At 37.3% G+C, this 144,179-nt stretch overlaps 1 protein-coding gene across 3 annotated transcripts; it reads right to left on the reverse strand.

Moving 5' to 3' along the window:
• Positions 1 to 8,902: 8,902 nt before the first annotated feature.
• DGKG (diacylglycerol kinase gamma) lies at positions 8,903 to 112,405 on the reverse strand. Of its 3 annotated transcripts, none has more exons than XM_087933082.1 (27): positions 111,976 to 112,405; positions 93,321 to 93,655; positions 86,287 to 86,363; positions 83,440 to 83,460; positions 79,425 to 79,590; positions 77,935 to 77,997; positions 76,013 to 76,270; positions 74,254 to 74,424; positions 69,218 to 69,267; positions 68,567 to 68,641; positions 67,069 to 67,188; positions 61,311 to 61,428; positions 59,852 to 59,940; positions 58,376 to 58,492; positions 56,809 to 56,907; positions 55,970 to 56,086; positions 54,815 to 54,888; positions 53,063 to 53,137; positions 52,138 to 52,223; positions 50,924 to 51,013; positions 49,127 to 49,287; positions 44,501 to 44,565; positions 35,781 to 35,871; positions 29,906 to 30,107; positions 22,204 to 22,324; positions 20,747 to 20,807; positions 8,903 to 15,775 (listed from the first exon to the last, which is right to left on the reverse strand). In XM_087933082.1, exons 2-27 carry the CDS (start codon positions 93,385 to 93,387, stop codon positions 15,722 to 15,724), a joined length of 2,688 nt encoding a protein of 895 aa, XP_087789208.1. In that variant the 5' UTR covers positions 93,388 to 93,655; positions 111,976 to 112,405; the 3' UTR covers positions 8,903 to 15,721. The 3 variants fall into 3 exon arrangements, with proteins under 3 accessions (XP_087789208.1, XP_026557164.1, XP_087789209.1); XM_026701379.2 differs by having other exon boundaries at positions 8,903 to 18,051; XM_087933083.1 differs by lacking the exon at positions 50,924 to 51,013 and having other exon boundaries at positions 8,903 to 18,051.
• Positions 112,406 to 144,179: the final 31,774 nt, after the last annotated feature.

Genomic DNA, 144,179 nt, shown 5'->3' on the forward strand with positions numbered 1-144,179 from the left:
TGAAGCGCAGCGTCTTGGGTGGGAGTTTGAGCCGATGGGGCCACTGCCTAGGAGTTAAGCCATTGTTTCTGTCCTTAGACTTCACAGCTGGATCTTCTAGGCACCAGACACAATTCCTGGACAAGCTTTTGGAGGGGGGGGGGAAATAATACAAATAGTCTTCCACTTACAACTGTTCACTTAGCGACCGTTCAGTTACAACGGCACTGAGAAAAGGGATTTAGGGCATAGGATGGGCTTCAAAAATGTCAGCAACTGGTTCTCCACCTGGTTGCTGGGTGGGCGTGGCCATGGTGGGTGTGGCCTAGTCCGCCTTCTGCACTGCAGAGCTGGGGCGGGGCTGTTTTCACTTTCCTCAGGCACTGGAGGCTTTCTTTGAGCCTCTAGAAGGAGGAAAATGGCCTCCCCTGGGCTCCAGAGCCTCTCTGGAGGCTGGAAACAGGCCCATTTCTGGCCTTCCGGAGCCTCCAGGAGGCCTATTTGTTCCCCCTCCCCAAGCCTCTGCATGGGCCCTGCACTTATCTCTCATCCAAAATGGGCTGCATGGAGACTCCTGGGAGGGGTAGGGTGGGTGGGTGGGGTCAGACAGGGCTTGGATTTGGTGGTCCAGCAAACCGCGCCCGAATCTTAGCTAGAGGAACCTGAACCCGGAGCAGCCCACCCCTGACTTAGGACCGTGGTTCACAATTACGACCTTTGCAGCAGCTCCATGATCATATGATCAAATTCAGACACTTTGGCAGCCGGCTCATATTTATGATGGTTGCAACATCCTGGAGTCACGTGATCAACTTTTTGGTGACCTTCTGAAAGCAAAGTCAATGGGGAAGCCAGATTCACTTAACAACCGGGTTACTAACTCATCCGCTGCAGTGGTTCACATAACAAACTTAGCAAATGTTTCACTTAACAACAGAAATTTTGGGCTCAATTATGGTTGTAAATTGAGGATTACCAGCGTTGTACAGAATCTGTTGGTGGTGGTTGTTCTTGGCTGGATGTTGATTGCCTAATGAGGTTTTTAAATTATGCTTTAAATTGTGCTTAAACTTATGGGACTGCTGAAAATTGTATCAGTTTGGTTGTCTAGAATAGAAAAATGCCATAAAGATATGTAACATAAATCTTATTGCAGAAGGGGCAGAAAGATGGCAGACAGCCAATAGAGCTCCGTACATTAATATTTAAACTTATGATGAAGCCAATGAAAATTGCTATTTTGAGTGGGTTGGACACTTGCCCATTCAGGAAGAAAATTTGAGTTTAGCTAATTGTTGATACCATGACATTTAAAATGCAGCTTTCCCTATATGAAATGGCTATATATTATAATGGCTCCTTATGGGATGGAGGTTTATCTACTCTGTTTTGAAAGATTTCATTGTTTTTTGCAGATGCTTTAAATTTTCTTAAATTATATACAGATGGTTTGGAAATTTACAGATGGACAAGTGGAATGAATATTGTGTGGTTTCATGGTCACAAAAAGATGGATATTCTATGGTGCTGGAAGGGAACTCATTCTTTGTCAATTATACAGTGGTCTGAGAATCTGACCTCTCTTTCTATATTTGAAGGAGATTTTCTGCAGAGTCTTATTTGAAAGCCTGCCTCCACCTTGAAGGTAATAATCAGAAAGGTCTCACTGGATTGGATAGCACTCAATATCACCATTGGCAATGTGACTCCAGATGTAATTCTTATATATCCTAGCCAAGAAGGCCAATAAAGGGAGGGATGAGAATTGTAATGCAAATGACACTTTATATCAAATTTTATGTCTTACAAATATCAAATCTCATCTTACTTCCATTTAGCCAAAGCAACAAAACAACTCTGCTGCCTTCACCCCCAAATACAGAGCTGAAATGTAGAAAGATTGAGACAATCCCATTTAAGAGGTAACTGTTCAATGACCAGATTCTTTATTTCACTTTTTTTAAAAAACAAGGAACCTTTAAAAAAAAGTGTGTTATTCTCTCTAAAGGATGAGTGTTAAATGCAGAGTCATGTTACCGTCATGTGACATTTTGTGACGTTTTCCCCCTTTGCAGTGCTGGGATGGGCGTGGCCTACATGTGACGCATCTGGCCCGTGGGCTGCCAGTTTGACACCTCTGTTCTAAAGTATTGCTAGTTTCATTGTGCAAATTTTATGTAACATCCCCCCCCCCAAATGTTCCTCTGGGAGGAAGAACAGTATAAGAAGAAAAATAGTGAGTAATTAAAGGTTGACATTTAATGAAAGGACTATGTTTTCTGATCAGTTCTGGTACTGAAGAATAAATGCTAAGTGTGTGTCTTTTGTACCAGGCTTTGATGGGTAAGATGAGTTCTATCTAAAACCAAAATAACTGCTGCAAGTTTGAATTTGTTTGATTCTTACAGTCTTTGATGGCTTAAAGTAACACACATAGTTAGACATCTGTTTAGGGATATTAGTCCTATAGCCAGACACAAAACATCTATGTTCAAAGGCATATATTTCATTCTATGAGATTATGGAAGCAAATAAAAGAATGAGTAGCAACATGTAGTCCTTGTGTGAATTTCCTGGAAGCATCTGCCAATCACTATGGCAATAGAATGGTGAGCCAGGTGGACTTGGCATTATTACAGCATGTTTTGCATGATTAAGCAATTATTTATGGTCACTTCCCCTTCTCGGCTTTTCTGTTTCTCATTCCCAATCTTACATGAACCATGAAGATAGCTTGAGGCTAACCTGCTGAACCATCTTCACCTATGAACCTGTCTAATCTACATAGTTAAATGTCTAGCTAATCAATAGAGTACAAAGACTGGCATTTGCTTATTGCCCCAAACTAGCCTGATTCACAGAGTTGCAAAACTCTCCTAATCTTTATTCAATGCAAAAATAGTTAAAAAGGAAAATGGTAGCATTCTCCCCATCCATGCTGGTAAAATGTTACAGGTAATCCTCATTTAGTGAATGTTCGAAGGTACAATGGCACTGAAAAAGTGACTAATGCCTGTTTTACACACTCACAACTGTTCCAGCATCCCCTTGGTCACGTGATAAAAGTTCGGACTGCTTGGCAACCAGCATGTATTTATGATGTTATGATATCTTGGGATCATTACCTTTTGCAATCTTCTGACAAGCAAAGTCAACGAGGAAGCCAGATTCATTTAACAATCATGTTACTTAATTTAAGAACTGCAGTGATTCACTCAACGATGCTGTGTCTGTGTGTCTGGAGTGTGCGTGAGTGCATGTGTATTCTCAGAATCAGTCAATGTTATCTACTTGCGTGGATCCAAAGCTGTTTTTGAACTGGTGCAATGTTCTAACATTGAGATGCCCTCAGATGAATCTTGAATGTGTGCACTTTTGGTTGACTTCTTCCTTAACTTGGCATCCTATAATTGAACTCTCAGTTATACTGTCTAGGATTTATGGACTTTGGTGTCCTACATACCGCTAGTATATAGAATCTCTACGTAGTATGGAAAATGCTGCTTTATAGTTTTTTTTAAAAATGATGGTGAAGTTTAATATCCAATGGTTTTTTTGTTTTTGTTTTTAAAAAATCATACAATCATGAAATCAAAGTGTTTCTATTCCAGCACTAATTCTGAACAAGCATCTGTTGCCTACTCACAGCCATTTCAAGATTAGCTCAAAATAGGTGTGGTGCCCATGGAAATTAGGCTGCACTGTATGTGTGGTGGCTGGAACTGCCCCTTTCAACAAAAGAGTTGCCTTGGGGCATATATTATATCCACTATACATGCAGAGTGGTTTCCCAAATACCACCTGGAATGTGATCTCTTTAGTAGCTTAACATGTTATTTCTGGACATTTAGGTTTGTAAATAATTATTCATGTCTTAGTGTATTGAGTGAACACATCCGGTTGTGTGTGTGTTTTTAAATAAACTATGGTCCAAAGAAAAAAATTGTGTAAATCTAATCTGGTTCTCTTCTGCGTGATTTCTAATACCTCAGTTCAGTGTGAGATCTGAGTCATCTCTTTGGTTACAGCAAGATAAAGCTGTCTTCAGAAAGGCCAGATGGTGAGATTGTATCTCCTAGCTTCACCCTTGAATTGCATAAGCCATAACTGCATATGCAAAAGCTGAACATATATTGACTTCTATGAGGCTGGGAATCGCAATGGCACAGCATTCCAGATAAATGGAGACCTATGTGCTGCACGTTATGTCTTGGTACCCTAGCTAGAGGGTGAGGAGGAGGAGGAGCTTAGTATTAGAATATGATATAAGGCATGGCTCCACTTTTCATCCGTGCTTTTAATCCTCTGCATTGATTACATAAGCAGGGGCTTATGCATCAACACTTTTAATGTAGCCAGCATGTTGTGAATATAAATAATACATTAGGGGAAAAAAAAGATTTTTAGAGTGTATTTCAATTTGTGTGAATCCAGATTTAAAAAAAAATACTAATGACAGACTTGGCTACAGTATGTGAATTCACACTCATACCTGAGATAAAACATTGTTTAAAATGCTGTCACCAAGTAAAAGTGCTGTGCAGAAAGACAGGAATATAGATCAGGTGTCATGCTTTGCACTCTCATCGCTAATTCAATCATATCCTCCTTGTATCAAATTGCAGCATTTTGATGCTGCAGGTCTGCTGAATCAATAAGATTGTGAAGCAACTGGCTGATTAGAATATCAGCTTTCTCACCTGGAATGAAAAAGGAATCACTTCCCCAACTGCACTAACATGGGAAAGACAATGTGAAAGTATCATTGCTGAACAATTTTATTTGATAAAACTGACACAGGGAAGAGGAGGCATGAGAAGAAAGTACAAGTTTTGGAGCTTACAAAAAAAGTGAAATCCAAGAAGAGCATAGATCTGAAGTTGGCAGGAGGAGATAAAAATTGCAGAATTCAGACTCTGCAAGTGGAGCCAAAGAGCCTAAAAGTATAGGCCCGACTAAGGGAAAGAGTAGCAAAACCATCAAGGAAAAAGTAAATGAAGCAGGTCTATCTCTCAATGATTTATTGTTCCACTTGGGTCCATGTCACTGCTTGTGTTTCCCCCACCTGACAACTATTTCATTTGTGCTTCATAAAATTTGATGAGTTCAATCTCAGCTTAAGTCACTCATATAAGCAGTTCAAATTAAAGCAGCACAGTTAAACTGCAGCAAAACTTGAATTGGAGCCAGTTCTAATTCATGTCTAGTGTCAGCTGATCTTCAGGCAGACAAGCTAGTTACAAGAGGAAGCAGAACAGCTTGTTACCAGAATGAAGAACTTTATTTACTTACCGTCTTTTTCTCTCTCCTTCCCCCATCTCACTGGAAGCTTATTTTTAATGGAACCTTGGATCTGAATATATTTTTGCACAATATGATCAACTAAAGCTTGATTAAAGAGTACGAGTATCTCCTGAAGTACCTACCTCATGTGATGAAATTAGCACATATAATTAACAGCTGCCCTTTCTTTAACATTCTTTGCCAATTTAACCACTGACCAGGTATTTCCATAATCCTTTGCTAGTGTACTTCTTGCATGCTGTCTGGAAATGGGAGTTTTAGCACATCTGGAAGATGCTAAGCTGGGAATTCTACACGGTAGATTCAGAAATCATAATCCACTCAATTCATTTTTCAGGCAGGACCCATAATAGGCAGTGACTTATGTTTTATGCTCCCTGTCAACTGACTTAAAAATGAAAGAAAAAGCAAGCCATAGGAATTGGGGAGAGACAATGAAATTATAGTAGCATCTTTTAGTCTACTGACCTCCAGATGCATTGGGATTACAGGCACTACTGAACAAGGATTTTACACTAGTTTAAAATTTGCCCCAGGCACCTTTGATCAGATTATGTTTATTATTTTTATGAGATGAGTTAGCTTTTCTTTCATTTTTTTTGCAGTGCTATTGATGGGGATTCTCTCTCTCTCTCTCTCTCTCTCTGCTTTCAATGCTCAAGTGAGCCATTCTCTTTCAAGGCAGATAACTATGTAGCCTAGTGCATTGCATCATGGCTGCTTCATTACAGCAGAGAAGAAGGAAACTCTTGACAATTTATGTTGCTATCTGCAAACAATCAAAACAGCTTAAACTTGGCTGCATTTTAAATAGCATCCCTGGATCCTGCCTGTTTAGAGAATTTATCTCCCATTTCCCTTCCTAGTTCCAGTCACGAAACAGCATGGAGTCATAGCCACAGTCAACAGCCTAAACTGATGGTGCCACATGGATTTATGACCTGGCTGTTGCATAATCTGCCCATTGTTTATTGAATAAACTATAATCTGATGAATTTGCACAACACACTAGTCAGATGCCATTCATACAACATGCTAAATTAAAACTAAACAGAATACGTTATGGTTGCATGCTCCAGTCTAGCCATAGCTATGAAACCTGAAAGAACACTTATAATTTTTGGTCTATGTTTTGGTTATCATCTGCCTTGCAGTAATATAAAGCAAGTTATTATCTGCTATCCTTTTGTATGACTCCCCCAAAGTCAGATCGTTCATGCATCATGACTGACGGATTACCATGTATGAGGACCCAGCATTCCTCTTAACACACAGGTAGTATTTTACTTTCTCATGCTAGCAGACCAGCAAATGAGTCCGGAATTATTTTTTTCTGACTCTCTTCCAACATATTCTGGCCATTGGCCAAGAAGATAATGTTCTGGTTGTTCTCCTACATTCTGGCTAGTTGGTGGAATTTTCAGAATTTAAATTTCTCTGCAGCCTATGAGGATCCAAATGTGTGGTAGACCAATGGAATGCATACCCTACCCTGCCTAAGCCTAGTTTATTAGCTGGATAGAGGGAAGAAAGCAAGCAGTTCTTTCCCTTCCATATCATGCTTTTTTCTACTGAAGCGTAGCGAGACTCCTTCGGAGGGAGGGGGGAAACTTGACTAAATATAGCACCTCTTTAAAAATGACTCTAAATTTAACACAATACTTTTCACATGGATTTTTTTTTTCTTTTGGTTTTTCTGACATGTGAGCTTTCTTGCTGCTGCCTTTTATTTCGGTTCTCCTGGAGTGAGGGAAGGCACAGCTTATTTTTAAATCAGAATTTCTGATTTATATAGCCCACAATGATTTAAATCAGATTTTGAAGATGAAATGTTCCTAAAACATGAAAATAAAAATCTATAGCTCTTGCCAAATGACATCAGTACTGGAGCTGATTTGTTTGGCCCATGCCCTTTCTCTGGATTTCAGCTTAGCCAGAATAATCTTTATAGGTATTAAAATTACTTTAAAATATATGTAAATACTTTAAAATATCTATCTGAATCTAAGGTTGTATATACTGTATAGGGGTGTATATATTCATTTATAGACACCTATGCAGCTCATATGATTACTATAATTATACTATGCTCCTCTTTTGCTTTAAAATGAAACCAGATTTTAAGTGGAAATGCATTATTCATTACATGTGGGTGTAATATTACAAAACTGTTGCATATTTTCTAGAATTAAGCATATACATTTGTCACAGCAAATTATTAAAAGATGCCTGTGTATCATGGGTTATGGTGAACATTGCATTGGCTATCTTATGTTCCATTCTTCACAGTTCTTAATCACAGATCATGGTTTCTCAATAGTTTAAAAAGTTGTCCGTACTTGGAACACTTTTAGTTTCCAGTTAGCACTAACTGTCATTTGAAACTAACACTTGCCCTTAGTTTCAAATTCTGATTGGTGTTAACTAACAATGATATGGCTTCAAACCAGCATGATACATGATATCCATTGAAAGGGGCAGTGAGAGACAGTAGCACTTACATCTAGGTTCATGACATCAATCAGAATATAGCTGGAAAGAAACCTTGGAGGTCTTCTGAGAACATTTGCACCAAGACAAATTCCTTATGTGTCCAATCACACTTGGCCAATAAAGAATTCTGTTCTGTTCTGTTCTGTTCTGTTCTGCTGTTCTAGTCTAGTCTAGTCTAGTCTAGTCCAACCCTCTGCTCAAGCAGGGGACTCTATGCCATGTGAACGTGGTTAAAAGCTAACATGTTATTGGATAGTAATACTTCCCTTTGCATTTGATGAAAGGCTACAGAAATTTAGGCCTTACAACTTCATTGGCATCCCAAAGCTCTTTCTGTGGTTTGAAAAGAATATATTGAATTTAGAAGATAGCAGGTCAAGGAAAAAAATGACTATAGGAAGTAGAAAAGGCCACTTTGGATTTATCTTGATTAAGAAAGAACAGCATATATTTTCTCTAGAAATATACAGATGCAACCTAGATGAAATTCCAAATGTGCTTCTACATGCCAGCTGCTAGGGGGAAGGCTTTCATGTCTGGATTATAGGATTTCTAGAATGTCTGGGTGATTGAGATTGGAAACAGATTAGTGGATTAAACAAGTAGCCTCCAACCTGTCAGGTTATAAATATTAGAAGATTACAGCTTCAATTGCTTTCCGTAAACTGTCATGCTGACTAGGTTTGGTCCAGGTTGGGCTCTAAAAACGCCTAGCTGTTTCTGTACTAAATGGACTCTTGAAATGGCCCAGCAGGATTTTCCATTATTCTGGTATCCTGGTATGCTACATACATGGCGTATCAAGATATATGGTACTATTATGATGGTTTTATGAAAGTAATTAGAAGGAATGTTTATGATTTTATAGATTGTATTCTGGTTTATTTTAATGTGTTAAATATTTCATTAAATTTGTACATTACTTGGATGTGCCTAACTAAAGATGTAAATGTTAATCAGAATGGATCAAACAAGCAAGTAATGTAAGCAAACCCAAACTTAGCCATATCTGCCTTATGTTATTTCTGCATATATGACTTACTGGCCCCTAGAGTAGAATGCTATCACATTGAACATTGTAAGTGATATTATTGTAGCTGCTATTCAAAGTCATTTCAAAGTCAGCCACTTTTTCATTGTTATTTTATTTGATGTAGAACTACATCAGAGAGGATTTACATAGAACCATGAGCTATGCAACAATTTCACACAATTCCATGCAGGGAACTACAAGATCAAGAAAAAAGGAGGATGAGCAGTCCATGCTCAAAGGATATACATACATATATAATGAACAGAATTATCCTGGCTGCCTGTATTCACACAGTACACTAGGAGGGGAAGTGTACATCCATTACAGCCTAAATGGAGAAAAGCATATTTTGCCTGAGTACATATCAGTCCCTCTGTTTAGGTGCATAAAATTTATTTTATGAGTTTGGGAGATGCTTGGGAAGGGTAGCTGAGTGTGATAGCTTCTGCAACATGGGAGTATTCTGTGCATATTGCTTTTGCTATCTGCACTTTTGTTCAGTTATATTCAAGTGATGAAAATATATATTATAGAATTTTTCCTCACATTTCCAAGCATAAACTGAAGTGGAACAGAAGAAATCCCACTCACTAGTTAATGAGAATGTCAGAACAAGTGTAGAATTGCTTTGAGGGAAGGAGCACAGTTTGATGGAGAGAACATGTGCTTTGTATGCGGAAAACTGTAGATCTCTGGCATCTCCAGAAACATCTTGGAAGGACTTCCCATATAAAATTCAGGACAACTTCTGCTAGTAAATATAGAAAATATTGGGCTAGATGGATCAGCAGTCTGACCAAGTATAAACTGTTTTCTGTGACCTGCATCTAAATGGGCCTCAGTAGCAAGCAAGCAATATAAAAGCATGGGTGAAGGGATAGATTCTTGGAAGCTGAGAATTCTTGGGAATGGCATTAATAGCACCTCCCTATAACATTGGTAGAACCTCCTGTGCACATAATGCCTCTTTTACTGTTATATACAATTTAAGCAATTTCTTACTTATTTTGTTGAATGTACAAAATGTTTTTACTGTAAAGTATTCTTTTTGGATTTGATACTGTAAGATGCAAATGCTCGCCCTGTGATAAGTCTGACCTGGTCCATGCTTCACTCATAGGTGCAGAGATCAACTGAACAGACAGTCAACTTGCCATAGCAGTAATAAATTATATATATTTATATAATTTATATAAATATATATAAATTATATATACTTTTTATTTAGATTAATCTCTTTAGTTGAATGGTATTTTATCTGTAATTCAGATGGAGGAGAGGTTTAATTTTTCTTTCAGAAATAGGATGCAACAGGTTAACAGGGCTATTCAATAATTCTAAAGGGTACACTGCTTGCATTTTACACTGAAATTAACACACTTAAGGAAGCTATCCATTAAAAAAAAACCTCAATATTTGGCAGAGTCCTACACAGAGTGCCAAATGGGTTAATTGGCAGTTTTTGTGCTAGATGACCATTTATCAAGGTAAATCATCAGGAATCAGTTTTGGGTAGGCAATATTCCAGCAAACACACAGGAGGGGTGGGGGACACAACAAAATGTTCAGGGGGGAAGAGCTTATAGTAGATGACCAGAGATATACTGAAGGAGAAGATGAGTTGAAATAATGGGCAATATTATCTGCCCCAAAAAATGAGAAAAGAGAAGAAGCAGGTGTGGTTTAGTAGATACAGGATTAGTATATTCTTTTGGAAGTGTGTGCCAAAAAGTTACACTTGAAACTGTCCATGTTTTGTGTTCTGTGAAATACTCTTTTACATTCCTTGGCCAAAACTCTGCAAAACTGTACAGAGAATATTCATACACAATACTCCTTCTTCCTCCTATGGCTCATTTTCTATAAAGGGCTAAATCTGCAGGTTGCCTGCAGTGTGAAACCAACCTGATGACATCCTCACTGGAGAAACAATGCCGCCTTTTCTTATGAATATTGGAGCCAAAGGGGAGCCCCATATGAATTGGACAGTGGCTGTATGCACAAGGTATTTGCAGCATTCACAGATAAATGTGGTTTGATCTCCCTATGTTTTCTGCCTGCGCTGGAGATGAAGCTGGACTAATGACTCATCACCTGAAATAACAATTTCACAGTTGGAATTCAGATCAATGACTTTCATGACAGCACAAAGCCAAATTCAGGATCCTGCTTGTAGTTTATGAACCATCTTGTCTCTAGAAATGAAACTGGAGACGTTGCTGCCCTCCCCCAACTCATTGTACTTAATTTGTTTTTATTAAGTGTGTGAGCAGCAGAAATTAAACAGGTACAATCTTCTCCACACATACATACAGGTTAATTTTTTTCCATTTTATGTAAAAAATAAAGACCTAAGACGTTACTTCGAAAAAAAAAGGCATAGCCCAGCTAGAACCTGTACTATTGCCCACAACTCCTGTTTTGATACAGGTGCTTTTATGTGGGAGTCAGTTTGAAATAAACTGTATTTACAACAAATTTGAATTTGAATTTGAATTGAATTGAAACTGACATAATTTGAATTGAAACTGACATAAAAAGCAATGTGAACGCCAAGCTTTTGCATACTAGCACTTATGAGTTCACAGATGACTCTTGGCTTATTCAGTTAACACTGGTGAAACAAAAAATAAAGCAAGGAAAAATCTGGCTTATGAATTTGCTGTGTGCCTGCTTAGCAAGAAATGGGGAAATCAAATGCATCTAACCTAGACAGGAGGGATTATTCAAATCGAGCCAGCCAGATGCAAAGCTGGAGAACTACATTCCTTTCAATTTGCCAGAGCAGGCAAATGAGGCACCTCCATCTCCTGCCGATAGGATCGTATAGCCCAGGGGTCTCCAACCTTGGCAACTTTAAGACTTGTGGACTTCAACTCCCAGAATTCCTCAGCCAGCTTTGCCTATATTCATTCCACTGTGCTATATTTACAATTCTATACTAAACCATGGTTTAATTAACCCAGTGTTGTTTGGCCTTACACAGAAAGTGAAGCCTTGTGACATACCTAGTGTGGCTTCAAACACATTAGGCATGTGTTTTTATCAAACTATAAGCCAAGCAAATTATTTTATGTTTTACAGGGGAAGAAATGGGCAGTAAGGACTAAATATATTTTCTGCTACACTGGAAGATGTTATATATTTCCTTGGTCTTCTTTGGATAGCCTACATGAACAATCCAAAGCTCTACTTACAAAAATGACATTTTTTAAAATGTTAAAGCTGCCTTTCAACAGGATCACTAAGCTGTGTTTTGTTTAACTATGGATTACTAAATAGTAGGGGATACAGAATTGCACAAAGCCACAACATTATGGCTAAGTATATAAGAGGTTTCAAGCTTGGTTTTAAATTAAAAAGGAATCTGTTTGCCAGCACTTTAGCCAAGAAATGGATGATGAGTGAGTGGAATGTCTAGATACTTTTGTTTCTAATATGATTTTGCATATGGAAACTCATACTATTACTTGATTAATAAGGGAAAAAGTAGTGTCCATTAAAACAGTATGTTTGTTAAACATGAATTGAATTTACAGATTATATTTTATCTATTTTATGCATCTTTAAAATGTCAGGCAGCATTTTAAGGACACATAGAAGCATACTGAATTTTGCTAAAACTATTGTTGAAAATAAATGCTTCAATGTCTACACAAACCTATTTGGTATGGACAGATTTTGCTCATTGTATCCAAAATCTGCTAAAGCATGTTAAAGTTGAGAAATGCTGCAATGTGTAGTTCATTAACATCTGGTGGGTTATAGTTTCATTTTTCTGTTCACCGATAGTTTGTTTTATTGAATAAACCACATCTGTTTATTGCACTAGGCTGTAAACCATGATGTGCAGCCCATAATGCCTTCATATAATATAAGAAGCCACAACAATTGGATTCACACACTGCTGTAAATTCAAATTACATCATGATTGTTATGGCTTCTTAGGAACTGTCATTGAATCTAAAGAGAGTTTGAAATTCAAACTTGTGGCTTACTTTCAGTAAAACTAGATCGGTAAGAGGGTTTGGTTTATTTACATTACTGTTGAAAATCATGATAACTAGCTACTATACTAGTGAATTGTATATGAAGGCAGAATGCACAGATTAATCACTATTATTAAGAATTGCTCTTGAGTACAAAATTTTACTAAGTCTTGCTCTGTTTACTATAAGTGAACCTACCTAGAGAATTTATCACACAATGTTTGACCATGGGATTAAGTTAATTAAAGAAATATAACTGTATATTAAACAAATTCAAAAATAAGATTAATTGAAATTGGTAACAAAAATCATCTATTTCTATTTATCATTTTCACTTAAATTTTGGCAGAAGAAGCATATATTCAATTTTTCACCAATGATCAGTTTTCTTAATTAGGACTTTCCTTTCCTCCCTCTTCTCTGAACAACTATGCTTCCCCAAATCTTCTCTGGAAGGTCATCCAAGAAGATGCAAGAGAGAAGGAATCTTTTTGGCCAGCACAATTGGTTCTTCAAATGGATGGATATAATTGGATGTACCCCTTACTTTGATTAAACCACAGTAAATCCATTAAATATAGTGACATAAGCAACATAGTCTTTAAGATAGTCACCTGGTTTTGCTCTGGGACTTAATATATCAATCTTTGCGCTGGCGGAAGAATACTCTAGCATGAAACATGTTGTTATGAAAACCAAGCCCTAACTTCCTCATTAATATGGCTGGTGTAGTGCTTACTTTAGAGAGCTAACGTGAGACTAGTTAACAAAAGGGATTGGTGGAATCTCCTGGCTTTGTTTCTTCTGTCATAAATATCCACTGATATGAAAAACATCAATAATTGCTTTTTTAATATGTGGGAGATGGGATTGGGTGGCTGACCCCAAGGGTTTAGTTACCTGGTATGTTGTCTAACTAGTATAATAGACTACTGACATGAAGATGCGATGAGCTGGGACCTGCCACTAGCAATTTTTCAAAAGAGGACTTGATTTGTGTCCCAAAAAAGTGGAAGTGCATGAATAAAGCAGGACAGAGGTCTCCTGATTGGACTTTTTCTAAGGAAGGCTAATCGATGTTCAGAAAAACCTTTACTGACAGACCGTAGACCTTAAGGGGAGGTTGTGAAAAGCACTAGGGATCTTTTTTTCTTTTCACTCTCCCAGTGATATGGCACTTCAGTTGAGAAGCACAGAAGAAGGATATGGAGTAATGAGTAAACTCCCTCTTCTAGTAATGATGCAAGGCAATTGCTGGTAGCAAATAGCCAAACAGCAACACCCAGAAATAATCTGTGGAGTATTCAAATGGTGCCCCCCTCATGAAAAAACAACAAGAACAGCCTTCCAAAATCCCTTGTTGGCAGAGTCACTGGAAAATCTGCAGTGCAGTAACTGGTGATAGAATAAGCAATACAGTTGGCAGAACTGCATCTCTTTTCTGGTCTGAATCAACCTTCTCTGCAGCACATTAAAGAGCAGGGCTAGTACTCTTTTAGAAGAGTGTTTAATTCATGTGCAGAATTCATTATACACACTTTGGAAAACATCAGTCAGACATTGCACGAGCCAATGTTCCTGTAGAAGTCTTATGTCTGGTCTTTTCTGCAGCTCAAGGGTAAGTGTCCATGGAGGGCAGTGCCCAGAACTGGAGCGGAGGCAACATCTGTAGAGCAATCTAAAGTAGCAGATCTTATCCCTGACTGCATGATCAACCACAACACAGGTAAGTGTGTGAGATGTCCACATGCATCTGGAGAAGGAAAACACTTCCATGCTGGAACAACTAGAAATAATTGTCTTAGTATAGGCTAGGAATGTGACAAAAAACATCACAAGGCCATGACATTCAAGAATATTTACCATGGAATGGGCATGCCTTGATTAGGGGGAAATGAATTCTTAATATGCTTGCTTTTCATTCTTAAATCTCACCATTTAAGGTATATTTACAACTCAGGTTTATTTGCTTAAGTCAGCTTATTTTCCCATAATAAAAATGCTGATTATAGCAGTATATGGTCTATCATAATTCTAACCCTTTTCATAAAACAAAGGTTTTCCAAATTCCCTCAGATAGGAATAACTAGTAAAACAGTTTATATTTGTGGAAATCTGCTTCACTAGCTCTCACTTTGTTCACTAATACGTTTTCATCTATAGTAAAATCACAAGAATTGTCTGTAATGTTTTGAAATGTCTAATATCTAAAATCCACATCTTTTTTGCTTTTTCATTATACTTAACATCTGGCTACAACCAAATCTCAAGGGGGACACAAAATTCCTGCTGTGCTATTTTTTTTAACTTGGCAAAGCTTTAGTCTGCAACTTCTGCGAGAGATAGTTTCTGAAGAAATTCTCCTTATTTGTTTTCTACTGTACATTCGTTAAAATGAACCAAAACCAAAGAGCAAATCAACGGCAGAAGAAAAGTATATTTAAGAAAAGAGTACGAGTTGTATTTGCATCATGGATATTTTGATCATATTGGTTAAGAACTAAAATAGAAAACGAGCAAAACATAAAAAGAGATGAAGATATTTTGGAAGCAAAGTTGCTTATAAACAGGTAAGCAGAGCAGAAAGGAAGTGGAGGTATGGAAAAAAAGAACAGAAGAAGGCAGAATTATGAATACTAATCAATGAGGTATTTTCTGATCTAGTAATAATAAATAGTACATACTCTATAGAATTGTGCCTCTCTAAGATGGATACCATAGATAAAACTCCATAAGTGGGACTCAAAAATTCCTGAGACTAAATTTCCAAATGTAAGAACAAATCTTTTCCATTATTTCTTCTACATTGTACCTCTTTCACAATCTTCATGATGCTGTCAGACATCCAAATGTATCCCAGTTGCAACCTTTCCAAAACCATAGGTATTGTAACTGCAATACAGGATGTCTATGAAACATACAGTTACTCTGTCATAGATGCCAAAGTCTCCACCGGATTTCCTAGTTCAGACAAGTTCTAAATAAAATAAAATGACTTCATTTAGAAAAACTTACATTAACAGAAAACATAGTGTATGTCCTCCTTATTTGAGCAGTTAAGTAAATAAATGGAATTGTGCCATTTATTCTTTTCAGACTTCTAACTCAGAGATGACATTCATTTGTCCTGGATTAATGTAAAAGAACATTTCATGCAACAATGAGAATTGGTGAGTATTATTTTCTTCATCTGAATTTAAAAGTATTTAAAGGAATCAGTGTTCTTAAGCCAGAATTACCAATTCAAAATCCTGAAAAGCTACCACTTTTTTTGAAGAATGGTACTGTTGCGAATGAATCAAACCTTTCTCTACTTTCATCTCTTAGCTTCTCTTGAAAAATATCTGGTGATCACACATATTGGCAATTGTGATCAAAATATCTTTCAATAATCTTGCACTTTTTTGTTATATAGAAAAAATCATGCACAGTGGAATCTAAAAAGAATAAAGAGGGATATGACATTGGCTGTCATGTTATAATATTATCTGATTGAACAATGTTAAAGTAAGAACTAGAGAATATGAGGTATTTATTTCCTAACTAAAATACATCATTTTAGTCTTTTGCATCTATGAACTAAACACACTGCACTCTAATATGTACTAATAAAAAATTTAATCCTATTGACGTCAATGGGACTTAATCCCAAAAATGTACATAGGATTGCTGGTTGGGTAGTTTTCTGTTGCAAAATCCAACGTATGGGATGAAAATTAACTAATTAGTTTGAATTCTGAGTTTGCTTACATTTTATTATCACAGGGATGTCAAACGTATGTCGTCACGGCAGCGTCACATGATGTTTCGGGACTTTTTTTCTCTTCACTAAACTGGGCGTGGCTGTGGCCAACACATGATGTGGTCGGCCCGCAGGCTGGGAGTTTGACAACCCTGTATTATAATATTAGTGGCAAATAAATGCCTACCCTAGAATTTAATGCATTAAATCCTGATCATATAGTGCTACATTAAATCCTGATCATATATTCAGATTTTGGTAGACATCTAGTATTTTCAGTTACTTAAATCAGCCCCATAATGAGATAAAATTTAAAAGGAACTCTATCTTATCTGAAACTTCCATGGAAAAGTTTTAAAATATGTGTATAAAATATTTCTGGACTGAAGTTGTAGTAATCCTATATGTGAGAAGAAAATGTAAAAACATTAACTGGACAATGGAATTAATAACAAACCTGAAGGTATCCCTACATTCGTGGAGGTTATCAACATTTAATATGACCTGAGTTTTCCTTTTCCTTCCAAAGGAAGTTCTCACTTTTAATCTTTATCTTTGCTCTAATGAATCTGGCTTCTTGGTGGCAAAATATTTGTATATTCCTGTGCCTCTGAAAGGGGACAGCTAACCAATGCCCACTTTATTTTAAAACTAAAAATTATTCCTGGAACTAGCAAGAGCCTTCTTGTTTTAGAGTTGGAGAAAAATAACATTTCTCTTCCTTTCCCTTTTCATCTCCCCCTGTGTTTTCTATACTTTCAAAAATAAATAGCATGTCTTATCAAGTTTGGTGACCCAAACAGTAGTAAAACAAAATAACACTTATCTGCTGAGAGAATTTCTTAAAAAATAAATAAGCAAAGTTTGGTTCCTTGCCAAATTTGATGCTTCAACAGTTATTTTTTTTTGGAGGGGGGTTTCTAAAGAGTTAAATAAGAAGAAAATTCCCCTTCATTCCATCTGGAAGGCAATATCAGACATGCTGCTTCCATGTCTGCTTGTTTGCTTTCTGACAAGACTGTGTAATTCAAGACGGCCCAGAACAACTCTCTTTAGAAGAGTCTCAGATTTTACCACAGGCCAACCAGAGCAGTTAGAGCTTCCGCTTCCTGGGCTGTGGTATTATGGAGGGCAAAAATCCTTCAGTGTCAATGCCATCCTGGCCAATAATATTTAGAGAAAGTGGCTATGTGTGCATGGATATATGAACCCACACTGCTATTTCAGTTTGACTGCCGAATGTCAACCATGTTATTTAATACTAAGAGTTCATAATGCTGCCTCCAGACTGATGTTTCCAAAGCAGATTCAGAAGCCAGGAATCTGGAGGGATTAAGATTTTTCTTTCCTGTAGACCTTCTCTAGAATGGAGAACTGCTGCTTCTGAAGGTTGTTCTTTACTTGATTGAAAATTAGTCTCGAGTTCAGTTTCTTCTCCTCAGGAAGAAAAAGCTGCTCTTTTGGGGAGGTCCTAACAACATTGGCACTTGGCTTTTGTGGGTTATTTTAATCTGGAAGCAAAAGGATAGAAGCCAAAGTCACAAAATCATGGAAATGAAAAGAGCTTTGGAGATAATTTAGAATAGTAAAATCCTGTGATTCATACAAAATTATAATGCAGAAAACAACAACAATAATTCTGATAGATGCTTGTCCATCTTATCTCAAATATCTCAAGCAAAGGAAAGCCTACTATAGTCTAAGGCAGTCTATTCCACCTCACACATTTATTTTTAGATGTTTCTCCTCGTATTTAGCTGAAATCTGCATCCCTTTAATTTTGACTCATTGCTTTCTCTTGTAATCTGGAAAGCTTCACTTGTTTCTCAGTTCTTCAAATGTTTAAAAATGGCATCAAATTCCTCCTTATATTTTCAACCAGTTCTCATATAATGATTAGGAGACTGCTCTTTCTAGACAGAAACTATTTCAAGGGACTATGGAAAGAACAGGGATTTTCTATTAACAGATAAGCATTAACGTTTCCCCATTGTCGATGTCTATTTATGCTAGTTTATTGCTGCTACAAGGACTGGCTCCAATAGAGGACAAGCTGTGTGAAAGAGCTAAATGAAAATAATTATTTCACACGTGTCATTTATTTGCAGAGGGAGGAAGTGGTATCTGCTGAATCTACTATGATTTAGAGCATGTAGCCTTGCTTTTTATATGACATCATTTTGCTGCAGAGTTCCCCAATCTGATGACCCGAGAATATTGCAGTAGGACGTTTATAATCTCTAGTCAGATGGCAATGTAACATTTCCCTGATTACTTGAAGCAATTGTTTTGCAGCTAGGGGGAATATCCAACTTTTCCTACAGTCACCTAAACATGGCATAAACCTTGCCAGGTGTCCTGCTCTTCTTGATCTAAAGGCCTTTTTTCCAAGACCAAAGAAAAACAGTACCAAGCAGGATCTGCCTCACAGATACACCCCCACTCCTGTTGCTTCAGGGAAAGACAGAACAAGTCTGTTTAGTTCTCTATTGCAAATTAAAAAAAAGTTTCTTATCAGGCTGAATTGGAGACAGCACGGAGACTATTCAGCCATTAAGCCTTATAAGTAGTTGTGGAGGCAGCAGAATAGGTCACCTCCACCACAGCCCAAGATACATAACAGGCTCTCCAGAAAGGCACATCTAGCATATCTTGCCTGGCCAGTCAACCATCATAAGGTGAGATCCTCAAAGCAATGAGAATGTTGGGAAGTAGCATGTGAAACAGAAATCCAAAACCTAGATATCTTCAGATTATTGGCACGATTGGCTTTAGGAAAATGTTTGCCTAAATATATACATGACTCAAATGTAATTGAATCATTATCTCCTGGAACTGGCTGGCTATTAATTCTGACACAGAAACAAAAAAAGCCCACCTGCATGGTGAATGAAAATCAATATTTCAAGAACTTTATCTTTTTTATTACTACTAACTAATGTATAGAGGCAGTCCTTGTTTAACAACTGCACATTCAATGTCTATTTAATGATCTCAATGAAGGGGACATACGATGAGTCAGCTTAGTTGTGGTCATTGCAATATGCCTGCAGTTCATTTGATTGTGATTTGAATGCTTTGCAACAAACTCACAATGACATTTGCAGCATCTCTCAGTCACATGAACATGATTTGCAACCTTTCCTGCTATCTTCCCACGAGTGAAATCAAAGGGCAATGGAATTTTTGCTGCCTATAGAAAAACATATATATGGCTCAAAATTGAACTGTGGAGAAGCCAGCAGGAAGTCAGAAGTCATGTGAGATTCTTACTTAATGATTGCATCCAGAGATGGCTGGAACTACTATCACTAAGCTGTATGTTCAGATGATGTCGAACTTTGATTGCATTCCTTAGCGATGGCAATTCTGATCCAATCACCATCATTAAGTGAGGACTAATTGTATACACAGGAATTCAAAGAGCTGTTCTTTTCAGTTGGAATACTTCTCTGCAAGATATTGTTCTGTAATACTCATTTGCACATCAGAAAGGGCAGTTAGATGTCACATATTGTTTTTCTCAGAGTCAGTTTGCTGTAATGGTTAATGCACCAGGCTAGAAGCTGGGAGACTGTGAGTTATAGTTCCTTCTTAGGTCCAAAGCTAGTTGGGTGACCCTCAGTTTTAGGAACCAGGCAATGACAAACCATATCTGGAAACCTGCCAAGAAAACTGAAAGGACTTGTTCAGGCAGTTGCCAGGAGTCCACACTGATTTGAGGGCACGCGCGCGCACACACACACACACACACACACACACACTATTGTTGTGTCTAATACAACTTCCTTTGATGTTCTGAATACACTGGATAGGCTGAAGGTACACTAATTGTATTTTTAGCTATCTTTAGCTACCAAGAGGAACAACTGCCATTGATTTCTCTCCCTTTAATTTTTTGTTATTTTCCCTTAGGGTACAAATGTGACTGTCACTGTTATGAAAAAACTTGATAATATGACATCAAAGAGATCCGAATAATCTTCCCCAAACAGTGAGTTCTTTCCTGGGATACTGTGGCTGGTTTTGTTTTATTTTTTTTCCATTTGGAATAGAAGCATTATTTTTAAAACAGTTCTTTCCTAAGTTTTGTTACTAAAATTTGGGTCTCCTCTGCAATATATTTTCCAAAGAAAATCTTCTCTGAACTTCTTGCTCTAGTAAATGAAGTCCTTTACTACCATTTTCTGTGTTTCAACTACTCACGGTACAAGGTGGTTGCATCCAAGGCTCTCCATCCACTTGCATGGGCAACAGTTTGGTTGTTCTGCAATACACAAACAGTCTTGTAAGAAGGAAAACAAGCCAGAACTGAATTCTGTTTTGCTCTAAGTTGCCAATAATGGAAAAGAGTGAAAGAGTGAAATATACAAGATGAGGCTATCTAGCTGTAGTCACTGAATCATCACCTAATGTTAAGTGTATGAATGATAAATGAACCATAATTTAATAGGATGGTTCCAATACTATGATAAAATTCACTGGCTAATTTGTAGATCAGTGTGTTGTATGAACATGGTTCTCGTTAGCGTGGTTAGGATTTCTAGGAACCAAAGAAGCAATAGCATAGGAGCACAAGAAGGCGCACTCAATTTACTTGTATTAACCCCACACCTTTATCATTCTTTGCTTAACACATCTATTATATGTGCAATTGCACATATAGAGGCAACTGTGTTTTGTCCAATATAGTCTTGAGGTATATTGAGTTTGGGTCAGGGGTGGGATTCAATTTTTTTTAACAACCAGTTCTGTGGGCGTGGCTTAATTGATGGGTGTGGCTTGGTGGTCATTTTATTGGCTGGGCGTGGCCAACTCAATATCACTCACATCGAGGCACCATCTCCTTGCCTGGCCCCTCATGACTGTGGGGATGCTGCAACAGTCGTAAGTGTGAAAAATGGTCATAAGTCACTTTTTTCAATACCATTGTAACTTTGAATGGTCATTCCACACAAGCAAAGTACTAGCAGAGGAGGGGAAAAAACTCCAGAGGAGTTCCAGAGACAGTAAGGCTAGTCCTGCCAAGAATGTAATAAGGGTTAACAGGCAGTTTCTGTAAGCAACCCCAGAATGTTTCCTTCCTGCTTTCCTTACAGGATTAGGCCAGTAATTTCTTCTAACAACCGGTTCTCTGAACTGCTTAGAATGTTAACAACTGCAAATAGGTGTGAACTGGTAGAATCCCACCCCTGGTTTGGGTCTATAGAAACTACATCCTTTTCCTATTTCTTAATGTAAGAGCAGGCACCTTATTCTCTTTTGTAATGGGTCAAAAATCCTCCTGTTTTTTCATGGCTCCACATCTCATTCCCTCATCTCCTTTTGTCCCTTTCTAGAACATGCTAAAATTCTGGGAAAACATAATGCCTTCTAAGTAAAGTGCTTCATTGTGATCATCATTCTAGCCATTGTTTATCCACTACAGGATAAAGTCCTCTTCCTCATGCTTCCAACCAGCTTTCTTTTATAGACTTGGTAAGTTTTTCAGGTCATAGCAAACCACAGAAATAGAGATTTGGTCTTTAGAGCAGGATATTAGAACATTAGCACACAGAAGAAAGGGCTATCAGGAGGTGCCTGATTCTTTTTTGTCTGTTACTATAATATCTTCCAAATTGGGTGAAAAATTCATATTAGAATCAAAGTCTCAAAGGAGGTACCTGATGGCAACAGAGGAACACTGGGCCAATCTCTTTCCAGCACTTTTCAGTCCAGTATAGATCTGTCCCATTTCCATTGCCCCTTCAAGACCAACAACTTCCAAGAGCTGATCACTAAGAGCTAATGAAAGATAGATAATTATTAAACAAAGAAAAACCTTTGGCCCTTATATTGTATTTAATGCAAGGCTGAAGATTGCTTATATTGCTGTTCTTCATGTAGTGGCTATGGACATCAGGGTACTCATTTATAATGCCCTAAGACCCTTTGATCATGTTTTAAATTAAAATCATTTTAATTGAAAAGTTTATATTATCTATCATTATCTATCTATCTATCTATCTATCTATCTATCTATCTATCTATCTATCTATCTATCTATCATCTATCATCTATCATCTAACATCTTCTATCATCTATCTAATAATTGGAGGTGGTAGCAGTAAGTGCCCAGAAACACTAAAGGAGATAATATTTTGTATCTAAGCTAATTTTATTTATTTTGTCAATAGCTTACAAGACAACAAACATAAGTATAAATATAGGAAATGGGTATGAATAATCGGGGACAATAGGACAGGGACGGTAGGTGGTAGTTTTGTCCATCCGTTCTGTATATCTGGGCTGTTGTGTTTCTATACCAATATACCAGTGGTGGGATTCAAAAATTTTTACTACTGGTTTTGTGGGCATGGCTTGGCGGGTGTGGCAGGGGAAGGATACTGTAAAATCTCCATTCCCTCCCCACTCCTGGGGGGAGGTTACTGCAAAATCCCATTCCCTCCCCACTCCACTAACCTGCATTCCAGCTCTGTTCTCCTGTGCAAGGCAACAAAAGAAGACCCAGTTGATCATCTGGGACTGGGGAGCCAAAGAATAGATGGGGGCAGGGCCAGTCAGAGGTAGTATTTGCCGGTTCTCTGAACTACTCAAAATTTCCACTATCGGTTCTCCAGAACTGGTCAGAACCTGCTGAATACCACCTCTGCAGTTTACCTTCTGAAATAGAAACTTTCTTGTGATTAATGGATAAAATATTGTGATTTAGCTTGAGGGCTCACATCTACTTCTGTTTCTTGGCCAAGTCTCTGAACTTTACTGCATCAGCCTGCATTTTGGGAAAATGGGCATTTAACCCCACCAGGTTGGTATCTATTTCATGAATGGGCAAAATGTCATTTGCTTGACTGTCTTTCTGTGCATATTTCAGTCAAACACTCCTTTATTTCCAAATGAATCCACTGTCCTGAAAGGACTGGAAACAAGAGTTTGAAGGCAATGTTTGGAGCAGTTCTTTGTCAACCTCATCTTTTATTGGCAGAAGCTCCCAAGTTCATTTAAAATATCTGGATAGCAGGTCTATAATACACCTACATTTGGAAAGTTACAACCAGCATGTAGAAGCTATACAGGTAATGACTGGATGGGATACTTCTTGTACCTATTTAAATGCTGTTCTGAGTTCCCTGGAAAAAAATAATAAGCAGCATGCTAATTATTATCAATAATCTCAATCAATAAAAGGTAGTTTTATTTGTTCACCTAATAATGGAAGTCTTGGCTAACAAAGGAGTATTAATTTTTTTTTTTTTTTTGCTAGGGTTAAATTACTATGACTCTGCTCCACAGTTTGCTTTGAAATGAGTTGGCTACAGCTCTCAGTTCAATTTTTTCCCCTACAAGGCTGTAAGGCAGCCCCACGACTTGTGATCCAGTGATCCCCTGCACATTACCTAAGGGTGCTTTTGATGCACAAGTGAGCATGTTGCAAACATTTCATTTGATTTCATTTAATTTCATTAAAATGTCTTTATTGGGAAAAGAATCCCATTATGAGGGAAGCACAATAACACGACAAATGCTTCAGAAGCAAAGCAACGGGGCAATGCTTCTGCATTTGGTAACACTTTTTGTGCAGATTCTACTTATTTTCAGAAAGATCTGTGCACTTGGTGCTTGTGTCATCCAAGAGTATTGCACAGATGTTACCAATGTGTGGTTTTGAACACAAATGTCTTCCCTTAAAAAGACACTATTTGGATCAAGGATTAAACATTTTTCAGCGCCCGGAACGATGATGCAGCCAAGGATAAATAAATAGGCTTGCTTCATCTCTTTGGGTCCTTCATTTGGCAAACCCTCCTGTGCACAGGCATGGTTTCTGTTTGGTTGCCTTTGCTGTGCAAGGGGAAAAGTGTAGCATTTAAAACGAATGACAAACAAGAAGAAACAAATGTGAGAACAAAGCAAATTTATCTTTTGAAACATAGACATTTGGCCTACATCAGGATGAATTTGCAGTGCTAAAGTTGCAGTCATTTCTTCTGCAGCACCCCAAACCAGCATATTTAATTTCCCCAAATGAGGTCTTGCCTGAATAACTTCAAAACTAAATACTAATGGCCTCGACTCTTTCTTCTACTCTTGGAAGATAGATTTTATCGCTGAATCTTTAAATATTGCCCCCTTCTGCATTTATGTGTGTTCTTCCAGTCTCTGAGTTATCAGAGAAACAAGACAGCATAATATGTATTGCCATGATGGCTCAACTTTAATTTGCATTTGCAGGAATGCTTGCCAGTGCTTCTTACATCCTTATCATGAGACAAGCTAAAGGCAAGATTTAGTAGATTTCTTTGGTGTTATTTCCACCACTTCCCAGCATCAGTTGATAGTCAGAGAAACAACCCCCACTCATTCTCCTGAAAGTGTGATGGAGCAGGTTGGGCAGAGGCTTTAGCTGTATTCATGTTGTCTGAGTGATAGATCACTTGAGCTATTTCAGAACACAGGTCAATGGGTTGCTGGTTTGGAGGAAGGAGCTTACACAGCGCACTAAGGCCCTTCTGCCTCATCCTGGCCCATCCTTAACTTATCAGCTGGGTTATTTTTGGACAAAAGCTTGCCAGTCTACTAGAAATCTAGTAAGCTTATAGAGAGATTTACCACCTTCCTGTCACTTGGGATAGAAGAAGAAACTAGCACAACTCTTATCAATTTTCCGCCTGCTTCCAAATTGGTAAGACCTAAGAAGGAAAGTGAATGGACATAGCAGCATCCAGATGCACCCAATGGAATATGCAAAATGGCATCAGAGCAAGAAAATAATGTTGCCTCACTCCCAAAATAATAGAAGCAGCAGAAAGTACAGCCATGCCAAACCCTTGTCAGCAGAAGCAGCAGAAAGCTTTAGCAAACTCGAGTAGAATCAGCAATATATCCCTTCCCCTGTTTAAATAATTAGCCAATCCCATTTTTATTCATAGGCAGGCTTACTGATCTTTGTAAAACTTTTGAACAAATATTCAATAGTAGGACACATCTAGTGATCTATAAAAAGGCTGAGATATATATATATATATATATGTAAGGAAGCCATGTTATGCTTTATGAAATGTAAGTTAGGTATTACATGGGCAGATGCTTCTACAGAAACCAGAGATTCCTGCAGCTGAAAGCAAGATGGCCAGGGAACGATCAGAGATGAAGACATAATCCTGCAGCAATCTTAATTGGACAATAGAAACTCTGAAGATGCCAGCTTCTGATTGTGAATGAGCCATTGCATTCTTAAATCAGGATGTGTTGGAAAAGATAGACAGCACTACTACTTTAAAACTAGAACAGCTAAGGAAAAGTTTAGGGTGCCTCTACAGGTAAGTTGGAGATAATCAAAAGCTGCTTCATAGAGACACATCCTCTAAAAATGATTTGTCTTTATGCCTTTATGCCATATGAATCTGAATCTGGAGTGTGTTTTCTATACAATTGTTTTCCTTTCCCAAAAGATAGTTCAGATCTACTTGTATGTAAAATCCTATAGAGCCCTGCTGTGATATGCTTATTTGGGGAGCAAGAAGATGTGTTGTTCTGAACATTAGGTTAGTGATGGCTCATGTAAAATTGTACTGTTAAATCCTCCACTTGATTCAAGATTAGTTTTTAAACAATCCCTATTTGTGTTGTCCGACAGAAGTAGCCGATGCCAAAAGTAATAATTGATAGTATTAAGAAACTGCTCCTCCCTATAAACCTTGTCCTGACCTACCTAATTATTAGTTTTCAAGCTGGTTAGCCATTATCATCTGGGAATGTGTTACAAAGGTAACATGTGAGCTGACATTGCTGCTATGAACCCATTTGTCTCATTTCACAAGAAAAATAGTGAAGAGGAACAATTATAGGCTAGGAACCTTGCACAGTGGTGGGGGTAGGATAGACATGGCCCACAGATCAGATATTGGCAACTTCCTGCTTGTTGTTTTGAAGTTGCAGTTCTTAGAAAGTTACCCATTGCCACTGAGGCAGCCATTAGTGAGAAGGTATTTCAAAATTGCCATGTATTGTTCACAATGAAATTCATGCCCAGTGGCTTTTTCTTTTTGAGGATTGCGCTTTAAATGCCTACAGATTTGCTGCTGTATTCATCCCACCTCAGGTCTCTCCACTCCGAGAGTCTCATGCATTAGTCAGAAGGGAATATTCTGGAGAGAGTGCTGTTTCACCACCCCAGCAGCTTTCTTTTTCCTGTTTGTGCTGTAGCCTGTAACAGCATTAAAGCATCCTCTTAATTACTCATTCTGTTCTGCCTAAGTAACACCTGTTCTGCCAAGCTCTTTCCAACCCTCTCCATGGTCTCCCACAGGGATATTCTTAGAATTTTCTTATTTTCAGGCAAGCGCTCTCATTGGAAGAGCATTGCAGAAAAATCTCACAAGGTGATCCATGATTCTCCATGACAGAGAATGTACCTTTTGTTTCCAGTAGCTCGGCAATGCTGTGCCAATAGTGTGATTAGCTTAAGGCCTTTAATATTTAATTCGTTTGCAAGATCCATTTTCTGTAAAGCTTTAGACTCATTGGAAGCTGGCAAGGAGTTGGGGGAGGGAATGGCTTTGAGAACAATTAAATAGACAACATCTAATGAATTTTACATTAATGATAAACTTGGAAATAACTGCTGCCTGTAAAATACTCCTTTGGAATATATCATAAGTTCCCGCTCTATCTGAAATTAATGATTGTCAGAGATGAACCCAAGTCAAAGGGTTCTGTCCCCTTCAACCCAGGCACAATTGGAAAGGCTTGAATACTTTATAGTACTATAAGCAATGAACAAGTATCCTGAAGGAACATGTTGGGCAGGACAAGTAAACTGAACTGAAAGAAGGTTGCACATAGCAGCTTCTTCAGCAGAAATGAATTAAAATTTAAAAATTAAAAAGAAACTGGTATGCATAATCTCAGACTTCTTACAACACAAACTTGTTACCTAGGGAGAAAGCACAGGTGCCCTTTGTCCTGGGAATCCTTTCTTACATGCACAGCTAGAAGCTAGCAATGTTGGCTGCATTTAGAGATAATTTACAATTGTGAGTTAAGTCCCTTTGGAAATTGTGTGTGAGAATGTCAATAGGCATACTGGCTAATTGTCAGGGTGTGTCTGGCCTGGTCTCAAGCCATCCCTTCAGCCTTTGCCTGCCTGACCCAACTCCTTTACCAGTTTTCCCGCAGCTTGCTACACCCTTCAGATGATTTGGGACATATCTCTCCAAATTCCCAGTCACTCATTATGGTCAGATTGTCTTTTTGAAAGATGTACTGTTTGTGGTTGGAAATTGGAATGCCAAAGTTTGAAATAGTAAGGAGGAAAACAAAGTTGGACTGAGTTGGACAGAAATAAAGAAGGAGAATGATTTATCGGTTTCTTCTGATTCAATAATTTCTTCAATGCTAACACTGTTTTTTAAACTTCAAAACATACCTACACACACAGGCATCTTCAGATGGGGCATTCATAAATCAGTTTCACTATATTATTGGTACAAGATGGTGAAAGAGGTTAACTATAGTAGCAAAAATTTGGACAGGGGCCATGTAGAATAGATGGTGAGCAGCTCACAATCAAGCCAAAGCAGGCCAAAGCCAACAGCTTTCTAAGATATGAACTTGAGCATGTACCCAGTATTTTCAAGGACAACATCAGGATTTTCAACATCACCCTTTTCAGTCAGGATTCAGGCTAGGCTGTAGTACCAACATGACATGAACTACATTTGTGAATTACTTTTGAAGGACTCAGGATGGGGGTGGATACATTATGCAAAGACCCAGCTTCTTAATAATGGTGGCAAAGTTCTAGCAGGTGACAAAGAAAAGGCAAGTTTTTTAGCTGCTATTCTTATTAGTTTTCTTGAAGTAAAGATGTGTTTTCCACCAGATAATTGTGAAAAGCAGGTTTAAGGAACAAGATTTGAAATTTGAAAATGATGAAAAAGATATTCAGGGAATACCTGTTACTCTGAATGAGTTCAGATATTCAGGGCAAGAGTCATTCATTCATTCATTCATTCATTCATTCATTCATTCACTGTGATGGTGCAGTGGTTAGAATACAGTACTGCGGGCTACTTCTGCTGACTGCCTGCAGTTCAGCAGTTCGATTTTCACCAGGTTGACTCATCCTTCCATCCTTCCAAGGTGAGTAAAATGAGGATTCAGATTGTTGGGGACAATATGTTGACTCTTTAAACCATTTAGAGAGGGCTGTAAAGCACTGTGAAGTGGTATATAAGTCTAAGTACTATTGCTATTTAATTTCCTACCTCTAATTTAGGCATTCAAGACAGTATTTACAGCATTTTCTGCTCTTATAATTTCAAACAAAGCAGCCTAGTGGTAGTTTGTGCTGTGGTCCAAAGTCATCCCATGAGCTTGGATAGAATATTTATCAAATCTGCAAATATTACAATGTCAAGTGGGATAGCTCATACCTTAAAGATTGTATAAATAACTTTAACAATTATTTTTATGTTAGAGAACTGTACCTAAAATAACAGAATGGAATTTAACAGGAACACATGCAGGATTTTTCAGTTAGCAAGCAATCAGTTGCATATGTGTACCTGACTTGGCAAAAGCATTTGTGAAAAAGATTTTGGAACTGTAGCTGATCACAAATTGAATATGAGTCAGCAGTGTGATGTTGCTTTCAAAAAAGCCAAATGCAATTTTATGCTGCTTCAGCAGAAGTATTGTTTCCAAATCATAGGAAATCACTTAATTTCTTTTGGTCATATCCCATCTCAAATATTGTGGCCAGTTCTAGATATTGTACTTTAGGAATGATTTAATTAAACTATAACAAAGCCTGAAAAGATCTCCAAGGAGGGGCAGGGATTTAAGAAAGATTGAAGGAATTGGAAATGTTTAACCTTCAAAAAACTGGGAGATGCTACATAGAAGAAGAGCAGGTTCTGTTTTCAACCACTCCAGAAAACATTGCCCACAATGATGAAAACAGATTCCAGACGGGATGTTTAGAAAAAAAAATCTTAACAGTTCAGCCAGTTATCCAGAAAATTGGATTCCTCTTCACCATATCTGAGATATGCTTTAATTTGAGCATGTTTTGGTACTCCACGTGCAGTTTGAATGGCTTCTTTCAATTCTCAATGACTATGGGCACACGAATCCTGGTTTTGGTCTTCATTTTCACAGATGAAATAGGATGTTATTTTTCATTAAACTGCATGCCCTAAGAAACCTTATTTTTTGGTTCTTCCAACATGTCAGGCATTGAACACAGGAAATACACTTTTTGTGTGGCCACTGTAGATATACAGTACAGGAATGACTCCTAAATATCTGCAACTTCCTACATGCTACTTTTACCACATTCAAAATTCTAAGCCACCTCACCTTGGACACAAAACTTGAGCTCCTTGGCATCGGTAACCACTGAGGATTGCAACTTTTCAGGTATTTTTTTGCTCATGCGATTATAGCTGCGCTGTTTCTTGGTTTCCCCCCAGAGATTGGAGCCACCATACATGCTGGGAATGTTGAGAACTGCAATTCCTTCCAATGAAGTGCTAGTCAGATCCAAAACAGTTCCATCACACTGATACAGAGGGAGAAAAAGACAAAAGAGTGGTTTTATGAAATATATTCAAAATTATCTATTAAGCTGTATGATGAACTATTTAAATATTTTTATCCCATCTTTCTAAATATCCAATTGACTTCTAATTGCCGTGAAACCAATGAAACAAATTATTAAGATCCACATTCATTACAATAACACTAAGAAATAAGCTGTGATGCTATCAGTTCAAAATTGAGGTATAGATTGTTTGGTCTCCTTTCAGCAGAGTCAGCATGAGCAGTACTGTCTAAACAATGTCTTACTTACTTAAGACCATTTTAACCAGAATCTAAATGTACCAAAAAACATGCAGTTTATCAGGGGACATTTTTTGAAGCAGAAAGCTTGCACTATATTCCTTGTTTCTCATGCACAAGCCTGGACAGTTCAGTAGATGTGAATGAAACATTTGATCCATGAACAAGGGGCCTATACAACTAAATATTCTGAACATTTTAAAGTGTGGTATAAATATTATCAGGAGTAATGTGAGTAAAACCTAAGTAATCTAGTAAAGATTACTTTAAGCTTCAGTATAGTTGACCAGCCTTTCCTAATCTGATGACCTTCTTGATGAACAATGCCGTCTATACAGCCAACATACAGCCAATATACATCGAAGACAATGCCTACTGTATTCAAGATCAGATGACTGCAGATCTTATTAATTTTGTGAGCCCTTATTACCTATGAATATTGCTGTTTTGCATACTGTGCATTATTATCTGCTGTAATGTCCTACCAGTCAATAACTATTTCAGCTTCAACGGCAACAATACAAGAGTACACAACAGACACAAACTCAATGTAAACCATTCCAAACTTGATTGCAGAAAGTACGACTTCAGCAACAGAGCGGTCAATGCCTTTAATGCACTACCTGACTCTGTTGTTACATCCTCAAACCCCCACTCCTTTAACCTTAAACTATTGACTATTACCTCACCCGATTCCTAAGAGGTCTGTAAGGTGCATGCGTAAATGTACAATTGTGCCTACCGTCCCTGTCCTATTGTCCCCATTTATTCCTACCTATTTCCTGTATTCATACTTATGTTTATTCTTATACTTATTATCTTATAAATGATTGACAAATCAAATAAATAAATCAATTTTCTGGTAACAGAGGGAATGTTTAAAGCAGAGAATGGACACTGTAAATAATGTGAACATTTTACAAGCAGCTGTGGGTGGCAGAATCAAAAAGTTTACTAATAATCAGATGAACACAGAATTAATAATTTATATCACATTTAAAAATCTCATGCTTCATATGTGAATCCATTTTGCTGTGTGATTGTCCCCTCTCCCTCTAACTGAAACTAGAAATTATTGAACACAAGGTGTAAATAGGGGTTTTTTTTTTGTAAAGAGCAATCTAAAGCATCATAATAACATGTTTGACAAAAGCTATAATTGAAAAACAATTATTTTGGTCTGCACACAAGTCCTTTGATATTTATCTAAGGGTTGCAAGTGCTGTTCTTTGGTCTGTGTTCAGTTCTGCTTCGTTGTTTTGCTTGGGGATGTTGCCAGTGAGCCTCTCCTGTGCTGTCTGGGTAGCAAAATTCTGGCAGGCTGCAGAAGGTAATATGGACGCCATATATTCACCCAGCAGAGGAATGAGCATCTAATGGCCAGCAACTGTGTTTTCCTCTTTAACCCTGCTTTGTCTCTGTGCCAATGTGGTATAATGGCCTCTTTGAGAAGGGGCAGCTGATGGGTTGTTGGCAGGAAGACTGGAAGTAGACATTTGCAGCTGGGCAAAAAAACAACTTTATTTCTAAGCGACTACAACCATAACTGATGCCAATTTCCAAAACAAAACTGCCATTTCTCCTGTGCTCATAACAGATGCCTGAAGCCAAAAGAAGGGCAAACTGTTGCTTTCATCTTAAAATGCTGTTAGATTAACACTTTGCAGCCCTTGAACTACAATATCCTGAGCATATTTGCAGAAAGATACAGGATTGAGAAATTTTTCACACAATAGTATTTTTCAGCAAATGCTGGGAGGGGATACACTTAGGGTTGTTTTTTTGTATAACAGATGAATTGTTGTGCAATGTGGAATCTGTCAAAGTTTGAACAAATACGGCTAAAGTATTTTTCCCATGTCCTCACTATCAGTGCTAAATCCAAAACAAGTATAATAAAAGCACTGATATGGATCAGTGTAAACCCTTTTGTGTGTAACATTCTGTTCCCAACCAAGGACCCATCGAAAGCCTACAAACAGACTCAAATCCAATAATGCTCATGATGTGTTCTTGGCAACTCTTATTCAGCCACCTAATAATGTCAGAAACATTATATCACTGTTAGGGCTATTTGCAACAGCAGCTTTGTCCTACCTGCTCATCCTAGATATATAGAAGGTAGAAAGAAATAACATTCACTTTTATTTCATTATTTAATATGCTTCTTGACTAAATCACAAACTGAAGTCATGTGTGGTACTAAGCTGTTTTGAACCCAAGGACTAATCATTTGCCTACTTAGTTTGTTTGAAATGTTTCTGGCAAAATGTGCTATTTGAATATTCCATGTCTGACTTCAGCCTCTCAGGCATGAATCCACATGGGAAGGTTTTAGGAGTTGCACTGATTCACAGACTAAATACAATCTCAGCAATTGATGGCTAGGGGAAAATGCCAAATAGCATTTTAAGTCTCCCATCTATTTTATAGATGTACTAGGTGAACTGGACGTGGGAGGTAATAGTAGTGTTCGCTGAAATACCACACCAAACTAAACACAAACCTCCTCATATTTTAAGAATAGCTGGACAATGGAAAAAGTTCTTCAGAGATACCAAGGAAGTCTCTCTTTGCTGGTTCTTTTTTATTTAAAATTCCTGTACTCAAAGGGATAGGCTAGACTAGTGCTGGAAGGAAAAAAACTAGGGAGTGATGAATGAGCAAGGGATGTAGCCGGCTAAAACATCTGAGACAGCTGAGGAGACATATATGTTGTGTCATTTACCCTTTTTGACAGCAATCAATTGAAACTTATTCCTGATCTGGGTTTGGATGACTTCCAATTTCCTCTAAAAAGCTTTTCTCTCCTTTCCTGGCTATTATTAGCCCCTTAAGGTGCTGGCTGCAATAAAACCAGAAGGCTTTCACTGTGTATAACCTTAGAAAATAACCGTAGATGTCTTAAGCAAGTGCCAGCTATAGAGGCTAAAGGAAGAATCCATTTGAACATAATGATAATTTACAAAGAATTTGAAATTATTATACAGATCCACCAAGCTTTGATCATGTTACACAAATGAAAGGAAAAAGAGCAGGTTGGAGTGGATAGGCTTATATCTCTTCCACTGGCATCTTGGAAAGATGCTGTGAAAATAGGAATGGGAAATAGAAAGAGGAATGAAGGAACCAGCAGTGAACTCTGAGTAGTATGTCCACGTGGCATCTTTTTGGTGTGGTCTTGAAATGCAATGTGTTCCTTAAAGCTATCCAAACTCAGATTTGAGGTCACGCTGGCATGCAAAACTATAGTCAGAGCAAAGATAGTAGGAACAGGATCATTTACACAATTAGGAAGCAATTAGAGAAGCCAGCTGAGCCCAGGATCTTCTGAAATGATTTCTTGGAGAATGACAGCTGATGGGAACTGTCTCTATGTCAACCCTTGAGTGAGGATGCCTGCCCTCACTTGTGGGGTGCCTGCCCTCACTAAGGAACTGAAGGGAGGTGATCACAGCAGACTGAAGAAGCATGGCAAGGCATGGGCTTTGACTGACAATTCCATTTTCTAGTTTTACTGAGTAATTAACAAACATTGCATTTATGTTTTGAGACTACGGGTACTGAAAGTATAGCTCTCAGTCCTTAAAAAAGAGGATGGTTTGGATGAGGTTGAGGAGTGGAAATGGTTATGGAAAATACACACCACATAAAATCTCAAGTACAAACTATGAAATGATTGACTTCTTAGTAACTGCTGGTGAACCACACATTTCCTAATTAGAGGCTGTTTCCATTTAGCTAGAAGGTGGTAGTAAGCAATCACAGAATTTACAAACATTCACAACAAACTTAATTTTAGTCAAGCTATGAAGTGTATCTATAAAGGCATAATTCTGCTCCCCCCAAACTGGCTTCAAAAATGAGACACCCAGATGTCCATGCCAACAAACATACTTAAAGGGAATCCATAAAACAGGAATACACTGTGCATTTTAAAAATGCTACTCCACCTCTATAATGTTTTTCCCCCTTCCACTGAACGGTGTTTTGAACATCTGTTTCTAAACAGAAGCTTTCTCAGCTATAAATGTACCTACTCTTTCCCTGCAAAACATCTTAAAATGTTTCAGTGGATGGAGAGGTTACTAAAAGCTCAACTGCAGTTGCCAGCTGTTTGTGGGGAAAAAACTTCTATTGACATGCTAACAATGCAGGAACCACAGGAGATATATTGTTAATTGGAAAACATTCAAATGCGTGGAATCTAGAATCTTGTTCAATTGCATTATTCGGGATCAGAATCAAGGTCATGAGCCAAGCACTAAAAAATAAAGAGATGAGTATTGTGCTTGTGAAGGCTATGGAAGTGATAAACTTTTTAAAAAAGTGTTTTCTGGCATTGTCCCATCAGGCAAGTCTTTTGTGGAGCTTTCTCCAGTCTCCATCCAGCACCATGGATTCTGCTAATCACTGATTGGGAAAAGTGGCCAGTGCCCCCTCATCTTCCTATTCTTTTTTCTCTCACGTATCCAGCAGTCCAGAGGCAATTAGGGGAACGTATAGGCCCTTTCTCGTCAAGTCGCAGTCTTCAGTAGAATGGCAGATAGGGTGGATTTTTCTTTGCCTGCCTCCTCCTGCTGCTCTTCTTCCTCCTCTTCCTCCTGATCCTCCTCTCCCCCCTACACTGTTCTACTAAACTGTCAACTAAAAGTCAGTAAGTGAAATGTCCATAAATATTTGTGAATTTTCTATTATTTGTGATCCAAATGTTAAAATCACTGTTTCAAATGAGGAGATACTGAAGATACTTTTTTAATGGGGGGAAGAGGGCAGATTCTTGTATTAGAGTTGGTATTATTTTCAAAAGCTAAAATCTTTCTTGAAAGAATAGAAAGGTCCCATAGATACAGCATGTGGCTGGGTTTAATAGCATCAGGGTAAACTGAGCAAAACATGTCCAGCTCCAAGGATAGTGCTATGTTAGTTACATAAAGACTAGATCAATGCTGGTCTTTTGAGTTAATTATTGCTGTAAACTGTGGCAAGTCTACTCACAAATAAAATATATTCATTGAACACCACTACTTGAACTTTTGAATATGTATCTATTAAATCAAATCATTTTAATTTATCTTTTAGATTCTAACCTGTAAGAAGCACAGAGCTGTTATACTTTAATTTTTTGACTAAAGTTTTAAGAGATGGAATGTAGTTTGAAGTTAAAGAAGGAGGGAAAAATAAACCATAAATTTGCCAGGAATAATTTTCCAATAAACCATGGAAATTCTTACTCCACAAGCTTGACCCTGACTTTTCTAGAATGTTCAATAGTCTACAGTATGCTTAATGTTTTAATGAAATACAAGAACACATTTCTAAGAAATTATTGACATAATCATAACACACCTTCTACAGAAAATTAAGACTTTGAGGGTTTGGGGAGACTCACCTCAATCTCTACATAATCGTGAAGTTTCTTGCAAGTGGCTGAAAATGTTTCTGTTGTACCAAATTCAAAATACCACAATTTATTCTTCATTCTGACATAACAAAACAAAAAAGGAAGAGCATTCTGGAGTGATACATTCACATGATATTTTATAGATGCTGCCTTGCTAGAAGTCACAAAGTTTGCAGTCTAATATGAGCTACCATAGTTTGACTGGGAAATGATAAGAATAAAAAAATTATCCTCAAAAATTAGGCAACTTATGGAATTGCATCACAATAGCACTAGGTGATAGGATATTTCAATTCACCAGTTATTTTCCCTTCTTTTCAATAAAATTTATTTACGAGAAAATTTCCACCTAAACTTGCAATTACAAGTTTAACAAAATGTAAAAATCTCCTATCTGACAATTAATCTAGATAAACCTTCAGTAAAGATGTACATATTCCCACAGGCTTTAGCAGAAACTGGAAAAACAAAGAGGCAACAATTTGCCTCTGTTCTGTCAAGAGACACAATGGTTTTACACCCCAAGCATTATTCAAATCTCACCTGGCCAAGTGCTTTACTCTGATATCATGGTTTCATTAAAATTCAAAAATTACTTTGTTAATTTGTTGAAAATATTGTTTGCATGAAGGTTGTTGTTTTGTGAATTCTGAAGACAGAAATATTTTTTCTTAATAGAATACTGTAGCTCTTATGTTCAGAACCAAATTTCAACTCAGGATGAGACGCCATATCATTCTATGATACATTGATGCACATCACAGTCATACAGATTGTTTGTATCAGAGGATTTACCCCATATTTTAGCAGTTCAAATAGCTTATAGAAAGTAAACAAGAATAAGGATGTATCCACAAGTTTCAAGTCCTCAATATCTCGCAACCAATCTAAAGCCAGTTTCAAAATAGGCAGAATAGGTAGTGTGACACCATCCAATTCTTATTATCTCCAGTCAGCTGACTGTTGATGATGGAAAGTGAATTTCTGAATATTGGAAGGAAGGTGAATGGTGGGAGCTACTGCTACAGCCCTGCTTCTCAGAAAGGCAACCAGCCTCTGTTGCACGGTAGCTGATCAGGCTACCCCCATAAAATGGCATGCTTTGCCTGATTGTACTTGGCACATATTATCCTCTATTCTTGCAGGATCCTCCCTTACCAACTGTAGATGCTATGCTCCATACCTACCTGCCTTTTAACCTTCTGGGCATCCATAAACTGTAACCCTCCTTAATCTTGTTCATGAAATCACATGTATGTACATGTGGAGTGGGGGAATAATCCATTATATGAAAATCCCTGGCCTAAGTCTATCAAAACTTATTTTTATTTCGTGTGAAAGCCTATTTCTTGACTATAGCAATCTACTACATTAATGTTTTAACATACAGTAATTCTGAGGAAGCTGCTTCTTTCCCTTACTTGCCTATAATCATAGCCAATTAAGCCTTTGGAGTAGAGTCAACTAAGCTGACTCATTCTAGTTTCAGTTTAAAATAATTCAGAGGAAGCATCTTTCCAGAGACAGATTTTTTTTAAAAAAAAACTTTAAAATATACTTTATTTATTTATGTTAATTGCTTACAAGATAATAGGTATAAGTAAAAACATAGTTATGAATACATGGATACATATAAGAAAAAAAAACAATAGGACAGGGATGGCAGGCATGTTGGTATGCTTATGCACACCCCCTACAGACCTCTTAGGAAAGGGGTGAGGTCAATAGTAGACAGTCTAAGGTTAAAGTTTTGGGGGTTTGGGGAAAAAACCACAGAGTCAGGTAGAGTATTCCAGACATTGACCACTCTGTTGCTGAAGTCGTATTTCCTGCAATCAAGTTTGATGCGATTAACCTTGAGTTTGTATCTATTGTTTGCTCTTGTGTTGTTATGGTAGAAGCTGAAGTATTCATTGACAGGTAGGACATTGCAATGTATGATTTTATATACTATAATTAGATCAGACCGAAGGCAGCATACTTCTAGATTTTCTAGGTCTGGAATTTTGAGTCTGGTGGCATAAGGTATTCTGCAACAAGTAGAGGAATGGAGAACTCTTCTTGTGAAATATTTCTGGACTTTCTCAATGTGTTAATATCAGATATGTAATGTGGGTTCCAGACTGATGAGTTGTATTCGAGTATTGATCTAGCAAATGTTTTGTATGCTCTAGTTATTAATGTGACATTACCAGAGAAAAAGCTATGTAAGATTAGGTTAACAACTCTTAACGCCTTTTTGGCTATGTAGTTACAGTGGGCTCGAGCACTTAGGTCATTAGAGGTGAGTACTCCAAGATCCTTGACAGAGTTTGCATCATCAGCAAGGTCTTGACTATTCAGCCTGTATTTTATTTTCTGAATTTTTTTTGCCAATATGTAGGACAGAGCATTTATTTGTGGAGATTTGAAGTTGCCATTTGTTTGACCATTCTGATACATAGTCGAGGTCTTTTTGAAGGGTAGCAGTATTGTCTGTGGTGTTGAATAGCTTTACATCGTCAGCAAAGAGGATGCAGTTGCTCTTGATATGATCACAGAGGTCATTTATGTAGAGTATGAAAAGAATTGGTCCTAGAACACTGCCGTGGGGAACACCGGTGTTGACAGGTACAGAATTTGATAGGACGCTCCCAATTTTGACCATTTGTTGTCTGTTTGACAGGAATGCTTCTATCCAGTTATGCAAGTGTCCAGAGATACCATAAGATTTTAGTTTTAGGAGTCGTTTGTTGTGTACCACTGAATCAAAGGCGTTACAGAAGTCTATGTAGATTGTGTCGATTGCTTTACCCTGATCCAGTTGTGTAGTCCATATGTTTTTGCAGTGTAAGAGTTGCAGATTACATGATAGTTTTTTCCTGAAACCAAATTGTTTATTAGAGAGTAGGTTGTTTGTTTATAAGTGGAGGATGATGGATTGGTTAATAATTGATTCCATGACTTTACAGGTGACGCAGCATAAAAAAATTGGCTTGTAATTTTCAACTAGGCTTGGGTCTTCCTTTTTGAAGATGGGGATGACTGTGGCTTGTGACCATAGTTTTGGCAAGGAGCTGGTCCTGAAAGATTTTTCAAAGATTATGCTTAGAGGTTTGGCTATGGCAGTGGATAGCTTTTTTAAGAAATAGGCACATATTCCATCCAGTCCAATAGATAGAGATGGTTTTAGATTGCGCAGTGCTTTTTCAACATTGTCTTCTGTAAAATCGTTATGTATTAGATCATTGTGATTGTCTGTGGTTCAGTTAGGAAATACTGGGCATGATCCATTGCTGTTTATAAATACTGAGCCAAAGAATGTGTTAAAGAGGTTGGCTTTAATCATGTCGTCGTTGCAGTCTTTATCATTTGGTCCTTTCAGGGGTGGGATGGACCTCGAGTCTTTTAGTTTGTTGTTTACAAAATTGTAGAAAGCGCGGGTGGAATTGGCGCAAAGGTTTTCTTTTTGTTTAATGTGATAATTGGTGCATTCAGTTTTTATCTGGTGGCATAAATTTTTGTATCGGCTTTTGAAGTTGGCAACATGGCCAGATTTGTTTTTCCGCCAAAGTGACTTTTTTTTGGATTGAAGCTTCCTTATTGTTATGGGTAATTTGTTTTTTTTCTGGTTTTGGGAGTTGTTAATGGTACATATAGTTTGATGACTCTTTTGACTTCAAGTAAATATATTTTATTTTAAATATATTTTATTTTAGTATATAAAAATATACTAAAACAGCTTTGTAAGGCCAGTTGAGGAGAATGTATTTTTTTCTCAGTTCAGTATTTCTGACATGATTATTTTTTTATTATGATGGTAAAATCAGGAGTAAGTGGTGATAGCAGACAGTTTAGAAGTAAAACCATTTTTACTTCAATTTGAAGGGACAGGTATGCTTCTACTGCCCCTTCATAATTTAGGACAGAAATATGACTCCATCCATCCTCCTTTTCTAATACATATTTCGTGGTCCCTCTTTGGCCTAAGATGACTTCAGTGCTGTCTAAGGAACATGGTAATTCAATAGAGTGTGTTTACAGGAAATGCCTCCACTTCTGTGCTCTATTCCTTGTATGAAAAATTTTCAACCAGATCCTCAGAAACCATCCAAAGGTTTAAAGACTGGCGTAATGCTATAAAGACAGAAACAGCAGCTGTTTGGCGCCTAGCCACCTGTAGGTGTAAAATCATCTCCAGAACTAAATAGGGAAGTCTTGAGGTATTGTACACATCTCACTGTACTGTCCCCTATTGGAACACACTTCCTTCAATAGCAAGGTGACAAGCCCACTTGGTTTTTTTTTAAGGAAGGCAGCCTGCTTTGAGCTCTGACAGGAAAAAAGTCCAAGTGTTCATCCTACCTAATGGAATATATATCAGATTAAACAACAGGAATTTTGAAATACTAATGACGACATAAGATAGCTTTCTGCTTTTGCTCAGCAGACTAAATGGCTCTGTTCCAGAAATTCTCAGATTATGTTTTTCAACTCTTCAAGGCATTTGAAAATGTAGTACATCATCTCACTATTCACACCGAAGTCACACATTGCATTTGACTGTCCATCAACTCTATTTCCTTGATTGTGCACAGCCCTTTTTCTCTTCTCAAGGCTGTCTTCTGGAATCCTACCTATGCAAGGCATATGAATAATGCTTCCATACTAAGGATCCTTTGAAAATATTCCAAAGAATCCTAGGTTTCCAACTTTGGAAAATGAACACGTAGAACAATCTTGTTCTGCTTATTCCACATACTTTTTTGGGGGGGATTGCTGCTGGACCAAAACTGTACATGCACTTTCATGGATTTTGGAGACAAGTCCACGTTAACCTGTACAGGCCACAAATATTTGCCTTATTATGCCTTCCGGACAAATAAGTGTCAGGAAGGCATAAGGCAAATATTTGAATCAAGTAGAACAGAATGACAAGGACTTCATAAGAGGTCAGAAAGCTGGAAGAAATCCAAGAATTTTGTAGCGAAGAAAGAATATGATTAAAAAAAAAGGTGAATAAGTTTTTAAATTGCTATTTTAGTCCATAGTATTCTAAGACTTCTATCGGTAATATTCCAAGTTCTAAATTGCACATACTGATTGAAAATTAATTAATAAGATATAATTAATTAATTATATCTTGTCCTGTTCAACTCTTTGTGACAGTTCTTCTGATGTTTGAACAGTGCTATAAAATTTCAAAGCTTCTCTATTACCATACCCCCATCCGTCAACAGGTTAAACATCTATTTATTTATTGCATTTATATTCTACCTTTTTCTGATAATTAAAGTTGTTTATATGAATATTATTCCACAACAAAAATCTGTAAGATAGCTTGGGCTCAGAGAGAATGATCAGAGTCACCAGTGAGTCCTATGGACAAGGAAATGTTTGAACCTGGATCTTTCCAGCCCAAATCCTACCTGGTGAATACCACATTACACTGGATTTTCAGATATATTTATTTCACATTTTTATTCCTATGAACTATTTATGCTGTCTATTTCCTATACACCTGAAAATGCTTCTGAATGCCTTGATTCAATTCCTAGGGATTATAAATATGTAAACCCACCAGAATTATCACAGGCAGCAAATCTTTATTTTTAAATCTGTGAAATATTGAAGCTATATGGAGAGTGAGAGAAGATAATTATGTCTCTTGACAATAAATATCAGAGTGCATAATTGTGGCAAACAGGTTATGATGTCATCTAAACTCATTTATTAAGCTGATTTGTGAATATACGTGTCAGTTATGTGTGTACATGCCAAACAAATGCAGTATATCCATTACAATTTCAGCAAAAACTATAAACCAACATTTGAAAGACCAAACATTATTCATTTTGCATAGTTGGAGCATGGGATTATCTTTTCAGTTTTCATTCTGTATTTCCTAGCCTATCCTGTTGATGGTTGTTTGAATACAATAATTTTTGTAAAGTTTTCCTGAATATCTCCTGTATGGACATTAGTAAGTGAGTTTTGCTTTTTTTTAAATGTAAGCAAGGCAGGACTATTTCTCATAAATCTACATGTGAAACATGAGCTAGTTCCAACCTGATATTCTGTTTTGCCTTTATTGCCTGTTTCTGCTGGTTCTGGAATTTAGATGTAATTATGAAGTGTGAATGAATGGAAAGGATATACAGCCAAACTCTAGGCGTTTTCCAAGCAAAATCTAAAATATCCAGAATTGCCAAATCTTAGAATTCCAAATCGTAGAATACTGCATACTTTTTGAGATAATTTTGCTCCAGGATTTTATATAAATAACTTAAGTTTCTTTCAGTAATACTTTTTATCTGCCATGACATTCTCCCTTATTGACAATCAATCCAGTTGGATGTGGAATAAAACCTCAGTCAGGAGCAAAACAGTAGCTCAAATGGGCAAACACGCAATAATCAATCAATCAACGAAATAAAAATTGGTTGTCCTTCCATTCCTCTGAAGATTTATGGAAAATTTGTTAGCAAGAAGGAATTGTCCAGGTTTATGGAAACAAAGTAAAAAAGTTCTTATGTTGCATCTTAAACATGTAAAAGAGGAAAAAAACAGGAAAGGAAAGGAAGCTTTGTAAAAGTGAGGGCAGGAGGTGAGAAAGCAAGAAGAGGAGGCTCCACGAAACCTGCCAAAAACAAGAAAACTGCCCACTGAACGAAAGAAAGGCTGAATGGAGCACGAGCTTCCTAGGTTGAAGGTAGCTGACTGACTTAATGTGCCATTTCTGGATCAATCATAAGATTGTAACAAGAACATCATCTGTTGACCAGGAGCTAGCCACCAAGGATAAAATGGTCATTCAGGGCAGGAACCAGCCCCAGAAGGAAAGGGATGTGCCAGGTACACACCTAATCTGTGCTGGGTCTGCTTGTAGAATGGAAGAAGTCACTGGAGACCATCTACTCTGAAGAGCTTAATGTGGCTCAGATTTTAAACAGCAGTTTTAAACTGAAGCTAGAAACATGGCTGTGAAGTACATTTGCAGGTGGCTGGGAGTAGGAGGCAGCCAAAGCCATCAATATCTGCACCCAGGAAACAGTGAATGGCCTATATTGGCACTGGACCAAGCAGAAAATGTGGATTTGTGCTAAGAGTTCTGATTACTGTCAAAATCAAACTTGTCAAAAAAAAAAAACCTCCTACATTTTCTCCCAAGATTAGGGAGAGAAATCTTTATATTTTTTATAATTGTTATACAATTATCATCATTTCAGATCCTCAATTTTTTCCCCAAGAGACCCATCTCTGATCCAGACAGTGAGGTATGACACAACTTAAGAGAACCAATATCATCATGCACTTTAATCAATAGAAGCTAGAATGTTTACATTATTATTCTTGTAAATTGTTAAAAACAAATAAAACATGTACATATTCAAGCCTTGGCCTATGTGTGGGCTGATTCTTAACAGGTGGACAATATGACATAAGTGGCTATTTCAATGACATGCACCATTTCCCTTATTTATTTCTTCCTACCAAGCAATTCTTTAGTGCTTTTTAAAACTAGAAGTTTGCCCACCTAAGACTCAAATGTAGCTCTTCAATGGTCAAAACAAAATAGGCAAAGTATCAGATTGTAAGTACAATAAAATATTTTAATCAGACAATGATTTCCACTAAAGAGTGTTCCATCCTGATCAAGTAGTCATAAGTACTGGGGTGTATAAAATTTTATGGGCTGTTGCCTTAGCAGTTATGCTGAGGATGAAAGGCTTCTAGTAAGGGAACTAGAAATGAGATGAGTTTGAGTGCAGTAACTCAGACATCAATTGTTTGTCCTAATGGAAAATTCAATGATTAAAGCAGTTCCAGGTAGCAGTATGGAGAAGATTGTCACAAACTGAGATCTGTTTTCATCTGTTTTAGGGATATTTCATGTCCCCCCCTCCCCCTCTCCCCCGCTCTCTTGTTGATTCCTAATTGTTTGATAACAATAGCAATAATGTGATTTCTCTTCCTCACCTAGATTATATTATTTAAGTAAAAGCCTTGGGGTGGTTAGGATTGGATTTTTATATGGAAGGGTGTAAGTGCTATCTGTTCTAGAACTCAGGACAAATTCCTAGGCTCAGACTTTTTAATTTTAGGGATATGGCTTTTGAGTTCCTGGATCTCAAGGTTCTAAAACAATGATTTAGTAACAGATTGATTTCATTGTTTTGCATTTTTAATTTCACTCTCCAACTGAAAAACATTACCAATGCAATTTAAAATAATCAGATTCTGGCTTCAGGTTTATAGTATAAGAGACATGGCATAAAAGCAACTGAACTAGAAAGGAGAAAGAGAAAAATATTAAAGTTTTTATATGAGTTCTTTGGGGAGGGGGAAATGAGACCAAGGAACCTGATTTTTTAAAACTAAATTGTTCTCCCCATAAGGGTCTTCTTGGAAGACAGAGTATGCTTTTGACACCTGTAATTTCCTCTCTTGGTTCCTAGATAAATTACTAATGGATGAGGCCAGAGTACACTCTGAGTAGATCCTGTGTCTGGAATTTGTTCATGTTTGAGCAAAAAGCAAAAAACTAAATCAGCTTTTCCCCTTTTCCAGACATGTGGTCCAAGCCAAATGAATCAAAACCCACACATTTAGATAGAGGGTGCACAGACCAGGGAAGGCTTAAGCAAGTAATTTGGTCTCACTATAGAAACCTTATAACTAGTACAAAAGAATAAAGAATTGTGCGAGCGGGAAAGACTGATATTTACCTGCTACTGAATTTTTCAGGATGCTTTTCCCTCATCAAATGGAACCTATGTGCAATGGATGCATCCTATAAAAAGAAGAAAGGGATGAAGCCTTTTATAAAGTACAGTCAGTTTTCAAGAATTGTAACACTAGAATTTATAGATTTGAACTCTATTCCTTATATTGTGCCTCCCTACAATTATTATAACTAGTGTTGATGTTACATTTTTCCACAAGCTTCTTACAGTTACCATGCCAGAATGATGTCTGTTTTCAAGCACTTTTATGTTACTATAGTTTGCATTTTGCATTTCTTTACCCCCATTTTAATTTTCATTTATTTATTTAAATAACTTATATATTAATCGAATAGTTTTGGACACATAAAATAATAGAGTGCTGAAGAGAAAGCCAAGGCCTCTGGAGATTGGATCTCAGGGGCAATTGCATTTGCCTGTAATTTCTAAAAATTTTAAAAGTGATATCTCTGGGAAGAGAATGCAATCTGCCAAAGAATTATCCTTTTACTGCTTTTCAAAGAGAACCTTGGCAAGATACTGTGGTGGCTGATCTTCTGTGGGGAAGATGGAGAGGATGCATTGAGCTGGAAGATGGGGGTGGTGCAAATGTTTCTCCCATGAGAAATTAGACTGCCATAAGTTCTCCTTATAGTTCCAGTCAAGCAAAAAAATAAAAAGAAAAGAAACTTGCTTTAAGAGTGCTGCCAAAGCACAGCTAGAAGTAAGTTGACTCATCTGTCAATCACTGTCAATGTTGAAGGATCACAGAAATCACAGCACTAGGTTTGAAACATGTGCGGAATCCTTGTATGGAGGATGTCCTGGGTTGAATCCATGCATTCTTGTGTTTTCTACCATTTTACAGCATGCAGAATACAATAGCAGCAAATTTGAATGCTTTTCAATGAAAAAGCATGTCCAATGTCTTCTTCCAATGTCCTGCCCTTTTATTAGATACATATCCTAATTGGGGAAGGCTAATGTATATTATTCATGGTTATCCGTTTTGCACTCCTAGAATACAGAAGGCAAAATATCCAGCTTAAAAAAACCCTTAAGAATCATTAACAAAATAGTCTTGTATTGTATACCTTTGGCCATTCTTTGCTTTGCTGACAACTGTGTTCTTATCCTGTTTAAGAAAGCATAAAGTTTAAATCGGGGTCTCCAACCTTGGCAACTTTAAACCTCGGTGGACTTCAACTCCCAGAATTCCCCAGCCAGCAAAGCTTTGCTGGCTGGGGAATTCTGGGAGTTGAAGTCAGCTGAGGCTTAAAGTTGCCAAGGTTGGAGACCCTTGGTTTAAACTGTTTTCAAATCACAAACAGCAATGCAAAGAGCTTTCTTTCAGCATTGGGGTTTGGATTGCCTGTGGAATGCACCCTCCTCATCCAGGGATTAGCAAAGTCCACATCCCTCCCTTCGTGATGGAGTATTGAAGTGTTGCTAGGAAGGGACTTTGAAAGTCCAGGATCTGATCTATTTGTAATCCAAAACTTCCTGTTAGTGATATAGTTACTGGCCCACATTTCTCAGAGTCCAAAAATAAAGGGAGAGAAGATGGGAAGCAGCATGTGGCAGCCTAGGCTCGAGAACAGCTTGTTATCATCAGTGGTAACGCTTAAAAGCATCTTGTTAAGAGCTGGGATTCCAGAATAACACAGCCTGTTTATATAGTTTCCTTGTTCTTCAATACCCCGTAAGTCAGTGATTATAATGACTTGTACTGTAGATCTATAGATACAGAGTCAATTTTCTTAAATATTTGCAAAGCATGAAAAATAATTTAATGTAATATTAATCATGTGTTATTGATTTTAAAAGGTCAGCACATCAATTACAGCCATTTGTAAGGCACGTTGCTTATGCCTGTAGCCCATTTATGGCAATCATCAATCATTTATAAATGGAGCCTTACTATAACAGAAGAACATTTCTAAACAAATGCTTCAGTGTTCCCCCCCTTTTCATCAGCTGTTTCTTCAACCATGCCAGAACATTAAACTAGTCAGCTGTTGTGAGGGGCTTCTTAGCAACCCTACAACACGGATAAACTAATAATTATTTGACCAATTTCCATCAGTGAAAATGCATACCAACCATGAAGGCACACAGAATGTTTAATAGGAGAAAATGGCAAGATAGTTAAAATATAATTATATAAAAGACTGTACATGCAGTTATATAAGGCTACTAGTATAGTAGGAAAGCATATTGAACTCGATAGATGTGCTCTGGCTACTAGGGCAGAAAATAGCATATAACTGAAGACATGCACTTCACACTCTGCCATATTAGCATGGAAAGGAGTAGAAACATAGACTGGAGGAGTATTTTTATTCTGAAATATTTATTCTTCTTGATTGTTACTAGTCTATAAAAAGGTTGGTAGTGGTAAAAGATGCATTTTGAGCAACACTAAATAAATACATCCTCAACGTTGTGGCCACCACAACTTTCCTGCAGATGCAATTCATGCTTTTAGCAAGCAGATTGTAATTATGATAGTTGCAGTGTCCTGTAGTCACATGATCATCATTTGCAACCCTCCTGGCCAGCTTCCAACCAGCAAAGTCAATAGAGAAGCTGGCAGGAGTAAAATTGTGAAACTACTAGGTCTTGTGGATCAGGAGAACTGAAACTAATTGCTGGCAACCATACTTGAAACTGGCAACTTCAGGGAAAGTGGCAAATCAGATGAAAAAAAAGTGGAAAATGTGCGAATGGCTGCAGCATTGTCTGGACTTGCATGGTAGCCATGTAACTTCAGGGAAATATATGTATGAGTTAAAAAAGCAAAGAATGTCTATAGGACAGCAAAAATGAATTTCATCCTATTGCTGCCTCCATAATGTCTTCTGAATCGAAGCAAGTTTCTTCTTGCGGCAATACTGTCATCACTTTTCCTCCAGATAATCATCAAAACATACAAATAATGGTTGCTGGAATTGGATGTGTCTAATTTAATGAAAAGGACTAGGGGAAACATGATAGCAGTGTTCCTATATCTCAGGGGCTGCCACAAAGAACAGAGAGTCAAGCTATTCTCCAAAGCATCTGAGGGCAGGACAAGAAACAATAGAAGGAAACTAATCAAGGAGAAAATCAACCTACAACTAAGGAGAAATTTAGAACAATTAATCAGTGGAACAACTTGCCTCCAGAAGTTGTGAATGCTTCAACATTGGAAGTTTTTAAGTTTTCAGACAACCATTTGTCTGAAATGGTGTAGGGTTTCCTGCCTGAGTTGGACTAGAAGACCTCCAAGGTCTCTTCCAACTCTGTTATTCTAAGTATTTTCCCGACTCTGCAGAGGTAACCAGGGGTGGGATTCTACAGGTTCGTACCTATTCTCTAGAACCCATTGTTAACATTCTAAGCAGTTCAGAGAACCGGTTGTTAGAAGAAATTACTGGCCTAATCCTGTAAGGAAAGCAGGAAGGAAACATTCTGGGGTTGCTTACAGAAACTGCCTCTCCATTAACCCTTATTACATTCTTGGCAGGACTAGACTTTCTGTCTCAGGAATGTCTCTGGAGTGTTTTTCCCTCCTTTGCTGGTACTTTGCTTGTGTGGAGTGACCATTCAAAGTTACAATGGCACTGAAAAAAGTGACTTATAACCATTTTTCACACGACTGTTGCAGCATCCCCACAGTCATGAGAGGCCAGGCAAGGAGATGCGTGCCTCGATGTGAGTGATACTGAGTTGGCCACGCCCAGCCAGTAACATGACCACCAAGCCATGTCCACCCAGTCACATGACCACCAAGCCATGCCCACTGCTTAAGCCACACCCACAGAACCGCTTGTTAAAAATTTGAATCCCACCTCTGGAGGTACCCTGTAAATCCAGGAAATAGTATAGCTCATTTAGGGAGTTGCTAATAAAATGGAAGAACATATTGGAGCTGCAATACTTTCCTGCTTCAGATCTGAACACTGTACAACCTACAATAGAAACATTACTTTCATTACTTACTAAACATTACTGTATATCAGTTTTGCAGGATCAGAACTGGCAGCTCCTATACTATTAAGAAAAATCCAAGCTACGTGACTCAGGTCCTTGTTGGTATCTTATTGGTCATCTTTCTCAAATGTATTTGTCCAGAAGCTAACATCCAGTAAATAAGGTCTTTTGAACAATATGCATTTATCAGACCTTTGGTCTGAAGTGCTCCAGTTATGGAATTCAGCTAAAGGCCAAACTGTTTATCCAGAAGTTTGGGTGAACTCTCCTGTTGTGTCATTTGGCATGTTGCTGTCACTGATATACTCTGTATGGTGTTATTATTTGTTTTATTATTCGATAATGATTTTGGTGAAAAATAGTCAGAAGCAAACAGGCAGAATGCCTTGCCACAAACTTCTGAAGTGCATATACTATGGAAATGATCCTTCTATTATACCTCCCTTTGCTTCCCAAATCAATTCTCTACTGCAGTCCTTCCATAATTAATTATGTTCTTATTAATGACCTTGATACTCCAATGCATTGAGAATAGTATGAAGGAAAAAAATGAAAAAATTGAGACTTAAAATTTATCAGCATGGTAAAAGATGATAGGATTGTAGTCCTAGATATTTGGAAAGCCACGTGAATAAGATAACACAGATTGCTTACTACTCCTATGGAGAAATAGTTGTTGATGATGCTGTATGGGACAGGATCTCCATTCTCCTCTTTGTCATTGGGAATGACATCAATTTGCCATCGGTCCAGCATTACCTCAGTACTGTGCTCAATATCTTTAAGTATTTTTATTAGGTTGCCTCCTTCATAACCTTGGAATAGAAAAATAAAAATTGACAGGTGATGAAGAACAGAATGTTATGGTGGAATTTGCCAAGCATTAATGGGGAAATAGAGTAAGAGAAGGCCAGGCAGTGATGGGCTGTGCAGAATATATAGCCAGAAAAGAAAGGCAGGTGAATCTACAATTTGAAGCAGAAATCAATCTGATGTAGCATAAGCTTCCCCAACAACATAACTGGATTTTGGGTTGAAGTCTGAGGCCTTGTACTCCATCTCCAACTCTCAATTAATTGCTGGTGGCAAAAACATTGGCATCAGTCTCTTGGCGAGCAAACAATGTGCATTCCATATAAGGATCATTTAAAATCCCAGCCCTAATAATAATGTTAAATTGCAGGATAGTTCAAATTGAAGCAGTACTATGAAGCAGTACTTTGTGAGTAATACAGTTATTGATTGTCTATAGCTGCTGGCTGCATGGTGAATATTGTGGGATATCTTCATGGGATATGTACTCTAAATAAGAATGCATCCACATCATGGAGATCAAGAGTGATTGTGAAGAGCCTCCAATGGTACTTTAATACCGTATGCATGCACACCGGGCATGATGGCTTCAGCATACATGCATTTCTACCAAGATGTCCATACTCTTATCTCACAACTCCCCAGGGGAGAGCCAATTAAGTATGTTAGTTGTGATATCTCAGTGGTGTACTTATAAATGTATAACAATTAACAATCCCAAATGTATTGCTGCCACTACTCTGCACCATAAGCATCATAGCTCATATCTGTATTCAAGTAGCTCATAACATTCCAGAAAATTTAATAATCAGATCTTGTGAGCCAGTTCCAGCCCACCACTGTACGAATCATTTTAAAAACCCATTCTACCACTGTTTTACAAAAAAGGTGGTAAGTGGCCACCCTCTTCTTTCAGTAGCATGACCCGATAGGAAAGTGTATGCAAAGATTAGATTTCTTTTCCAGAATCAGTACTACTTAAGAATATAAATTATATAAAACAAGACCAGAAACTTATGTTGCAAATGGAAAATAAAGAAAAATGAACAAATATCTCTTGAATAAGTTGATCTCAGTTCCTACTATCCCAGGAAATAGATGTTTGCTAAACTCCAGGATCCCTCACACATATACGTGCCATAAAGTTTACACAGCCCACATCCCAATCCACAAAATGCAGCAGATCTATACTACAACCAGCTTTGCTGGTCAAGTTTTTTTGCCCAGATTCACTATTTCCTCTCCCGTAGCTGCCAAATATGGAACTTTTGTCTTCCTCTGCAATTAGCTGGCATCAAAGGAGAAGCACAAAAAACAAAAACAAGAGAATGCCTGCTCTCTTTCCTCTGTTTACATGCCCATCTGAGAAGGAAAACTGATTGGCTCCTTGGTGTTCAATTGTGGAAAAAATGTTTAATTTTCTCCACTTATCTTCTGGGTGGTAAAGTGAAGCTACCTTTCCATGAAATTTCCCCATATTCATTACAGCAACAAAGCATGGAAAATGGTTAGTGGCATTAAAAACAGCTGACAGGTTTCAACAACACATAGGACTGCTAGCAAGAGGAATCATTGGCAAGTCATGGCATGAAATCATGGTGAACGAACCAAAACATTGAGCTGACTTAAGAGATTTACCTCCTCCCCATCGGAGGCAGCGGGCAAGATCATTTCCTGTTCCCAATGGCAGGATAGCCACAGGAGGGTGCTTTGCTAAGTTCATTTTATCTGCAAAGAAATAAGCAACCATCAGAGGCCCACAGATAGGCCTTTGGGTCTGATGACCTTCTTTTGCAACATCTGCCAGAGGAGAGCTCACAGGAGTAATAAAGCCTAATAACTCCCAAGGGAATAGAATTCACTTGAATTGTGTTCACTGACTAAAAATAAAAAGCAACAGCAGGGAGAGTACATGATGTACCTGGAGCAAATTGTCTAGAAGACTTGGCCTCAACATGATAGATGTAATGGATGAGAATCGATTATTAGTGAAAGAAAGGGTGGAGGGGGAGGAAGGAGTTGGGGATTAGTATAGTGGAGTCTCTGATAATTATGATGAACATTATCTCTACATCTGCATCACTCCCTCCTGCCACAGTTTAATCAATAGGAATAGCAATAGCACTTAAGACTTATAGACCACTTACAGTGCTTTACAGCACTCTCTGAGCAGTTTACAAATGTCAGCATATTGCCCCCAACAACATTTCTCCCCATCTTTAAGGGACTGCATTTTTTTTTGTTACAAGATAGGCACAAAGATTGCCATGGTATGAAATATTTCTAAAATTTAGAGTCTCTGAGAGAAGGAGATAAATCTTACAGTGAGTGGCCACAAGCAAAATAATAGCTAAGCTACTTTCCAGAGGTCCTTCCTCAGCCTTTATTAAGCTTGATGTGATGGTCAGAACATACAGCTATAGCCAATATCGAAACTGCAGGAGAGGGGAGTTGACACTATCACACTGGTGGTATACTATAAATTAAATTGTAAATAATGAATGTTAATATAATTGATTACAAGATGTGTAAATAGCCACCTTCTCTGCTCCTCATAGCAAGAAGGTTAAAACCTAGGCTTACTCTTTTCATCTAAACTTTGCTTGTTGATTTTAATCTGTGCCACTGTAGCTCCTTATCTTAACAACCATGAAGAAGTAGATGATAACTATCCTCCTTTCTTGTCAGAGTTCTCTAATTCAGTTTCTTTTGTTACACTGGACAGAGATATGCATATTCATGAGAAAGAAGAACCTCAGCCTCTCCTTCCCTTCTCTTAGCAGTGACCCTAGACTCGATCCATGCTTCTAATGATAATTTCATTTATCAACTATTGACAGATCCTAATTTACCTATGCAGTCCAGGATCCATCCAACCGTCCCATCCCCTCCACAAGCCAAAATACGAAAGTCGGGGGTATCACGGAAAAAATTTAATCTAAGAAAAAATAGAAGGCAAAAAAAGGAAATAGTTTAGAAACGGATGCTTATTGTACAGTATGAAAAATGCCACATCCTCCCCCAACCTTCCAAGTACATTCTGGAATTTATAATCTGAACTATCTGGAGGGTATAAGACTGAGGAAGGTCTGATTTAGATGGTTGCTTTTCAAATTCTACAATAGTATACAGAAGTGAACACACAGAAAAGCATATTAGTTGTGCTGATCAGGATTTTAAAAAAGATATTTTGCTATTCTCAACTGAACAGGTGAATGATTAAGTGCAATCTAGTTGACAAAGAAATAATGCAGTTCAGAGTCCAATCTACACTTTATGAATGAGATTTATTTTCTATTTATTCCTGCTCAAATCATAGATTTCTTAGTATTTATGTAAACTTTAGATATAATTCCACTAACAGCAACACACTAAATAATCTCAGCTGCAAATAACATCTGCTGTATTGATCCTTTGTATTACAATGAAACATCCACACGTATTCTTTCATGAATTGATAGAGATCCAGTTGACTCAATAACACAAATGTAGCAAATATAATACAACCCAGCATATACATACTTTAAAAGACCAACAATCAGCTGAGATTCTCAATCTAAGGGCATATGAACAAGCTTTTATGTAGGGAAGGAGGAGGAAATAAGAGAAATTGAACTTAGGAAAGAAGCAAAGAGAAAAAAGAAGTGAAGTGATAAAAAGAATAGATCAGAGACAACACAAAGGAAACAAGTAATAATAAGGAAGACCAACAATTTCTAAATATGACAAACAAACAAGCAAATATGTGAAATAAGGCCATGTTTTGAATTTCAATACCCAGGATTAGGTCCTCCACGATCCAGGTTGTAAACTTGTCTGGGATTGAGTATGTAATGGAATTTCCTAAGTACCCTAAAAGTAAGAAAAATAAGAGTCAACAGCTGTAAAAAGGAGAGTCAAGGAAAATTATTATTTTTTCCATTGTTTTGCAGATTACTTTTTTCTTCTAATAGTGGACAAGGTCACCAGAGCTTTAGCTACACTTATTATGAGAATAACTACAATAATTGAGGAAGTAGAAGTAAGCAAGAACATGAGATAAAATGACTATGTAATGTACTATATAATGTAATTGATTTTAATGGAAACTTAAATTAATAAATTCAATCAATGAAAAGTAGGATTCCGTGGCAAGAAACACGAAAGTGAAAATTATTCAAAGATTGGGTGGGAATTCCTAAAACAGGAGTCACTAAGATCAGCATTCTCTCCCCCCAGTCAAAATTAAAAACAAAAAAAACGGAACACAGCAAAAGAAGCTTACCTTTGCACAAACAAAGAAACAATCTTTAGGGGAAATTTCTAAATAAAAGAACCACATAAAAAGGGGAGGGGCAGTCACCAAGGAAGAATACATGCCAGTAAGACTGATTTATAGATATGGCATCAAAAAAAGCTATGTACAGAATCAATTGAGGTTAGGAAAGGAGGTTATGAAGTCCTTGAAGAGGCTCAGGGAAGTGGACTTGAGGGATTTAAGGAAAGATGAATGAAGGCAATGGGAAAAGCATGATAATGCTTTCAGATTTACAGAAAAAAAGTGAGGATTTGTTTTCTGACAATGTGTACAGCAGGAAAACATAGCCTTTAGTTATAGGAAAGTAGATTCCATTTGAGTGTTAGGAAAAGCTTCGTAACAGGAAGGGCAGATTGTCAATGGAATCAATTAGCAAGGAAGATAGTATGCTCCCCTTTGCTAGATTTGTTCAAGTAATGGCTTGGTGGCCACCTATTTTGGATACTTCCATTTTCATTTGAACAGGGAATTACACTTAATGGCTTCTTCCAGTTCTACAATTTTATAGTTCCAGGTGATGTTGAACTACAACTTCCAATAATCTCAGCCAGCCTGGTCAACTATTCTAGGCAAACATCAATTTTTTTAACCAACATTTTACATTGACTGGTAGCACCTCTCCAGAGTTCTACTCTGAAATCTGTTTTACCATTATCTCAAAATGCAAATTATTTAATCTGGATTCTGGAGTCTGCATTCAAAATTGATATTCTGGTGCTAAACTATAGCAGTTTCCTGCTTCAGGACATTCACAGAAGCTTATAGCACTTAGTAATAGCACTTAGACTTTTATACTACCCCATAGTGCTTTACAGCATTCTCTGGGCAGTTTACAACATCACCGTATTGCCCCAGTAATCTGGGTCCTCATTTTACTGATCTCTGAAGGATGGAAGGCTCAGTCAACCTTGAGCCCTGTCAGGATCTAACTCCAGGCTGTGGGCAATGTATGCAGTACAATACTGCATTCTGACCACTGACCCCAAGGGCTCCTTGTTCAAAGGTAAGCTTATTTTGCTTGTTCTTATACTTGTAAGAGTAATGGTAAAAATACCTGGAATCATAACTGCACTTTATAAGGAACATTACAGTTTGAATATAGGGGAAAATCTGCTATAAAACATTTGCCTGAAGATAATTTATTTGCCTACAACAATTTATTGGTGCATTTTTTGTATCACAATCTTAAATCCTGGAAATGTACAAGTTTCCAAAAGAAGGGGGAAACATACCTTTCTCCTTGCCTTCCTCCACTCTTGGGGTTCACAAATACCAGCAATGGGTGTGTTCCTGGTTTAGGCGTGATCTGAAAACCAAAGTGGATATCAAACAAGCAGACTCCTTGCACAATATACAAACGTTGTGCAGAAAGGAGGAGAAAGAAGTGTTATGGCAGAGTTACAGATGAAGCAAAACAACTAACTAGAAAGAAGTTAGGTAAATAGGATTTAGTAAAATGGAGAAACATTACAATCCTCCAAACTGTGCTATTCTTTGCACCTTTTTTGCACATTGTCTTGCTATACACTGGGACAAAATTCGTATCCAAATTGGACACAGAATAATAAATGGACATCTTCATTTAGGAGGCTTGTGATGTCCTGCACCTTTTTGATACACATCAAGTGATTAAATTCTTAAGGGCATGACACATATTAGCCTAATCAAACATTTGCAAGCATCGATTCTATATCATTATAATATTTTTTTCAAAGAGAAGGCACGCTGAATATTAAATTAGAGGAAATTCTATGGGGATGAATGTTCTGCTATTAACACATACACAGTTTAACATAATAATTTGTGGACTGCGGCAAGGTCTTCCATTAGGCAGAGTGAGTCATGTACCTCAAAAAAACAGATGCTGGAAGGTGGAAGCAAGATATTAGGGGGGGAAAAATGCAACATGGCATGTAATTTTCCTTCCGTTCCATAACCAATGGTTCTCAATCTCAGCAACTTTAAGATACACAAACTTCAAATCCCAGAACCATGCTTGATGAGGAATTCTAAGAATTGAAGTCCACTCCTCTTAAGAATGCTCAGGTTGAGAAACATGAATGTAAACTATCGAATTGCCTCCAGGAATGCAAAAAAAAGAAAAATACTGTTCCAATGTTAATACAAAGAAAGATGCAACTTCCAGGCTATTTGACTTTATATATGGAAATGGAGAAGGGAATGGTGGCTTTTAGGTGGGGGCATACATTGCTTTGGGGCTATTTAGTCTCAGAGTGGTTTATAAGCAGGTTAAAGGACTAATATATTTGACTCTGTATATCTTTCTCCAAAGTGGCCCACTACTGGTCACAATGATGAAAGTGCTTCTGCATGAGTAAATACAACCATACATGTACAAGGGAGAAAAGATGCTATCAGCTACCCACCTGCAGTCCATGTTCATCCACTGTGGTAGTATTGTATCTGAAGATCATGTTCGTATCCTCGGGGGTGGTGCTGGATGGTGATTCACTCTCTGATCTTCGTGAGTGGGATTGCCTATCCTTTTGAAGAGTCAAAGATGGATATGGACATTTAAAAATAGATAGCAAAGAAGTACTAATGACATAAACAGAGAGGAAATGATAGAATTCTAAGTATAAAAATATGTAAGACCACAAAAGACTAAGGATATTGTATAACACATGGGTACTAAAATGCTGCCTATTAAACAGTGCAAAACTTATCATTTGGTACAGGACATGCATTTTATAAATTCCAAATGATCTTGGATAACCTAGCAATTTTGCTACAAATTATAATTAAGTTCTAAAAATATCACCCCCAAAGTAGCTTCTGCATAACGGTAGCCATAAAATTCCCACAAACAAGATTTAATTGAGACATAATGCCTCTGATCTTGGAGAAGGTATAAAGCCATCATGATTAGCAACTATGGAAAGACTTCCACTGGATTATCTAGTCTTATTATCCATTTTCTCTGTAGAATCATTCTGAATCATCGTGGTCCCTTTTACTGGCCTTTTCTGTAATATTTCCAAATTAAAAGAATTGCTTCAGCCCTTTATTCATGGTGCAATTCGCAAATATTACAGGGGAATACCAGGCTTGGAATGGCTAATCTAATTAACTAAATCAGCTTGGATAAAACCTTTTGGATCATGAGACTATATTATCCAGTTGCCTTAAGTGAGACAGAAATTGAATCAACAAGAAAATATCACTCATTAAAACAATTTGATATGTGCCAAGCTGACTCATTTACCAGAACAACTGGGCAGATCTGAGAAGGCAGCAAGATGTGGTCTTTGAGGTGCCCACCATCACATTCAGGTTTCACATGTGAGGCACATTTGTTGTGAAGCTTTAAAAAAAAAGAGAAAACAGCATGTACCAATGTTTACTTTCCTGTTCCCATATCCATTTGATCCTCTAATTTTTTTCTTTACTTGTGATCAAGAAAATTATAATATCAGATTAGCAAAGCACCTGATGTTTCTTTGATGTTTCTTTGATAAGATGGCTTTTAGTCTACAGCACAGCAGAAAAGTCATTGCTTTCTATTGGGAGAGTTAATTCCTTAAGGAATTAAGCTAATGAGAAAATAGTGATTCTTTGTACCAAAATGGAGAGGGGGAAATATGCCCATGATACAGTTATACATCTCTAGCCTTGGCTTGGCAGATACTATTGTGACTGACCAAATGTCTGGAGGCTATGAGTGTCTAGACAGGGAAGATCCCACAGTCCAGACCTGGCAAGATGGAGTGGCTCTATGCTTTGGGTCCTTTCAGCGTCTGGTGATTTATCACCATTGAAATCTGAAAAGGGTCACACTTCCTCAGATTGAGCTGGTGCACAATTTGTGAGATTTTCCTAGAATCATGATTCCTGTCAGGGGGACCTTTGCATAGATCCATGTTGTACACCAACTGTGCCCTTTTCTGGACTGGAAGACCTTGCTCATGGACAATGTGTTTTACATGGTTTGACTTTTAAGATCACTTGGAAGCTACAACTGTCCAAGAGTATACCCTCCTCTATCACATTATAAATTATGATTTGCTGCTAACTTTTAGGAGGAGCTCTGGAGGAGCTTCAGGAATTGTGGGAGGTTATGCTTTTCTGTTGTAATCAGCTTGTAACTCTATGAAATTGTTTCTGTTGCTGTTTCTTCAAAGAACTGCTTTGAGTTCTTTGGAAAAGGAGAAGAGTTTAAATTAATAAAATCAGAAATCATGTTTTTTAAACAGCTCTGTTCTTCCTGCCCTAATATCTGCAGATCTGGTAAACTTCTGTACCTGTCATTGTACTCAAGAGGCATGTAGTACCATTCACCACACATAACGATAAAAATAAATGCCTTCAAATAGAAAAAAAGCAATGCATCCTATGAGCTTTATTTTTGTACCACAGTGGTGCTTATAATAGTTCACAATAGTTGCAAAGTGGGTAATATCATTGTTATCATCCAATCCTGGATGTGTTCCTTGAGCAATTTTGCCTCTGAAGCCTTCTTGTAGACCTTCCTTTTCACAAAGATTTACTTCATATATGTCAGAATCAGGGTTATAAAAGAGGTGATGTATAGTGGCATGAACTGTTGAGCTACAATATTTTTAGCATTTATGATTTCTTTATAATTTACTGAATAATGGCTATTTTGGGGATTAGGAGGGATTGCTACAGTAGTAATGGAAGATGAACCTTTATTTCTTACAAACATGTCACAAAATTTATTAATTTAAATGTATAACAAACTGTTGTGACTAAATAGATTTCCATATTTTGGGGTTAAAAATAAAAAGACTGCATTCTCTTCACATACTCACTGTGATTTGGCACCATACACAATGTAGTCCGGTAATTCCCTGGTAGCATTTGATGCTTTTATGACATCGATCACACTTGGCTGGGGAATTGCCCTCAATCCATGTATGCTGCATAACCTAGAAATGCAAAATTGTTCAACTAGCTTGGTAGAAAGGGAAGATATTAATAATTTAGGGAAGTTTCTAGTACAGGAACTGTTCCCATCTTCAGTTTAGGGAATTGTTTTCTCTGATTATTTCTAGACATTTATACCAGAGCCCTGATGACACAGTGGTTAAAATGCAGCATTACAGACAAACTCTGCCCACAGCTTGGAATTCAGTCCTGACACAGGAGTCAAGATTGATTTAACCTTCTATCCTTCAGAGATCGGTAAAATGAGAATCTAGGTTGTTGGGGGCAATATGCTGTCATTGTAAACCACCCCGAGAATGCTGAAAAGCACTATGGGGCTGCCTGTCTATACATTTATGAAAACATAAATGGTTGTAGGTAAATAGCTTAACTATCAGCCTTATCTGGTAGACCAGACAGGGAACATGACCAGATACACTAAATTTAATTTGCTGTAAAGCTATGTTAATCGAATTTTGCAAGTGGGAAAGTTCTCCTGCTATCGTCTTTAGAGTCTGAGAACTTATGAAGAGTCCCTTCAGAGCCTCTTGCTCTGCTCAGTCTGCAGCTGAAGACTATGCTGTCTCTTATCTGATGGTTCCCTAGTTAGCATCTCTTTGCCCCATGTCCCAAAGTCTTTCCCACTCACCATTACATTATAACTTGTAATGTGCATACCCATGGAAGCAGCTCTTAATCAGTATTGTATACCCATGTGCATACACTGTAAACAACTACATCTCTCTAATGTTTCAATATCTGATTCAAAACCAAAGTTTCAATTTAGCTCCTGTACTAACTGCAACTCTTGGCTTTTTTTTTTTTTTGCAACAGAGAGCATGCCCTTTGAATCTTAACAGAGTTACAATTTCAGCACAGTTTTAATTTCTCTAGTAGTACTTATTAGTACTGTTGATGTACAGTATTATTTATCTAGTGTACCTATTAATATGGTTGAAGTAATTAACTGAGTTTGGTTCAGGTACTGAAGATGGGAAGATCTGGAAGGCAGTATTTTTGTGGACCTACGTTATATTAAATGCTGATTTTCACTAAATACAACATTTAAGGCAACAAGATTTAAATGGAGTCAAAAAGAACACATTATCACTTTGCAAACAAAAATTAATCCTAAAGCGTATCTGCAAATGCTGCCCCAGATATAAACTCCACCATTTGAGACTGATATGTATATATTATATCAAAATCACAGTTGTCTTAAGAGAGAGACCTCTTTTACTAAAATAGCATTAGTATGATAGTATGGGCTGCATGTTCTACATACAGATGGCTTTTGAATTTATGGCAGATGATTAAATAGTGGACACATAGTACTGATCTTCCACATATGCCTCACTTACATTTGTATTTCTCTTGGATTTTACATAAGTACTGATGCAAGGAGCAATATCTTTGGACACACATCTTTCATGGACAGTATATTTACAAACTGTAGAAAGGGGAAAAAAAGAGAATCATTCTAAAATACTGTATTGAGGGCAATTTCCAGCTACTTCTAAAGTTTGGCTGTTAAAATATATTATTCCATGTATGTAATTATATATACAATTCTTGGGAAAATTCTAAACGAGTAAACTGTTGTCATAACCCAGGGTAGTAGATTCCCCATTCGCTATTGAGATGGAATTGATCACACTTGTGAGTGACCTCTGGCTGGCTGGGAACAGAGGTGGTACATTTGTTCTAGCTCTCCTTGAACTTTTAGCAACTTTCAATACCATCAATTATGATAAAATTCTGAACTGGCTTAGGGGGCTGGGAGCAGTACTATGGTGGTTCTCCTCCTTCCTTTTTCAAGTGCAATTCCAGAGGGAGAGATTGAGTCCTGAATTTTTGTGTTGTGGGTTTCCTCAGGATGTGACTCTTTTACCCCTCAGGATTAACATCTACCTGGTGTTGTTAGTTGATGTCATTTCTCCGCATGGGGTTTACAATCAATATATTTATATATCTTCTGAACCTCAGATTCCCATAAGTTAAACTTTGAAAGTAATGTATTAACAGTTGCCATCTTTATTAATTTACTATAAATTATGTTTTACTGAATCCAGTGACACTTCTCAATAGCCATCTATCCTACCTTAATATTTGAAACTCTTGTCCCAAGGTTGGCCTCCAAGCTTTCTCTAGATGGCAACTTAGGACATGCCTCTTGCATCGAGGCCAGGGCTGTCTAACTCTTGGCCCACAGGCCAGATGCATCACATGCTGGCCACACCTACGCCTGGTTTAGCAAAGGGGGAAAACGTCCTGATATGTCATGTAACACTGCCATGATGACATGAGTTTGACACCCCTGATCTAGGCTTTTGTAAAATAATCTATTTCAGTAAAAGACTGTTGTTTGGTTTCCTCTTATAATATTTTTTAAACATGAACTTTTTTAGTCTTTGGGATTCTTCAGTATCATTGACACTAATTAATTTATTCAATTGAAAAGAACAGCTGTGACAACAGGAAGCTCTTAAAGCACACAACATTCAACTTTTTAAGTAGATCCATCCAAATCCTAGAAAAGACTATTCTCTCTGAGTTGTTACTTTGGTTGTCCTGAAAGTGGATTATCTGGTATCTGGTTCTATAATATAAATGGTGTACAACTGGAAAAATCTCAAGCTTCCTTTGAGAAAGGAACCTACTGGAAATATTGAAGTCTTACTATCTCTGTTTTAAGATTAAACAGAAACTAAATCAAGAAATCCTCTCCCCATCTTTAGGGGAGATTTTGGCATGACCCTTCCCAACTAACATGCAGGTAATCTCAATAGCCATAATTATGGTGCATCTGCAGGGACTTACAGGAACAGCACAAGCCTTGCTTCCTAACCCCCAGTAACATAGTCCGGCAAAAATTGCAGTAGGCAGGCTTCTTGAAATGTTTCAGCCTCCAAGCGTGTTGGCCATCATCTTTTATATTCTGTAGGGATTTTTTTTTAAAAAAGAGTTAATTTAGCAGAGAAGAATCAGTATGATAAATCTCCAATGATCCACGAATGACTCAATCACAGAAATATACGCTTTACACAATTATCGATATTATCTCTTCATAATGTGAACTAATATTATCAGAACAAAAGAATTGTAGAAAACATTCATCAGTTTTCCTCACACAGATACTCTTATTGAACTTAATTGGCATGTCAACAACCTGTAAATAATTGTCTGAATTAACCTAAGTTATAGTTTTGCTAGCTCCTCTTTCTTTTTTGAAGAAGCAGCTACGGAATTTTTTAAAAATTAAACTTTTACTACCATGCAAGAAAATAATCTAAGACTCATGATAAATAATTACCTAGAGAATACATTAACCTATCTTGACTTGATCTTCTCCTGATATGCTACAGTACATTTCTATGATCTCCAACAATAACTATTTTGATTGGAGATTCTGTCTGATTACAGTGGGTAAGTCAATCAAAATAGCCATTGTCCAATATTTTTGGCTACCATTTTGGGGAAATTAGTCTAAATAATTTATGTAGTATCATATAGTCAAAAGACAAAGATTGAATATTCTAATGGATTATAACTTGAATTTGTAAAAATGTAAATATGTTGTTTTTCTCAGCAATTAGTATAGAATGATATAATTACAATTATCTGTAATGGATGGTAGACTTTTTTTGGGGGTGAGTAGAAGGTGTTACCAGCGACTCTGACAAATATAAAACATGGGTGGGTGTCCTGTCAATAGTAGCACCTCTATTTTATTTATTTATTTAACATATGACATCAACAGAGGTCATGCAATCATTAAAATACAGTTTTAGTTTAAACTCTGTGTGTGTGTGTGTGTGTGTGTGTGTGTGTGCGCGTGTGTGTGCATGTGTAGACAGTACAATATAGGAGATAATATATTAAATTAAGATAAAACCATAATAAAATCACCATAATATGGAGCCATAGAACTGCAATGTGATAGATGTTATAATTCAATATATAAGGAAGCTAACCATCTAACTGCTTCTGGTGTGGCTGGAATGAAGTCATCCCAGGTGCCTTGAAATTTCTTGAGACATTCTTGAATGCTATGTATTATACAGTAGTTTGTTCTGGTGCACTAGTCACATTGCAGGCTCTCGGCCATTCGGCGTGTTTATTTTATTCCACTCTCAAACTGTCTGTTGTCATCTGGGATCAGTCAGGAGGTGCAATGTTAGAAAGAACATGAAGCCATGAGACGAGAGCAGTGTGGATTTAAGGGTTCCAGATATTATTCTCATTGTGTCATTAAGGTGAACATCAATCTTATGCGTAGGAAAACCTCCCCATAGAGGTGTGCAGTATTTGGCAGTAGAGTACACTATATGCAATCACCTCTGTGATAAGTACTGAAAAAGCAAGTACCTAATTTGGAAGAGAATGAATCAACATGATTCCATGAGTGCCTTCACAGCAAAAGGTACTCCAGAGTGCTTTATTACTAACATCTGTATAATACAATTTCAAATATTCTCTTTTGAATAGTTATAGTGGCTAGCATGTCTAGCTGGGATACAGTGATATGCATGGAGACTTCAGCAAAAAATCTAATCTCGGATTACATTTACTTACAGAGGCACAAAACACTAATATTTTTATACTATTCAATGCAACTTGGTCTTTCCCCTCCCTAAACATTTAGCTTAGGGATTCCTAATTTGAGCCAGATAAAACCGTTAGCCAAGCACCAAAGTTGCACCAGTAAGTTCATGGAGGTGATTTTCAACAGTTGCATTATACAATTTTCAGTTCATTTGCCTTTTATTTTGCATTTTCACTTTATTTTATTTTGTATTTCACTCATTTACAAAAAGATCACAAACAATACTCCCTTGAGAACAAAGCAAAGCCTTCTAATTGGGACTCATGAGAGTTAATCCAAAAAATTATAAAATTAGGCAGAATCCACTAATCCCAATGAAACAGACAAGTATAGGGGACTGTAGACATTAAATCAGGCCAGCTGTTTCCAAAGGAACAAATGGCCTTTTACCATGTGGCCACGTAAAATAGGAAGTGACATGCTATCAAAATGTTGAAAGAAAAGAAAAAAGCAACCATTCAACCTATCCTGGATAGAAAATTTATAAAATATAGAATTCACAATTTTTAAATGAACAGAACTTTATACAACTTTATTATCCCAGGTTTTTTGCCAGATAACAAAATATGCTGCTTATCTTCTAATAAGTAATGTAGTGGATCAGAAAAAAAACGTACATAGTTTGAGATTATTGTCCCACAATAGTCAATAAAGCTTATGGAAACCTCATAAAAAGCCCATTAACATCCTCCTACTTGTGTTCCTCGGGAACTGACATTCAGAGGCATATTACCTTTGGTGGTACACAACTGTAATTACTAGGGCTGATGACTAATACCCTTATTTTTAAGAATCTCTCTCTCTCACTCTCCTATTGTATTTTTTCTATCTGATTGCTCAAGAAGTCAAGAGCATCAGATAATCTCTCAAAATCCATCAGATGACCACATTACCTTCTAAAGATAGGATTCCTAAATCATGAGATTATAGAAGTGAAACTGAGTAAATCGCTCCTGCTGTTGACAATGTTTACACCAGGAATTCAAAAGGTTGCTTGTACTGTATGTCTCAAGAATCTAGAGCAGATGAAGGGGGTAAAATGGATATTGGTTCCATAGCACTATAATAGAACAATGCACAATTAAATACTATATGATTAGATTTAATTTGAACCTAATCCAATTTATTTATATTGACCTCCTTCACTTTTTAGAAGCTTTGGATAACTGTTAACACAATCCTTGGATATTGTCCAGACAGTCAAGATGTTCTTAGTGTCTGTGGCTAGAAAGGAAATTGAGAATCTGGATTTTGCAATATTTGCACTCTCAGAAGGTCAGAGACTTAAAAGAGTCTAAGAGGCTGTGTATATTCAAGTGAATGTTCATTGGAAGCTCTTTTGCTTTACACTACACTATCCCGCATGTGCTTTATCCCTTAGAGATAACATATGTAACATACATATTGTTATGAATGTTACATATCAAAAGCAGTATGTTAAACTTTTCTGAAAGTAAAAATTAGATAAATGATTGCTTTGCAATGGACAACATTTCTTCAATCCTCTCCTTATAGTCCACCAAGCAATGCAAATGTTAATAAAAATAATTGCAAACTATAATTAGATTATTGGTGAAAGTTTTCATACTTTTCTTTAGTTTCTTGTAAGCAGATTCTGATTGATATATCTAATTTCCTTCAGAAGGTCACATTCGGTATAGAACCTTTTCTCAACTTAATTCCCATAATTGCTTCTTGGGTACAGTTTAAAGTATTGGTACTAATTTTCAAAATTACAAAAGCTTGAAATCTGAATATCTGAGAGATTTCCTTTCCTATTACAAATCTTTCTAGATGTGAAGTTCTACATAAGAGGCCCTTCAGAAGATGACTTGTTTTCAAAGCCGGATTCATTCAGTATGCGGGAGAAGAGCTTCTAATTGTGGAATGTCCACCTTTGGGATTCTATTGGGCTCCCACTCTTAAATTAATTTTTATTAAATGCATTTTTCATGGAGTAAAAAACAAAGAGAAAAGTATGTAGAAAAATAATAGAAAAGTGAAAAAAAATATAGAAAAAGAAGTAGAAAAGAAGATAAATGAAAGAAAAAATAAAGAATAATAAAGAAGTGGCTTTTGGTATTCATAACGGTAGTTACGTATACATTTATTTATGCTGCTCAAAAAAATAAAGGGAACACCTAAACAACACAATGTAACTCCAAGTCAATCACACTTCTGTGAAATCAAACTGTCCACTTAGGTAACAACACTGATTGACAATCAATTTCACATGCTGTTATGCAAATGGAATAGACAACAGGTGGAAAGCATAGGCAGGTAGCAAGACATCCCCAATAAAGGAGTGGTTCTGCAGGTGGTGACCACAGACCACTTCTCAGTTCCTATGCTTTCTGGCTGATGGTATGGTCACTTTTGAATGATGGCGGTGCTGTCACTCTAGTGATAGCATGAGACGGAGTCTACAACCCACACAAGTGGCTCAGGTAGTGCAGCTCATCCAGGTTGGCACATCAATGCGAGCTGCGGCAAGAAGGTTTGCTGTGTCTGTCAGCATAGTGTCCAGAGCATGGAGGCGCTACCAGGAGACAGGCCAGTACATCAGGAGACATGGAAGAGGCCGTAGGAGGGCAACAACCCAGCATCAGGACCGCTACCTCTGCCTTTGTGCAAGGAGGGACAGGAGGAGCACTGCCAGAGCCCTGCAAAATGACCTCCAGCGGGCCACAAATGTGCATGTGGCTGCTCAAACGGTCAGAAACAGACTCCATGAGGGTGGTATGAGGGCCCGACGTCCACAGGTGGGGGTTGTGCTTACAGCCCAACACCATGCAGGACCTTTGGCATTTGCCAGAGAACACCAAGATTGGCAAATTCGCCACTGGTGCGAATTTACAGTTGAAAGCAGGTTCACATTGAGCACATGTGACAGACGTGACTGGGTTTGGAGACGCTGTGGAGAACGTTCTGATGCCTGCAACATCCTCCAGCATGACCGGTTTGGCAGTGGGTCAGTAATGGTGTGGGGTGGCATTTCTTTAGGCGGCCGCACAGCCCTCCATGTGCTCGCCAGAGGTAGCCTGACTGCCATTAGGTACCGAGATGAGATCCTCAGACCCCTTGTGAGACCATATGCTGGTGGGGTTGGCCCTGGGTTCCTCCTAATGCAAGACAATGCTAGACCTCATGTGGCTGGTATGTGTCAGCAGTTCCTGCAAGACGAAGGCATTGATGCTATGGACTGGCCCACCTGTTCCCCAGACCTGAATCCAATTGAGAATATCTGGGACAACATGTCTTGCTCCATCCACCAATGCCACGTTGCACCACAGACTGTCCAGGAGTTGGGGGATGCTTTAGTCCAGGTGTGGGAAGAGATCCCTCAGGAGACCATCTGCCATCTCATCAGGAGCATGCCCAGGCATTGTAGGGTGGTCATACAGGCACGTGGAGGCCACACACACTACTGAGCCTCATTTTGACTTGTTTTAAGGACATTACATTAAAAGTTGGATCATCCTGTAGTGTTTTTTTTCCACTTTAATTTTGCATGTAACTCCAAATCCAGACCTCCATGGGTTGCTAAATTTGATTTCCATTGATAATTTTTTTGTGATTTTGTTGTCAGCACATTCAACTATGTAATGAACAAAGTATTTAATAAGAATATTTCATTCAGATCTAGGATGTCTTATTTTTGTGTTCCCTTTATTTTTTTGAGCAGTGTATTATTTTGCTTTGGAAAAAAAGTAGCTGAATGGATATCTTTTGCCAGGCTTTTCCCCCCTGTTAAATAATATTTGGTTTGTTTTTAATTTATGTTTTATGTTTAATTTCCATTTTCCATTTTGCATTTCAATTATTGTTGGTCACATTGCATAATGTGTAGAAAGAAAGGTTATACAACAAATAATAACACCCTCCTATCCTAGCTAGAAATATTGTTACTCTAGAAACATACCATGTTGGGAAAGTTTGGCTTATTGTTGTGAGGTCAGGCTTGTTACTCACTGTTTCCATGCCTAGAAGAACGAGCAGAGGGATGGTGGTTATACCACCCCGAATCCATTCTTCAAGTGTCACAGTTCCATCATGATCATAGTCTATTTCTTCCATCATCTCTTTCAAAATCTGTAGAAGACAAAGCTATGTACATCATACATATTTTTGTTGCAATTATTTTTATGATAGGAAATGTTCTGTAGGTTTGAACATTAGCATGGGAAACAAAATTGATTGCAACATTAAGTTAAAGAATCAAGGGCACTGGTGTTTGCATTGTGAATCACAGTCTAGTAGTTAGACAGTGGAGACAAATCTAGGCTGTAATTTCAGCCTGAATATAATCAGCTAATCTCACAGACTGAATGCTGTCAGTTGATTCCATTAGCTGACTGAGACGTAAAGGTATCATACAATATTTCCATCCCAGTCAGGTTGTCATTCTGATCTTTGGGTGTCATCACATTGCTTTGACTTCTTCAACTTACTTTTTTGTTTCTTTTGCTTTTTTTAAATTCATGCTTGTTTGCTGCAGACTTGGATCTGATAAGTCAGTCCCCAGAGTAATTTAGAGTTCTATGTAATTCTAGTTTTATGGTTGGGTTTTGTTTGGTTGGTTGGCGTTGCAGTTCGTTGTTACACATTTTCCAAGTTAGATCTTTTTAAGCCTCCAACGTCTCTTCTTGTGAAACTATAATTATCCTTATATCTTAAAAGATGTTTTAAGAGAAAAAAAATCTGTGGGTGGAAGATGGCTTAAAATTCTGCAAAATAAATTCAAAAATAATAACCTTTTTTGGGAACTATTCTATTTGTGATGATTTATTACAATATGTTTGACAGATTTAAATGGCTATTTAGAATTAATGGATGACTCAAGAAATCATTAAAAAGAACAATAACAAGAAAATATTAAAGACTAATTGTAGCTTACATTTTTAAGGACAACAGTTAATTTTAAGATGCCACAAGATTCTGTTTTGCTGCAATAGACTAAGATAGCAACCCTTCTGGAAATAAAAATAGGGATCATCCTTGTATTTATCGTTCAATTTCAGTAATTCAGGACCAATCTACATAAGATTAAATATAAATAGTATGTAGATACTTTTCTAAAAAAATTTAAAGTGTTTGTTGGAGTAATCCTGACTGGGCCATGGAAAAGAAAAGTTTTACATCATCTTTCCATTTGCTACACAAAAATGTCAGTATTCTGCATGGGGGAATTACCCAAAGAAAATGAAAAAAGAAATCACATTGGATAGGGCATATGTTGCTAAACATGTTTGTAGGAGGAAGGTGTAGCCTTTTGTATCTGATAATCTTAATTAGTAATGATCCATTGCTATGCGTATTTTGCTGTAAAGGAAAGGAAAAAAAGGTAGTTTTACATTGTTTATTGAATATTGTGTATGTCCTAGCCCTTCAGAGGAAAAAATGATGCTCAAAAGCAGAACAAAGCTCTTTAAAAAAATAAATGCTGATTCTACATGGAAAAATAACTTACCGGCCTTAATTCTGTGGAGTCCCATTCCAGATATTCTGCTACATGTACCATTTGATTGATAATACGATCCAGTTCCTGAATTTAGGAGTAACATGGAAGAAGGTAAATGTTTTTAAAATAATGTGAGTGATATCCTATATAGATGTTGCAATTATATATCAGCATGCAAGGGGAAAAAAAGGTAAATATCTTTATGAAGGTGAGCCACCTCCTTAGTACAATTATGTCAGATTACTTTTTTTTCTTTTTAAGAATAAACACTTTAAAGAGTTTGCAGGAGGGTAATATTACACAGCACAGTTACACCCATATCATTGCCTTCCATTTAAGTTTTCTACAAGGTAATTGAATTATATACTATATCAAGAATTTTTTTTATAAAATTTAAGGAGCTTTGATGCTGCTATTAACCAGCTAAATTTACCACAGCCTGCCAACTTTGAAAAATACCTGTATAAACCTTTTTGTGAACCTCAACTTGGAATGATCTTGTTTCCAGGCCTTAGCCTAGTTGGAGCCTGATTTCATTGGTGTATCCCTCGCCCTAAGTATTTTGTGGTGGCATCACAGTAGGAAAGCCCCAATGCATTTGGGAAAAAGTATAACTTCTTATCCTTTTAAAGAAAAGGACTAGTTTGAAGGATAGCTTACCGAGCTGTCCAGGAAGCCATTCCCATCTGTATCATAGAGGCGGAACATAACTGCAAGAAAACACACACGTGCAAATATATGTAATAAATGTATGTTCCATCACAAAGGGGCTAATGAGTCAGGTTTTAGTCTATCACTGCCTTAACTCAAGGTTTGAGCTGACCATAGTGAAGTCTTTGTCTTCGGTTGACTTTTTGTATTTGATAATTCACATCAAAATAATGCATAACCATAAGAAAAGAGAAGGAATTAAAAAAAACATTATTTGAGCTCTGAAAAAGAGGAGGTGAGAAGATTACTCCACAGTGATTTTCTTTGGTGTAACAAAAAGGAGAGGGAAAACTTTGACAGGCTTTCAAGATTCTGTTACCAGAGATAGTCCTTGACTTACACCCATTTGTTTAGTAACTGTTTTAAGTTGCAAAGTGCTGAATGAATGGTAACCAGTGCTCAGAATTCTGGCTGCCCCAGCAGCTTTGCAGTCACATAATCATAATCTGGGCACGTGGCAACCAGCTTGCACTTATGACCAGTTACAGCACCCCACGACCAAATGATTGTCTTTTGTGAGCTTCCTTGCAGCTTTCCTAGAAAATCAGTGAGAAAGTCAGCAAAGAAGATCACAAGTCTCTGGAGTAAGTTACCTCCTCGAGCCCCTCTATGCCCACACTGGGCCAGCCATTTGGGCACCTTCCTCAAGTTTTGCCACACCTTTTTCTGCAACTGTTGCACTCTCATGCACCCTCCCTGTTTATATAGCTAGCTAGACATTTTTATTTATTCTTCCTATGGTGATTCGTGACTGAAAAATATTAATTTCTGTTTCAGTTATTTTTGGGTCCCTCCTCCAGATGATCCTGAAAGTTCTAGACAGCTAATTTTTAAAGCTACGTTTCCCGGCCACAATTCCTAACTTTTAGTTTCAAGATAAAAAATATTTTCTGCCTAGTGGAAAGTAAGGGGTTTGGTCCTTAATCCTGCAGATGTGAGCCAGAGCATCTGCACCATGTTATGGGAATTACTGTAAAACTAGATGACTAAATTACTACTAAACAAATCTGCCCATCATGTAGATGGCATTCTGGAATACTTTGAAGGCAGTCTGGCTTTACATAGATATATTTTTATTTTCTGATTGACCAGAGAAATTAGTTTTTTTACAATTGTAGTATACGTGCATCTATATTCCTTAAGAATCAGTATGAATTGTATTCAGTAAATCAGAGCTGTCTCCAGCCCCTCTTTTATGGCAGTTTGCAGTCTGGCAATGATTCCTGAAAATTGGAGGGCTCGATTTTTTGTTTTTCATTTTCAGTTAAAAATAAACCATGCTAGTTCCTCCCAATATGGTGTTGTTCTAGTATATGGGGCTTGAAGTACTATATTCAGCATTGAAGATGCTTAACCGCTGATTTAATATACATTTATATAAATAGAATACCCAAATCAGTAGATCAAACATACCAGTAAATTTATAATGCGAATGGCAGTGTCCAGGCCATCTTAAGGCCAATGCATTTCCACAAAGAAGCAGATGGTATATTTGGCTAGAAGTTCAGCCAGCTGGTTGGATATTATGTCATCCAATTCAACTCAAATTGAGGAAATGTGTTTTATGCTGCATAAACTATAATGTTAATCTCTGAGTGTTGTTTCCAAAATTGTAGAACAAGTCTTTGTACAAAATTTATTGTCATCAATATTCTCTATATATGCATATTTAATTCCTTATAATTATATACTTAGTTCATTCTTAAAATATGTAACTGATCTTTAGAAGAAACATTGGCTTCAATCAAATTCTTCAAGATTAAGGATTTTTCTTTGTTTTTTTTATATATAGTATTACATATATATTACATATAAACAGTACATTCTTAATCTTTAACGAATAGCACTAGAGGGCAGCCTTTTACAATTTTCAGGAATCTTAATGAAACAGCACACTATTTCTCAATGTATATAGTTTATATTTTGCAAAAAGTAACCTGTAGATAACAAATTTCATGTTAAAGCTATTTTTCACCTTTCTCTGCTACATATCTGGCAATTCAGTTCATAAAATCAATGATACGTAACATCAGAACCAAGTAGGCCAATAGAGATGAATAACTTTGTCCTAGGACATGAACAGTATAGGAAGGAAGAAATGTTTGTTCAACATCACTTCAAATAGAAAAAGCAATATCTTTGCTTATCACCACACCCAGTTACACAGTCCACAAACTAGGAATGTTTCATTCAATCTAAAGGGCAGGTCCAACATCACATTTTGACTGCTGCTGTGATGTCTGAAAAAATTCTACTGAACAATCCAACTTGAAATGTTACACCAGAATAAACCATAGATGATCCTGGAAGAATGATATTGGGGTTTTTCCCAGTGATATCTCATAATTAATCTGTTCTCTGCTGTATTAATAGAGATTGTCTTATAAACTAGCAGTTTTAAATGGCAAATGACTCAGAGTTTAGCACAAAGAGAGAAACAGATGAAAAAAAAAGGTTATAAACAGGCTCCTGCGTGGTACATAGCTTCCCTATTATGTCCACCTAAGAGTGCCAACTCCGTTTTATATCTGGAAAGTCCCTTCTTCAATGAAAGGATTCACATAACACCATGCACACACATACAACACACACACACACACACACACACAAAATATGTCTGGAAGCGGAGTGAAGAGAAATAGAAAGGAAATACAATTAAAGAGGAAAACAAAACTGATATAATATGTGGGAAAAGGTAAGTGTAAATAAAAGAGAAGCAGATTTGTTTAGAGACATTACAAAAAGGGTTATAATTCATCAGTTGAGCTGCCCCTCAAAATCATGGTCTAGGTTTATTTTTTAAGTGGTCTTATGGGAACATGACATCTCACAAGATTAGAACCTGAGGCTCACAATCGGCAGGCCTGCAGTTTTCGAGACCCAGTTTTTGTCGCAGAATGGGGTGAGCTCCTGTCACATGCTCCAGCTCCTGCCGACCCAGTAGTTAGAAAGCAGGCAACTGTGAGTAGATAAATGGGTACCATGTTGGTACCCAACTTAATGAGGATGTGAAAAGAGCTGCCGAATGGGTCTCCCTGGGCAATGGTGATGACACAATTCAATCCTTTCAATCTGGAAGCACTTCAGCACTCCTGACACAACTATACTAATAGCAATGTTCGTAGCTATTTGAACCCATATGTTCTACCATTCCACTCCTCAGCTACTGGTGCTTATTTGAGAAAAAACTCTTACCTGCTAGGATAAGGAAGTTGGTAAGTCATAACTGAGGAATTTGAAATTACATCACTGAACTGATATTTCATCAGAGCTGATGACTGTTACATGAATTCCTCACTTGCAAAGCTGAAGGTTGTCAGCTGACATACATGCTTTGAGAATGCTTCTAGACACAGCTTTTAAAAGACATGGAGTGTTGCCTCTTAACTTCTTTACTTTCTATTAAAATATCAGCTAGAGAAGAGAAACAGTGACTTCCCCATCCCAGCTGCTCTTACCACATAATAAAAAGGCTAATACAAACACCTTTTGATTAATCACAGTAGAAGCTGCTATCAGGAAGGACACAGGGAACATTTCAGATTAATAATGCCACACCCAAACATTGGAACAAATTAAAATAGGACCTATCCCCCATTTAATTTTTTGTTGTGGCCTATGAGCTGTTATTTTAAAAAGCCAGGAGGAATAGATGTGATTGCAGGAAAAGAGAAGGAACTGCTGAAACTTGAGCATTTCATACTGGAAGATATTTGAAAATCACTCACAAACTTTTTGCTTCTTGAAAATTGCCCCCACCCCTGAGAAAAAGACATAGAAATATGAGTTATGGGTCAATATAGCAATCTTCCATCAATGAATATTAAGCAAATGCTGTTTAATCAATATTGAGTCCATAATGAGCTACCTGATGTAGACTATAACTCTTTCCAGCTCTGATCATAACTGATGATATAGTTCAGGGCAGGGATGGGATCCAACTGGTGTAACTACCTGTTCGGTGATTTACGTTTTGTGCAGCGTTTGAAAAAGCACCTTTTTCCTGCTTTTTCAACCTCAGTTGTGCTGCGCAAAGCAGCTGAGGTTGAAAAAGCAGGAAACAAAGGTCAGGTAAGAGCCCGGGCGGGTGGGTGAGCCAAAACAGCAGCAGACATAGAACCGGTTCTATGTCTGCTGCTCTTCAGAGCTACCGGTTCTACAGAGCCGGACAGAACCGTAGAATCCCACCCCTGGTTCAGGGGTGTCAAACTCAAGGCCTGGGGGCTAGAATCTGGCCCGCAGAGCTGCCCTGGAAACAGCAAAGGACCAGCCTGTGTTGCCTTTGCCAGTGAAAATGGAGCTGGGGATGGCTGAGTTCTGATTTTGCTGAGTTCTGATTTTGCTGGCAGAGGGTTGCAGAAAGCCGACACAGCCGAAAACAGCATTGCGGAGCCTATTTTCACTGGCAGAATGCTCGGGCCACCACAGGCAACCCCAATACAAGTGATGTTGAAATGGCCACACCCACTCTGGCCCCCCAAAGTCAAACATAACCCTGATGTGGCCCTCAATGGAATTGAGTTTGACAACCCTGCTACAGTCCAACAATACACATGGGGATCTACAGGTTCCTCGTCCTCTTTAACTGGAAAGGAATGAATGAGAAATTTATTGTCTTCATTTTTTTGTGTGAAAAAAAAATGGTGAAAGGATTAACTAGTGACATCACTGTTACTTAGGGGAATTTCAATTGGGGGATCCTTTCATGTCCCCATTAATGAATCTACTAAAGTGGTACCTATTTATCTACACATTTGCATGCTTTCAAATTGTCAGGTCGGCAGGAGTTACAGCTTCATTCATGATTCATACCCATATGAATCTCAACATTTACGCCTTATAAACCTCAAAGCTCTTATGGTTTTCTCTAAAACCACAACCCTCCCACATTCCTTCCTCTCCTGCCACCTGTGACCAAGGGACCCATAGTTTTGCATGTGGTGCTCAAGAACTACAGATGTTCTTCCTGTCACCCAAGCACTTACACTCCAGCTTATCCTCAGCCCGACCCCTTTCCAGCAGTGACAGGTAGCAGACAATGTCCTTCAGGTAGACTACCTGAGCCAAAGGGGCTAGTGGTTGTGGATTGGCTGTTTTTAGGGAGATGTTACTCTTTCGAAGGTTAAAAGGAAGTTTCTTGTCCAAACTTTTGGAACCTAAAAGGAAGAGAAAAAGGTTCATGTTGTTTTAGGAAGAGAAAAGGTTCATGTTGTTTTGCCATTCTTTAGATTATAATTCAAAACAGGTACAGGCTGACTGTTAGGTGAAATTGATTTAGAGCTATAATATTGTAGATCTTAAATCAAAATGAACTTTTGTGAGCTAAAGGTCTGCAACAGATTCTGTTGGCAAATGAAGAATTAAGGTTGTGGGTGAGATGGTAGCCCACTTTCTGAATTTTTCTTTGGTATTTTTTTATTATACAATTGCATTGTGCTAACAGGTGTTTTTTTTAAATCTAAAACTCCAGTGAATAAGAAAGCCTGGTTACCCCATGGGGAAGTTACGTTGAAAAGGAATGTAAGCCACCGGAGAGAATGTGGTGGGAGGCAGGGAGGAGAAGCAGCAGATGAAATAGAATGAGGAAAACAGGATAGAAAGAAGGATATTTGCATGGAAGTGTGTATTGGGGTGAGGGGGAGGAAATTATTCTCTTGTGTGAGTTAACATTTTGTTATAGTATGCAATTTTGTGGACTACAGCAGATTAATATATTTATTAGATTCTATCTTGTACCTGAAAAGGAAGATGTGACTTGAAAGAAATAAATGTGGGTGAAGAAATTAGTACACCAGTAAATTCTAATCTTGCTTATTTACCCTTTACTCCCTGGCATAAATTAGTACTCTGGAAACATTGGGTCATCCAGTGGCTTCCCCATCCCAGTTGCTCTTACCACATAATAAAAAAAATTGAATGACAACAATGCAGAAGGAAGCAACTCTTACTCCACCCTTCTTACCAACCACACAAATGTCAAAAAACATCAAAAACTGCCGAATGCAGAATGCATCATCCCAGTAACATTACAGTCCTTGACTTGCAACATTTGTTTAGCAATAGTTCAAAGTTATAACAGCATTGAAAAAAATGACTTATGTCTGGTCCTTGCATTTATGACTACTGTAGCATCCCTGTGGTCATGTGATGAAAAGTTGGCAACCAGGATGTATTTATGGCAGTTGCAGTATCCTGGGGTCTACTATAGGATTTCCATTTGTAGCCTCATAGCCAGCGTCTGACAAGTGAAGTCAATGGGGGAATCCAGATTCACTTAATGTCTGCATGATTCAGTTAACAATGGTAGTGATTTACTTAACAACCACAGCAAAAAGGTCATAAAATCAGGTGTAATTCACTTAACAACTGCCTTGCTTAGCAATGGAAATTCTGAAAATTCCAGAATGTGATTTTAAATTGGGTGAAAATTCCTTCAAATCGATTGATCCACATAGCAGATAAATACACCTGGGCCTTTGAATCAGGGAGCACACTGGAAATAATTTATTGGTCAATGCTGCACATTTCTTTTGAAACCATTTTCTTAGTCTAATATATTTCTGCTTCTTGGACCCTCACACAGGCCCAAAGTGCATCACCTCAGCTCACCTTCCACCTCAGGTTTCTTTACCAGATGCGTATCCCATGCTAGGTTTTTGACCTCTGAAATGAATTTTATGGCTATATGTGGGTGTGGCGGGAAAATATATAGGAATGCCTCCATAAAAGAAAGGCAGATCTCACCTGGAGATTGTGGGGTAAGCAGAGAACCTGAGGAGATCTTGGAGGACACTGAGGAGTTGTGAGCAGAAGGATTACCAGCAGTGGATTTTTGTGATGATGATCTGGACCAGCTAGGTGAGGCATTCCCAAGGACATTGATGTTGGATGTTGGAACAGGACTGAGAGATGCTGATTGTGGCTCTGCTAGATTTGTCTGGGGGTGTTTGGATTCAGGTGTATGTCTTCCCATGGCACTTAGAAGAGTTTTCCCATTGATCCCTATAATTTAAAATGAAGTGATAAATCAGCCTTGATTTATGTATCATGAAATGAATCATAATGAAACATGATGTTTTATATTAATTTTTTTCAAGATGGAGGCTTCCTTTCTATGTTAGACTATTATTTCCAAACCCATCATCTCAGCCAGCATGGCTCAGAACACAACCTTTGTGCTGCCCTTCTTGATGGGTTGTGTGTACATTCCTTTGGTGCCCCATGTATAATTGGACCTTATTTTATGCAAGAGATTTTCACAGAGATAGGATTTTCTTCTAAATCCTGAGATGTGAATAACTTAAGACACCAGGACTATACCGTATGTGATCCCTGAAACTCCGTTTTGCAGTTCATGGAGTTGCTGTGATTTCTTTCAGTTTTCAGGGTGGAAGCATGAAAACAATAATAAATACTTTAAAATAGATTTAAGATAATTTATAAGACAAAAAAACTCTACAACCTCCCCTCTCCCCCCATGATAAATTATGACTCTGTGATTAAGGAATTAGGCTGGAAAACAAAGAGACTGTGAGTCTCAGTCCTGCATGAGAGCTGATGGATGACCTTGGGCCAGTCACACTCTCTCAGCTCCTCATCTCACAGGGCTGTTGTTGTGGAAAAAATAGGAAGAGGAAGGTGTGTTGGATATGCCTGCTGCCTTGAATTATTTGTAAAAATAATAATGGCAGGATATAAATAATTAAAAAGGTTGGGCAGTTCCAATCATCTAAGAGAAGCCTGCCAGTAATGATGTGACAAAAATGTTTCTTAATCCTGATATGCTTAAGTTATTTACTTAATACTTTATATAGATATTACATGAAATGGATGTTGAAATAATAATAAATTATTCATTTTGCCAGAGGAAGTTGAAAACACAAAGTTGATGATCTTTTATTTGTTTTTCTGAAGAACTAATAATTTTCTGATGAATTTACTGGTTTGTTTTTCTGATGAACTTACTTTTTCTTTATTGTACTTGGTGAACTTGCCATTTTCTGTACTGTACTTGCGTAAGCTCTTCTTGGTAATAATTCTGCTAGTCTTTCCTACCTACCGTATTGCCCACCAGACTACCATTTTCCACCAGCGTGTCCATTTTAATCTAGTAATTTAGTAGAGAAGTAAAGTATGTTGCTATAAGAAAGTTGTATGGAAACAACTCAAATTCATCTTTATAAAGTTCATATTACTAACAATACAGTCAATCCAGATTGCAAATTAGATAACATATATATTTAAAAATACTAATCTCTTGGTTCTTGATTCCTATGTTTCATCTGATTATCTTCTGCATTTAACTAGAATGGTAGAGGAGATACCACAAAATCAGAAACACAGCACTGAAAAAAGGATATTGCCACATAGCAACTGTTTCCTGGCAAGAGATAAGGATTAGAAAAGCCAGACCACTCTGAAATAATGGGAGATCTCCTGGCACCCAAGGATTGTTTGCTTAACACGTTTACTTAGTTGCTGTTGTATATTTCTGTGCAGGATTCCAGAGACTGGGTAGTCCCTAGCTTTGTATTTGTTTTTACAGCATAAAGTGACAACGAAGTGTTGGAACTAATGTTGAACAAAGCTCAGCCTGTTGGTGCCCGTAAAGCTCCTTATTTAAACATGAAAGATTTTGCAGTACTTAAAGCATTTATACTGAATACCTGTAACAGGAGCACAAGCAACTTCTGTCTGGATGGATATACCTGTATCAAGAGTCTTGGATTCTGAATACATAAAAGAAACATAAGAACATACTCATAGTTTAGCAATGGGCACTTGACATCAACTGATCAGTATTCATTGCAAATTTGCAAAAGCAATTGCACATTTTACTTTTATTTCACAAAAGGCTAATAAATATTTAGGCAAAATACTGAGCTGTAGGTATATACTATTTTGGTTTAGCTTTACAAACACTGCTGCAGAAACAATTACAGCCCAATCAACTGTGGGGAAGCATATCTCAGGCGCATTATGAGGCAAAGAAGAACACTGCTGCTTGTTCCTTAGCTGGGCACAGCAGTTGACTATGTGGAGAGACCTTTATATAGCCCAGCTTGGCCCCATCATAGGAATAGCAGTAGGAGCATTTGGGAAGGGGAAGATGGGGATGAGTGCATGATATTTGTCAGGGCAAAGGAGTCAGCGTGCTAAGGTGTAGTAAAAGAAATGCAGAGACAGCCATTTTAAGGCCAACATCAATATGGCTGTGCAGTTGAGCCACAATGGTTGTTTGAAGGAATTTAAGAGCAGTCACAAGTGTTTATTTGCATTCAGGTCCATTTATCCTTCTCCTTCCCCTTCTGTAGACTAGTGAAGCCCTCTTTCCCAACAGGCAGTATTAAAAGCACATCTCCTTTTGTGCTGCAACAAACTACCTTCCATACTCCATATATTTTGAAAACAAATCTAGTTGATAAAAGGCATTAGAGAAACATGTGGATAACCACACACATGAACATACACACACACTTCCCCTTTTATATGAACACTAAAAAGGAGTTAACTAAAACAAAATTAAAGATATGTGGCTCTCAAATCAAGCCCCTGTACAGTGGCAGATTAAGGCTTACTGGTGCCCTAAGCACTGTCAAATCTTGCCCCCCTCCTCTTTGTACATACTGTACAAATGAAGCCAAGCTTAGGCTCCATAAAAGTTTTTGTGCTGCCCACTTTGGGCCTGGTGCCCTAAGCCCGTGCTTAGTCTGCTTAATGGTTAATACACCACTGCAATCTGAACCTAATATGTGATAAAATGATTATTGAATCATTTGTTCAGTTCACAATTCAAATCACTTTAATTTAATGTCATTACACAGCTACAGAAAACATGGATGCTGAATATGGATGCTATCTATGAAAAGATTTTTGTGATGAAAAAAAATTAGGAGAAGAAACACTAGGCCAATGAGGATTAAAGTCCATAGAATGCCCATTACATAAGTGGAAATTCAAAGAAAGTAAATAGAACAGAATATCCTAGAATGAGCATAACAGGACCCTAAGCAGAAGATAGTGCATCATTCAGTGGCAGACCTCATTTACTCTTTTAGGGAAACAAACCTGCCCAGAAAGACGCCTCAAAATATTCCAATGTAAGCCATTTCCACACTTGTGAGAACTGAAGTAGCAAAGAAAGCATATGGCTTACCAAGGTTGCTCAGCTGTGAAATACTGGAACTTTGCTGCTGGTTCTCGAGAGAGCATTGGCCAACTTTTCTTTTGAAAGACATGAAGAGGTGCTCACAGAGCTCTTCTGGAATATCCACCTCCAGATATGTTCTCATAAAGAGCTGGAACCCCTCATAGTCAATAGGCTAACAGGAAGTGGGAAAATAAAAGACACGAGTGTTTTTCAAAATAATTTTTAAATGTTAGGAATCTTAGCAGTTACATTTTCTTCCCATTTTAAATTGAGGCTCTCAATTGAGGAGCTAGATGAAGAAAGGATAGGAGAAGAAAAAATCAAGGAAGAGATAAATAAATAGAACTGTTAAGGTAGAGGTTTTACACAGTGAAAATAGATCAAGAATTTTGTCATTAGACAGTTTAGCTGGCTCAAAAAGCTGTTGGGAAAGGTATCTGGAATAAAGCATGGAATTATATTTGATCAATGCAATCTTTAATCTCCTGGATTTGAGGGTTAACTTGGACAAAGGTTCTCCATGTTATCTAAAAAGCCACATAGACCCTTTTGCCTTTTGGATCAGATGGCATTTAAAACATGCTGTATATACACACACACCCCACACACATTGGAAACCAGGTAGAGGTGTTCTTTGAGCACTGAGTTTCACAGGTCTGAAGAAAGGTTTGTTAGAAAGAAAAAAATATGCATTTAAATTTTAAGAAAATAATTTTATGCACAGAACATTGAGGCCTATCTGGGGAAAGCCCATGGATCATGAAATACATCTACAGGTATTCATTAGAGTTGCAGCTTACCTGTATACTGATATGCACCTAGCAATCTCTTTCCCATGTGCAATAATGCATGTAATTGACATTATATCTCAGGAATACAAAATACATTTAATAATGCCACAAGGAAGCACAGCAATACATTTCTTACATGCATATTGAAATCAGGGTTACATACATATATGCAGAACCACAGTAGCAGTGAACCTCAATGAGCAACACAACTAAAGTTCTTTGAGCATCACCACAAAAGGCAAAGTATTTAGCTTAAGCTTTTGGAAGTAATCCTGACAGATGTATTGAAATCTTCTTGGTGACATTTGATAGAACGGGCTTAGCTGAAGAAGTATTTGATCTTAGTCCAAGGGGATATATACACACACTTATTTCAGATTTACCCAGTTCTGTTCATTGTCTTGCTTGCCATCTGGCAAACAAGGGCAACTTGCCCACATTTAATTGCTGGGACTCTTGAGAGCTTTCCATTATGCTGAACTCTGGGGTAGTTGATGGAAGGCAGGCAGTGGTTAATAGGAAGCTCACAATTTTCATAGTGACTTTATAATAAAAGTTGCTTAAAAACAAGTGGGGCAGCCATAACTGAGGAAGCAGAAGGGATCAAAGGTAACAGCCAAAAACTTGCTCTTGCCAGCTCTTAGTTTTGCATTCTGTAAATTATTAGCAGTAATTCATAATTCTGCAGCAAGCCTATTATATTCCCTGCAATGCTTAATCTGAGTGATTAATAACAGTTAACAAGCATTGCTGTCACTACTCTATTCAGTTGCCAAAATAACTGAACTGATATGCTATATGCTATGATATTCTATAACACTGAAAAAAATTTCCACTGACTCTTTATCTTCCTTGCCAATTAACTTGTTCGCAAAAAGTTTTCTGATAAAACAACACAAAATTCTTTTTCATTATTTGTGGCTTGGGTGAATGGGGAACAAGCCAGATCCAATGCTATGATATACTGAATACAGCTTAGAGCATCATTACCACCCATGACTTTTCCCATGGCAATATATTCCATTCTCTTTCAAATAGACGTTTTTTTCCGTTTTTTTTTCTCTCTGTGGTATTTTATGGCTACAATAGGTTCATTCTAATTGGGCTGTTTTGAATTTTAAGGATTAATTTTTTTTTCTCCCTAAAGATTTATTGCTCTCTAGGGTAAGGAATTTTGTTTAGCTTTTTTCAATTTAATAATATGCAGATTTAGATTTCTTATCATAAATATAAACTGATACAATTTGAGGGAAATCTACGCACCAATTCCACCCACACTTTCTACAATTTTGTAAACAACAAACTAAAAGACTCGAGGTCCATCCCACCCCTGAAAGGACCTAATGGTAAAGACTGCAACGACAACACTATTAAAGCCAACCTCTTTAATACATTCTTTAGCTCAGTATTTGTAAACATCAATGGATCATGCCCAGTATTTCCTAGTTGAACCACAGACAACTACAATGATCTAATACATAACGATTTTACAGAAGACAATGTTGAAAAGCACTACGCAATCTAAAACTATCTCTATCTATTGGACCAGATGGAATATGTGCCTACTTCTTAAAAAAACTATCCACTGCCATAGCCAAACCTCTAAGCATAATCTTTGAAAAATCTTTCAGGACCAGCTCCTTGCCAAAACTATGGTCACAAGCCACGGTCATCCCCATCTTTAAAAAGGGAGACCCCAGCCTAGTTGAAAATTACAGACCAATCTCCTTATGCTGCGTCACCTGTAAAGTCATGGAATCAATAATTAACCAATCCATCAACCTCTACTTAGAAACTAACAACCTACTCTCTAATAAACAATTTGGTTTCAGGAAAAAACTATCATGTAATCTACAATTCTTACACTGCAAAAACATATGGACTACACAACTGGATCAGGGTAAAGCAATCAACGCAATCTACATAGACTTCTGTAAAACCTTTGATTCAGTGGTACACAACAAACTACTAATAAAACTAAAATCTTATGATATCTCTGGACACCTACATAACTGGATAGAAGCATTCCTGTCAAACAGACAACAAATGGTCAAAATTGGGAGTGTCCTATTAAATTCTGTACCTGTCAAGAGTCGGGTCTCCCAAGGCAGTGTTCTAGGACCAACTCTTTTCATACTCTACATAAATGACCTCTGTGATCATATCAAGAGCAACTGCATTCTCTTCACTGATGATGTAAAGCTATTCAACACCACAGACAATACTGCTACCCTTCAAAAACCTTGACTATGTATCAGAATGGTCAAACAAATGGCAACTTCAAATCTCAACAAATAAATGCTCTGTCCTACATATTGGCAAAAAAAAATCAGAAAATAAAATACAGGCTGAATAGTCAAGACCTTGTTGAAGATCCAAACTCTGTCAATGATCTTGGAGTACTCATCTCAAATGACCTAAGTGCTCGAGCCCACTGTAACTACATAGCCAAAAAGGCATTAAGGGTTGTTAACCTAATCTTACTTGGCCTTTTCTCTGGTAATATTACACTAATAACTAGAGCATACAAAACATTTGCTAGACCAATACTCGAATGCAGCTTATCAGTCTGGAACCCACATTACGTATCCAATATTAACACAGTTGAGAAAGTCCAGAAATATTTCACAAGAAGAGTTCTCCACTTCTCTACTCATTGCAGAGTACCTTATGCCACCAGACTTGAAATTCTAGACCTAGAAAACCTAGAACTACGCCGCCTTCAATCCGATCTAAGTATAGTATATAAAATCATACATTGCAATGTCCTACTAGTCAATGAATACTCCAGCTTCAACCATAACAACACAAGAGCAAACAATAGATACAATCTGAAGGTTAATCGCACCAAATTTGATTGGAGGAAATACGACTTCAGCAACAGAGTGGTCAATGTCTGGAATACTCTACCTGACTCTGTGGTTTTTTTCCCCCAACCCCCAAAACTTTAACCTTAGACTGTCTACTATTGACCTGACCCCTTCCTAAGGGGTCTGTAGGGGGCGTGCATAAGCGCACCAACGTGCGTCCTGTCCCTGTCCTATTGTTTCTTTGATATATTTTTATTTTTCTTATATGTATCCATGTATTCATAACTATCTTTTTACTTATACCTATTATCTTGTAAGCAATTGACAAATAAAAATAAAAAGAAAGTTTATGCCAAAGCAACCATTCAAAGCAACAAATAGCACAACACATGAGAGCCTGAGTTGGAAAACAAGTCTTACTTGGTTCAAAGTGTCTTGCTTCTGAGGGAATAAAGAGCAGAGAAAGACAAAGCAAAGTTGAGTAAAGAAGCACTGAAAAATAGCTACTCCATTGGAAAAAAGCAATTCAAGTATCCAGGAAGGATTAGACTGCAGTTCTTGGAAGCATACATTGTTCTGAAGTATCTCTATTTTAAACTTTACCATCAGATGAAAAGACATGTTCTACTCAGAAGGTTTTGGATGAGATCTTTGGCTTGGGAAAGAGGAAGGAAGAGCTTCAATAGGATTTAATGATATGTGTGTGTCAGAGGTGGTATTCAGCAGGTTCTGACCAGTTCTGGAGAACCAGTAGCAGAAATTTTGAGTAGTTTGGAGAATCGGCAAATACCACCTCTGACTGGAGATTTTACAGTATCCTTCCCCTGCGATGCCCACTAAGCCATGCCCACAGAACCAGTAGTAAAAAAAATTTGAACCCCACCACGTGTGTGTGTGTGTGTATGTGTGTGTGTGTGTGTGTGTCTGTCTGTCTGTATATTTTTATCTTGGACTTCTACCAAAGAACTTTGAACCGAATATAGATTATCCCTGTTTATTCTCATTAATCCGAGTTTAATTAGAGTTGATAAGAGAGTGTGCTGCTTAAGGCTGAATTTTCTGCTGAGGCAAAGAACAACACAGTACCTCTCTTACTTCCAGACTAACACCTGGATCTGATGTGAGGTAAGAGGATAGAATCTTAACTGGAACTGAGGGAAACAGCTAAATTATGTGGTGGAAGGCAGGTTGTATGCACCTGATGAACCTTGATGTGTGCTTTTTCTGTTAGTCTGGAAGAAAGAGAGGTACTGTGTTGCTCTTTGCCTCAGCAGAAAATTAGCCTTAAGCAGCACACTCTCTTATCGTCCCTCCCATTGTAAAGTTATTACTAAGGGATAGTGAGAGGAGGATGATTAAACAAATAAAAAGTATATGTTACAAAAGACCTTCATGAAAATATCTCCTCTCTCTTCATATATTCCTTTTTGGTTTGTTTGCTCCACACCCTCTCCTGAAAAGCAAATCCATCTTCAAAGAATTTCAAAGGCAATTAGTTGTTATACTCAATGGCAACTGCAACCATTTTTCCAAGTGGATAGTAATGAAGTATACTTACCTCAACTGCTTAGTGTAGAAGAGAAACCACAGCGTGTGCCCTTGGCAGAAAGCAGAACGCCCAACTTCTATCCACCCACAAACATTATCCAGAGCCTAACAATGGCTTTTCTAAATAGGAATGTGGTTGCAATTTGTGCTGGGTTTTTCTTTTTGTGGACTTGTCTTTCCAATTACTCTTAGGTGTCAAAAATTTCCTAACAAATGATTTGTGCTCATTTCCCATTTAATTTTAATAATATTCAGTTCTGGATTAATTTGTCTTCATGAGTAGCTCTGCAGCTTTCTTCCTTTTCTTACCTGGAAACAACTCATTGTTGTTTTTGCTAATTTCCTTTTCCTACAGCAATGGAGATATAGTTCATTTTGTCATATTTAATAACCCCCCTTTTTTCCTCTTAGTAAAAACAGCAACATGACAGAATCATCCTCATGCTTTTCTCAACTTTTACTCCCACCACCAAGTTAAGTTCAAAGTGCCATTTTGTAAAAGTAAGCAGTAATACTTCAATATATCAAATATAAGGGGGAGGGGAGACTAAATCTTCGATATAAACTAATGATACATTACTCAAATTTAATATTTATTCCTTAAATTGTAGTTCACTTCTATATATCTTTAGAAAATAGCGGGAATCACTTTTAAAATGTGGTAAATGACATTTTGACTAGATGTTTTTATGAAATATTCCTATACCGTATAGGCTTCTCCACCCTGAATATTTAAGAGTAATGATTTATAAAAATTAAAATGTGACTTTAAAAATCAGCTTACTATAAGGCAGCTACTTGTTTTCCAATTTCCAAACTCCCTTGCATTATCCAAGAGCAGAATATTGGGATTTGTTTCTCACTGAATCCAATAGAACTAATTTATAAGCAGAGATGGACTGCAGATCTTATTTATTTATTACTAGCATTTTTATGCTGCTCTACTTGCATGGCCTCTGAGCAACTTACATTCCCCCTCCACATAAGAAGATTAAAACAAATCAATATTATATCCAATATTATTCTATGATTAGAATAGCCCTACCAGCAGATGAACTGTACCAATATAGGAAGCAGAAAAGGAGGACCTTGTAACTTATTATAAATCTTTCTTTAATGTTCTCTAGAATAAACAGTTTTATAGTTTTCTGGAAAATCAACAGGGTAGATGCCAGCCTGATCTTGGCTTTTGATTTTCATTAATATTTTAAGAGAAATTTCATATAAAAATGAATTACTTCCTTTTCTTACTACCCTAGATATGATACCAAATGTATCTGTCTTTCGCAAATATCTTATAATTAAATTAAGCACTAGTGGATGTTTGCACTCTGGCTCCCTGTGACAAAGAGGAGGTTTTATCTTTCCATTTTCCATTCAGCAATTTTAAAAAAGTATCACTTCCCAGAAGTTACTATTAATCTTACAAGAAAAACTTTTCTTCTTTTGTATCATGGTGCTAATAAAATTCACCTTATCTACTCAGACCTCTTTTAAAACCTGATGTGACAGATAAAAAGGCATATTTAGGGAAACATTTAGTTTGGTTGGTTTAGGCCAGGGTCTGAGCAATTAAAAGAGCTTACATAGGGCTCAATGACCATTTTATCCTAAAACTGTTATTAAGATCTTTTGGGAATTTTTGTACACAGAAATCTACATAGCTAGCTAATTTTTTTAATAGGCATTTATGAATACAGTTAATGCAAGTTTCCTTACTTGTTCTGGATTATATTTTGACAGAATGCCATCCCCATGAAACTCTTCCAAAACATCTCTCAATTTCTTGGTAGAATCTAGAAAGTGAAAGATAGCCAGTAAGATTAAGAGCAGCCTATTTCCAAACAAGTTTTCATAATCGGGTATGGAATGATTGCATAGAATAATAGCAATACCTCAAATAGTAAAATCTATACCTATATCCTTAATAAGAATATCTATAATTCTTCCTTTTAAATGGTTTAAATTGTATTAATAAATGTGAGAGCTACTTTCCTAATCCCAGAGCTATCTTATAAATAATACATACATCACATTGCAAATACAAATGTTGGACCGTGTTATTGTGTGCAGGATAAAACAACCTGCCTTCTTTATGCAATTTATATGCCAGCCTTACAGCCACTAAAATCTAGTAATTGGAACCATTATAAAAAATTTTTTGCAGAAAGCATTTCCAATTTTTTCAGGGGAAAGGAATCATCATACAAGCCACATAATGATTCCCATCAGTATTATCAGCATGATAAAGCAATAGAATAAAAGTAAAGAAAGACAAGTTCTAGCCATTAAATCCTCACTGGATGATCTCAGACTAATATATTTCAGCTTATTGATAGAATTGCTGTAAAGATAGAATGGTGATTGAAAGCACAATTTTTCCTTCCTTTGTCTGAAATAAAATGCTGTTAAGAAGCTGCATCTCTGCATGTGGTATTTAGAATGACTGAACGTATCATAAAGACAGAAAAGCAGAGGCGACTATGTAGTATTAAATACATAACGTGAGGAGACAGCACCTCTGCTGAGTGAGTGATCCTCAGGATGCACTGTGTCAGATTATGTTTTTCATATCTATAGTCAGATGATTCTGGCCTAAATCCAAGATATTATGCAGATTGAGGCAAAACTGCAAATTTGGCTTTTCATCAACTCCAGTCATTTATTTTATCTATTTATTAAATTCGTTTGCCATCTATCTTGCTGCAAGAGTGTGCTATTTAAGCTAGCAAAGTTAGTACATGAGGTGGAAAAAATGGGTTGTAAGCTGCCCAGAGTTTGACTTTATGATGGGTGGCTGTGCACATGTTTTAAATAAACAAACAACAAGAACCTCAGTTTGCTGCTCTTTTACAAGTTTGTTGCCTGAGAAACTACTCTGCCTAATGATTCAGCTCCCTTTGGCTGCTGACACCCTGAAGCCATCAATGCCTTGCAGCTAACATTAATGGTATCTTAAATCATTTAATGTAATATATAAGGAGAAAATGATCAAAAGACCTAGGATAGCTATTCATATGTATTTCAGAAATTATAACCAGTTCCGAAGGACTGTGGATAGTATGCAGTAAAAAGAAAAACAAGCAAGATAGATACAACATAGGCATATAATTCCTAGCAGAAGCCAAGATATATGTCCTCAATCAATCAATCGATCAGTTGGAGTCAAGGGCTTGCTGAAATAAGACAAGTTTAATTAATTTTTGGAACATAGGCAAAATAGGAGCCATATGTACCTAACAGCAAAGAGTATTCCAGAATGTGGGGGAAACCACAGAGAAAAGCAGTTGTCTTATCCATGCCACATGCACTTTGCAATGGAGGGGAGACTTTCAATGGCCTTCGCTAAATGACTGGATTGGTCTATTTTAAAAAATGTTCATCTTTTTTCAGGAAAGGAGACTTGATTATTTAAGAAAGAGAGTTTCCATTCTTTGTACTGAAGATGTAAACAGATCTGAAGCATCTTAACATATATGATTTGGATCTATGAGCTTTTGATGACTCATTTTAGCTCAGTATTTATAGTTTTATTAATATAGAATTTGAACATTTGTGAGCAATCTTGGATATATTAGACTTTAGGTGTTGCAAATATACGTCTCGGGGAAAAAAGAACCCCCCCCCCAAAATATGTTCACTTTCAACCCTGACCTGACTGATGCAATGAAAGGACTAATATAATTCTGTCTTATCAAGGTTTAATCAGTGGTTTTATAATGCTTCATAAAAAAAGAGAAAAAGGAAGAAAATATTTTTCTTTTTTCCTCAAATATATAGCAATGTATCTTTTCCCATTTAATGTGCTTTTTATTATAGCAAATAAAAAAATAAAAAAAATGATTTGAAAATGGCACAGTTGTAGAAAAATTGCACGGCATGTTAATCTGGAATCTATTTTCTTACTTCTGCTGCTATTGCTACTGAAAAATAAATCTCAGAGTAGATGTAAAAGAGGCAAAATGGAGGCAAAAAAGATGGCAAAAAAGACAAAGTGCTTAAGTATCATATCTCTTCCATGTGCTTGGGCTAAAATATTAATGATTATATTCTACTCCTTTCAATTTTTTAACACTTACTGACATGCCAATTTTCTATCTGCAAGGATTACAACCTGTTTCTGTAGTGTAACAATAAATTGGACTTCTTACATGGGCTAATTCACAAAGACAAGGTTTGTTTACTTTAGGCTTAGCATGATATATGAATCAACCCATTATAACATAATGAGTAAACCATGCCACTTTAAGTTTTACAGCAAGCAGAGTCTTAAAGTGGCATGGTTTACTCCTAGTATTATAATGTGTGGGTTTGTACCTTGGTTTATGTCATAAAATTAATATAGCATGGTATGATAGTATGTCTTTTTAACTCTATCATCAGCAATATTTAAGGAGAATTTTTCCATAAAATGTCTTAATGGAAGCCATTGTTCTCTGCTTCTTAATCCTCCTTAGTGAGCTTTCAGAACTCCAGGAATTGAAATGTCTCAGCAGTCTCACAGTTCAACTGTTCTGGATTAAGAAATTGGTCCCAAAGGATAAAATAGACTGAAAAACCACAGGAAAATGATTAAAAGAAAGAGGCTGCTTTGAGATGTCTACAGAGGTTTCTATTTATAAACTATAGGGATTGCTCAAGATCCCATCTCTTCAAGGGTAATGAATTTTGTAATGTTTAGGCTAGAGTCTCTGAAAGATTAAATTCATGGTGATAAGTCAGTGGGAAAATTCTTCTCTTTACATTCTCAGCACTTAAACTTCACACCGATCTTCCCAAATGGGAATGTAGAATTCAGTTTTAGCTATATTGGATGGAAGTCATGATGCTGAAGTCCAATGAATCTGCAGAGCACATTTGGGAAAGGTTATCTTATGTACTTTCATGTAAAATACATCTTTGAATGTGTGCATGCACGTATGTAATATGTATAAATATAAAGCTGCTACTTGTATGGATATATAGAAGAGTTGCCTTGGTGAGTTCCATAAACTTTAGACATGTAACTGTTTTTAAAACTCTTCTTCTCCACTGTCAATTTTTATAATAATCTTTTCTTAATCTGTTCTCTGAATGATATTTCTTCTTCCACTTACATTGCTGACACTTTGTCCTTAGATACTAGCCAAGTGCAATTGCTTTTCTTCCCTTAGATCGGGGCTGTCAAACTTGTGGCTTGTGGGCCAGATGCATCATGCACTGGCCATTCCCATGCCTAGTTTAGCGAAGGGAAAAAACTTCCCGATATGTCACATGATGCCACCGTGACGATATGAGTTTGACACCCCTGCATTAGATCAACAACAGCAGCCCAAATTCATACATTTACTAAGGAAAGCTCCAAAATTTAATAAGACTTTCTTACAATTATATCACCATCCATAATTAAATAAGGAAGTAATGAGTGATAAGTTACATCAGTTTCTCCAGTCTGCCTTGATTCTGAATAAGCCTAGGTAATCAAGGTCTTCCTTCGTCTGTCCTCTCTCCCCCTCTCCCCTTTCTTCACCTCTCCTTCTTTGGGAAGTCCCTGCTCTACTAAAGATATGGTTACTTCCTAGACACTATTTTCCCATGCAGTGAGAGCTGAAGTTTACTTCCCCATATTTATAGACTTGTTTAGAGTTATATACAGTTGTTTTTCAGGGCATCTAAACCACTGAATTCAACTACTAGCTCAGTGCAGGAATCTACATTAAAGCCGTCATGATAGTTGGCTTAGATACATCCTGTGAAGACAAGCCCATCATAGTATTATAATGGGTGGGTTTGTACCTTGGTTTATGTCAATTTTCTGAATAATGAGTTCTGCTGACAAACTGAAAACTTGCTTTTATTGTTCAGATTTGTGAAACAATAATTTAATTATTCTGAGTCCTGCATTTTGAGATGATGACAGGCTAGGTCTCTATGTTGTTCTGTTGATAGCCTTTCAGGTATGTAAAGACTGCTTCCTCTCAATCTTTTCTTCTCCAGGCTAAAGATTCTCTGTCACTGCAGAAGATTTGGTTTCTAAGTTTCCTGTTCATTCTTGTTGCCCTTCCCTGGATCATTTTTAATTTCTGTAGATTTCCCTAGAATTTCTCTTTTTAGCATGATGCGCAGAAATGAATACATCCTCAAAATAAGATTTGACCTAAGCAGAACAAAATGGAACAATTACTTCCTGTAATTCCCTAGATGCTATATTCTCCCATACCTAAATTTTACAAATTGCATTTCCTTTCACTTTTTTTTTTTACTTCTATCAAGCCAAGTATCTTCTATTTATGTTTGTGAATCTGACTTTGGTTTCCTAAGTAAATAACTTTGCATTCTCACTGTTAAATTTTGTTCTATTATTTTCAGGAGGTTTTTCTAACCTATCAATATTGTATTTAATTTAATTCATCTCTTCTAAGAGATTAGCTGTATCATCAGTTTTGTTTCATCTGCAGATCTGATAACTGTACCCTCCATCTCCTAATCCAAGTCATTAATAAAAAAAGTTGAGTTTACAGTCTGAGATATCTCAAAAATAACACTTAAAAAACTGGCCAGACCATCAGTAAGCTTCTTCATACTCTGGTATGCAATTTGGATCTCAAAATTAGACTCATTCAGAACAGAGATTGTTCCCAACAAATTCAAGCTTCAATCCTGTTTCTTCACCCTTTTTCACAATTCCTTGATGAGATACATACTTTGCTTAGAGAGGGCTATTGCTGTTTGTTATTGGAGGAGACAAAACTAACAAGATTTGAGTAGTTTTGTCTCACCTGCTAGCATTTTGCCATCATCAGTGAGCAGCTGATATACATATCCTACAAGACTAATTGATATTATTCAGTCATGAGTTGCATTGTAGCCAAATACTGTTTTACTATGTCCTTCCTAATTTTGAAAACAATACCATTTGTTCTTTGTTTTAAATGTCCTGAGTAGTAAACCATATGATCTTCTGCCTGTTCAATTTTCTGCCATCTCAATTTGCTGTGGTCTAAGATGTCAACATGTCATCAATTCATTTCATCTTTTCTTGTGTTGATTTTTCTATTTTCATGCTTCACACATTCCATATAACAATGTCTTTGAAGCTTTGCATTTTGATTTTTTTTCTAAATTTCAAATCTTTGTTTTTTCTTTTTCTGCATGATAACTTTAACAACTTGAAGTCTTGAAAGCATTAATCTCGCCATATGATAAACTACATTAGTACTTCAAAACATCCTCAGCTACATCTCAGTAACTTGTTGAGCACTATTTAACCCGATTATCCAGCACCATATTGTCAAACATTTAATTTTTTTTTTATCTATGTGGGGGTTTTTTGGAGAAATTTACCACTCTCTTCTGTGCAGTATAAAATGATGCCTTGGTCTTTGTTACTAAGATGTTATTTTACCCCTGGCATCCTCTCTAATACAATTAAACAAGGGTAACTGCTCCTCTTGTGCCCTTCTCTGATTTCAGAGAGGCAAATCAGAAATTCTCTGGTCGGATAGTGCTTGGCAGAATTCATCTCCCAAAGGATGCTGAGTTAAAGTTTCCATCACTACTGTCTCATATCCTTTTGAAAATTCTGCCATTATGTTTTGGAAAACCACCCGCACCTTCCTTGTGTTTATGTTAACGTTACTAGACATCAAACACGGTATTATTTTTATTGATTCTTTCACATATGGTTTCTACAATCAAATTCATTCCCTTGAATTACTGAATAGGAAACCCCTCCATTCTTTGTTTTACTTCTGCTTGTGTTGTACAAATTATATGCTTAGATTGTTATATCCCAGGCAATGAGAATCATCCTATTATGTGTCTTTTATTCCTATGAATTAATTTCTGGTTTATTCCGATATATTTATTTAACCAATTTGTAAAGCCACCCATCTCAGCAAGTGACCCTGGGTAGTAAACCAACAGAATAAAAGCAATTAATGGATACAAAAATTAAATACAAAAATTAAAATCATTGCAGCCAAGAAAACCAGCATAGTCAATAGCACAAATATAGCCAGGAGATGAGTGCTTCCACATTATTTTTGAGGGCTCAAGCCTGAGCACAGAACTAGGTCTTTAGAGACTCATAAAAAGCCAGCATGGTTGGGGCCATCCAAATCTCCTATGTGAGCATACTGAGATCTCACCTTGTTTATTTCCCAGTCTGAGGATTAATTTGTAGACAATGAAGGCTAATGGTCTGGTTTTTTCGCCAGTGAATAGTCAACAAGTCCTGTTACAATGTCTTTCCCTTCTATGGTTCACAAATCTTTATCTGAACAATTTGGTTCAGACTTGGAGGGAGAAATTTGTTAGGAACTTGCCAGGAACTTCCCAGGAAACTCTCTTGCACCCACCCACACAGCAAACAGTTTACTCCTTGGAATCTGGCTGTTTTATATCCTTCCTACAATACAGTAGACTAATGAGCATTCTTCTGCTTGAAGGACACTCTCTTTCACTTAATAGCTTATTCAGAACTCATCCTCACAGAAAACACAACTTTTCTATTCACCTTCCTCTCTTGTCTTTTCCTCTTGTTAAACTCCCCCCCAAACTGTATGTACTGCTTAGATGTAGTGTGTGTTCCATATTTACAGTGTTAAGAGTTCTCAGTTGCCATGATATGAACTGTAGCACCTTGTAAAAGCAAAACTGAACAAGATTGTACCTCATCTATTATATGATGGAGGTCAATTAGTTGAAATGTTCTTGTTAACATAAATAATCACCGAGAGAATTATGGGGATTTGGCTGAGGTATGTACTTACATTCAGAATATTGCTGCAGCTGAGCAAACTCTGCTGGACTAAGCATGATCCACACCCCATCACTCATCTTTTAAGTTGAGTTGTGAGGTGTCACCTCTAATCAAAGTCCATGGAAAAGATGCGCATCTACTTCTAGGAATTCTTCTGGGTCATCGTTCCAGTTTAGAACTGCAGGTGGTTACACTTTCTGTACTACTATTGTTAAGAGTAGATGTCTATTACAGAACTCAAATCACATTCATCAGGAATATTCATGTACCCAGTTCCTTTATAGCTACTTTACTTAGGACTGCCATCAGGAAAGTACTTTATGAAGAATTCCAGTGTATCCAAACCTAGAATTAAAAAGGAAAGTGGGTTATACAATTATATGCATTTTTTCAAGATGCTTCTGAAGCTTGCAAGAAAATGAAGGTAGAACATACTCAATATTTTAGTTAGACATTTTACAAGTGTAAATGCATCTACAGTGAAAGAGGCTAATTCCAACAAGACACATGCTAGAACCAGAGAATCAGGTACAAATTCTTGCTTATTGATGATGTTCTCTGATCTGCCTTTAGGTGATTATCATATCTTACCTTCTACGTTGTGAAAAAAAAGTTGAGAAAACTGGAAAAAATAGATAGGCAACCCTAAGCACCATAACAAAGGGACAGTTCTATGATAAATAAAAAAGTTCAGTCAGATTAGATATTGTGGATGATGTAAAAGTATCTTAAAGAAATGAGAGAGACTGCCTGAACCATGAACTCAGTTGAACTATTTAAGGACTTCAATGTGGGCAATGAATAAAAAAGGAGATTACAGTTTACAAAGCACATTTGCAATTCTGAAATAAATACAGTTCTGTACAGAGGCATCCCATTTCTGCACAACATAAATATTCATTAATCTGAGAAATACTATTTGGCATTATGCCTTACAAGTCATGTAGCACCTTGTAGAAATGGCTGCTATGTACATGAATATGTAGTTAAGTATTTAAATCACAATTCTCTCTTGACTTAAACCCTTCTGTACCTTCCTAGAATTTTCTGTCTCAGTCTAATTTTTACATAACTTCAGTAAATCAAAGAGTTTTCCTAAAATATGATTGTAGTATATAGCATACAGTGGTATTTCCAAATGAATATTTGTTATGACTAAGCACAGCTATTGCTAATTTTCTTTATATGATGTCTCCCATATCTAATCATCATCCAATGCTCACTTTAGGTGTGTTGGAAGTTATACATAGAAAAAGGGGGAAAACCACAATTTTGTTATTCCAAAAATATTTTTCTAACATTTTTTTCTTTCCTTCTGTTTAGAAACAGGATATTACTTTTGTCCAGAGCTGGAGCATAGCATAGCTACTACTATGCAACAAGGAATAGTTGCTTTATTTTTTATTAAATTCAGAAATTTATTACTCATTTATATGGACTTCTCCAAATTGAAATTGTCCAGATATGCTATTAAATGAGTTCCATGGTGTCCCAGAAGACTGACCATGGCTCTACTTACTTGAATTATGGGAATTATAATCCAATCCCTGGGGGATACTGAACTGAGAGAAGTCTATTCTGTCTTCCTCCCTCCTTCCCTCTATACAGTAAAAGTAAAGGCATATTATTAATCAGACACTCTGCCTTTGCTGAATATAGCTTGACTTTTGTATGATAGTTAAGCCTGTTGTATGAGGAGGTCAATCAATATAAAAACATGGCTAGTGTAATATTTGGAGGCAAGGACATGATTTCGCCGGAGAAAAATGTTACCTAGAAAATTTTTTGAGAACTTCTTAAATATAGTGCAGTAAATTGAAAGAGGATAATGTAAACTCTATGTAAGATGGTTTAGTGGTGTGTTTTGTTTTTATTTGTTTTTTGTTCTTGGACTCTTCTAGCTAAAGTGGATAATTACAGCAAACAGAATTACCTTCTCGCTGCCTGCTTTGTATTTAATAATGCTAATGCTTACCACTGGACTCATAGAGACAGCTGAGACAGCTGTTTCTGCAGGTAATTAAATCACACCCTCAGTCAGCAGTAATCTTCAATGACCCAGTCAACCAAGAAGCAGAAATTTGTAATGTCCCTTGACCTGCTGCAAAAAAGGCTGTGAGGCTGCCACTTCCTTTAGTTATTAATCTACATTTCATTTTCACCTGAGTAAAGAACTAAAAACCCATCATAATGATGTTGACAACAATACCACTATGCACAGAATTGGGTGGGACCCTTCCTAATGCCAGCCTCTTTATACAATGGCATATGCTGGCTGAGGAATTCTGGGAGTTGAAGTCCACAAGTCTTAAAGTTGCCAAGTTTGGGGACCCCTTCTATACAGGAAAGCAAAAAATGAAAGAGGACACAGATGATGTTCATAGAAGTTATCGCCTAATTTTGCTTCATTTTAGAATCAAGAAGAAATAGTTAAACTTTTCCCCTGTAAACAGTTTGTGGTAGAAAATTACATTTAACTGAGTGGATTGTGCACATACAACACTCTAATCTTCTCTTGATCTAAGATAGTATCAGCAGTCCTTAAATTCTATTTGGAGGTATAGAAGAATAAGTTATTCATATAAAATGTGATGTAGGGTCTTTGGGCCTTCTTATAATTTTGAAATTAAAGTCATTTCAACTGATCCAATTCACTCTCTACTCAACAAATGCAATACATTATCACAAAATAAACTATGGAGTTGAAGACATGTGCAAGTATCCTTCCATTTACTGTCAGGTTAACTCATTTGATATGAAAAAGCAATTTGCATAGATCCAAGCAAGGTGAAGGAAGCTTCATGCAGAGAAGGAATTTCCCTTAATTTGAATTGTAAGGATTATTGTCTCATCTGCAGAATGTGAAGTTAAACAACAAAACAGACTATCAGCCTGCAGAGCTAGCAGGCAATCAGGAAGCTCCAAGAGACAATATACCTGAGCAGGTGAAACCCAGTACAGATAATGAGGCACCATGCTGGCAGGGCACCTAAATTGGAACAGACTGGCAACTACAAAGGGCTGAACAGAGGCAATTAGCATATCCCCTAGGCAGGAGAACGCTGCAAGATCCTTGATCAAACCACAACAGCAGCTGGGTCTATATAAGAGCAGCCTACCGGCTCTTGGTCTCCAACTGCAGACTCCTATGCCTACTGCTCATTTGTTGTCTTCCATTCACAATGGAAGATATTCAGACTGACTTCTAGAATTTTCTGGTCTTCAAACTTTACATTAGGGTTGTCAAATGTGATGTATCGGGACTCCCCCACCTTTGCTAAACTGGGTGTGGGTGTAGCCAATGTGTGATGCATTTTGCCTGCAGGCCACAAGTTTGACAGCACTGCTGCACACAACTTTTTGCTTGCTAGCAGATCTTTCTAATACTTTTGAATCTTCTATGTCTTAAGTGCTTCTCTAATTGTCACCTGATTCCTGACTATTAAGACATGCCAATAAAGCATTTCAAAGTTGCATTTGTCTGGCTTTTTCATTTGTAATGATTAACACATGACAGTAATCAAGCATAAATGCTGCCCAGACTGAGAACATTTACTGTTTTTCCAAATTAAACAAAAATTGTTTAAAAGCTCTTGGTGAATCTCTCCTCTTCTCCATTCAATTACATTCTCTCTCTGATATTTAGAAGATCAGGATAAACCACTATTCTGTAAGAGACAAATTAATTTTAGATGGCTAGTCATTATTATGATGAGATGCAATATTGAATTAGAAGGCAGCATTAGTAGAACTATATTAAAAACTAATGAGCTTTGTCCTACTCATATATGAACTCTTATTTCTAATAGCTGCCCTCCTACCATTATTCTTTAGCAACTGGATCTCTGAGTCAAAGGAATAATGCTCCCTGTGATTATGCACCTTTGCATTTTGTGCATTATGCACTACGCTTCTAAAGCAAAGCATGAATAATTTTGTTATGCAGCAATACATACTAGGGAAATTGGAAAATGCATTGCCACAAAGTGCAGACAATAAATTACCGATGGTGATTTTAAGTTGCAGAATAGCATGTAAATAACTGGTGGATTGCCATAGTGCCAGTGTACTGCTCCAAACCCCAACCTAATCCCAGGAAAAAGTACTTACATTTGTTTTCTAGAGCTAACAGCAATTGCAAGAGAGGTTCAAATATTTCTTTAACTGCCTCCTGCCACCATTTTAGCCTAATTCAAATACTCTTATCACAGTCTAAAATTTCATCTGCCAAATTGTTTTTGAAAATGGATAATATAAGCAGGTGTCTCAAGAGTTCAGGGACTATTTTGTACAATTTTCTGGAAGCAAAATATGAGATTTTACTCTTTTGGTAAGTGTGACTCTTCTTTCAACAAATTTGATTCAATCATAGACTTAAGAAAATATGTTAATTTTTAAATTGGTAGAATGAGGTTCTTTCAGAAAAATATAAGACACTTTTAGATACATTTTCATTCACAATAAAAAAAAAACATTCTGAATGTCTGTACAATGGGAAATACAGAAGGATTTGATTCCCAATTCTATAAGAAGCTAAGAACAGCATAGATTCCCTTTTTAGATATTGTATGGAATTTGACCAGCACAATATAATACTGAATAAGATCTACTATAATGATCCTAACATTATTTTCTATATGTTAAATACACATATGGAGATAATCATTTATTTTATAATCAAATCCTGGATTATAGCAAGTGCGTGGATACAATTGAATTAGTTGCATCTTTTCATCCACACTCATTAGACAAAGAATTAGTTCCTGCTTTCAAAGCTGTGAGGAGTGCTTCAACACTCCTGACCAGTCCCTACATAACTTTTTCTTTGAGCACGTCCGATTGGAGGAAAAAGCCCCATCGTGTCAGACTTGTTCTCAGTGTCTGCTCATTAGTTTAGGGGATATGCTGGGTGGAAAACAAGGAAAACAATACAAAGGTGTTAAGTTTCAGGCCTCAAGATTGCACATATAAGGAACTTCATCCACTAGGCTGGACATTGGGGAAGAGTAGCAAGGACTTTGATATTTAACGCATTAGCTTGACACTAGTTTGAATTGTTCCCCAGTATATCTGAAAGTCACAAATTGCAGAAGGTTGTTAGAAGGCATTCTCAATCACTGAAGCAAGTTTCTAGCACCTTGTGATCTGTCCATGGTCCTGCAGAGTTGAACTCTGGACCTGTACAGGTTGTTTGATATGACAATGAATTGTTTGTTTAATTGATTCTGATATTTGCCATTGTCACAAAGCACTGGAATGATCACCTGCACACCAATTATCTGTGGACATTTTAGTTGCAGAATAGTGCATTGACTCTAGGATTTTTTGCACATCCTGGAGGAGGATCCCTAGAATATTAACTATTTGAGATTTGTTTTCTCAAAGGTGGCTGTTAATAAAAATGCCATCAAATGGATTCATACTTTAGCAAATATCTTGTGGAAAATAAAATTAAAAACCATCTAGTTTAAGACAAAACCTGAAATATTACAGTATGAATCAGTTTTAAGTTACGGGCATTTCTAGCAGGTTGATACTGACAATTGCAGCCAAAGCACTTGGATAAAGCCAGTTTGGTCTAGTGGCTAAGATATCAAACTAGAAAGTAGGAGACTTTGAGTTCAAGTTCTGCCTTAAACATGAAAGCCATCTGGGTGACTTTGGGCCAGTTATTATCTCTCAGCCCATCTTATCTCATAGAGTTGTTGTAGTAGGGACAATAGGAGGAGGAAGGTGTGTTGGATATGTTCACCACCTTGAGTTATACGTAAAAATACTAAAGATGCGATATGAATAAATTTTTTAAAAAGAAGCTATAAGAGCTGGGGTTCAGATTTAGCTTTAGCCTTAATAGCTAATTAAATCTTAATCAGCTCAACCTTAGCTAGACTCAACTTCTCATCTGTGTTAGAAAAGGATAATAAAACTAACCTTTCTTACAATCCCTCTTGAAAGATATTATTAAATATAATGAATATGAGGTGATGCTTTGGACAATAGGAGGGTACTATATAAAATGGTATTATTAACCTGGCATTTTGCTGCTTAGGCTAGAGTTTCCTTCTAACTGCAACCCTCAGAAAGGACATTAACAACACTGCTACTACTCTTCAAGATATAATTAAGTACCCATGGCATTTTAGATGCTGAATTGAACACAAGAAATCCTACTCAGAGGGTTTAATGAGTCTGTGTAACGCAACTAAGGTAGAGGTGATAGAAGACAGGCCCAGCAGATAATGAGCAGTTGGGAAAACCCAGCTTCTCTCAGAAGAGCTAAGTTAAAAGCAAGAATGAGAAAGCTTTTACTAATGAGCTCTGTGAAAGGAATTTAAAACAACTGGTGGAGAGATCTAGATTTTAACAAGCACTTCAAATGGTCATTTCTCTTCATTATAAGATGAATATTTAATTCCTAAATTAAATACTAAGAACTATGACTAGATACACCCAAAGTGGGTGAGGTGAAATAAATGTCATGCAAAACGCATAGCTGGGGAACAGGACAGACTATAATATTCCCATCTCTTTGCTCTGAGAGCTTAAGAGAAGGTAGTATATACACTATACTGATGGATTAAAAATAAAAGCCAATCAACAGATAAAATCCAGTTTTAGTTAATATTCTGATAGTGCTCTTGTTCCTGGCTAAGATACTTTTAAAGTTAAGGTATTGATGCCCATTTCCCATTTTTATGCTTTCATAACTGTTATGCTTTCACCATACTTGCAAAACCTAAATATAAAGGTGGAAAACATGCTTCCTTTTCTTTATACTAGTAGTAAGCTTTCTGGGAAAGCTATATGTTCTAATTTTCCTCTAATTTTTTCATTATTTACTCAATTTATATCGCTGCCTATTTCAGTGATTCTGGATGACTAACAAAATTTAAAAACCAATTACCAAGTCACCAACCTTAACAGCAAAAACCTCACAACAATAATAAATATTCATAGAATGGCAGCTGAGGACAACAACACTACAAATATATCTGTGTCACAAGCTCTCATATTCAAGAACACAGCCATGTTTTTAAGGCTTTCTGGAAAGCCAACAGAATAACTGGAGATGGATCCTCGATGCCATGATGTTCCAGAGGGCCTGTAACAAAAATGGCCTCTTCCTAGGTCCTGCCAGATGACATTCCTTGATAGAAAGGACCATAGCATGTCCCTTCTGTTAGATCTTATAGGACTGGTAGTAACCAATGGAGAAAGGAAATCCTACATGAAGGGTTTTATAGATGATCACCAGTGTCTTGAATTGTGCCTGGAAGCCAGTGGAGTCAGTGCATCTTGCACAGCAGAGGTACCCGCAAAACTACCAACTATGGAGGTACCCCCAGAACTACTGACACTGCTATATTCTGGGCCAGCTGAAGCTTCTGTTCAAGAGAAGGCCCTTTTTGAAAATTGAGTTCACATTATATACTTAAGGCCCTTAACTCCTCCATAGGTATTCCACCCACTCATTGGCATAGATATGTGGATGGTTCTTGGGTCAAAATTAAAACACAGGAAGTGGAAGCCTTCACCAATCACACAAACTCTATGGGCAGCAACGTTAACTCACACAGAAAGATGTTAAGGGAAATAGTCAAACCCAAGGACAAAACTGTGCAGTGCACATTAAAGAAGACAGAAGCCTCAATATTGAAGCGTACAGAAAACCTACACACATAGAACAGTATTTACATTTTGATTCTCATTGCCCACTGGAGCACAAACTGGAAATATTCAGAACCCTACACCACCAGGCTGAAGGTTTGCTATCCGCCAAGAGAAATAAAACACATCAAGAAGCACTCAGAACATGTAGCTATCCTAACAGGTTCTTCATCAAATCCACACATCGATCCAGCAGGAGCTCCTTCATAACAGACAGAGAAGAAAACAATAAACAGAGTAACACTGTCATTCCATACATTGCAGGAATATATGAAAAACTCAGAAGGATTTTCAGTTAATACAACATAGGGGCACACTTTAAACCCAAGGACAAAACACTCAGGCAAAAACTGAGAAATGTGGTATATTTATTGCAGTGAGACATGTGTAGACCTGTACATCAGGGAAACAAAATAACAACAATTGCATGGTACAGCACAAGAGAACAAACTCATCAGAAGAGGATTTAGCAGTCCAGCTGCATCTGAATGACAAAGGTCACCCTTTTGAAAAGAGCAAATTCACATTCTGGACAGAGAGGACCACTGGTTTGAAAGAGAATTCAAAGAGGCCATCTATGTTTAAATTTAACAGCCTTCCCTCAATAGAGAGGGAGAGATACGACACCACTTATCTCCTGTTTACAATGCAATATTTTCAGCAGCCCCAAGAAGGTAACACACCCTGCACTTTGAGTCAGGTGATTCTGAGGATATAGATTGACCCCAAGTGTTTCAACAATTCTGAGGGCTAATGACCAGATGACTGCAAAGAATATAAATCCTTCCATTCCAGTCAATTAGAATGGAAGAAGTTTCTTGGGTGAGAAATTAAACATTTAAAAACAAATAAAGTCCAGTTGCCTTTTGGAAAAAGCATCTTTTCAAGATCTGGAGTTAACATCCATTTACTTATGATTTATTCCACCAAGTAAATGCCCTACCAGAGACCAGCAAGGAAAACATATACAATATAGGTGATACGTTTTGGAGGATCTGAGTATGAAACACAGACCAATTCTATTTTACATATTTTAGGCTTAAAACAAGTTGATTTCTGGATTAAGGTAACCCAGCTAAGTTAACAGCTGATGAAACTTTTCTGTCAGCAGGTCCTTTATTAGCTTATTTTGCCATGGAATGAATAATAAAGAAAGCACCATTTTATATTTCACACAGTGCTTTAAAGCAGGTGTTCCCAACCTTTCGGACCCCAGGGACTACTAAATTCATAATTTTAAATCCTGTGGACCACTAATATGAATCCAACACGCCCCTGGCTGAAGCGCATAACTCTCAGTGATGGGATGGGGTCCTCCAGGCAGTTACCTTGGCCACCTGTTTCTGCAACCTCAAAGAGCCTTTTTGACCCATTTTCCACAGAAAACAAAATACCAGGATCCCTCACCTCTCTCTTTCTCTCAGTATCTCTTCTCTCTCTCTCTTTCAGTATCACTTTCTCTCTCGTCTCTCTCTTTCTCTCTCATCTTTTTATCTCTCTCTCATCTTTTTCTCAGTATCTTCCTCTGTCTCATCTCTCCCTCACACACACCTCTCTTTCATGTCACTCTCAGTATCTCTCTCTCTCATCTCTTTCTCTCTTTCATCTCTCTTTCTCTCAGTATTTCTCTCTCAACTCTCTTTCTCTCTCTTTCTCTCTGTCATCTCTCTTTCAGCATTTCTCTCTCAACTCTCATCTCTTTCTCTCTCACCTCTCTCTCTTTCTTTCTCATCTCTCTCATCTTTCTCTCAGTATCTCTTTCTCTCTCATCTCTCTTTCCCTCTCTCCTTTTTCTCTTTCTCATCTCTCTCATCTCTCTTTCTCTCTCTCTCCTCTCTCCTTTCTTTCTCATCTCTCTCTCTTTCTCTCTCTCTCATTTCTCTCTCATCTCTTTCTCTCAGTATCTCTCTCTCATCTCTCTCTCACCTCCCTCTTTCATCTCTCTTTCTTTCAGTATCTTTCTCTCTCATCTCTCTTTCACCCCCTCTCCCATCTCTTTCTCTTTCTTTCTCATCTCCCTCTCACACTCTTTCTTTTAGTATCTTTCTCTCTCTCATCTCTCTTTTTCTCTCATCTCATTCTCTCTCTCTCTGCCTGTGTGTTAACATTAGTTTACACAATGCTATAGCAAAACATTAACAACATATTAGTAAAGTAACAATTAATTTGAAAGACTTCCTGTAATATTACTTATGATATTTCCTCACCTCCCATTAAATCCAGCCTCAGCAAAAAAATCACTCTTTTTTCATTTTAACTGTGATTAATAGATGTAAGGATTTGCCATCATATTCTGTTGTGGCCTGTATATGTGTTTCAGGCAATTTATTGGCTAAGCTACAAGGTGATTTTTTTCATAGAGACCAGAAGCAGAAGTTCAGACTACTGGAAAGTATTTTCCTTTGATAAGTTCCATGTTTGTTGCCAGAATTCTTTATAGACACTTATGATGTAACACAAAAAGCAGCTTTTCATAAAATGAGCAAACAGAAGGAAAGCCCCTGAGATTAGGCTATTTTGGAAATGTTTTAATTCTGGTTTCAGTTTCTCAACCCAGTCATGATTTTGCAAAATGACAACATGACAGGGATTTTCATAATCAAGAGAAAGGCAGTGAGATGTTAGCAATGAGATATTACTTTTCTACTGTTCCAGCTCATTCCAAATGAAAACACTTCGTGGTGCCCTTGGCTGCAGAACATAAGATTAATAGGACTTCATAAAACTTTGTTTATGATCAGGTCATTGGGCAGAAGTCTGAATCTAGTAATTCTCAGTATGTATCTGTAGTAAGGCATCAAAGATTTACAAGACAAATAGATTTACAAGACAAATACTCTTCTTGCAATATTTGATATGATGCTGCAGAAATGAAGGGTAAAAAGCAATGAATTTTTATATAGAAGTCTGCAAGATCCAGTCTGTTTTGATATTCAAATCCCTATGTGCAGGATTATTTAATATCACAATACATTGAGCCACAAATTAAGTAATCACATTTTAGTCTACAGGATGGGTGTCCAACTTTGGCAACTTTCAAACTTTCTAGGGAATTCTGGGAGTAGAAGTTCACAAGTCTTAAAGTTGCCAAAGTTGCTCTATGTATTATGAGTTTATAGCTCCCTGACTAGATTTGGGTGACCTGACTAATCAGTTACTGCTACTCTAAAACAAAATAACCCCCATCCCATGGGTACAGGGGCCATGGTCAAATGGGAAAGCAACCTTGGATGTCATCCCAACTGTTGTAAGGATGACTATGAAATCATTACTTTTGGCTCAGTGCTGGGATTCAAATTTTTTTACTACTGGTTCTGTGAGCATGACTTGGTCGGCATGGCAGGGGAAGGATACTGTAAAATCTCCAGTCAGAGGTGGTACTTGCTGGTTCCCTGAACTACTCAAAATTTCTGCTACTGGTCAGAACCTGCTTAATACTACCTCTGTTGCAGCTGCTTTTTTATGTTGTGGTAACTTTATATTTCATTCACTCATCTTACCCACCCTTTGTGGCCATATTGGGAGGTGAGAAATAAAAGGAACATAGAGATAGAATTTTTAGAATGGTCTTGCTTTTGTGGGTCTGCTTAAGCTCTGGGCTCACAGTGGAAAATCCCTGCAAAGCCAGGGCTAAACCTAACACCTAAGCCAGTTGTGTGTTTGTCTTCTAACCCTTCCTCCTGCTCCAGGTAAGTCCATGAAAATATGAAAATACAGCAGATCTCCGAAGCATGAATGAGCATATATACTATATTATGTAACTGTAAGTCACCCAGAGTCGTTTTGCGGCATATAAATTTAATAAAAGTCAATCACTGACTGCAATCAATCATTGCAGGCAAGTACTATTTTTGCTATTCTTTTCTTTGGTTTTCTTATCCAAAGTTGTATTAGGGGTATAGTAATCCAATGATAGGAGAACATGTCTTTAGAACTGCCATGTTTACACAATTTTTCTTGGTGGCCTCCACTAAAATATTCCCTTCTTCTTTGTAATTCTGTTGCCTTTTGCAAGCTTCCTTGTCCACCTCAGCATTCTAGACACAGTGGGAATCCAATTAGAAAGCTAACATAGGTGAAAAAGTAACAATTTATGTCTAGTAAACATTTTTAAAGTCAGCAGTTAAACAATAAATATTCCTAAAAAAACAATAATTTTCAGAACATTTTATCATAAGCTATATATAATAAATAGGCTATAATAACAAAATCAAGGTACCTGTCTGATTTTTTTTTCTACTTAAAACAAATCCAAAAAGTAAAGCAATTTATTTCCTCCTCTTAGTCCTTTGGCAATTCAGTTTCAATCTCAGCATTTTTGTGTGATCTCTCTGCAATATCTCCTGTCCTAGTTTCTTGTGATTTCTCTCTTGAAGTCACCTTCTAATCTGTTTGTGAATCAGAGGAATAATAGAGATGTGCTAACTTTTTGGTTTCCATGGAAACCAAGTTTCTTCGGTCACCCCATGCCTGCCAGGATTCAGATTGTGTTAAATGTTTAGTGACTATGCTTAAACTTGCATAGCTAAATAGTTGAGCATTGTATCACTGTTACACGCTGTTCAAAGAAGCAATGCAGAAACCAAAGGGCTGCTTGTTTAGACTGCACAGTTCATGATGAACTTTCATAAAGACCAATATTTTCTGTTACAGATCTCCAACAAAATAGAACTTCGATTGTTCAGATCTTTACAGAAAGAAAGCTTGATGGTTTGGAGGAAGGATGCAATTTCAGGGCCAAGACTATATTCATTTGGTATGAATTTTTCCCATCTGTTCAGATATGTTCCACCTGAATTGGACTTTTCCTTCACATTCAGTTGGACCAGTTATATCCTTGTCATCTTGGCTTTCTACTCTTGGCTTTCACTAGGTATGAATCTCCCCTGCTAAGTCAGCTCTTCCAGATGAAACAATGGATTGCTTATGCCTGATTTTGACTAAAGATGTAAAAGCATTATTCATGGATCTTGTCCTGAGAAAAGGAAAGAATTCTTCCCCCAGTAAACTTTACATCACAGTTGGTATCAAACAGATATTCTTGCTTTTTCCTGGACAGAAATGCATGCATGCACACACACAATCAATCAAAACCAAAGTACCCTTAAAATATAAAACTGCTTTTGATACTTGCATATGTGCAGATATAATTACTTTAAAAGAATGTTTAGTCTGGTCTGGAATTTTGCCACAATAAGAGCACAGCACTGAGAGAGCTATGTTTATTGCAATGATTATTGACTGCCTGTTTTAACATGGGAGACCTTGAACAATGGGAAAGCAATATCTATAGAATGGACTAAGACTAGGAAATCCTGGATTGGCTGCTCTGCTTGGGGAACTGGGTAGATCCTTGTCAGTTTACCCCAAATGAGTTCTATTGCTAAGCAAAAGGGCTTTTCAGGACAGTAGCAGAACCCCAAAGTTTGTTATTAAGGAAATACAATGTTGAGGCCATTCACTAATAGAGAATGGAAGGTTGTGATTTTTCTATGTTGCAAATAAGGCTGCCTTTGGGCTGTACTATCTGGTAAGGATGTTTCTTTTCTTTGGTTTGATGGGATTGCAGGAGAGTCATTTTGGGTCTGAAGGGATTAGTAAAGAGAGGAGCTGGGTTTGACCTGGCTACATCTAACAGTCTCCTTCTGTGTGTGTGCATGCATGTGTGCGGTCTCCATTTTGTTGTATTTTTTCCACCATTAAGGAACCTGAATGAATGTGAACATTGTGTTACCATTACTCTTCACACAAATAGACTTGCCTTTTCCCAGACCGAAATGCACAGAAATACAATAAAAGCCAAAGTACCTTTAAAATAAGAAACTATTGATAGTTCCATATGTGCAGATATACAGATAGTCCTTGACTTACAATCGTAATTGGAACCAGAATTTCTGTTGCAAATAAAGCTAGTTAAGTGAGTCATATCTGATTTTATGACCTTTTTTTGGCCATGGTTATGAGAATCATTGCAGTTCTTAAGTGAATCATGTCATTAAATGAATCTGGCTTCCCGAATTGACTTTGTTTGTCAGAAGCCAGCTGGGGCAGTTGCAAATGATGATTATGTGAACCTGAGATGCTGCAACTATTGTAAATACATGCCGGTTGCCAAGATCCTGGATTTGATCACACAGCTATGGGGATGCTGCAACAGTTGTGAGCAGACTGGTTGCAAGCTACTTTTTTCAGTGCCATTGTAACTTCAAACTACACACACACATGTACAAACATTGCTAAATGATTGTAAGTCAAGGACAACTTGTAATTACTTTAAAAGGGCATTTAGAACAGTTGAATTTACATTTAAAAGGACTACCACAAAGGGTAATGTCTGATGAATGAAAACATGGCAAATTGCATGTTTTATGTTTATGTTAACATTCACAGTATATAATTGGGAGAAGATATACAATAGTGCCAATGTTAGGGGACATTTCTGGAACAATTTCCTATAGATTTTTTAAAATCTATATAACCTGCCAGAAGAAAATACTGCTCTATTAACACCAGCAGTACAATTGAATTTTCTTGATCAGCTCATCGATAATTTTGACCTCTAATTGATGTCACTTTGGTCTAGTACCATATAGAATACCAAGGAATGCTATTTTTTCCTGATTCTTAAATCTGGATTGGGCACCTTTTTGATCATTGGGACTCTATCTAATATTGTTTGCCTGGCCACAGGCACACAAATGCTTTTGGGAGAAATTCTGTACTATTTATTTATTCTTTCCCTCCCTCATTCCCAAAAAACTGCCATTATAGTTTTCTAGTGTTTCCTATTTCAAAATGCCAGGAAACTACGGCACCAGTATTTAACAGCTGGGATCAGAAGTGATTCTGGGAAGTGCAAAGAAGGGATTGATTGCCACATACAGCTTAGGGCCTCAGGTTGCTCATCAGTATCTCAGCCACTGTTCCTGGCTATTCCTACTAGCTAGTCCTCTTTCCTAACCTTTCTATCACTTGCTTGCTGGTTATCCTGTGAACAAGCCAGTTGTGGCACAAATAGTTTTTCTAATTACTACCACAAGTGCTGGATGTTAAAGGAGGCACAAGCAATGCTGAAAAGAAGGAATACTGTAAGAGCTCTTCCCCTTGTACAAAACAAAATACCTTTGATAGAGGCCTAAACATGCTGGTCCTTGGAGTAAGCCGCATCTTCAATCCTTCTGTCTATACACAGGAGAATCTAGGCCAGTGTCAAAAGTTAACAATATACTTGCATGTGTCTGGATTCAGATAATATTCTATGCCAAGAAAGGGAAGTGTTCAGTTTTGAGTCTGGGCTTTTCCCTCTTAAACAAATATCCCAATAAATTCTTGCCCAAAATATTCACAGCAATTCCAGGGTGATTTTATTTTAAAATTTTTAATGAATGCAGATGTTAATATCATCAATGTTTGCAGAAAAACATCTATTTGGCAACTTCTAGTATTTATTCATGAGGCTATTATTACATGGCATATACAGTATAGCTGCTATTCTCATTCACTCCCCCCCCCCAAAAAACCCCAAAATTAATTGCTAGTCTATCATCAGATCTAAATACACATTATCCATTCAGATGAAAGTGGAAGGCCAACACTTCTGGAGAAGTAAAGGCAAGGCATGTGATAGTGAGTAAAATCTCCACACCTATCTTAAGATACAATCTATGTTTGGTAATAATGTTTTGCTCTTAGTATTAAGTTATAATGTATTCCTATCAATAAAATCTCACTAGTATTAAAAATGAAATAGCAATACATATATCAGAAATATTTGCATATTTTTGTTCCCAAGATTATTAGAACTTGGTCAGGAGTTTAATCATGTCAATGTCCTGGAATACAGGGCGAGGCAGGCTTCACTCTAGTAACTGGTGCCTAAAAATATTCCTTCATATGGCATATGGAATTTTAAAACAATAGAAATGGACACTTTCAATGATACAAAGAGAGAGAGAGAGAGTGTGTGTGTGTGTATGGATATGTGTGTATATATATGGTTCTTGAGTCTTTCCTGAATTACATTTCATGAAATCTTTCTTATAATTTGAAATGTAAGTTAAGAGTGTTGCATTGATACCATTTGTTATTTCTAAAAAGAAAGAGATGGGTATCTATTGTGAGGCACTGGGGTGTTTTCATATATAATTAATGCAACAACAGAATATTCTCTTCATATTTCCAAGCTTTTAGCTGCTGGCAATGGACTGCTATAATGAAAGCTGTCCTTATTCCAAACTGCTTATAACATATCACTTCACAAGACTGGGATTCATGCTGCACTGGTATTTATAATCCTTTCTATGTTATTGTAAAGAAACATGGACGTGCTGGAAAGAAAACTTTTCTGTTCATAAGACCCCAATAAGGACCTTGAACTTTCATTCACCTGCTGTCCTTGATTAAAAACTATCAGGCAGTGCTCTGATTACCTAAGAATTATCCACATTTCTATTTACAAACAGTTGTAGAATGGTAGACAATGATTTGAGAGGCTGGGTTCACTCGGTGACCCTGAGCCATCTGCTACTTCTGAACATAACTCCAATAATGTCAGTGTTAAAGGGGGTGACATCATGTATATGGTCTTCTGTCCATAAAGAAAGGCAATGTATATGTTAATAAATAATTATTTAAAAATCAAACTCCTACCTGGCCTTTAAAAATTAATGTAACTAAAAGGTGTCCTATTGCAGGGCTTGCACTTTTATTATTCTTTGGTTAATTAAGGAGAAAAATCCAGTTTGACTACTAAGCCAAATACTGAGACTGAAAATTAAGCTGCCAAAACTAAAAAAAAAAAAATCAAGCTGAGTTTTGTCAGCAAGAGATCCAAACTACCAATATGAGTTGCAAAATGTATTATCTTCTTTCATGCAAATATCTTGACCAAAATAGAACTTAATCTTAGAAAGTAGCACTACAATGTAAGTGATTAAAATCCTGTTTTGTTGCCCCAAATAATGATGATCCTTTTTCTTAATGGTTTAATCTGGAGTTGCCTAATCTATGAGCAACCACAAATAAGGCACTGGATGAAAATCTTTATTTTGTTTGATCATTTGGGAAGCCTTTCTGAATTTAAGTGTACTGTAAGATTTTGTTTATATAAACACAAATGATACTATTTTTATGGTTATCACTGGCACACACGCAAAGTGTACAAAATAGGCTTTCCATGTTTTGTTCCACAAGGTCTCTTAAAAACATGAGAACGGAAATATTACTAGGACAGACAGCACGGCATATCGATTGTGTTTCAAGTAAAAAACATTTTTCTGTTCAAAGGTAATCACAGAGACTTAAAAACTGACTTTAATGGAGCATACTGCCAGGTAAACTGGAACAGGACTAGAACCTAACCTCCTTTATAAAGTCGTTCCATGGTATTATGTAGTATTTTGCATAATACTGTTTTTCAGGATCTCATTTTAGTTGGTGTTATTTGTTAAGATTTTAGGGCTAGAATCCTACAAATACTCACTTTGCTGCAAATCCCATTGAATTCAATGGAACTAACTCCCCAATAGTTGAGTATAAAATGGTAGTTTGCCATCTTTTTTATACAGAAAAGGTAAATTTGGCTTCTCTTCATGTTTGAGACAGAAAGTGTTAAAACCTTTACATTATTTTGATATCAATTCTTGATGCAAAGTAACATGCAAATATAGCAGACAGCAACACTGAACTGATCTGTGCCATGGTTAGCATAAATTTAATACAGCATGTTGAAGAAAACAATATTGAAAAACTGTTAATGGGCAAGTCCTGAATCTAAATTATTGGCCTATGTTTGCTTCTCAGCGCTTCAGGAATGCCATGGCTCACCTGTCTATCAGGTATTTTTGATAAAGTGCAAAGGCTACAAAACCCCTTTTCTCGCTGTCAGACTAGACACTTCTGGACTAGATAAATTGAATCAGCTAAGTTCATGAGGGTAGTAGATATGAATTCATTTCTTTCAGCAAAATCTATACTTGTCCAGGAAACTGTGCTTTTATCTTCATGTTGAAATCTAAATCTCTAATTGTAATAATCTGGGATTAATGAGGCTGATTTATAGAAAAATACCAGAATAATTAAGATCATATATTGTTATAAAACATGGCTTCCATAACCATGAATAAACTGAATAAATCACAACACTAAACCTAAAAATCCACATGATAATTCAGACTACTATATGGCTTCATGAGAATTAAGAAACCACAGGCACACTTCGGATTGAAAGGCACATTTATCATGCAGGATCTGAAAATAAATTGAGGGACAGTTTAAATCATGTCCTGGGGGCAGAATAAAGCAACATTGTACCTACATGCTGAATTTAGTCAGGATCTGCTCAGTTTGATAGAACAGTGCGTTATGTAAGTTGCCCTTTAAGGGATGTTTCACATTTCCATTTAGACGCACACCTGATGTATTTGGAGGACTATCAACTTGCATAATTCACTCCACCTTGTTCACCTGCTCTACATTTTTGTGCCGCAGATATTGCTAACACTAGCAGAGCAGAGTTGGTTTTGGGTTCTCCGACTCCTAGATAGATGGGATTCTTTTCTGCAACCTAATCCACAGAGTACCTCTAACAAAAGCCCCACTTAGCACGTGTGGCGTTCATAAACGAAGTCAGACAGGTTTTTCTTCTGACTTGGAATACGGTACTTCTTACGTCGCAAAACTAGCGGCGGAAAAAAAAAACTTTAGCCCCTGGAGCGAGCAGGTGAAACCTCGACATCTAGCAGGTCAGTCACTAACAATCCCTCCCCCCAAATCAGCCCCGCGTAGATTGCTGTCTCGCTAAATTGGAAAACCCGATGGGGGTCTATTTTTGTTTCTCTCTTCTCCCACAACATCTTTCCAGCGCTTCTTTCCGTCCTGGAAGACTCTGACGCGGAGCAACCTGCATTTATCTTAACAGCATCAGGTGTCTTTCCCACATTGCACTGGAAAGAATCCAAGGACTATTAAACTAAATTGCAGTTAAATTAAAGACGAACCTCCCAAAGATCCTGCGGCAGTCTTTCAGCTACATCCTTCTTCCAGGTCCACCGCAGACAAACTCCCCACAAGAAGCCAGCATCCGGGGCTGCTCCGTGTGTCTGCAATGTGAGCGCCAATGAAATAAATGGGCAGTTTCGAGCCCGAGCACACAGGCACAAAAACACACGTGCAGCTCCAATTCGCGTTTGTGCGGGGAGGCTCTCGCTACCAGTCAAGTTGCCAGGCTCTGCCTTCCACCACCACCCACTTCCCCTCCTTCCTTGTATTGGGGACGGAGACCTATCAGCCCAGGAGATGGACGGACGGCTTTGGAAGCCCGAGACTGACCTCAGGAGTTTTAGGTCTAGTTAGTCATCCAGGCGGCGTAGCCGGCGAGCTTCTGAGGGGCCGGCAAAAGCCAGCAGGGCAAAGAGGCAGGCAGTGCTTTATGGAGCCTCCCCCCGCCCTCAAGATATAGCTCGTCTCCGCTGGCAGCGGCTGTCTCTTCAGCCTGAGCGCTTTCCCACTCGGCCTGACAGCTCAGTCTGGCCGCTGTTAAGGTGGCTCGCAACCCCCAGCTGCAGAATTTTCTTCCTGTCTAAATATAGGCGGAAATCCAGAGGTACCTGGATGCTTCTGCCTATGCTGCCTCTATCTTGGAAGATAACCGAGGAGACGGCCTGAGAGCAAGAAATGGGAAACAATCGTGTTGTTTTTTTTAAACTCCCCCCCATTTTTGTGACCACACCAATGTCTCCTGTTAATGTTGAGAAAGAGCATGGGCCTGTTTACCTGTGCAAGAGTCCTAGTTAGACACCCACACCAATCCCTTGTACTGAGGGAAGGATTTATTCCAGCTGAAAGAAATCAAGTACTGGCTCAACCTGGTATCCTTACCTCCAGCACTTCCTTAAATTCATCACATAAAAGTGAATTGCCTTCCCAGTTTCCAGTGAATTCACATCCAATTGTTACTAGATTTCAATCTGGACCTGTAAGCCTGAAGTGGCTGAAACCTCAGGCTGATATTTCAAGATCAAATTGTCATCAAGGATTCAGTCCAAAACTAAGCTCCCACAAATAATGCTCCTCTTTAATGAATTAAAGTGTGATTTCATCAATCTTAACACATCAAAATATAGGGAATTCTATTTGGCATTTTTAAAAAATGAAATGGGTTTAATTTAAAATGAAAAATGGGTTTAATTTAAGCTAAATATTCTGATATTCTACTGAAAAATGATGGAAACTTTCTTGAGGTTTTTTTTTTTTTAACAAAGAATGCCAATAGTGTTACCTTCCAGGATTTTTTTGCAAAAAAAGTAATGTATTTCAAATTGAGTCAAAATTCAGCCTGACAGCTATTTTAAAACAAAATAGCACCTGCGTTTCTCTAAGATGCTATACTGTTTTGAAGCTTTTGATCTCCAAATGAGCTCCCAATGTCCATATAATTTGTACACATTCTGGTGAAGGAGAGGTTAATTTGTTTTTGCTTAATATTTGGCATCTTGGAAAGAGCTTGCATACCATGTCTTTGTGATATGTAAAATAGTCCTAGATGCAAGGAGGTGTTAACATGAACAGCTTCCTAAAGCTTAAGCATTATGGTGTCAGAAGAGTGTTAGTGTAGTGTCCATGATTTACCTTTATTCTTTTTTGGAATGAATAAATGGTGAAATACTCGGCTTTTCCTTGAGGTACTTCCAGTGAATTTGGTGATCCCAGGCCAGGAAGAGTAAAACATTCCTTTTAAATGAGCCTCAATGAAAAACTTAAAAAGGCTCAGTTTGAGAGTCAGTATGCTGCTGTTGATCAAGTAATCTCGTCTCAATTCTAGTCTGGATTTGAAGAATGGAAAATATGAATTAGTATTTGATGTTTGCTTTGTTTTCTGTGTGTCCACAGATTCTTAACATGTCACATGGCTGTATGACCTTGACTAAGAAGCTTTCACCCTCTAGGAATAGGTCATTTCCTGCTAGAATTAGGACATATGGTTGTATGGAATTATAGCCTATTGGTGGTCTTTTTGAGACAGCACAAGAATTCTATACCCTTATTTAACAGATACTAGCAAAGAAACAGTGCAGTATTTACTGTATAGAATATCAGATCATTTTGAGGCACATGGATTACACATGTCCTCTGCATTTTCCTCTAGAGCTGTTATTCAAAAAAATCTTAGTTAAAACTGGAAAGATTTGCATAAATGAAAATTATGTTAAGGAGAAATCAGTTTCTCTGTCTATCAGAGAGACTCGAAAGAGTTTAAAATAGAAATGCCATTTTGTGTACTTTTTATTATGTTAAAAATGAAGTCTTGCTAATAAATCAGACATATCATTAGCAGATCCAAACTATTAGTCTTAAGGATTCTCTACAGAAAACATCTGAATTAACCTTACTCATACGTGGTACAAATTGTACTGTTATGAAGATCTTGCTGCTTGAGCATGATGTGCTACAATAAAAATAGGTGAAAAGTTGAATGACTAGACCCAACAATAGCCACTTCCAAGGAATCTTCTAGAATTACAGGGATTTAAAGGGAAATAACACATAGTGGGTGATTATGATGATTTTGCTTCTCTCTCCTGCCTGATCAACTGAATATAAAGAGCATTTGGAAATAAGGTTAGATCCATCACTACTTTATAGTTGGCCATGATTTATAGACATTCCTGTTAAAGTCATATTTTCCCCAAAGTCTTATGCTAATGACATTCTCCTTGGGACAATAGTAAAAATGAGATCTCTACATTTATTGCAAGCTACATCATTATGCAAATATGTCCTTTGTTAATGTGGTGCCTAAAATATTTGCTTTAGAAGTAGGCAACTTGAGGTTCTCCAGATAGTTTTCACTCGAGTTCCACAAATCCCTTACCACTAGTCAACTGGCTGGAACCAGTTAGCTGCATTATCCTGAGGTAAACAATATAGTCATAATTGTCAGATTGGAGACGTTACCAGACATGGCTTCAAATTCATTTGAAAAGCACATTGTGTCCCATATTGATTAGAGGATGGTATCGGGTGCTTTCCATCATGCCAGATCTTGTCTGGGTCCTCATACATTGGAAGAGTTTTACAAAAGCAGTGAAATTTCTGTGTGGATTTGGAGCTACATCAGGTATCACACATCAAAGGAGAAGGCAAACAACCCATCCACATTTTCTCAGAAGCAATTTAATCACTAAGTTTGAATTTAGTGGGTGTATGGAATACGTTTTAGATATACTGTACTATTACATATGAGGAACAAAACAGCAGAAAAAATATGTAAGACAATATTGATGTTCAGTATTGCACAAAATACAATACAATATGAATATCTATCTTACAGACAATGCCTGAAATAAACACAGAATACTTGTTAAAATATTTGAAGGCTTTGCTTAGTGAGGACCATCCTACATTTCATCTTAGTAAAATTACAAATTGCAACAAGACCTGTTAAGCAGTCAACATCACCTTAAATCATATCAGTTCATTTAGGCTTTTGGTTAAGATCTCTTGCTAACAATTTCTATTCTGGACAGATATTACATTATCTGATAACTGAGTGGTTTTTAAGTGTTTAAATTTTTAAATATGTTAAAAGTTAAAAATGGGTATTTTAAATTTGTTGCAAAGTGTTAGTTTTTATGTAATTATGTATTTTATGTATTATGTATTTACTTTGCAAAGATTTTGAGTGTCAAATGAGATAAATGTTTATAAACAAAATTAAGGGAATACCTTTTCTAATGCATCACTGGAAAAGAATAATATAAGACTGGGTGCTCATTTGCATGAATTTTTAAAGTGTAGAGACACACTTGGCAATAACTTGGGCCAGTCACATTCTCTCAGCCAAACTCGCCTCACAGGATTGTTGTGCAGGAAGGAGGTGTTAGATATGTTCCATACCTTGAGTTATTTATAAAAACAAAGGTGAGATATAAATAAATAAAATAAAAAGTAAAATAAATTTCTGTGATTTCAATTAAAATATATTTTGTCACACTGGGAAAGAATGTGACCGGGTGATTGTGTGGTTGTTTAGACTGCCTCCCAGGTACTAACTGTTGATAGACTCTTGTTTCTTTTCTTTTTTTAATTGTTAGGTTGGCTTTTGGCTGAACAACCCTTCTGACAGAGGGTACTATCAACCAGAAGAGAGTTTTCTGACAGCCTTTCAAACAGAGGAAGATTTTTGAGAAGAAGGAAACTGAGCTACTAGTCTAGGTTTCTTATTCTGTGTGTATGAGGTATTTATAAAAAATACAATATGTTTAATATAATATGTTTAATGTATTATATACGAACACAATACAGAAGCCTGATGATGGCAGATGAGATTCTCCTGAAACGTTGCTACAACTTTAAAAGCACAACTATAATGACGTGGGAAAATACCCGAACAAAGCTGTATACCATACATAAAAGTACGCGCGAAAACTTAAGAAAACACATATGTATGTATGTATGTGTGTGTGTGTGTGTATGTGTGTGTGTAGGTCTTAGGTGTGTTTAGGTCTTTTCCCATGTAAGATTAAGAGTATCTTGACAACGTTTTGGTGAGGTCCCACTCGCCACTTCAGGCTGGTGCTTTCAGCTTCGTGCCAGTGCAAGCAGTGGCACGAAGCTGAAAGCACCAGCCTGAAGATGGCAAGTGGTACCTCGCCGAAATGCTCTCCAAGATACTCTTAATTTTGCATGGGAAAAGACCCAAACACACCTACACCGACATACCTGTACCCGTGAAAATCTATGAAAATATATATATATATATATATATATATATATATATATATATATATATATATATATATATATATATATTCAGACACAAGCCTGAAGATGATGAATGAGACTTCATCGAAACGTTGCCTAGATACTTCCAATCTTACGCGGGAGAAAACCTGAACAACCAAAGATATATATATATATATTCTTAAGTTTTCGCGGGTATTTATATGTATGGTATTCAGCTTTGTTCAGGTATTTTCCCACGTCATTATGTACAGACAAACACTGTACAGAAGCCTGATGATGACAGATGAGATTCTGCCGAAACGTTGCTACAACTTTAAAAGCACAACTATAATGATGTGGGAAAATAACTGAACAAAGCTGAATACCCGCCCCCCCATATATATTTATATATAAATTATGAGACTAAAAGGAGATATGAAGCATGGGCATTCTCATTATTTGAGTTATATTTTTTGTAAGAATACTGTATATGATTGATTGCAGAGTATCAGGAGAGGAAAAATGGAGTGACAGGGCAATGTGACAAGTATTTTCATGTACTGAACACCTTCCTCCCTCAATGCTGGGCAGATTCTTACTCAAATCTGTAACAATGAATTTTATATTGCTGAGAGAAGGAAGGCAGTTCTAAAAAGAACTTTGTCTAATTTGACTCTGGCTTTGTCTTAGCATGGTGTGTGAATCTAATAATTATGGTCTGTAAACCAGTTCAGTTGGATACTGTGGATTAGTTAATAAACTAAGGTTAAAATTAACTTTGCAAGTATGATGTACAAAACCAGACGTTATCTAATCTCTTCAGAGATAGGATTTAAGAGACAATCAAAAGGCCAATACAAGAATCTATTCTTTCCTAATCTAAGATGCCTCCAATATGATATCTAACTTTTCAGCTATGACTGTGTTTTGGATGAGGAGATTCTGGCATAGTAGGACAGCCCACAAGGGTGTTGTAAGAGTTCTCTAGTCAAAGGTTTCCCCTTTTGCTTTTATCCTTCTGTCAAGTTTCTTTAGAAAAACAAAGGAAGGCTCTGATCATTTTCCTCCATGGCAAAGGTCGAATTTTCCTAAGGAACAAAACAACCACTGCAAACAAAATATGCCAAAATAGATTTTTAAAAATCTCCCCTCTTTTTTCCATGACGCGCAGACATTAATGTTGAAAGGCAATGCTATTTCAGGCATGTTGCATTATTTATATTTAATCATATTGCACTATATTCATTTTAGAAATATATGCCTATACTTTTTCTCATATGTACACTTCAAAAGCGGGGAAGTAAAAATTACAGCTGAGCACCATGCTGACTGGAGAACATGGGAGATATACTCCAAATCAGCTAAAAACAGCACACTGAGGCTTGAACCATTGGGAAGTTGATGATTTAGTTAACCTAATATACAGTTAATGCTAAATTGCCACAGATGTTGGGGGTTGTAGCTGCAACCTACTGGGCTCCCAGCTGTTCCATTTTATTGGAAGACAAAGTTATGTACTCTACTTATCTTCTATGTCTAGTGTAGTAGAGGACACATTGCCAGATTCTCTGTATGAACTGGGGAAAAGCAGCATGTTGCCCTTTTGCCCCAGACGACAGAACATCCTGGATTGGCCCTGTTTGCATAGGCCACAGTACTGCATCATCACCCTTGTGCCCAACATTTGTTCATTGGAGTTTTTGCTAGCATGGATCAAGTCAGAATATTGATGCAATATTTCCTATAAGTACTATGGTGACCTGATTTCCTATAAGTACTATGGCAACCTGATGCTTTGCTGGCTTTCATTGGCAGGCAAGGCAGGTTTGTGAGGGGAAACGCCATTGTGATGTTGGATCTAAGCCAGTGTGATCTTTCTGGAACAAGGGAGAAATAGTTCAGATCATCCACACGACTTCGAACAGCTGGTGGTCATCAGTATACTGCAGAAACTGCCATATTTACAATTAGTTTATGAGTGAAGTGGCTGAGAGTTGGGACTATGTCAAGTGTGCACTCATAAAGGAGCTTTTATGGCCATTAAGCTTGACCATACCTTGTATCTTCATCACTTTGAGGGATTTTTTTTAATTTTAATTTTTATGGGTTTTGCATATTTGAGAGATTAAGACCTTCAGAGTACATAGAACAATGGGGTAAATTTATTTTGATTGCATTATATAAAAGTCCTCAGTGCAAACTTTTGAATATCTTTTAGCTATGATTTTGAACAGAATGAGTAAAATGTTTGATAAAATTGACAGAGCAATGAAGTTGTAAAACAAGAATGATCTGAAATAAATGCGTATGAAATTATTTTGAAGGGAGATTTAAATATAATACAATGGATATGATGGGCAACTCATTCACTAAAGTAGAGAAAAAGACATTAAATGAGGAAAGTGATCTGTTTTCTATTTTGAGTTTGCTGTAATTTTTAAGTCATAGAAATATTCAAAAATTGTGTGCCATATCCTTTAATAAAGACTCCCCAGAATTAGTATCCTTCAGATGCACAAGATTGCAACTCCCAGGATTCTTGTTCAAAAGGGCCTCACATTTGGACAGTGTCAGATTTTGGAAGGTTGTAATCTTAAGTGGTAGAATCTTTTCCATGGCCGCAATGTAGTATATGTTTTTCTGCTGCTTAGTAGAGCTGAATAGAGCTGAATATGTGGCTTTATGCCTACATCCCCAACATGATGCCAACACACCCCTTGAGTTCTTGTCCCTCACTTTATTTTTAAAGTAATAGTTTAATTACAAAAAATAAAATAGCTAATATGACATAAAGCACCAGTCTGAAGCATAACAGCTAGTCCTCAACTTACAACCACAATTGAACCCAAAATTTTTGTTGCTAAGCAATACAGTCATTAAGTGAATTTTGCCCCATTTTACGACCTTTCTTGCCACCGTTGTTTAGTGAATCATTGTCGTTTTTAAGTTAATTCATGGTTGTTAAGTACATCGGGCTTCTCTACTGACTTTGCTTGTCAGAAAGTCTCAAAACATGATCACATGGTCCTGTGACACTGCAACCATCATAAATACATGCCAGTTGCCAAGCGTTCAAATTTTGAGGTAACCACAGGATGCTGCAATGGTGTTGGTACAACCTGCTCAGGGTTATCTGAACCATGAAATAGGTGGCAAATTTGATAAATAAAATGGTCATAAGTGTGCAAAAAGTCATTAGTTACTTTTTAATGTTGTTGTAACTTCTAATGGTCACTAAACGAATGGTTGTAAGCCAAGAGCTACCTGTATTATTATTTCCCAGGAGGAATTATTGAGAACTATACCTTGATTGAAAATGTAGTTACAGGTCCAAAGAAAAGACATGTTTGTTTAACTATAAAAAGCACCCTGGGAGTCTGTGTGAATGGTGGTTTCTATTCTGATATATTGGTGAGTAGTAATGGCTAGTGTGGCAGCCATTTTGTGAGAGTGCCCAGAACATCCTCTCAAAATTCCACGTGTGTCAGTTCATCCCCAAAGATCAGCACCACTGGTTCAATGCGGGTTGAATAGTCAACTGCAGTTTCCCTTCATTCTTGAACTGTATATAAACTAGTTACAATACTACTGGTATTTCAATTTAGGGAGACAAAAATTCTATTAGAGTAGCCTGCTTCCATGACAACAATATTCTGCAATTGGTCTTCAGCTTATGCCATGTTGAATAAAACTCCACAATTAATAGCTCTTGATCAGTTTTAACTATCTCAGGGAAATTTCCATGTGTTACAAGAGCTTTTGTTGCTTTATTCTTCTATATAATGCCTTGACACAACGCCCATCTGAAGTAGATTGATAAATGTCTCTACTAGGCACTGTATTACTAGGTTGATCATCTTTTGTTAAGCACATATGTATTTATCGCATGACTTCACACAAGGAAATTTTGCAGATGACTAATCTTTTGGCACAATGGCCAATACCACAAACCCCAATGGAACTAAAGAGAACAGCTGTCACAGTTAAATACTTTGTTGTTATTTATTTATTTATTTAAAAAATGTTTCCCTTCACAATCAGGATATATGATTATTTTATTTTACACTTCATCTTTAACCTGCTCTGTGGTCTGAAGCCTCTTCATGATGGGTGGATGGCATATTTTGGCATCTAGAGCCTAACACAGTGCAAACAGATTGAGGTGCCTACCTGTAATTATTGAGGTACTTTGTAATACATCAAGGAAAATATCGCTGGTACTCTATATTTAAAAACTTCCAAGTACAGCCAGTAAGTTCTCAATCTATTGCAATGGTTTTTAATACTTTATAGTCTCTTCACACCAGTCTACAAGTCATCCACATAACTTCATTCAATCAAATGGTTGTCCTTACTAAGGAAAATGCATTATAAACATCTGAATTTGTGTTTCCTAAAATCACATTAAAAAGCAGCTAATTAATAAGGCCAAAAGCCAATTAAAAGCTTAGACTTTGAAGTGTTAGAGATCCTTATGTTTTAGCCCATTATTTCACCTGTGTAGGCCAGGGATGTCAAATTCACATCGTCACAGCAGCATCACATGGCTTATTGGGACTTTCCCCCCCTTTGCTAAACCATGTGTGGGCATGGCCAGCGCATGATGCATTTGGCCTGTGGGCCGGGAGTTTGACAGCCTTATATAGGCACTTGAAATTTTCTGTTCACCCAGTAGATCATCTTGTTTAAATTCAGTAAAAAGGCTCAATGAGACTTGAAAGCTACATGGGTCCAATTTCCATACATGTTGCAAGGTATGTTGTCTTGATGGCTAATCATCAGCCTCTTATGTTTTGCATTAAAATCATGAACAAAAATATATGCATACCTAGAAATAGCCCACACAGCCAATAAATTAAGAACACAGCTTGCTAGGGTTTTCCTACCCTGCCTCCATTGATCACATGGCCCTTTCAAAACTTTCCATCCTAGCACACAGAGCACAGTTTGTGAAGCTTGGAGGAGACAGCGCGGGCGCTTTGTGAAGGCATATATTTCTGACACGGCTGCACCCCCTCTAGCAATTCATTTTGTAGTTCTGTCAAAAAGAGAAAAGAAAATCATGTTTAGTTGAAGAAAAGCATTATTTTTCATCAACCCAGGCTACATGCTTTCCAGTGCCCACTGGGTATTCATTGGCGTCTTTGGTCACGATTTTTAGGCAGGGTGGCAAAGATCTGAAAGTGCTAATGTTCCTGAAATAATTGCCTGAGTAGGATTCCCTACTGAGGATTTAATGGCCACTTCAGCTACACCTACTATATAGCTTGGCTTAATGCTCACTGCCTAAAAGCTTCTTATGAATGTACAAGAAATAAATAGCAGGCTTTGACTGGCAGGTTGCAACTTGCAAGCAAGCCTTTTCTCTTGGCTTTTCCCCCGCTACTACTCCTTTGAACTCTGGGGGCAGGATACTCCATAACGGCAATAAGGTAAGCACTGAACCATCGAATAGAAAGAGAAAGATGTAGGATTGGATTCTTCTAGTACCACTCCTGGGCAAATGTGAAGAAACTCTACTAAAAAGTTAGCCTCACTAGAGCTTAAACTCAGCCACGGAATGTACATTCCCTGGCTTATATCCAGATGTTTATCCATTTTCTGACTTTTAAAAAGAAAACATGTATTTAAACACATCTGTCTAAATAAATTCCTCCCAAACAAAACAGAAAATTACAAATGTAAATTATCTCCCATATTTTAAATCCTTCTATGATGACCGTATCATGGTCTTTATCTCCCTTGGAGATTAAAAACGGGGTGGGGATGGGGGGTGGTGAAAGTGTAGTCCTTGGACGGGTAACAATTATCTAGATCTGCCATATTCTATGGCTTCTAAGGAAACATGATTTTAGCATCTCTTAATCTTGGGGGTCTGGTCCAAAAATACATAATTATAAACCTTTTTTTTTGAACAACTAAACAGGATTAGAGCTGGTCTGTTTGGGTAAGAAACCACCTACATATTCAAATATGTTTTTTTAAACCCTTCAGTCCAGAAAAGTTAAATGGATCCTTGCAAATTGAAAGATTAAAAAGTACAGAAATGAGGTCCTATCAGAAAAGCTGAGATGGATCATGTATGAAGACAACCAGTTTCTAGCAAGCAAATGTACTAGTTTGGGGGCCTCCTTAAATACAAACATTGTACTGCAATTCTGTAACTAGCTTTTCATATTAAGTGAGGTAGTTGAATTTAATGCTTGTTTGTTAAAAGTCCCCTTACCAGAGAAGACTATAAGGACCAGAAAAATGCAAGATACATTAGTACCCAGGGATTTTGTTTTACTAGGACAATACCAGAAAAAGTCTGCAATTGAAGCAGAAGCTATTTCTAGTTTCACCCGGTCATTGGTGTAATGATATATCATTGATATGGAGGGTGGCTAGATGCTATTATAAATCGTTAAATAGCCTCTCTGTCTCTTGTGAAAACCCATCTCTCTTCAACAGTCCAAGCAGGCAGATACAGAAACATTGTTTTTCAAAGATCCTATCTCAAATCATTTAGGTTGTTATAAATTATAGTCAACTATTTGAAACTTGAAAGTAGATTTGTAGGCAAAAGGAATGAGAGATAAGATTATAATCTGTGTCCCAATTAATAATGTCAACCATATTATTTTGGACTAATTGAAATTTCCAACTAGTTTTCAAACATAGTTCATTTTTCTATACAGGAAAATAATCTTTTATATATTTTAAAGTAAGAAACAAACAAATGGCAATCTAAACAGTTAGATTTTTATCAAAGTTAAAACGTACAGAACTTTGTGTGTGTGTCTGTGTGTGTGTATGTATGTATGTATGTATGTATGTATGTGTGTATATATATATATATATATATATATATATATATATATATATATATATATATATATATATATATATATATATATGGCTCCCTAGGGCACACCATCTACCAGAAGAAAACACATACTAACCGCTATCTACATGCACTCTCACACCACCACCCAGCACAGATCAATTCCGTAGCCAAGACACTCATCTCCAGAACGAAATGCTTAGCCGATGAACAACACCAAAAAACCGAACTACACACTCTCACCAACGTACTTACAGCCAATGGATTCCAAAGAAAGAAGATTACCCACCTAATCCAAAAAGAAACCCCAACCAAAATCCAAGACAGAGAACAAGAAAACGGCAAAGCCCTCCTCCCATATATAAAAGGCACTACAGACAAAATTAGCAAGTTCCTCCAAAAACACAACATCAAAACAGCATTCTGCACAAACAGAAAAATATCCACCATCCTAAAAACCCCAAAGACAAAATCGAATTAGAAAACCAAGGAGTATACGAAATCCCCTGCACTGCCTGCCCTACCACATACATTGGACAAACTAACAGAAGAATAAGTGCACGCATTGAAGAACATAAGAACTCAATCAAAAAAGAAGAAACGACCTCTTCCCTGGTCCAACACCTCAAAGCCACAGGACATGAAATTGATTTTAAAAATACCAGAACTATCGCCAAAACCGAACACTTCAACAGCAGAATAATCAGAGAAGCCATAGAGATAGAAAAACGCCCACACAGCATGAACAAACGAGATGACACCTCCCGCCTTCCAGCCATTTGGAAACCCGCCCTCATGAACAGACGAGTACCTAACATGAAGAAGGACACGGACCCACACCCATGAGAGCCACACAAGATGCCACCACCACACTTCCATGTAGAAAACAGACTCCCACCCATTCAGAAAATGAGAAACGACCATGGACCAGAAGCTGCACTGCAGCTGCATCACTACCCACTTCAAACCCCTCTGAGCCATACATGAAGCAAACCGACACCCACTATGAAGATGCAGCAGGACCACGAACTAGAAGCCAAACAGCAAGATCACAACTCTCCAGCTCAAATCCCCAGCAACTAAGACTAACCTGAGCACAACCAAGCCCCCACCTGAACAGAACACGCCTCCAACCAATCAGAACACGGCTAACCCCCAACCAATCAGAACACAGCCAAACCCCTACTAATGAGAACACACCCCCACCCAATCAGAACACAGCCAAGCCCCACCCAATCAAGTCCCACCCCACTGGCAGTTAAAAGGAGGAAGCAGCTGCAATCTCCATTACTCTGAGAAGCACAGAGCCGGAGACAGAAGCCTGAAGATGATGAATGAGACTTCATCGAAACGTTGCCTAGATACTTCAAATCTTACGCGGAGAAAACCCGAACAACCAAAGATCTACATATAAATACCCGCGAGAACCTCAGAAAACAAATATATATATATATATATATATATATAATCTATATCATTCATATATATATATGTGTGTGTGTGTGTGTGTGTATGCGTATGCGTATATGTATATGTATATATATTCCTATCTTTCTAAATTATACATTCCTTGTTTAATTGCTTGTTTCTATCGTGTATCCAATGGTACCAATTTTCCCATACTTTATGATAAACTGAGGGAAGCTGTACTTCTAATCCTGCACCAAAGTACCATAATTAGTCAGGGTCAGTCTGTAACTCACCATCAGGATATGGAACCAAACTTTACACTCGAAACTGTAACCAGAAGAGCCATGGCAATGGTAGGAGAGTAGCTTCTAGCTGAACATCAAGTTGTGATGGCCTTATTCTCTTGTCATCCCAGAGTACCTCATAGAGAGGGAAGGTCCCACATAACAGGAGAGTAGTGGGATTTGTGAGCCCAGTGCATGACCTTTTCCGATTGAATAAGGGCAGAGGGGCAAGACTGAACTGAAACTAATGAATTAGCCTCAGAAGTCTAGGAATGTCTAAAAACATTCTTGTATAAAAGCTAATAAGCCATCATGAAAGAATTCCAGCAACTGCTGAATATCAAATGTAAATTCTATTTATAATAATCAATATTCACATTTCTTGCATCATTTTCTTCCACCCACTCTGCACAGAGAGTTAGAAACAGTTTTCATTTGGGCAGGAGAGTTCCATCTGTTCCTTGTTTTGATAATGGCCTGATGTAAAACCAGGATGTTTACTTTCTGTGAATCAATTTTCACAGCGTCTTGCTGCTCCTAGTTGTTCCCCATCTAAGAACTATCTACCACATGCCCTGTTCTAATGTTATTGGAAACCTACAAGTATTGCTGTTCTGCTTTAACTGAATCTGCTTAAGTTGCATATTATAGCATTCTGTTACACACAGAGATGCACAAATCTTCACATATACAAGCAGGTTCTATCAGAATTAATTCTCTTGAGGTCTCAATTTATATTAGCACCACTGTGCAGAAAAATACAGGCTGCCTCATTGCATAATTTACGATTAATTAGATGGCAACAGCACTAAAAATTAGAGAGGTACTGGCAGACAGTCCTACAAAGCAGTCTTTCTGACATAATTCACAAGACTTTAGAGACTTTTGTATGAATGCATGAAAAGGCCACTGTTGCAGCTTTCATGCTGGGGAACTAATCCTCATGTAAGAGGATTAAGAATTTAAGAAGTATGACATCTCTACATCATTCCATTCATTACTATTCTAGAACAGCCTTTATTGTCCTCCCCCTCTTTTTTCCTGCCTTAAATATAACCTTGTTTCTGAGATTCTGATATACTGTTTTGGCTTTATTTTTTGTGAGTCTCCAATATAAATTTCTGTTTGTTTTTGTCCATTTGGATTTTTGCAGTTGTTAATATTGGTCACACTTTTTGAAATTGTCACTGGATTTCTCTTCGTTGCTTTTTAAACATTCAATTTATAGACATCACTTAAAGTTGTAGCTCTTATTTCCAACCTGCAGTGTAATCTGTCCTACTATCGGTTATGGCCATGTAAATGGAAAAGAAAATAATAACCAGCTGTAAAAAAATCAATTGCTGGCAAGCTATCATCATGCTTGTGGGAACATGAAGTATTCAGAAGGCTGCTGTTGGAAGCATAATATGGATCAGAGTAGCTCTTCAAATAAGAACATAAGAAGAGGCCTGTTAGATCAGCCCATTCTGGTCACATAGTCCAGTCAGATGCTTCATTGGCCCAGACAACCATGGTTTGCAGATCTGGTCAGCCTGTTAATATCCAGACTGTGGAGGATTCCCCTCAAAAGGATCTTCCTCAGCCAGGGTCCTATAACCATCCAGAGCCTCAGTGATTCCAATTGGCCATCTGGCACTTGAGAGGAGAATTCTGATGGGGGACAACTTCTCCTCCCAGGTAATTGGAACCATACAGGCTGCCAGAAGACCTTCGACCATTCAGATTTATGACACCACGTGGAGGGCCTTCTGCAAGTGGTGTATGAAGAGGGAACTTGATCCCACTTTGTCGACAGTGGCCCAAGTACTGGACTTTTTGAAGGCAGGGCTGGATAAGGGTCTAGCTCCAGTGATGGGATTCAATTTTTTTTACTACCAGTTCTGTGGACATGGCTTGATGGGCGTGGCAGGGGAAGGATACTGTAAAATCTCCAGTCAGAGGTGGTATTTGCCGGTACTCAAAATTTCCGCTACCGGTTCTCCAGAACTGATCAGAACCTGCTGAATACCACCTCTGCCTATCCCCTACCACTATTTGCAGACAGATGGCAGCCCTTTCATCGGTCTTGGCATATAGGAACCTAGAGATCCTGGTCCAGCTCCTGGTGATATGTAGGTTTCTCAGAGGAGCCACCAATTTGAAACTGCCAGTGGTGCATAGGGACCCCACCTGGGACCTATCCAAGGTACTCCAGACACTTACAACTGCACCTTTTGAACCTCTGAGAACTGTCAGTCTACAGTTTCTTACATACAAGGTGGTTTTCCTAATGGCCATTACATCAGCCAGGAGGATATTGGAGCTGGCAGCCCTGTCAGTTAGAGAGGACCACTGTGTCTTCCATGGCAACTGAGTGGCCCTGCTGTTGGACCCGGCCTTCATTCCCAAGGTGAAGACCTATTTGCACTGGGCACAGGAATTGATGTTGCCGGACTTCTGCCTGGTACCATCTCATGCCCAGGAGAAGATTTGGCACACCTTGGATGTAAGGCAGGGCCTCTGCATTTATATCAAATGACTGCAGTTTTCAGGAAGATGAAGGCCATAATCATGTTGTTCCAACTGACTACAATGGGACAGAAAATTACACCATCGACCATTGGCAGATAGATTAGACGGTGCATTGCCAAGGCTTATGAAAATCAAGGCCTGACAAAACTGAGACAGATTATGGTGCACTCCATGTGAAGCCTAGCTTTCGGTGGAGGAAATTTGTTGAGCAGTGACCTGGTGATGGCCTATGTCTTTCATTAGATACTATCGACTCAACACATTTTCCTCAGCGGAAAGCCTTCGGTAGACGGGTCTTGAAAAGGGTACTCTCAGCAAAACAGACTCAGGACCAGACAGAGACCTGCCCATAGGACATCAGCTTTGGTATGTCCCATGTCTGGATCCTATTGACACTACTCTGGAGAAGGGGCATTGGTCTTAACTGAGATGCTTCTTCTCAGAGAGTGGAGATAGGATCCAGCCCCACCCTAGAGACTGTCTGGTCCAAGATGTGGGTGTGGGTGCAGTTATGAAGCACTTGAATTGCTTCAACTTCATCAAAAACTGGGGACCTTTGGTGAGGAGGCATGTCCTCAGTTTAAACAACTCAGTCTAAAGAGCAAGGAGACCAGAGTCATCCCATGTCCGGATCCTATCTCCACCCTCTGAGAAGGAGCATCTCAGGTAAGACCAATGCCCCTTCTGGTCACATAATGTCCAGTCAGATGCATTCAGAAAGTTTGCAGATATAGGCAGGAAAGTAAAAGCTCTTCATTACTGATGTCCTGGTATAGCTGTCTTCAGATATACTGTTTGTGAATCCAGAGGTAATAAGTGACCATTAACTTGGTAGCCATTAATGACCTAATCTTCCATGAATTGGTGCATTTCCTTTTCAAAGATCTATAAATTGGTGATTGTCCCCCTATCTTATGGCTGTTATGTTAATAGCCATATTTTTAACTGGGGTCCTCCTGTTTTAATCAGCCCCTACAAAGAATGTTCTATCCTTATCCCTTGTGTGTCATTGCCCAGGACTTGGGTGCTAATTCTGAATTTGAAGAAGCTGCTACAGCAGAATTTGTGGAATGTCAGCCTCAGGAGAAACAAAGCCAAGAATCACCTGAGTTGGAGCAGTCAGATGATGATGACATAACAGATAACAGATAATCAGAGTTGGAAGGGACCTTATAGGTCATCTAGTCCAACCTCCTGCCTAAGCGGGAGACCCTATACCATTTCTGACAAATGGCAGTCCAATCTGTCACTTGCCACATAAGGCCTCCAATTCCCCCACATCTGGCAAGTAGAGCAAGTATATTGTATGAGGCTCTTTGCCAAACAAGGGATTAAATCTTTTTCTTAAAGATAGCTGGCTGCAGCCCGATCTATATGAGGCAGCCTCTGCTGGAATTGTCTAATCTCTGTTTCTTGTGTGATGTTTGTATGGATTTTGCTCATGAAATTCTGGACCCTGGACTGGCTAGCAATACTGACATGGCTTATGGAATTGGTTATTTTTTTTGCATGTTCCTGTTAAAAGCAAAAACCACTCAAGTTTTCTTTTTTTCAGAGACTGTTCAGGTTTGCAGTCCTTGCCTGCTGTTACCTCTTCAACCTTGAATAAACTGCTGTTTTCTGTGTAAATGAAATCAGGAGCAGAACAGTGATATTTATTTTAATTTTTAAATAATGCTTGCTCCTATAATAGGATTTTAAAATTTAACTCAGAAGTATATGAAATATTTTAGATTTCTGACGCATAATTATCAGAATGGGATTTATTGGAAGGACATAGAATATTTTTACCAGACAGCAAATGGTATATCTACTCTATTGTCTTTTGACAACATCATTTGTGTATTTAGTTTGTCTAATATCTCACTTTCATTCAGGAGTTCAGGGCAACATGTAAACTGATCCTCCTTCTTAGTTTCCTAACGAGCAACAATTTTGTAAGTATGTTGGGCTAATAGATTAACTAGCACAAGTGATCTTCCATTGGACTACAGTGCTAGTGAGCTTCCATTGGACTACAGCTTGGGACTCCTTATCCTTCTCCCAAACCTCAACATTTGCCCAAGACATAAGACTGGCTGTACAATATCATTTCTGTGCCAGCCAGAAGTTCTGACTTGAGGAGAAGTCTCTTCCAACTGCCCAAAGGGAAATGAAAGAGAGAGAATCAACCAACATTTCCAGCATAGACAGGGAGGAAAAATGGAGAAGGCATAGTATAAAATCTGAGGTGTTTGAAATGAGAACCAGCAATTGTCACAGTGATTAATTTTGTAAGCATACAATTGCAAGGCCATGATGCCAGATAACTTACTGTAGTTTGGAAGGATAGAATGAGGAAGTCTCATATTTAAACCTCCTGAAAGTATAAAAGTCTTCCCCACCTTTGCTCTATCAGTGGACCATCAACTGCTATGCATGGCTTCATTCAGGTCAAATCTCACTGAACCATGTTTGAGAGGTTTTTTTAACCATGTCAAACTATGAAGCTGAGCTAATCTGTAACCTGTGATCTGTGATTTATTGTCTAGATCAGCAACTTTATGTCCCTTAAGAATTCCTGAGTGGATACTATATGGAGTCAGAAGGTTTATTTAATTTTAGTTTGTCAATTTGGCTTCAATAACTTCATCTGTTTCCTCCTGAAAATAAAATTTTAAACTCTTTTTCATTCTTAATAGTAAGGAATCAAAGATATTTATTCATTTCATCTAATATTTCTCTCATTTTTTTGTACAAGACTCCTTCCCCTATCTTTTAATGATCCTCATAATCCAATGGCCACACTGGTCAGTTTTCTATCCCATTGGTCTCCCTCCTTTTGTATATTTTGCTAATTGTTTGTATGATAGCAGTTTTCACAAAAATCACAAACAGCCTGATATCAGTCTGTTACCAATATAAGAATGAGCAGAAGCCATCACTCTTATTCAAAAAAGTATTGCTTCTAATGTTTTACTTCACACAGATAGGAAAAAGAGGTGCAAAGATTTAAACTCTGGTTTCATTATAATTACAGCATTCACTTAATTTTTTGTTTGTAATGTCTTCATTAACTTTGCTATCATTAATGTATTTTTGGTGTCCTTGGAAACATCTTCCAAGCTAAGAGAATTTGGATAGCTTGCACACTTTTTGCCAGAGTTTCTTGTTTTTTTAATTATTATTTGGGAAGGCTTGTATATTTTAAATAAAGTTTTCTTGCATTAATAGGATCTCTAATTCTGCTCAGCAGATACCCTAGTATTCTCTTGGCCTTCTTAATAAGAAGCATGTATTTTAACCATAGCTGTCCACAGTGAGTCACAATATGCTTTAAAAAATGAAATCATATGCATGGTGATATTATGATGAAAGAACTGCCCTTTTGTAGTTGTATACCAATGTACAAAATATATTTGTACAATGGTCCTATATATGCTCCTTTTGGTGAGGAAGCTATAATCAGAGGGATATTTTGGATATATACAGAACCCATGGTCTAGCTACACTGGAAAGAATCCATGTTTAAAAACATGTAACCCATTTGCCCAGCAAATAATCCTCTAGCCATCATGATGGATATGGAAATTTTGAATTATATACTGAATATTGAGACTAGGAAAGTATATACAGTCCATATGGATGCAAGGGGTACGGAAAGGTGCAACAGCATGCTAGAAAGGGCTTTAACTTTAATGTGCCAAACATTAGAAGAGGATCAAAATATAACTCATAGATAAAAGTATTTTACCCTTAATTCAAGGTAATTCAAAAGGGAGTGTGTGTTCATGAATAATGATAGTCAACAGCAAGGAAAAATGTAATTCTGTTGTTAGTACCAACTGAAGTCTAATGCCTTGGGAAACAGGACTAAACCCATATAATTGGTACATCTAGAACTCTTTGGAAAGCATTTATAAGGCGTTATATAGGCCTTTGTGGAAGCTAAATGGCTCTCTGCTGCAACCCAGTCAAAGTGATAATGAACGCTCAGTGATGGAAGGGAGGAAACATGCCTACATCAGCTTAAAATAGGCAATAAGAGCTAGAACAGGGGTGTCAAACTCATGGCATCACATCATGTGACATCATGACTTTTTCCCCCTTTGCTAAACCAGGGGTAGGCATAGCCAGTGCATGATGCATCTGGTCTGTGGGCCATAAGTTTGACACTCCCAAGCTTGAAATACCCTAAAACTCATAAATCACTGTACCATGAACTGTTCTAGATTATATCTATGGCAACAATTGTTACAGGAGAAGAGAGAACACTTTAAACATTTTAAACATTTAAACATTAAATGTTTTCAAATTGGAATAGCTAAATATGTCATTAAATTACCAATACTGTGGGATAAGGATGAGATGAAGGCAATATTGTGAAGATGTGTCATTTAAAAATGATTTGTGGAGGATTCATGCCAAAGAGAATGTGAGAACGAGACCTAACAATGGCAAAATGTCTAGAAACAATTCCATCTTGTATTTATTAACTGTCATGACAAAGGTTTGCCGATTTTCCTAAAAATTATAATTATTTTAAAATCAACTTCTGAAATCTAAACAAGCCTCAAAGGGGAGGCTTCAGCTTAAAACAGGGCTGTCAAACTTGTGGCTGGTGGGCTGGATGTGTCAAGTGCTGGCCACCCCCCGGCACCTGGTTTAGCAAAGGCAAAAAAAGGCCTGATAAATTACGTGATGCTGCCATGATGACACAAGTTTGACAATCCTGGCTTAAAACAATAGTTATGGAGATAAGACATTTCTTTTAGGCTGTAATGTAATACAAAAAACATCTCTGCTGAGCAGCTGGTTAATTTATAACATGGCTAATTTCATTATATCTGAGATTTTCAAGCTCACTTTTCTGTAGCATAGACCAAATGGAATCCTTGGCAAAGATAACTCTTATTTATCCTTTATAATGTACTTTCCCAAACATGTTAACTGTGAAATAAATTAAATGAGTAGAGCCCAGATCTTTCAGACATCCTTCAGTTAGAAACTATCTAAAGTACCTGGGTGATATTGTTAATTGGAAAGAGTTGTCAGCTGTTATATTGGGCGCTTCCAAACCAGATTTTTTAACTTAAAGATGTAAGCTTTTTCCTATTCTTGCTATTCCCATCTGACTTTTAATGGAACTTTGCACCTATGCATGTTTTCCCAACAGACCTTCTGAATTTATTTTAACAGATTCTAAATCATTATTCTACATCAAGATAGACTTTATTTAAAGGTGAAAAGCATCTTGTATCAGATTTCTCACATAATTTACTATTTTAGGATAAAAATATTTTTAAAAACAAATGAACTAATTTTAACATTAAAGGAGTGCTAAATAAAGGTTACATTGAAATAATTGTTTCATTTCCCTCTATTTCCAAATATTTTCCCTCCCGACAAAGTCTGTTTTGGGGTGTGTGTGAAATTGTATTCTGGTGTTTTTGTAAACTAGAAGTAGACTTCAAGATCTAGGAATAGGTCATCAGTAAAATTTGGAAGACAACTAATTATTCATTTTCAAAGGGAAAAAAAATCTCCCTCTAGCAGTAAATGGCTGCATTTACTATCCACATAGAATTATGCACATGAAGCTACAGAGATGATTTCTTAAGTCAAGGCATCATTAGCATGGACTGAAATCTTGAGTTATTCAGTAGGTCATGTCAGGCTGGTTGTCATTAATTTGTTTCATTTAAACTTAAACAGAGTGAGAAAGCAAGCCCTTACTCTGAGCTTAAGAGAATGCTGGAAATAAGATTTTTGATTTCATTTCTAAAGCTTCTTTTCTTCTGGCACGAAGACATCCTACATTGATGGGAGAAAAAATGCCAGGCAAGGGGATGTCAGGTGAGGATTGATGTAAAATTAATCTTCTTTTGATGACAGAATTTGGCAGAATTTCTTAGTGCCTGGTAGCCAAGTTCTTTCATCAGAAACTCCTCACTCAAAAAACATGATTCTGTATATGACACTGGTTGAATCGTAGGTACAAAACACCTTCCTGCATAGGTAGGTGATCACTATGATCATTTCTTTATAGTGAGATTGATATTCCCGGTTACTATGAATGGAAAACATGACTAACCCTCAAAGCAAAATAAAATGTTATATTTTGTTGACTGAAATGATATGTAGTTCCAGATAACTCATTACTTGTATACCAGCAAAATGTTGCTTGAATTAAAAATAGGCTATAAAGCCAGCTCAGCATAAAATTCCTACATGGAATTGATACTCTATCCTAATCTTTGGATGCCACAGATACTGTGATTTGATGGAGCTGCCCTATGAAAACTGCATACGTGTGGAATAACTAGGGGCTGAGAGCTCTCTCTATTCTAAATATAATACAATAAAATTTGTAAACTGGCACAATACCATTCCTGAAAAAGAATACAGTCTATTCTTTAAATATGTCTAGAAGTTACCACTTTGAAACTATTTTTTTATAATACTTCATCCAATCTGGATTATTTCCCTCTTTTAAGATATTAGCAATTAAAAAGATGAAACTTGTATTGTTTATTTGTTGGGCTGGTCTACCAACATAAAAAACGGGCCTTATATCCTTGTAGTGCCAGAAAAGAGTTAGTGTTCTGTAAAAGATGAGCTTTGACAAATATATATATCTTTGTTGCCTGAGCATTTCAGAAGAGACCATAAAATATGGATGATTCATGTCCTTCTACAAATAATAGAAAAAAATAAAATGTCTTAGGGCTTTCCAGCTTGTTTTAATGTGAATAAGGGCCAGCAACAGTTTCTGGAAGGTAAGAATGGACAATGTTGTCTTCTACTCATGTACAACTACCAATAAATGTGACCTTCAGCAGTGCTTTCCTGCTCTAAATTGAAACGAATAATTCCTGTTAGCTCAGGTTTTGCTGTTCAAGTAGCCTGCTGTGCTTAAATTTGTTCTAGGCAGACTCCTGCAGTTTAATTGGTTACTATGCAGAAGCAAGAATGCTCCCTCACCATTTTCTCAGTTTTTCCTCAAGAAAGGTCTACTGCAGCTTCTGTTCCACATCTTATTTAGTTGTTTACAGGTTACAGCACTTGACTATCAGCAGAGGTGGTATTCAGCAGGTTCTGACCAGTTCTGGAGAACTAGTAGCAGAAATTTTGAGTTGTTAGGAGAACCAGCAAATACCGGCCTCTGACTGGAGATTTTACAGTATCCTTCCCCTGCCAGGCCCACCAAGCCATGCCCACAGAACCGGTAGTAAAAAAATTTGAATCCCACTACTGATTATCAGATTGTGAAACCTGGTTATTTGGGCTATTTGATTGGGATGTATTTGTGAAACTCTTCTAGCTCAAGTGACTGGAAAAATGACAAAATGGTACCAAAAACAATGAAATCCTAGTGGAAAAATAATTCAGGGAAGGAAAAATCAAAATTTTAATAAATTTTAATCAAAATTTATTTCTGCCAGGTATTAAACCAAGGATGTTCTGGATATCAAACATTTTAATTGCTTAAACCACTGAGAAAGGACTGTAACAGAAGTTGCAGCAGATTTTCTTAAAGAAAAGCTTGGAAAATATGAGGGGGCATTCCTGCCTCTGAACAATAACCAATCAAACTGCAGAGGTTTGTTGAGAACAAAGTAAAGGGCAACAGCATATTTGGGAAAATGCAAGAAAGGGATATTTATTTTCAAGCTGTTGTGTCACACAGGTGCCTTTAAGCTTTAAATTTGTATCTACCAATTTAACTTTATATATATATATATATATATATTGTTTTACACCCACATCTGTTCAGTAGAGTGCCAGACAGATTGGTGTGATGTGGTGATTAAGATGCTAGGGTAGGAATAGGGAGTCCAAGGTTCTAATCCTCCCTAAAGCCAGAACCTGGCTGGGTGACTTTGGGCCAGTCTGGACTGGGAAGTTGAAAACTGGTATCTGAGAAACTATACTAGATCAGGATGGTAGCAACAGGTACGTTGTCATCATATCCTGTAATCTGATTTGAACTGAAGCTGCTACCAAAATCTTAGATAGTATTTTTCTTAAATTGGCATAGAGTCAAGCTGGTATAAGCACAATTCAGGAGCAACTTAAGGGTGCAGAAAATGATCGCCACCTGAAACCATGATCACAATCATTCTTTGAAAGAAAGTATGGAAAGGATGTATATTCTTTTAGTCTGTACTTTGTGGAAGTCAATAGTAAAAAATGCACACACATTTTTTCTCCAAATAGTTTATTTTTTTTCTAAACACATATAACATGTATGTATTCTATAACTTCAGATAAAAAGTTATTCAGTCTATTTCAGTCTCAAGTGCCAAGCATTTAATGTATTCAAATTTTATGTTTATTAATTATGCTTAATTTGGCCATGGTTAGGATTAGGATTAGGAAGTACAGGCTGGAGGGTTGCTGTCCAGTTTGGGGAAATTTGGCCTTAAAAGCTGGCCATCAACATTCCAATCAACAACTAAAAGCCATACACAATCAGACACCCCATAAATACTATGTACAGAACAGCCCAGTGCACACATAGAGAAAATCCCTAAGGATCGGCTCCAGCAGAATCCAAAAGCTTGGAAGACTAAATCTCTGGTCCCAGTGACTTATATATGACCTTGCAAGTTTGCCTTTACGTATCCTCAAAAAACAGAACATATAATAAAAGTCAAAATTCCTTTTCCTAGGTAGGATTAACTTTCTATGTTTTTTTGTTTTTAAGAAACCTTTTTAATCTGATATCTTTTCACTTGAGTAAAAGTATTTACATATTTGAACTGATATATTATTTAAATACTGCAGCTCAGTGATTAGCTGTAAACTTGCTTCTTATTATGCTGTTCAGTCCCATATATTTAAGCTAAGGATGAGGACTGCCATCCAGATGTTGAACCATAATTCCTAGCAGCTCGATGGCTAATAACTAATGACATTGGGAGCTTTTTTCTAGGAACATCTGGAAAAGCAAAATATCTTCAGCCTGCTTTAGTTAATGGGATTAAGGTATATTTAATTTGCATTGCATTATACTCATTTCATACAGTAGCTAATAAATGAAATAACTAGTATCTTCCTAAGCAATCATCCATGAGTGAGCTCATTCTTGTAACAAAAAACCTTTTTCTCATGAATTTATGAGATAGAAATTGCACTGTAATACATTTTGCTCACAGTAGTCCTACTGGATTCAACAAAAAGTCCTCATATTGCTATATCTGGTTCCTCGGGCAATTGCTTCCAAGAAACTTACAAGCAGCAAATATTTTATTTAGTATTTATTTGATTTGTTAATTGCTTACAAGATACAGGTATAAGAATAAATATAGTTTTGAATACATGAGATAGATACTTATCAGAAAAATAAAAAACAAAAAACATTAGGACAGGGACGGTAGGCACGCTTATGCACGCCCCCTACAGGCCTCTTAGGAAGGGGGTGAGGTCAATAGTAGACAGTCTAAGGTTAAAGTTTTTGGGGTTTGGGGAAGAAACCACAGAGTCAGGTAGAGTATTCCAAACATTGACCACTCTGTAGCTGAAGTCGTATTTTCTGCAGTCAAGTTTGGTGTGGTTAACCTTGAGTTTGTATCTATTGTGTGCTCTTGTATTGTTTTGATTGAAGCTGAAGTATTGATTTGCAGGTAGGACATTGCAATGTATGACTTTATATACTATATTTAGATCGGACTGGAGGCGGCGTAGTTCTAGGTTTTTTAGGTCTAGAGTTTCAAGTCTGGTGTCATAAGGTATTCTGCAATGAGTAGAGGAGTGGAGAACTCTTCTTGTGAAATATTTCTGGATTTTTTCAATTGTGTTAATATCGGATACATGATATGGGTTCCAGACTGATGAGCTGTATTCAAGTATAGGTCAAGCAAATGTTTTGTATGCTCTAGTTAGTAGTCTGATATTTACCAGAGAAGAAACTACGTAAGATTAGGTTAACAACTCTTAATGTCTTTTTGGCTATGTAGTTACAGTGGGCTCTAGCACTTAAACAATTTGAGATGAGTACTCCAAAGTCCTTGACAAAGTTTGGATCCTCAACAAGGTCTTGACTATTTAGCTTGTATTTTATTTTCTGATTTTTTCTGCCAATATGTAAGACAGAGCATTTATTTGCTGAAGTTGCCATTTGATTGACCATTCTGATACATAGTCAAGGTCTTTTTGGAGGGTAGCAGTATTGTCTGTGGTGTTGAATAGCTTTACATCATCAGTGAAGAGAATGCAGTTGCTCTTAATATGATCACAGAGGTCATTTATGTAGAGTATGAAGAGAGTTGGTCCTAAAACACTGCCTTGGGGGACACCACTGTTGACAGGTACAGAATTTGATAGGACGCTCCCAATTTTGACCATTTGTTGTCTGTTTGACAGGAATGCTTCTATCCAGTTATGTAGGTGTCCAGAGATACCATAAGATTTTAGTTTTAGTAGTAATTTGTTGTGTACCACTGAATCAAAGGCTTTACAGAAGTCTATGTAGGTTGCGTCTATTGCTTTGCCCTGATCCAGTTGTGTAGTCCATATGTTTTTGCAGTGTAAGAGTTGCAGATTACAGGGTAGTTTTTTTCTGAAACCAAATTGTTTGTTAGAGAGTAGGTTGTTTGTCTCTAAGTGGAGGACAATGGATTGGTTAATAATTGATTCCATGACTTTACAGGTGACGCAGCATAAGGAGATTGGTCTGTAATTTTCAACTAGGCTGGGGTCTCCCTTTTTGAAGATGGGGATGACTGTGGCTTGTGACCATAGTTTTGGCAAGGAGCTGGTCCTGAAAGATGTTTCAAAGATTATGCTTAGAGGTTTGGCTATGGCAGTGGATAGCTTTTTAAGAAGTAAGTGAGTCCAATAGATAGGGATAGTTTTAGATTGCACAGTGCTTTTTCAACAATGTCTTCTGTAAAATTGATATGTATTAGATCATTGTAGTTGTCTGTGGTTTGACTAGGAAGTACTAGGCTTGATTCATTGCTGTTACCAATACTGAGCCAAAGAATGTGTTAAAGAGGTTGGCTTTAATAGTGTCGTCGTTGCAGTCTTTGCCATTAGGTCCTTTCAGGGGTGGGATGGACCTTGAGTCTTTTAGCTTGTTGTTTACAAAATTGTAGAAAGCAAGGGTGGATATTGTGCGTAGAAGGTTTTCCTCTTGTTTAATGTGATAACCAGTGCATTCAGTTTTTATCTGGTGGCATAGATTTTTGTATCGGCTTTTGAAGTTGGCAACATGACCAGATTTGTTTTTTCACTAAAATGATCTCTTTTTGGATTGAAGCTTCCTTATTGTTATGGGTAATCTGTTTTTCCTGGTTTTGGGCGTTGTTATTGGTACATATAGTTTGATGGCTCTTTTGATTTCTAGTAAATATTCTCTGCTATTGGTTTCCATGCTGTGCTCTGTGAGTCTGCACAGAGGTTCATGACTTATAGCCATCAACAGACTTAGTGTACTTGACCTGAGATTCAGTTATCATTCAGATGCACCTCTGCTAAAAGCCTTTGGGAGGATCTCTTCCCTTCCCGCTTGACCATCCTGAAAAATTTTATGTTCTTAGAAAAGTTGGTTCAATTTAAAATCAGTATTAATTAAATGAATAGTGAAAATCCCAATGTGGCATTGTCTCTCCATCTCCACTGAGAGAATTATCTTTTTAATTCTTATCTTTATTTCTTCTGGTTTTCCCAGTGATTACTATGTGTGCCTATCAACTTTAGAGGATGAACACAGTATCTACTGGGGATGTACAGAAGATCCATAGACAAACCATTCCATGCACACAATAGCTGGCCTGGTTCCATATCTGAATGAAAATGTGTTTTGGATACTTGGGTATACATATGGAATTTCAAGCAGGATTGGCTTGGAGAGATTAAAAGTACGATAAGATCAAGGCTGAGGAGTTTTCTTGGTGATGGCATGTGCAGATATGAGCAGTTGCAGTGGCTGAGAGAAAAGGAGAAGGATGGGAAGGTTCTGGAAGGTTAGGGGCAGGCACTCTGGCAGAGAAGTGAGAGGAGGAATGTACATCACACTTACCCTATGATTTACCCCAAGAGATGACTTTATCATTCCTAGATTTTATTCCAACCCAAACCCAGAATAACCAAAATGTCCCCAGTTTTGTGTCTACTGAACTATAACTGATTTGAAAAGGTTCAGCCGGCTTGCCAATCACACTGCTTTGTTTTGGATTTGAAGCAAAAGCTATTTCATGGTTTATGCACATTCCTGGTGTTTACTGAATCATCCATGTAATCTACTTGTTGTTTCGCTGATCTCAAAATATGGAAAATTCTACTTTACAAAATTGCATCAGATTGATAGATATGGTAATTCACTATTGGTGAGCATTTTTGTGTACAGTATACATTTACACTTTCAAAAGTATTGAGTAAGTAAAAAGCACACATAAATTAGTATTATAAATAGTTTTATCCATAATCTAATGAAAGAGATACATAAACAGAATTAGTATTTATCATGTCCAACAAAATGCAACTGCACATTTAGGTGCAACACATTAATAGAAGATCTTCCTTTATGCCCAGTTAAAAAGTGCATCTCCTGATGTTAATGAATAATGTACGTCCTTGTTCGGAGTCACTAACTGTGTATCTACAATTTGTCTATAGATACTCGTGGATTAAGGCAATTCCCCGTGGTTAGCTGTATGGAATAGTAATTCTTTATATGTTTGTTAGCATTTTAACATGGAATTGATGCTTATTATATTACCCTCTCTTCTATCTGGTGCAGTGATTGCACCAATGCACCGTAAAAGGGATTGTTGTTCAGGTTAATGCAGTTGATCGTAAAACACAGTGAGGACAAACCTCACTGAAGGATGTCTGTTTTTTTTAAAAAAAGGATTTGGCTGCTCACCAAGCTACAAGGTTTCCAAATAGAGTCTGAATCCCAGAGAGAGATGTTCCAGGCTAAATATAGCTATGGCAGAGTTCAGAGTTGACTTTTTTCATCAAGCGTACTTAAAATAGTCTGGCAGGAGCTCATTCTTGTGTTACAATAAAAGTGTGCATGTTGTGAGATGGCATTTTTATAAATCACCGAGCACTTCCATAATTCCAGAGAAAGACTTGTCCATAAGCAGTTGAAAGGATGGGTAGTTTTTGTTTTTTGGGATGTTCCTTAGTTATGATGGACTACATAGAAGGGGACAAGAACTATAAATACCAACTTTGGTTAACTGCACTGTTTGTAGAAGACTGTGGGGAACTGGTAGATTTTAATATGTGTGAATTGTTTCATGCAAGATGATGCACACAAGAAATGTGCCTCTAGTGGAATTAAAGACCATTTAAAAAAAAAACCATCATCACATTGGGGAGGTGATAAAGGTCACTCTTATAAAGGGCTGACAAAACAAAAGATTAGGCATATTAAACTTCTTTTGGCAATGTCAGGAGGTGCTGTTTCATCCTCAGTGAATTAAGGGAATTCTAAGGAAAGTAGGAACCAGAGACAATCACTTTCACTCTGCTTTACTGAATTCTGAATAAAGTGCTGAATGTGCAACAAAATAAATATATAATACAGCTCTGAAAGAGATCTTGGAGATTTCTTTACTATTCTGTCCAATAGAGGATCTACAGTACAAGTATGGAGGGAGCCTACCATCTCTCAAGTCTGCTTATTTTACTATTGAAGAGCTCTTTTTAAGGTCACTTGTCCTTATGTGAAAATTTATCTTTCCACAATTTCTGCCCATTGCTTTTAATCCCGTATCCTTGGAATACAGAAAACCTTTTGGTTTGATATTTCTAGACTGCTAAGCCGATGCCACTCTTAAGATTCTGTTCTCAAAGCTTAACATTACTCAACTATTCCTTTTGAGATTTTGCAAGCCCTTTATTGCCTTGGTTACATTCCTGGGGGTACAGTTTACTTTGTTTCCAGAATTGATCACAACCTTCTAATTAAAGAATTACTGCCATTTTTAAGGACATTTGGGAATTTGGCCATTTAGAGATTAATCCATTTGACCCAGCATGTTTTGAGTTTTGATTTATTTTGTTTTCATTTTCTCATTGTTATTTTTGCTGACATCATACCATGACTGCTGTTTTTAAACTTTAGGTTTGTATATTTTGTTGTACATTTGGATATATTGGTGTATATTTGTATATATTCCTATGCATGTATATTAATGTATGTAATTATTGATAATTTACCCAGCAAATCTTGGTTATTGGTTATTTAAAAATAAAATAAACAAGTACTTGAGATTGTAATGTGAACTGTCCTGATACTAAAGCACTCAGAAAGGATACAAGTTTTAAAAAGAAAAGAAAAGCAGTTAAGTAAGTAAATGATAACTTGGGATGAATGAGTGAACAAATCCATTGTTAGATATTACTTTGGAAAATAAATTAAATATAGTTTGTCCTCTCTCCAAGGCCCTTGTATTGTTTTGTCCATCATAACAACCTGACAGATAAATGTTTACAGAATACTAACATTATAATGCTATAATAGTACAACACATGTCAACTGCCACTTTGCACTAGCCTGAGAAGTAACAAATCAAAGTATCAAGTGTGGGAAAGGCAAAAAAATAAGCAATAGATTTAAATTGTAATACAAATCCCTCGATAAAGTTTAATTGGCTGCTTAAAATGGCTTCTTCCTAGTGAATATCTAACCATAACATGTTTGGGATCTGGATAGGTTCTGCTGAGTTTGTCATGGGAAGTCTAAAAACTGACTTCAAACCAAACATTGATTTTCAAATCAATGTTAGGGAATTCAATTTAGATAAATATTCTATGTGCAATGAAGCAGTAATAAGGGACACACAGTGAGCCCACAAATTAGAACATATCTGACCTGCCATTTTTGATCTACTTTCTTTGTATTTGTAACAATATGGCAATTGTTCATTAAATTGTGAGTGGCACAGGAAGTGAAGTAACTGCTTCCTCATTTGATGGAATACTGCAGATTCATTCAGTTGCTACATACTCAGTGTCAGCTCAGATTTGTGATTCTGTCTACTGAAAGTGTGATTGTTAAAGAGAAAAGACTGAGCACCCAGTTTTGAATCAAACTAGCTGTAAAAGAGTTTTAAGTATTGATGGACAACCTTTCCTTGTAGGTCAGCCCTTCATTGGATAGAAAAATGGATCAGGTTGGCCAACTATAGATACATCAGAAAGTGAATTCCCTGACATGGGATGGGGGGGGATATTTCTTTCTTTACTCTCTTCCTTCTTTACCAGCTGTATGACATCTGGGCTGCTGTTAGCATGACTATTTCTCTAAAACACAAATTTGAGGACAGCACCTGATAAATGCAAGGAGCCCTAATAAAATTATAATTCCCAGGGTTCCTAATATCTAAATTACTAATTTAGCAGCATTCCGTGTACCAAGAAAGAAAGGTAGAAGAAGAAAAGAAATGAGCAGAGATTTCTTCCATCACCATTGCCAAAACATGGGAAGAAGAGTAGGTGGATGCACTGAAAGCAATTTTATTTCAGGTAAATAAAAAAGCAATCAGGCATTTTGTTGTTTACCTTACATGGGAGATAAGATAACTAATGTGAGATGAGCAAGATATTTTAAAAAGAGGTTCACCTTTGCTTTCCCGTATACAGCAATATCTTTGATTAAATAGAATGTGTCAAAAGGGTGCATAGGCCAATAACTTCGTCATCTGATCATTCTTCAGAAGAACCTTTACAATGAACAAGAACCAAATTTGGAAAACAAGACAGAATTGGAATGGGAAAGGGAGTAATGCAAGCATGCATCTATTTCCATATTAGTTTAACTGATTGTGCCATCAAGTGGGTGTCAACTTTTAGTAATCACAGAGACCGATTTTCTCCAGAATGATCTGTTCCTGTCTGGTTTTTCAAGTCATCACTGCTGCAATCAACTTTATCCATCTGGCTGACTTCTTCCTTTCACCTTTCCCATCATCATAGACTTCTCCAGACAGCTAGTTTTTCTATAATGTATAATTTGAGCCTGGTCGTTTTTCCCTTGAGTGAGAATTCTGGATTGTTTGTTCAATTATCCCTTTGTTTCTTTTCTTGGACCTCCCATTATTCTCAGGAGATTTCAAAATTATCAGTACTCAAGTCAATCCTTCTTTTTCAGGGTCCAATTTTTGCTTCCATAGAATGTCACATGAAAACCACTGTATGTACGATTTTGATCTTTGTATGTATAAACACATCTCAGCATCTGAATATCTTCTCCAAGGCTTTCATTAATACACAACCAAAGGACAGTCTTTCTTGATCACTGTTCCTTTATTGTTGATTAATGAACCTAAAAAGCAGTGCTATTCCACCCCTTCAGTATATTTTTGTCAATACTAAATCTAGTTGTCATTAGTTTGGCCATCTTTATTTTTCACTTTGCTTCCTGATTTTCATTACTGGAGCTTTCAGATCATTTACATTTTCAGCTATCAGAGTAGTACAATCAATATAATTATTGGTTCTT

The sequence above is a fragment of the Pseudonaja textilis genome, chromosome 4 (genome assembly GCF_049901715.1).
Source record: "Pseudonaja textilis isolate UNSWEBS1 chromosome 4, rPseTex1.2, whole genome shotgun sequence".
Lineage (NCBI taxonomy): Eukaryota > Metazoa > Chordata > Lepidosauria > Squamata > Elapidae > Pseudonaja > Pseudonaja textilis.

Bases quoted from the DNA above. Each gene is read 5' to 3' on its own strand.
- DGKG (XM_026701379.2), bottom strand. From the start codon at position 93,387: ATGAGTGATGGGGTGTGGATCATGCTTAGTCCAGCAGAGTTTGCTCAG. The intron at 59,941-61,310 runs GTAAGTCCCTGC...CCCTTTCTACAG, and splicing joins GCAAGGCTTGTGCTGTTCCT to TTTGTAAATATACTGTCCAT. The intron at 30,108-35,780 runs GTGAGTCTCCCC...CCTCTGTATCAG, and splicing joins ACGATTATGTAGAGATTGAG to TGTGATGGAACTGTTTTGGA.